The sequence below is a fragment of the Urocitellus parryii genome, chromosome 6 (assembly GCF_045843805.1).
Source record: "Urocitellus parryii isolate mUroPar1 chromosome 6, mUroPar1.hap1, whole genome shotgun sequence".
In the NCBI taxonomy this organism is placed as follows: domain Eukaryota; kingdom Metazoa; phylum Chordata; class Mammalia; order Rodentia; family Sciuridae; genus Urocitellus; species Urocitellus parryii.
Window position 1 is genome coordinate 82,570,990 of NC_135536.1, and position 144,179 is coordinate 82,715,168.

The 144,179-nt window shown below is 39.5% G+C and overlaps 2 protein-coding genes across 2 annotated transcripts; both read right to left on the reverse strand.

Moving 5' to 3' along the window:
• Positions 1 to 15,934: 15,934 nt before the first annotated feature.
• Positions 15,935 to 71,056, reverse strand: Scg5 (secretogranin V). The gene is made up of 6 exons (XM_026392732.1): positions 71,008 to 71,056; positions 69,361 to 69,593; positions 30,854 to 31,003; positions 27,711 to 27,823; positions 20,247 to 20,300; positions 15,935 to 16,445 (listed from the first exon to the last, which is right to left on the reverse strand). The coding sequence occupies exons 2-6, from the start codon at positions 69,584 to 69,586 to the stop codon at positions 16,350 to 16,352; spliced, it is 639 nt and encodes a 212-aa protein (XP_026248517.1). The 5' UTR covers positions 69,587 to 69,593; positions 71,008 to 71,056; the 3' UTR covers positions 15,935 to 16,349.
• A 4,036-nt stretch (positions 71,057 to 75,092) lies between these two features.
• Positions 75,093 to 92,527, reverse strand: Arhgap11a (Rho GTPase activating protein 11A). The gene is made up of 12 exons (XM_026392699.2): positions 92,399 to 92,527; positions 91,053 to 91,123; positions 89,219 to 89,315; positions 88,681 to 88,934; positions 87,529 to 87,692; positions 87,219 to 87,365; positions 84,835 to 84,909; positions 83,756 to 83,923; positions 80,576 to 80,705; positions 79,461 to 79,569; positions 77,172 to 77,310; positions 75,093 to 76,833 (listed from the first exon to the last, which is right to left on the reverse strand). The coding sequence occupies exons 1-12, from the start codon at positions 92,525 to 92,527 to the stop codon at positions 75,248 to 75,250; spliced, it is 3,069 nt and encodes a 1,022-aa protein (XP_026248484.2). The 3' UTR covers positions 75,093 to 75,247.
• Positions 92,528 to 144,179: the final 51,652 nt, after the last annotated feature.

A 144,179-nucleotide genomic window follows, 5' to 3' on the forward strand; every position in this document is an offset into this window, starting at 1 on the left:
ATAATCTCTGTGAAAGTGCTAGACATCTGATACACATCAGTTTCAGCATGGATACTAAAGTTCAGTTGGGAGCAGAAACACAAACTATTAAAGTTTAACAGAAACATAAGTTATGTCTTGTGTAGCTTTATGTTCACGGTATATAATACAGTGAAAGGCACATAGTAGGTCTTGAAAAACTACTAAATGTGTACTTGAATAGGGAGAAGGAAGGAAGGAAGGGAAAATGAGGAAAGAAGGGAGGGAGAGAGGAAGAAAAAAAGACAGAGAGGAGGCAGGGAGGAAGAAAGGAAAGAAAATAACTGATACTATTCCAGGAAAAGGCACTAGCAACTTCTATTTTCTGGGAAAACCAGGAGCTGGTATAACTACTCCACAGAGGGTCATAAGCAGAAGGGCAAATCCTTCTGTCTTTCTTTTGTCTGTACCATAACAATCACTTTAACCAAAAGTTACAGTTTTGAGGATGTTTCCGAGGCAGAGAGGCTGAGAAAAAGAGAGCAGAAGATGCCTGAGTGCTTTGTTAGAGCGCCTGAAGTCCCAAGCAGAGATTGCAAACAGAGACTGGGGAGTGAAACCAGACAGAGAAACAGAGACAGAAATGTATTTCTCAGCAAAAATCCACATACCCAGTGCCTAAATATAACAGAACTCACTTGAAGTGAGGCTCCCATCCTTGCCTGCAGACTGAGTGACTCTTGTTATGTTTGAAAATTCTCTATTTGTTTTGAGCTCTCTGACATGACCTCACTCTTGGATAAATTTTGACAGGGACTTTCTTCAGTTATTGATTTTCTGCTTTCCTTTATAGCTTGAATTGCTATGGTTCTTCATTTTCTAAACTTTTTTAAAGATACTATTTCCAAGGAAAGTTTATACTACTGCAATTTTAAAATGCCTAAGCCTTGTAAAGCTGGTGAAAGATCTCTGGGTTTTACCCTGCTATCCTTGATTTTTTTTTTTTTTTACTAGGGATTGAACCCAGAGGTGCTTAACCACTAAGCCACATCCCCAGTTCTTTTTATTTTTTATTTTGAGATAGGGGCTTGCTAAGTTGCTCGGGCTGGCTTTGAACTTGTGATCCTCCTGCCTCAGTCTCCCAAGCCACTGGGATTACAGGTGTGTGCCCCTATACTGGGCCCTAGGATGCTTCTTATACTTTTAGTTTTGGTTTCTTTAGTTCATTTCCAGTCTTCGTTTACATGAGGTCTCTGTTATCGACTAGAAACCCTTTTTTAAGATTTACCTTTTCACTTTTTTTAAATTAATTTTTTAAGTATAGAAGTACACATTCAATTTTGCTCCTGGTATAAGTATCTCATAAATCACTTGTGCTGGTTCATTCCATCTTTTAAATAATTTTATAACATTATAAAACTATTGTAAAAATATCACAAACTCATTATATAAAACTTGGAAATAGATAAAATTATAAAGACAATTTTAAAAATCTACTATAATCCATCAGTGCCCAAATAACCACGGCTTAGACACATACATGCATGATATATGTATATACATACATGGATTTTCTTCCAGTTGAATGAAGTGCATGAATGTGTGTGTATGTGTGCTTGTGTGTTGGGGGGAGACAGGGTGATAGGAAACCGCATGTGACAAAATAACTTTTTAAAAAAATTTTAGTTGTAGATAGACACAATACCTTTATTTATTTATTTTATATATGTGGTGCTGAGGATCGAACCCAGCGCCCCACACGTGTAAGGCAAGCACTCTACCACTGAGCCACAACCCTAGCCCCATAACTTTTTTACTTATATTAATATTATAGTTATTTTTCAGGCCACTATCAAAAATGCAATTTTAACAGTTGTGTAATACTCCCTTAAGTGACTAACTTATTTATTTCCTGTTTAGAATTGAGAGGGAGAAAGTGTGTGTGTGTGTGTGTGTGTGTGTGTGTGTGTGTGTGTTCATATACATACATACACATATATCATTATAGTTTGGATCTGGAAGTACCCAAAACCTCATGTGTTTGTTGAAGGCTTGGTCCCTAGCTGGTGATGCTACTGCAGGAGGGAATGTGTAGAAGAAACTTTAGGAGATTAGGCCCAGCTGGAAGAAATAATTCACTGGGGGCATGCCTTTGCAGGTGTATTTTATCCCTGGACCTTTCCTCCCTTTCTTTACCTGCTTCCTGGTGGCCATTAGGTGAGCAGTTCTGCTCCACCACAGCCTCCCCCCATGACATTCTGCCTTCCCACAGGCCCAGAACAATGGAACCAAGTACCCATAGACTGAAACTTCTGTTTATGAGCCAAAATAAATCTTCCCTCCCTTAACTTGATTTTCTCAGGTATTTTGTCATAGTGAGAAAAGCTGAATAACATACATGAATGCATATAGATTTCCTAAAGTTCCCTTTTGTCAACTTGATTTGTACCAAACACTAAGCTTTGTATACATTATCTAATTTAATTTTCACAACAATTCTGTGGAATTCCTACTCTTATTTGCTCTTTCTTTGAAGATGAGGAAACTGGTGTCCAGAGAAGTTGTGTCACTATCTCAAGAGCACACGACTATATGAGGCAGGAAAATAATTCACAGCTGGCTGAATTTACACTATGCCCCCTAAAGTAGCCTTATCAAGGTACGCTCTGATTTACATTCATACACTGTGTTAGGATTGGCTTCCACATATCACAACTTCTCCGCAAGAAAAGGCTTCCCTAAATTCCAAGTGCGTTAAATAATTCCGTAGCTGATACTGTCAAGACGTCTGATTGTGTAAAATATAAACGTGTGAGAAATACAAGTTTGGATACCACATTACTTTAGTTTTAAATAATTCTGAGCACATGACCATTGAAAACTCGGATGGGCCCTGTCTTCCTGGGATTTGTATAAAAACTCAAGTCTGCCCTATTGCCATTATGATGTTATTAGTGACTATATCAGTCTATTTTTAAAATCAGAAATTTATAAATAAATTCAGAGTTTGGAGAGTCTCTCAAGACAAAAAAGCATGAAGTGAAGATGGGAAAGCAAATTGAAGACCTGCTTTCCCCTTGAAACATAAACGTGGATTTAAGTGCCATTTGCAATTGGCTCACAGAAAGTCCAAATATCACTATCTTTTGGATCTTGGTTTCCTCTCCATTCCTCCCCTTCCTTGCTTAAAAGGTTAGATCATCTGGAATATGATTTCTCATTCCTTTTTGAAAGAAAGACAAAAAAATGTAAACTGTGGCTCCTCACTGCTTATGTCGGAGCAATACATGTGTGCTTTATATAAACTAACCGTTTGTCTATTAATGTTTGCAAAGAGCCTCGCAGACATAAAGCATTTGGGACACACTCTCCAGAGAAATGTGGTGCCTTTGGAGAGAGGATCAGAGAGGGAAGAAACCAACTGTAAGAAAAACTCTTTTATGCGCACATGCAGAATGTGAAAGTGATCTCCAAGATAAGCCTTAAGATGCACTTTCCCTTCGCTTGGAAGACAGCCAGGAGGAAGAAACATTTCCAAGAGACTAGGTAACTTTGACTGTAATGTCTGTTTCTACACTCTTGTTAGTTGTCTGTGTGACAAGAGAGATAGAATAAAGTGGACATGCTTTGAACTGAGCAACATAGCTGCATTGCCCCTGATACCAACTTCCAGGTGACCTCCCATGAGTCTCCTAGGTATGGCAGTGACGCCAGTTGCCCATCTGCCTTAGCCTTAGGAGATTCCAGACTTTCCCTAGCATGTGACCACATCTTGCCCGCATCTCCACCACGTTGTAGGGTAGTGGCTGAGCACAGAATAAATGCAGTGTGAGTGCAGTATGATTCTGGGTCATGAACACAGAGTCATAGAAGAAACAGTTCTAAAAATTAATCATCTGATTTATGCCACAGCTACTTTGCTAACCAGAGCAATCCATAGATGTCTAGAGACTGAATAGGGTGGACTTCCCCTTGAGAAATTTTCTTTCTTTCTTTCTTTCTTTTTTTTTTTTTGTTCTTTTCAGTTATACATGACAGCAGAATATATTTTGACATAATATTACACCTACATGGAGTATAACTTCCCATTCTTGTGGATGAATGTGATGTGGGGTTACACTGGTCATGTATTCATACATGAACATAGGAAAGTTACGTCTGATTCATTGTACTGTCTTTCCTATTCTTATCTCCCCTTCCTTCCCCTCTTATTGTGTATTAGCATCTGCATATCAGAGAGAGCATTTGCCCTTTGGTTTTGGGGGACTGACTTGTTTCACTTAGGACCATATTCTCCAGTTCCATCCATTTACTGGCAAATGCCATAATTTCATTCTTCTTTATATATATTTTCTATGTATATTTCAACTTAGATGCCCTCCAACACATGAATGGATAAAGAAAATGTGTTGAAGGGCATCTAAGTTGATTTTGATTTCATAGCTTAGCTATTGTGAATTGAGCTGCCCAAAACACTGATGTGACTGTGTCACTACAGTATGCTGATTTTAAGTCCTTTGGGCATAATTGGGAATGGGATAATTGGGGCAAATGGTGGTTCCATTCCAAGTTTTCTGAGGAATCTCCACATTGCTTTCCATAGTGATTGCACCAATTTGCAGTCCCACCAGCAATGTATGAATGTACCTTTTCCCCCACATCCTTTTTCTCTACACTCATTGTTAATTATATTCTTGAGAGTTGCCATTCCAACTGGAGTGAGATGAAATCTCAGTATAGTTTTTATTTGCATTCCCCTTGAGAAGTTTTTGTGGCTGCTTCTCAGCAGTATCAAAGAAGTCTGTCTGACCAAGACCCCAAGACACTAGCCCAAGCCCCTTGTGCTTCCAGTCTTCTTGGAAGGAAGAAAGGAAAGAAGGAAGGAAGGCAGGGGAGGGAGGGAAGCAGAGAAGCGAGGGGAAAGGAGCGGAGAACATCAATCAGTTCTTTAAAATAAGAAAGTCAAATTGTTTCAGACAACAGCAGCTTCCAATAATTGGTACATAAGCTTTAGCTCCATAGTCCTGAGTGTCTATTTTGATAGCAGTTAATACCATGGGAGCTCTGTGCCATCAATCTAGGGAAAATAATTTTTCCACTATGAAGACAAATTGTGAAGTGAAAATTTGCTTAGATAGAACTGTTTGATGCAGCCATTAAGTTGCACATATAGCAGGGGTGAAGCAGGTAGCCGAGTAGGGAGCACCTTCTCTCACCCTGTTTTCAGTGTTTCCCAGATGGTCTTGGTCTGCAGATCCATCACTTGACCCAAAGGGAACCTTGAAGATTGCCACTTCCATGCCTCTGTGCCTGCTGCTCCCTCCACTTAGAAGTGCCCACCCTCATCTCTGTTGAATTCCTACTCTCACTTCAAGCCTTTGAGACCCTTGAGCATTCTCTGTGGTTCTTGTCACATTTTCATTCCCCCCTTGGTTACATGTCCAGACACAGCTTCTTCAATGGAAGGTAGACTCTCTCAGAGCATAGAAGTCATTTATTCCTTGCCCTTGAGTCCCTGGGGGTCTCGCACAGGCCAGGTTGATCATAGATATGGTAGAATTTAGTGAGTCTAATTATAGCCAGGTATAGTTTAGCAGACTGCTAATAGATCGGTGACACTCCTGTCTTTTACCCGCTTCCCTCCTGGGCCTCTATCTTCAGCCATTCTCACACTAGCTCTGGTTGCAACTGTGTGCCGAGTTTCCCCAAGTTGTCCACTGGAAGAACTTTGAAAAATCTTAATTCCCAGAGCTCACTCTAGACTACTGAATCAGAATTTGCTGGGCTGGGCCCCAAGAATCTGTATTTTTACAAAGCTCTCCAAATGCTTCTATCAAAACTGGGTTTGGAAATCACTGGTGTCTTGGAAAGAATTCTGCTCATACCTAAGCTCAACCACCAGCTCCTTGAACAACTGCAGACAAGTCCACTGTTGGACTATCAAGAAAACAGGGGCAATGATACCCACAGTGCAGAGTTGTTGGAAAATTAAAGGAAATTACAGAAATTACAGATGTGCTCTATCTCAATGTGAATTTAATAGGCTGTATTTGTTAATAGTTTACTGATTACCTAGAAGCCTATCAGAGTTTTTATTTTTATTTTTTTATTGTTGCTGTTGTTGTTGTTTTTTCCTGAAAATATGTTTAGCTTCCTCTTCTGGGTTTAATTCCTTATGAAACTTAGTTTCTGCCTTCAGCAGTCACTAAGAAGAAGGCCATATGTAGATGAATCATGAGACCATTATGCCATGTGTTCCAAAAGCCTTCCAAGTTCATTGCTGCAAGAAATGCTCAATATTTAATGCATATTGTTTTTCGATATCTCTTTCCAAATTGCCAGTACAATTTCCATTTCTGGGAAATTACATAGACATGTCTGGATCCAGCTCTTTTATCTTTGCATTTCCAACTGCTCTGTTTTCCTTCTTTCTTCCCATCAAATTCTCATATTTTGACAGTTTTAAGACCCACTCTTCCTTGATCTTTTCTTTCCTATGATATATTGATTTGAAATGAGCCCATTTTCCTTGGTGAGCCTTCTCTCCAAACACAAAATACTCTGAAGTTCAGATTGTCTTTCTGTGAGTGGGTTAACATCACAAAAAGTTTGTGGTTACATCCATCATAAACAAGAGTGTTTTAAGTGAACTCTGTTTCTTTTCTCCTAAGAAGTACAAGAAAGGTTGGGACAAAGTAGAATGAACTTAAAAAAAGAGAAAAGTTCCTTATTAAAAATAGTGGCAATAAAAATATGTAAATTGATTCAGTGGGAAGAATTTTTAAATTGCTTTAACTTAAAAGGAAATATTCTTGTAGGCATCCACAATGAATCAGGAGGAAAGCACTTTAGCCTTTTGAAAAGCAGTTTACTCAGTTCAGTGTTCAAAAAATGTATCTTAAAAAAGTCCTTTCTCCTAAGATGTGAGGAAAGGAGGAAAACTGTATGTACAAGCATGTAATCAGGAGTCATGTGGGACTCTTACAGCTTTTGGTTGGGCACCCATCAATCTGAGCATAGTAACAAATATAGTATTAGCTGCTCACAGTGTTTTATATCGAACACATCCATTCACAAAAATAGAAGAAATATTATATTCTCATTTTCAATCTTCCCCTTCACTTAAAAAAAATGCCGCAATATGGTTTGAGTTGTAAATCTATTGAAGACATCTTTGGTGACTCAGCAGTCAAGACATATGTAAAAAGTGATTTGGAAAATGTTTCCTGGATTGTTCGTGGGAGAAATAAAGTACCGGCGATTCTCTCAGTTTCTTTCTGGCTCCTCCATCAGCCCCTGTCACTCCCTCAGATCATCTGAATGAAAATAACTCTCTCTCTCCTATGCCACTCTCTCTCAGAGTATTCTGGAGTCTGATTGACTAATTGCTAAGTAATTTGACCTTCTTAGATAAGTGGTGCCATCTCAATATGATGGATTAATCTTCTGTTGGATGCTCTAGTGAAATCGTCCTAAAGCTGTGAAGGTTAAATAAGCTAGCAGCCCAATCTAAAAATCAAAGAAAATAAACCAAAGCGTAGTGGAAAATTATAAAGACAAGCTTGCAATCTCACCTTGTTCATTCCTGCCACTGTACATCTGAGATGGGTGGGGAGGGGGGGTCGGGCGGTAATGATTCCTATGTCAAAACTAAGGATACAACTTGAGTTTGATTTGCATCTTTGCAGCAATTATTTAGGTTTTTTTGTTTTGTTTTGTTTTGTTTGAGCATGCTTTCTTGTTTTATCAAATAAGAAGACTAGAAAAAAATAGTCTTTAAAATTCTACAATCTCACTTTTCTCTTCTAGAGCTATTATAGTGAACGGATGGCTGAACTTGAGATCATACAACTGGTCTCCTTTAACTTTTGACAAAGCATGAAACTCACTTGTGCTTTGGCAACTCCAATATGGAAAATATAGGTGATACTTGGCAGTTAGTTTTCTGGAAGCAAACTAGAACACCAAACAAGATGAACTTCCACAAGATTCTGAAGGTGGAACAGAGAGGAAAACCTGTTTTGCAGCTGCTGTTTGGGCTGTGAGAGTGGTAGCTGCAGGCAACCTCAGCATTCCTATGCCCAGACTATGGTCCCTGGGTGTCATGTATCAGACATGGTGGTGTAGTGGTGTCAGTAGCACCAGTCGCCACTTCCTGACCTCTGGATTCCAGCTATGCTAATGACCTTGGGTTGCTTAAGCCCAGTCATGGATTCCTGTCTCACACTTCTCCACGTTTTCAAATGATTTTGTGAGAACATAATTTCTTGCATGAAATCCACTTCATCTTGAAAGAACCAGAGTAGAAAGAAATTGTTTCTTGCACTAAAATCTAACTGATTCTGAATTTGGCCTCCAAATTGAATCCTAAGCCAGGTACTGTATTGTAGATAATTTACCTACACATCAATTAGATATGTCAGATAAAAGAACTAAGGTTCTTTTCCCATATGTCAGATAATAGAACTAAGTTTCAACAAGACGAATTCATTTGCTTAAGGTTGAACAACTTGGAAGTCGCAAAACCCAAGGTTAAATGCAAATCAAATTACAAAGATTCCATGTCTACCTACTCCATCAAACTATGATGCTACAGGATCAAGTACAATATAGTAATATACAAATTGCCAGAGTCATTTTTTTTTCAACCATGCTGTAAACTACATAAGACAAGAGCCTATATCTTATATATTTATATAAATAAGATTCCCTAGCTCTAGAGCATGGCTCAGTTGTTGTCACCTAGACTAGATCTTTGATAATTGCTGCTGGATGAACAGATGAATGGTATTATTGTGGTGAGTTCTAGGAAAGTGGCAACCAAAGATAAAAGTCACTTATGTCCTGCCTGCAAGGAAAATCACTACGGCTGCCAAATGGACTTTATTAAGATATTTCTCACTCGTGGGGCATCCAATTGCCACACTAAGAACTATTGCAAACATTTTTATGTTTCCTGTGTATATACTTTTTTGTTTCTGTTGGGAAGAATGGTATATCAACAAGTTCTACCTTCATGCTAAATTCATCAGACCCAGAGGACCTTTTTTCTATTTGGATCAACTATTTCAGTCCATCTTATTGGAACTCTTTTCTCAGAGATTTTTCTTTACAATGTCCAAGTTAATGTTTCCAAACCTAAATTCAAGGATGCTTTTACTAGAATCTTTGCAAACACCCTTCTTTTTGTTATGAACTTCAGAAGCCAAAGTGTGACATCCACAAACCTCTTGCCAACTCTTTCTGTGGATTCCTCTGTGCCCATTAGCAGTTAAGTGTTCTTTCATTAAATGGTTCTGATAATTTTCAGTATACCTTGCCTTCTACCAGGGCTTTCTGCCCACCAAATCTGCTATATTCTACACGTTTCCTTTTAATTACTAAACACATGTACATTTCAGAAGGAAATTTGATCCACATGTTTCTGATCCATCTGTAATTAAGTCATCAACCTGTTTTGGGAAAACGGCTTGGCAGCCAAAATTCTTGTTAAAGACAATTTTTTTCCCCTTAGGAAATAGGAAGTAAAAGTAAGAGTAAGCTCCCCTGAGTCCTGCCATGTCTAAGCCATTGGTCAAATCCAGGCCTCAGAAGGTTTCAGGGAATGTTCCTTTTTAAAGATATACTCCTAGTTATATAGATCTGGCTTTTGATAGTGAATAATGTCCTGGGAGCTTCTTTTTGCAAGATAATGATCTGCTCCCTGTCCCCTTATTCTTTCCTCCAAATCTTCAACAAAGCTGCCCATTGATAGGCAAACTTTCCCCAAGTTCTCTGTCTTCTAATCCCAAGGCTGTTGTCATAGCACTGGATATTAGGTAAGGGCTGGCATATCCATATGTGCTGCCCACTTGGCTTTTGGGTGTTTCATGGTCAGAAGAGCACCAGCTGATGAAAACCCATAGCATAACCCAAGGCTATGGCTGCCCTCAGATTTTTCCCTCATGGAAAGTAGGGCCATTATGCTGGTCTGGTTCATCTTCTAATAAAATAGTGACCCATGGCCATCCTTGGAATGTAGCAAATTGAGGTCTTTGGCTGGACCTCTGCACCTTGACACTTCCGGAACTGGAACATTTGGGCAGAAACTCAGGAAAGAAAAGGGTTTTTATAGGCTGATTCTCAAAAAGACTGCAGAATCAAATACACAGCTTAAAGTCAATGTGTAAGCCCCAACCAAGTAAGTGATAACACCACTCTTCCATTTTTATATACAGTATAAGATGATAAACCTTTTAGGACTTCTTCAAAATGTTCTCCATGTTCATGCATTTAGTATACAGTTTTTGGCCACTTGTTAGCCCCAATGCAAGATTCAAGTTAAAAAGAAACATGAAATACCGTCCATGGCCTCAAGGAGCACATAACCCTTGCATGAGGCAGACACATAAGTAAATAAGTACTGGTAGCAGTGTGGTCCAGGGAATAGTATCAGGGATTCCAAGCCAAACTCAAGTTCCAACCATTTACTGATTGCAGAGTCTTGGCTAAACTGTCCAACCTTTCAGCCTCAATTGCTTCCTCTATAAAAGATAGGGAGGGAGGATTAAATGAACCATGCATCTAGATCTTACTGTGCACATATAGCAATGTTTATTATTATTTTCTGTTACAGGGACTAGGTGGAAAGCACATGTGATGTCTCACAGGAACACAAAGGAAGATGATAAAGAGTGGGGCTGCCTGATTTAGCAGAAAGACTGACATTAACTTTATTTCTAGATACAATCTTCTGTCGGGAGTATTTACCCAATTTTTGGAGTCCCAATTCTCTTAAAGTTATCCTTCAATATTCTCAAATAATGAATATTCTCTCATTCCCTCACCCCCTTATTTCTATCCTGTGTAGTCTAGATTACAAACATCAACAGCCTTGGGCCTGGTCTGCATATTCTTACTAGTGATCATTTTAAAATATAATCTTGATAATATCCTTTCTCCTATGAAATCTCCTTGGGAACACCACCTCCTTCAGAATGAAGTCCACACTCCTTGGCATTTCCCATGTGACTGTATCTAGTCTCTTCCCACCTCATCAGGCTTTTCTCTTATCTCTCCCAAATGTGTTACTGCTTAAACTATAACCAGGCTGAACTCTGGCATGTACTATTGTCTCTCTATATATTATTTTGCACGTATCTTTCTTTGCCTAAAATATTCTGCTTCCAATTCTACTCCTGGCTTTGAAAGCCTCTTTTGACAGTGTTGTAGCACTGCAACAAACACCCGAAACAATCCATTTATAGACAGAAAGGTTTATTTGGGTTCTCCAATGTGGAGGTTTTAGTCCGTGATCAGTTGGCCCTATTGCTTTGTGCTTAGCAAAAACATCATGGTGGGAGTGTGTGGCAGAGAACAATTACTAACTACATGGCCAGGAAGCAAAAGAGAAAAAGGAGAGAGGCCTTCAATTGCTAACCCTTCAATTGCTAATCCTCAGTGACCTAAAGACCTCCCAGGAGCCCCAACCCCTAAGGCCACACCCCTCCCACTAGTGCCATAGCTAGAAACCAAGCCTTTAACCCATGAACATTGGGAGGGCACTTATCCAAGCTACAGCAAGCTCGGAAAGCTCAGACCTTCTGGTTTTCTTTCCTGATGTGCTTCCTCTGGTCAGCTGTCCCTCTTCTGGGTCTTTATTATTCCTCACAGCTTCTGCCATGACTCTTGTCCCTGATCAACCTCTTATATATGACATCTTGACTCCTGAATCACTTCTGTCCCTTACCTGGCCCTGTCCTGACTCATAAAATGGTTGTGAGTGAACTAGAACATCTTAGAGAGAATCTTAGCTCTGTGCAAGAATGCCCTCTGCAGAGATAGTGCCCCATCGAAGACTGCTTTGAATGTCAGCATCCTCTGTCTGTAGGGAGAGTGTGTGTTTTAGTCAGCGTTTTCTCTGTTGTGACTAAAACACCTGCAAAGAACAATTTTAAAGGAAGAAAAGTTTATTTGGGAGCTCATGGTTTCATAGGTCTCAGTTCATAGGCAGCTAGCTCCATTCCTCAGAGCCTGAGTTGAGGCAAAACATCACGGCAGAAGAGAGTGGCAGAGGAAAGCAGCTCACATTATGGTCAGAGGAGAGAGAGAGAGAGAGAGAGAGAGAATCCACCTAACAGATACAAAATACATATCCCAAAGGCACACCTCCAATGCCTGCCTCCTTCATCTACACTCTACCTGCCTTCAGTTACCACAGTTAATCCCCATCGGGGGATTGATTCATTGATTGGGTTAAGGCTCTCATAACCCAATCACTTCTCCTCTGAACCTTCTTGCATTGTCTCACACATGAGTTTTTGGGGGACACCTCACATTTAAACCTTAACAATGTAGAAGCTTGTGGATTAGAGACAGAATAGCCTGCTTTTAAGTGTTTTTTTTTTTTTTTTTTTTTTTAAATATACTGGTGGTTGAAGGGCAGGAGGAAAGAGTGGTAAGGTGGCACATGTTGGGGCAGCTTCCTGGATTGTACTCTAGAAAGCAATGGTGACTGTGAATTAAGAGTGCTCTAGTTTTGCATCCTGAGCATGGACCCTTGTGTCAGCAGCTCTGGGGCCTCAACCTGGCATCCCACTAGACAAGCACTGAAGCACTGTGTGAGGCCAGGACTCGGCAGCAAGGCTAGTAGTAGCTAGAAATGGCAGCAGGGGCTGACAGCACTCCAAAAATCTCCACTTTCCCACTGGACTGATGAATGACCTTGGCATTCTTACACAAATGTTTGGAGGTACCCTGAGGAGGGACATTCCAGATCACCTCCTGGCATATCATATATTATGGTTTAGGCATAAGATGTACCCAATCCCCTAAAAGCTCATGTGTGAGACAATGCAAGAATGCTCAGAGGTGAAAAAACTGGATTATGAAAGAGTTCTTACCTAGTCAATAGATTAATCTATTGATAGGAATTCACTGGGTGATAACTATAGACAGGCAGGGAGTGGCTAGAGAAGGAGGTCATTGGGGATGTGCCTTTGGGAGTTATATTTTGTCCATAGTGAGTCAAGTGCTCTTTCCACTTTCTGTTGTCATGTCCTGAGCTGCCTTCCTCTGCCACACCCTTTTGCCACAATGTTCTGCCTCACTTTGGACCCAGAGCTATGGAGCTGGCTGTCTATGGACTGAAACCTCTGAAATTGTAAGCGTCAAATAAACATTTCCTCCTCGAAAATTGTGCTTGTCAGGTCTTTTGGAAAGAAAAAAACAACCCAACTAAAACATTAGGTATGTGCTTGAAAAATTATTAAAAACAAAAGTGCTGCAACTGTAGTTCACTCTGAGTGCATGGAGTGTCCACATTGATGGCAATGGCCCACTAGACCCCTTGCAATTCAGATGCTGTGGTGGGTATCCCCCCCCCTTAAGTAGTATTCATTGCCTCTTGGTACCAGACAGACTCCCATCTCCCTAGAAAGGGCTGTAGGTGAGGTTTGGCTAAACCAAGAGGTCATTCTTGGGTGTCAAAGGACAGACAGTATCTATTTTGTTTTGTTGCATTTTATTTTGTGATAATAATGAGATTATCAGTCTAGAAACGGGTGGTTTCTCAAGTATGGGGTTAACTATACTCTAAATGGGAGTTACTGTCACCCTATCCAGTCCCACCCAGCTGCCTGTCCCAGGTCCCTATCAGTTTTATTTTCCACTCTAATTGACCTGTAATGCCATGCCCAAAATGTGGGTATGGGCTCATCTGAGTACACTGCATTCATTATGGGTTACTTTTGCTACTGCTTTTCCCCTCTCTTATTATACCTAAATCAGTATTTTGTGTAAGTAATTTCATGAATAAACCCCAGAAGCAGTGCTTCCCAAGCATTTTCAACCCACACCCACTACTGTTCTCCCACTTTCTCATCTGTATTCACTCCAGCCGGGCAGTAGGTGCAATGATTAGCCATGTCCTCATCCACCCACCACTAGCCCCCACAGTCCTCCCAAGAGGACTGGGTTTCTACAACTGATGATCTAAATGCCATTTGCTATTTTAAATATACACGCTCACTTTCTGGTTCCTCATTTTCCTGGTCCAATGAAGTGATACTTTAGTGGAGATAGAGAGGACCCTGAGACTTATGCTCCCTGGGCCCTAAGCCTGGGCTGTGACTGATATCTGTGCCATTCTCAGTGCTACCTTGTACCTCTAAAAGTTTTCCAAGGAAAAAGAAGAGAATGGGTGTTTCTGCTGGCCTTTGTGCCTCGCTGGGCAAACAGGAAATGTCCTCCCTGCAGGCTTGCCAAAGGGACAGAATCTGTTCCAGGAGGTGGGAAGATGTGGGTGGGTGGCTGCTTCTTACTGTGTGGCAGTGGTTGAGGGACTGTAGATTGAATGGAGGACTCCAGTTTTCCAAGATCACATCACCTCCAGGTAGCTACCCAACCTAGACAGACTCCCATCTCCTTAGCAGAAACACTTGAGCTCAGAATTTCTCCTTTCAGGAATCTCAGGGGGATCCGGGGACATTCTGCATTGTTGGTACAAATACATTTTTGAAAAGCCATTCCTAGAAGACCCAGCCTGGTGACTTGCTTGGTAGGCAGAGGGTAGGGAGGGCATCTTCAGACAAATCCTGCAGAAAACACTAAATAACACTCCCCCCCCTTCTCTCCTTCCCTCCCTCTCTCTGTCTTCCTCCCAGCAAGCAGCAAGAACAGAAGCAATTCTCTTCTAGATTGCCCTGTTGTAAACTCCTCTGGGGCAGCCTGTCTCCTCATGCTGGGTAACTGCTCCTGGGGGCCTCCCGTGGGCTGTACCCACAGTGGGAGTTCAATCAGGACTGAAGGTCGATGGCGCTAGCCCCGTGTGCCTGCCATTCTGGCTACTGTACCACACATGTTCTTTTGTTCTCCACATGTCTCTGGGGAGGTTACAACCGACTTCCTAGTTTCAAAGATCCTTGGCTGGAGCCTTGTGGAAAGGCTGATAGACTGCGACCTCCAAGTTTCCTTTCTTTTTCCATGAAAATCACTTTTCCTTCCAGACACTTAGGCCCCTGCCATCCAATTTACCAGCCCCCCAAACAAATTTTCTCTCCCATGGACCTCTCTGCGACTTCCTTCCACAATACCCCAGGAAAACTAGTCTACATTGTTATTTCCAGGCCAATGATTTCCATAAACTACTCTTACCTTTTAACCTTTAATTTATCTTCTGAAAAATGGGGGACAGACTTCTTTGCAACAACATTGTCCAATCTCTGTCCTTGTAGATATGGATTGACACTCTGAAAAAAAAATATATGGTATGGAAAATTTCAAATATATATCCAAATATAGAGATAGAAGTACAATGATTCCCCATATGCCGAGTACCCAGCTTCAACTGCTATCAATTTATGGCCAATTCTGATTCATCTATACTCTAAATTCTCTCCCCTACAATCACTACCATTGGATTATTTTAAAGCAAATCTAAAACATCATGTCATTTCATCTGAAAATAATTCAATATTTATCCCTAAGAGATAAGGTTTCTATGGAAAAGAAAAACAGACTTAGTGCCATGTAACAACTAAATAGCAAAAAAATATTCAGTCATTATTCAAACTTCCCCAGTTTTCTGATCAATGTTCGTAAAATTTGATTTGAGTTTGAATACAAATAAGACCTACACACATTTTATTTAGTTTATATGCCTCTACAGCCCTTTAAAAATCTATTATTTCCCATGGTGTACCCTCCTGCCATGTATTTGTTGAAAAAGTTAAGTTACTTGGCCTGTAAAGTCTCCCTATTCTGGGATTTTCTGATTATTCCCAGTGGTGTGTTGAGTATTCTCAGTTCTACCATCTGTAAAGTGGGGATAGCACATGCCCCATTTACTTCACAGAATTACTGTTCAGATCAGATAAGATCATGTATCTCACAGTGTTCTACTAAACAAAGAAAGGGGTTTTTTTTCATAATGCTCTAAAAAACAACAACAACTTCACACACCAATGCTTGCATACACATTTATTAAGAAGCAGCCAAGTGAGATGTGTCAGCCCCTCCCCTTGAGTACAAACTTCTTTATTGGTGTGTAACAAGACCCAAGGGTTGGATGCACTACATAATCAAAATCAAATGCCAGCTTTTTACAGACTCAGCCAAAACAGCACAGCCCCAAACACCATTTTAAACTGCATGAAATCTGAGCATTTTGAAGTCTTGCTTTTTTTATTGTACTCAACTTATACATTTTAATTTTAATGTTCATTGCAGATCCACATAAAAAGGAGCTCTTATTTTAATTAGTAGAAAGCAGAGCTATCACTGTGAAGGACAATGCACATACAGCTGCTTCATCCATAATTATCTATATAAGAAACATGCTTCCATTCACAGGGGCTCTAATAATGCATGCAATAAGCAGCACGGGGGAGGGGATTCCAGCCAGCATCTTCTCTTTACTCTGGATTCTTATCTTCTTCTGAAAAATGGGGGACCGACTTCTTTGCAACAACATTGTCCAGTCTCTGTCCTTGTAGATATGGATTGACACTCTGAAAAAAAAATATGGTTTGGTATTATATGTGAGCAACAGATATAACTATCTCAAAAAGAAGTAAATGAGAACTGTTTCTTGCCTATTGGTTTAACAATAAGCTAACAATGATACCTACCACCTACTAAGTGATTACTCCAGTGTACTATTTTATACCTCAGTGGCCTATGAAACACCATTTGACAGATTATGACATCAAACAACCGTAGTTACTTATCAAATGCAATGTGGTCCTTCAAAATTTTTTTTTGGTATAAAAATTGTGGCGGACCAGCTAATAAGCTCTTGCTACTAACTTAGATGCCAAGCCCTAGATTTTTTTAAAAATTCATTATTTTATGGCCCCACTAAGGTGAAAAAGGGAATATGGAATGCATTCAATTATTGTACAAGAAGAACATTCTAGGGATTGGTGGGTATCTCAGTGGTAGAATATGGTATGCTTAGGCCATGGATTTGACCCCCACTCCTCAAAAAAGGATGATTTTTCTAAAGTGGAGGACAGAGTAGGACCAAATGAGAATTGGCATCTGAAGACTGGGCAGAGATCATCCTGTGACTGTGAATGATTTTTCCTTGCCACAGTATACAGTAAGGAAAGGTCATCAGGGCCTCTGGAATCCCTCCCTCAGCAAATTCAAAAGCCAAAAGAAAGAAGGAAACTATGGCTGTATTGACATCTCCTTTATTTTTGGATTCAAGATTCCATACTCTGAAATCTCGATATTCTGAATGAGTCAAGGTTTTCCCATTCTGTCTGTAATACATCTTTTTTTTGTGGGGGTGGGTGTTGGATTTGAACTAACAATTAGAGCTTCACAACAAAATCTTTAGCAAGCAAATTTCAAATAGTTTGGAAGATATTTGTTTATTGAAGTTGCCTTCCAGTAATGGAACCAAAATATAAGAAAGAAGCTGTGGTTACAAATGATCAGCAATCTCACTGTATGATAAGCCCCATGGACAAATGGAAGCAGTTCACAGGTGAGTCTCTCTTTCCCATGGGAAATGGCCTGCCATTGATGCTCTTGAAAGATAAGCAGACATTCTCCAAAAGAAAATAAAAGGAACCTCATCCATAAACATTCTTTCACATTTTGTCTGATAAAATGAATGATCCAACTCACTCTTGCAAAAATGCATCATTAACAAGGTGAGAATTGCAAAGTGAGCAAAGTCCTCATATATTTGAAAAGTGATGTCACAAACAGACAATCATCTCTAAAATACTCTTTAATACTTTTGGGGGATTGTCAACTAGAGCCGTCTGGCCTACCCTAGGGGATAGTATCAGTATCTTGGGGTAAGTGGAACACTGGACTGTAAAAGCACATTCAATATCATATTTTCTATTTAGTAATAGTATTTATTCTGAAAATTGTAACATTTTAAAAGAATATGCGATGGTCATGTTTATCAAACATGGGATTAAAAAACCAATAAATTGCTTAAATAAGATAAATAGTAAATATTGAATATTAACAAGATATAGCTTAAGAGTAAAAAAATTTTTCAAAGTCATCTAAAGGTGAATTGATCTTTTTTTTAATGAAACAAATAGAAAGTAAGTAAGTATAAAAGTCACATAAAGCCACCTGGCACTCAGCTGGAACTTCAGGGCACTCCTTCTTGATAAGGGACTTTTGTGGAAAAAAGTTCCACTGTCCAGACCAAGAAATGTTAAAGGCTGAAGGTAAGGGGAAGAAAATTGAGGGAGGAAAAGGAGTTATCCCTTGAACTTTTGGGATAAATGTTTCACTATTAGGATTAAATCCAACACTTCAGAGTAATAATAATAACAAGCTTTGGTTTGAATCAGGTCCTGAACTCAAGAGTGATTATGCATTTATCTTCTCACTTGGATGAGAGACTAGTTAGGCTACACAGAGAATCTTATTTCCATTTCACAACTGGAAGAGCCACCGGGAATGGATCCTTGCTTGGGCTGTCCTCTGGAAACTCACAGCAGATGCTTAGCTGCACTGGAGCAAGCCTTGATTTTTCAACAAAGCAAGCCCATAATTTCTTCCTATGGATTCATACTCCAGGGAGTGGCGGAGGTCTTCACTCAAAATGGGAACACCTCAAGTTGGGAACATCCTGATGAGGGGACAGTAGCTTCTGTTTCCCCATCAGTCTGAAGAGGCCCAGGGCTTATGGCATGAGAATGAGTCTTTATAAATGCCTGAGAATAGGAAGAACTTGATACTTTTGGGTCAAAGTGACCCTTATTTTCCTAAATTCTACCCCTTTCCTATGTGGAAGACATTGAGGCCAAAGTAAAATCCGTTATAACATGTGTCTTAGCCAGATTTCTGAGTTTTGGTAATCACTGCTGTCTTGGAAAAATGACCTAGATTGTGACCCACAGTCATTCACTGAGTCAGGGCTGAAGGAATGGTAGGCCAGGAAGCCCAGCCGATTAAAGCTGCATGCTAAGTTATTCATTTTGGGTCAGTCGCTGGTCTTATTTGGAAATGTCCTTGTGCCATGGGGAGATATTCCAGCCATCTTCCTGGTAAATTATGTGTATTCAGAGCTCCTAGAATAGAATTTCTTGATGTTCTCTCAAGAACACATTACACCCTTCCTATCACCATCTGCCATTGGAAGCTGTAATCACTAAGAAAAACCTCTAATAACCCCGTTAACTCTCCCAACCAAGATGTGTTTCCAGATGTAAGAACTTTCTGCTTCTCACATAGGGAACTGGCTCTGGGTAAGCATAGGGGCTTTAACTGTCTGTTGCAGGAGCCTAAGGATTAATATCGAGGCTGGAAAATCCACACCTCTTAAAGCACTCTCTGACTGATTTTGGCAAAACTATTCAGAATGGCTATAATTAGCACTGTCCAGATTCCCAAATTTTGCCAGGATCCAGGTAACTACGATTCTGAATAAATGGTCAGTGGCCTGTGGATGTATGGTTTCATTTGTATGTTTTAATTAAAGTGATTAGTATTTTGTAGTACTTTACTATGTAATAATGTGATTTTCCACTTCATCTGATCAGGAAAAAAGAGACAAGTGCCCAGGACCTTCTATCTAATAAGGTACCAGTGGATTAACAGAATACACAGATAGATCACTTATCATGTCTCCATGCCATAAAATGCAATGGAAACTCGAAGCAGATTCAGCATTCAGCTTTACACAAGGTGACCACATACAAGTGACTAGGTAGTAGCTAAATGTAGAGCACCCAGACCAAGGTCCCATCTTGGGCAGCCCTGGGATAATTAACAACTGAGCCTGCAGTAAACTCAGCAGTCAGCAAACCAATCCCATAGGTCCAGTGGGTTTTATATCCATCTGGTTAGGCCACAAGAAAAGATATGTGTAAGGAATGAAGTTTGACTCATCTCATCATTTGCTCCCACACTCATTTTGACTAATGGCTGGAGCATGCAGTTCAACACTTCCTTTTTCTTGCCTTGTGTTTTTACCTAATTGAAGCAGATATGTAAGCAGTCTCCTTCCCTGGTCCATAGACTCTTCGAGGTAAGACAGAGCCTTGGGTTCTCCGTGCATCTCCCACCCAGGTGGGAGGACTACAATTCACATTTCCTGTCTGGATGGGAGGTTATGGGCATTCCACTGAAAACTGTGTGCCTAAGCTGGGGGAAGCCATCCCAGAAGCCAAGGGTGGACTTTCTGGGCATGGCCCTTGTCACACCGGACCACTGTACTGTTCCTCAGGATTCTGCTACTTTCCAGCAACTGAAGCCTCCAGCTTATCAACTGCCCCATTCAGAATATGCAAGACATCCCGACACCACCCCAGCAGACCATGAGTTACCCTCCGCCTGCGTCTCTGTCCTCCCTTCATCTTCTCGTAGAGGAGTTTCTTGTTCTAGAATGGGGAGAAAAGAAAACATCAATGCCGGAAGTATGGATCAAATTTGGCGAATGTCTGTTTTAAAAGCAATACTTGATGTGTGCCCTGGATATTTGCATACACATATTTTGGAAACAAAGCTAGATGAAAGGAATGGCATGTAGAACGATAGACCACAAGAGAAAAGCGGGTGGCTGTGCAGCTTTTCAATAAAGTCCCCTGCAATGCCCTGAGGCACACAGTGTCATCAGCAATCCCATAAACAGGAAAGCATGCCAGTCCAACATACCAGGGCGCTGGAAACCCATCTCCTCACTGTGAACAGCCTTGGATTAAAATAAATAATTTTATCTCGACATCTAACTCCCCTTTTTATGAACTGTGCACATACATAAACTGTTCTCAAGAGCCGTGTCTGACTATTAACATCAAACCCTGTGTAAATAAACGGACGCTGACTTCTGCGGCCATCCTTTCTGTGGCTCCAGTCAGTGGCCCCAGTCAAGACAATCAGAAAGCCATTTGGTCTGTAACATTTTTATAATAGAGTGAACCTTTTAAAAACTGCCAAAAAAACTTCTTGGCAGAAAGCAAAGTTATGTTGGGGCAGGGGGGAGGCTCCGTTACCGCAGTTTGTATAAGTGTTTCCACATATTGCTGTATTTCAAACACACAGTGGACTTAAATGAGCTCTAGAATATCAGACACATGCTTCACAGATTTCCTTCTATTGAGATTATAAAAGACAGAGCACTTGACCTGAAGGCAGAACGGGAGAAGGGGATTTGGGAGTTTCACTTGTGTTGTTTTATTTATTTGTTTTTTTAATCAGAAGGGAAATAATGTACAAAAGAGGTGATTCATCTTGCTCTAAGTGAAATACCTTGATATTGACTTTACAAAAAAATAAAAGGAGACGACAGAGTTCTGGAGAGGAACAAGTTGATACAGCGCTTGTATCCTCTGGGCTGTCTGGTTAGAAAGGTTTTTTCAATGGTAGATTTGAAAGTGAAAATGACAAATGCCAAGAATGAGCTTCACCATTTTATGTTCATTAAAATCTACCCCGCCTGCAATTGACAATGCATATTCCTGGCCCAACCTCAACTATGCAGGGGCTGAGCCAGGAGTGCAGGAGCCTTCACTGCCAAAACCCAAACTGGCTGTGGCCTCTACCTCCTGCTCAGCTGGGGGATGGATCAAGTTAATATCAGAAGGGAGAAAAGACAGACCTGCTGATGGTTCCCTCAAGGCAGGAGGATATTGCAGTGGGGCTCCCTACCGTCTGTGAATGTAAACAACTTATACTGCACAGAGAATGTCCTAGGTGTTCCTTCCACAGCTAAGGAAGGGAGGCTGTGGGGAAAGCGGGTGAGAACAGGCAGCACTGTGTTCGGCTGCCTGAGCTAGAGGGAGCACAGAGGGACCCAGAGCTGGTGTCATAGGGTAGAGTGCCAATCAGCCCTGGTACAGTTCCTCAGGGCCACCATCAGGGTAACTAACACCAGCATTAGTTGAATCTCTTATAGAAGATCTCAGGGCAGATGACACCCACAGAAATGCAGAAGAGCTGGCAAGTCTTCTTCTCAAAGAAGGTGTCTGCATTTCCCTCAGAGCTGGGGTGAGGACTAGCAGGGTATTCTTCCCCACCCCTGCAGGGAAGAGACTGGAGCATTTGCCTCTATCCCTGCTATTGTCTGGATTTAACAACAGGGATTGGTAGGTATAGTGTGGGTCAAAAACATATTTTTAAAAAGCTAGATTGGGCACCTGTAATCCCAGTGGCTCAATTTAATGAGGTCCTAGGCAACTTGGTGAGACCCTGTCACAAAATAAAAAATAAAAAGGGTTGGGGATATGGATCAGTGGTTAAATGCCTCCAGGTTCAATCCCTGGAACTAAAACCAACCAAACATTAAAACAAAACAAAACAAAAAAAACAGAATGAATGAGAGAAAATCAGCTACCTCTTTTGATACCTATTGGAGAAGAAACCAGTCACACCTTCTGATACCCATTCACTGTGATTCCTTGAGTAGTGGGGAGCCTGCTTTTTATGTGAGTAATGGGTTTAAGTTCATTAAAAGGGCTTTCCATTGTGCCATCAATATTTTGGACATGTGCTCAGTTCTGGGTTTCAAATTCCATTCCTAAATGAAATGGGGGTTGGAGGGGCTTCTTGGAGAAATATTTGATTCCAGGGTTATGGCAGAGACAGTATGAGGACAAAGAAAATTGGAATACTTCATTAGGTTAGCAAACAAGGAAACACCCAAGAAAATGATAGAGTCATGTTGGAAAGAAAGAAAAGAAGTCAGCCTGAAGGGACTCCAACTGACCAAATCTAGGACAGTTCAAACATCAAAATTAGCAGTTACAGGAATGCATGCTGATACTAAATAAATAACATACCTATAGACCGATGATAGGTAGATAGGTAGATAGATAGATAGATAGATAGATAGATAGATAGATGAAAGATAGACAGAGAGAAGGGAAGCAGGGAAAACACTTGCTTAGAGTAGAATGCCAACTAGTAAATTCAGAAAGAATAGGAGAGTAAGAAAAATCACCATTTTGCAACCACCATAGTAATAGCTGATTCTGGGAAGCATCAGCAGTGGATACTAAATTGGTTGGTTAAAATTTGAATGGAGAACAGAATATTTTTACAGTCTAAAAGTATTTTCCCACAGAGTAACTATTCATTTCAAAGTGGAAAATGATGATTTTACACTGGAGAAATGTGGTAGACAACACTTTAGCAAAGTGAACAAAGTTAAAACCACCAATTGTGGGACCAACTGCCATCATGTGCTTCCCTGGTGTAAAGTACATGGATAGCATGCATGACTATGCAGAAGCTAAAAAAGTTTAATAGATGTAGAGAATAGAATGGCTACCAGAGGTTGGGAAGGGTGTGGGGAGGGGAGGTGGAAAGAAGATGACTAATGGGTTACAGGGGTGCAGTTGGATGGAAGGAATAACTGCTAACATTCTATAGCACAGTAGGATAACCATGGTTGACCAAAATCCATACATATTTTAAAATAGCTAGTAGAGAGGATTTTGAATGCCACCAAAGAAATGATTAATGTTTGAGGTGACAGTTAAGCCAATTACCCAGATCTGAATCATCACACATTAGATATGTGACTTGAAATGTCCCACTGTACCCTATAAATATGTATAATTATTATGTGTCAAATGGAAAATTTAAAGTTCAAATTTGTCTTGTACATATGGTCCTAAATTCTAATCTTTGGCTCTGATACCCTGTATAAGCCTGAGACAAACCCCAGCTGAGGACATTCAACTTTTCAAACAAGTTGAAATCATGAAGGCCAATGAAAGTCAGGGAGGGTTCTTGACCCTTGTTTGTCCTGTGGCTCAGACTCCAGTCAACTAGTGGAAAAGAGAAGCATTTGCTTTTTGAGACAGCTTTTTCCAAAGTGAAAAATGCTTAGCAGTTAATGTGTAAAAAGAACAGGACTGACATCAGCAGCAGCCAGCCACTGGTCACAGCCCCTCAATGTTGTAGTTGATACACACTGCCTGAAGGGCAACCAGTCCTAGATGGGATCCCTAAAGATTGCTGCGTGGGACACTTTATGAGCGACGAGCCATGAAAATACAGACGGCTTCTCATTGTATTGTATTTACTATTGTATTGTATAATATAATCACTATTATTAGTCACCAATGTATTCCCATTATCTAACATGGAGCCCAGAAGGCGTCTGATATGCATTTAATAAATGTGTCTTGTTGCATTAACAATGAGAGAGGCATGCAGGAAACAGGACAGACACTGATTATTTGTAATATGTGAATCACTGCTAAAGATGTAGCTTAGCTCCAGCTAATGTCAAAAACAGGGGCTACTAGCACATAAAGAAGCAGGGTTTTGTGTTGCAGTTCTACTGTCAAAGATATTTGCTTTATGAACTAAAGGACAGTTGAGCTGAAGACAAGCTTGAGACTACCCTGTAGAAGCGAGGAGGCAAGTCTGTGTGGTCCCAGTTTAGAAGGGCAAGACAGACTCATTCACACTTCCATGTGGAGGCCAAGCAAGTCCTGTTTTATTGCTGGGTGGTAATTGGAAAATAAACAAGGAAACTTAAGTTCACACAAACACATAATTATAGTTGATAAAAGGTGTTAAACACTGTTCCTGGTCATTGATCTATGATCTTACTTTTGTCTTGTACGTAGGGTCCTAAATTCTAATCTTTGGCTCTGATGCAGACAAAGAATGAAAATGAAGGAGAGAAAAACAAGTCAGGATTTAGAGAAGGCAGCAAAGAGAATAAGGGAGAGTGGTTGGCCTCTTACTGGGAGTCCATGGAATATGGTGAGAGAAATCTAAAAAGGATTTGAAGAGGAGGTAATGAAAGTTGGAAAGTGGGAAGTTTCCCTCTCTCTCACTCCATCACACCACCCACTAGGCTCTTTGCCCTCACTTGGACCTTCTCTTGGTCTCCTTTCTTCCTTTTGCTCATTTTCGTCTCCCAATTAGGCTGGATACCTTCCCACCTGGGACTTCAGTGCTACCTTCATTAGTGCCTTCACTTCCTTCATGGCTAGCATGTCAATTAGTCACCCTGGACCTCAGACCTGGGTCTTGCTTTCCCCTTATCCTCCATCTTTCCCAGAATTTCACCTGGTCATAGGAACACACCTGGGATACGAAGCTAAACAGTGCTAAGCTAAATTTATTTGCCTGCCATTCATCTCAACAACAAGATTAATCTTAAAAAAAAAAAAACAACAGTACCATGTCTTGATGAATATCGTATGCCAAGTACCTAATAGTACTGAAACAAAGCAGGCTCCATAGCTTCTGTTTCCTCCTTGGTGAACCTGGCCCTGGCTTCAGTTTGGCAATACTTTCCTCTCCCTTGTGGATCCCATCCTGGTGCTGCTTCATGACCTTCCACTCTTTCTCTCCCTCTCTCTGCTCCCTTCTTTTGTTCCCTCTCTTCCCCATCTCTTTAAAATGTTTCACTAAAACGCTACAGAAGGAAGGGAGGAAAGGTTCATACTACCCATTTCAAATCGACTTGGCATCTCTCATCTTTCCTCCTCATGCATTTACACCATATAATAATTCTAGTTAGTTTGCCCACTGTTGAGAGCCACAGCCGAAGGGGCCCCAGCAAACTTTCAGACTGCCAGCTGATGATTGGCTCACAGAGGCCCCAGCAACATCTAGCTGATTGGCTCCTCTGGGTGATGCTCATTGGGCTGTTTCCCTGCCCTTTCAGACCACGGAGCTGCTCATTGGGGGACTTTTTTGGCTCCGCCCATGCGACCCAGCCAATCGGCCTCAAGAGCAGGAGGATTGTGGGAGGTGGAGAGGCTGGTGGTGGTGGGAGAGGCTTGTGGGAAGCCAGTGGTGGCAGTTGGGCTCTGAAGGTTTTTCCTGAGGAGCTGTTTTGTTTGGCATGTGTGGTTCTAAAAATAAAGTTAGTTTCTTTTCACAAGTGGCTCCTGATTGTGCCCAGCCAGACTGTGGCAGCCCACTTTGAAATATCATGGATTCTCACCTTCTTCACTGTATTTATAGCCATCACAACTAGAATCACTTCTCCTATTTTTTCTTCCTGTCTGTAGTCTCTTCTCCCTCTATTTTGTCTTTTAATAATGCCACCAGAACAACTTTTATAGAAGGGTCTCATGATTGCAGTATTCTAATCAAGAATCTCCAGATATTTTTCTGTTCAATTCAACATTTACCAACTCCACTAGTAGGCTTGGAGAAGGCTCCAGAAAGCAATTCTCCCTAACAGAACGAGAGAGAGAGAGAGAGAGAGAGAGAGAGAGAGAGAGAGAGAGAGAGAGAGAGAGAAGAGAAGAGAAGAGAAGAGAAGAGAAGAGAAGAGAAGAGAAGAGAAGAGAAGAGAAGAGAAGAGAAGAGGGCAAACTGGAGAAGAAAATTAACATAGGAGTATTTTTGCTTTGTTGCTTCAATTTGTGAAATGTGTGTATGTTGAAAGCAGAGGGAACTATTTCTATGCAAGGTTGAAGCAAGATGCTGGAAGAAATGCAAGCAGTCATTAACCAGGAGGGATTTCTTTTAGTAAAACGCTACAGAAGGAAGGGAGGGAGTTAAGGTTTGAAATCTCTCAGAAGGCTAATGACTTTGCTTCCCAATGAAGTAGGAAGCAAAGTCATTAGCCAGTAATGAGCTGAGAGTGAATCGAGGACTTAGAAGGGCTTAGGCAATTTGGAAATCTGCCCACACCCTCATTCATTCCCTTGTTCTACAGAAGTACTGACCACTTGACTATTATATATGAGTTGGCCCTGTTAAGTGTTCCCCCTCTGTCCTCACAGGACTTGGGCATTTGATTGCATCAGCCCAGTCACAGGAACCTAGACAGGTCCCCGTGCAGTTTTACAAGTGAGTGCCACAATATTCCAGCCTATTGGGATCTCCTTGAATCCCAACTCTGTCATGCAGAGTTATTGTTTACAACTTAGTGTCATCCTCTGAGGATCTAATAAGTACATGTTCTATATTTTTACTTCAAATATTGGTAAAAATATGGAGTGGGGTAGTGGTAAGACATGCAGGATACCATGTAAAAATCCCCTTCCGTCCTGACATGGATTCTCTAACAAGCTCCCTCTGTTGCCTAGGCTGCATCGCTCCACCTCTTCCAATGTGAGATCATCCATGATCTTGTCAAATACTTCACTGATGTCCAAGTGCAGTGTGTCCACTTCACATCCCTCATCAAGCTGGAAAGTACGCGAAGGGTGCTGGCAAACAGAGGAGTGTGGCCACATTGACAGGACTTGTTTTTAGCACCCCGATACCAAGGGCTCATGATTTCTCTTTCAAAAGTGTTTATAAACAACTCCCTTAACCGACAGCAATACATACTTACTGGTGACTGGCACCAACCATGCTCACTGCTACAATACATTGGGAATTTCTCTTTCCGTAAGGCTACGTATGTCTGTTTCAAAGCTTGGACATCTTTTTCTCTTGATTCTGCAGAGATCATCTCTTAGTTTAAAGATCAAATTTGCAAGTTTTCTAAGCACCTTTTTTAAAAAAAAATCATTTGCTTTTGACAAAATTCTGTGAGTGGCCTGAAATACTGATGAAGCCCAAAAATGTGTGAGGATGTGGGCTGTGGAGAAGATCCAAGAAGCAGCCTCTGGAGACTATAGCTGATGTGATCTGTTTTGGTTGCTGACTCTTTGGATGGATTTGATATGTTGCTCTTAGACACATGAGTGTGATTTGGAATGATAATCAATTAAAGTCCCTCTCAACCAGAGATTTCTGAAAAAAAATTTCGCTTCTAAACAAGTTTTCTTATTTCCTTCTATCCATATTGCTCATCTCTGCCATCAGTACCTTTGGAGTACCAGAACACAAAATCTACTAGCAGCTGAGACTCGACTTACCCACTTGCCCAGGCCTGGGTAATCGTGTTCCGGATCAAAAAGGTGCTGGTGCAACTGGAATTCCCGACTGAACTCTGCAGTGTCAGGGGTGTTTTCTAGACATCCATCATCTACTGCAAACAGCCAAAGGTTTTGAGGAAGGGCCACAGCATTTATTGTTATCCTAAGAGTTAATTCATCAAAAACATCTAGACATGCAAAGGTCAGAATCTATTTATATCATCAGTTATTCTAAGTTACTTTCCCCCGGTATCTAGTCTCCCTATTGGATGGGAACTACGTATCCCACATTTCTACTCCTATGGCAGAGATCTGTTGGCTGTTCATCAAAAGGACTCCCCTTCCCTCCTCAGCACATAACTAGGCTAATTTTCTCGTCTTGCTTTGCAATCAGGTGAAGTCATATACCTGAGTTGGGAGCCAATAGATAGAATATGGGCAGAAGTGATATATTCCACTTCCAGACCTGGCCCATAAGAACCTCCTGCAATGCCCTATCCGGTCCTCCCACCATCTGTGGGTCTGCACACTGCATGTTGCTGAACAGGGCAATTGTGGGTGTCAAGTGTAAAGATGGCCGTCTGGGGTGCTGAACCATCCACCCCCACCACACCCTCACCCTCCTCTGGCAGAACTTCACATGAGTGAGAAATAAATTTCTATTATGTTGAGTCACTAACATTTTTTAATCTTTTATAGAACTAAATATTTCCTTAACTAATACACTTTCATTCACCATGACTCACTGTTTTGTCTTGAGTGAGCTCTTTAGAAACGCTTTAGCATCTTTGAGAAAGTATGGCCTACAATAGCAGCGACAATCCTCAGACAGTGCTGGGTTGTGAGTACAGTAGGAATGGCTGACAATTTAGAGTCCGTCAGATCAGAGCTCAAGGATCAAATCCCAGCTCATAAGACCCGGATGGGTTTAGTTCCTTGGGAAAGTCAACCTAGCCTCTCTAAGTCTATGTATTCATTTGTGAGGTACAAGTAATCAACTTCTTACCTTACAGAGTTGCTGTGAGGATGATCATTTATTGATCACTTATGGAACACCAAGCACATAATAGTTTTGTAATATGTTTTAGTTCCCTCTCCCACCATCTCCCTTTAAATGGCAGTTCATTCTGTGATTGCTCTTCCAAATAAAGCATCTCCTCCATTCAAATAAAATTTTTAAGAGTTTATCTCTCCTGGCTGCTGCTTTTTCCTACACTCTAACATTACTAGGCATGATGTTCTTAAAGTGAATTATTTTTTCAATCTCTACTGGACTTTAGACAACGGCTTTAAAAAGGGGGCTGGGGGGCTGGGGATGTGGCTCAAGCGGTAGTGCATTTGCCTGGCATGCACAGGACGCTGGGTTGGATCCTCAGCACCACATAAAAATAAAAAAATAAAGATGTGTGTCCACCGAAAACTAAAAAAATAGACATTAAAAAATTCTCTCTCTCTCTCTCTCTCTCTCTCTCTCTCTCTCTCTCTTTCGCTCTCTCTTTAAAATAAAAAAAGAAGGGGACAGGGGAGGGGCTGAATTTTGTTCGGGGTTAGAAGAGGAAAGAAGATTCCTTTTCAAAAGTCAATACTGAAAGGGGTCTACTTAAAATTTGCCAGGTTGTCTAGCTTCTAGGACAGATTGTAAGCCTTCTAGCAATTTTAAGCATGCAGTTTCTCAGCTCTAGCAGCACGAAGCTGGTATGAAAGTCACATTCTGAATAAATGCGTAGTGCACCTGTACTGGGACAGACCTCTCTGCACTGAGCTATTTCTAACGTCTTTATCTATGGCAATTAACATGTAGGGAAGGGGAGCAAACAGAGAGCTCAGGTGGTCTGCAGGTGGCAGCTTGACACCCTTTTCATAATTGTTTCTCAAGTACCTGTGAATAGGCAGAGACTGAGATACAGAGATAGAGACCTGCTCTGGGAAGATCTGGGGCCTGAAAATGTGCCTCAGAATCCACATTCTACCCTTGAGGCTGGAGCCCTGCTGCTCTTGGCCTATGGCTCAGAGGTGAGCAGGCAGGGGAGAGGGAGTAGAGGTTTCCCTCTTGGGCTGCTCACCCGTGCTGTGCTGTGCTGTGCATGATTCTCTGTGAGGCAGATCTCAAGCAATTTCTCACAAATAATGGTGACACTTAGCAAGTGATTTCCCTTTAAGCTGCAAACTGTGATTGAACAAATGGTGTGGAATATGTTATCTTAATGGAAGGATAGCAAAGTCAGTGGCAGATAATCCCTGACAAGAAGTCTGGAGTTGGGGTTTTATCCACCTCTATCTGCTCACTTTGAATGCTCTTCTCTCAGAGTCCTAGATATACATAACTAGTGCTTGATTACATGGGTGTTTATCTTCCTTTTGTCAAGATAACTTACAACTACATTGTATGCTTCTTTATTTATTTTGCTGCCCTAGGGATCAAATCCAGGGCCTCTGTGCTTGTTAGGCAAGTGCTCTGCCACTGAGCCACATCCCCTGTCTATACTATATGATTCTTTAAGGCTTTGGCTGTGTCATCCTTTCACAAATGGAGAGACTTAAGGAAGTGAATGACATGCTGTAATTGACATTAGAACTCGGACCTCTTGGCTCAAACTGTAGGTCCCTTCCCATTCTCTTATAAAGCAGGTCTCAAACTCCAGTGTACGCCACGATCATAAGGCTCCAGCCCCAGAGTCTCTGAGTTAATAAGTCTGGGGTAGGGCCTGAGAATTTGCATTTCTTATAAGATCCCAGGTGATGATCATGCTGCTGGTCCCAGAAGCACACAATATAGCTAATCAATTAACCCAGACCCTTGGAGACATGGCTGGCTCTTCTCCAAACTCAGACTGGTCTTTCTTCCTACCCACCCAAAGCCCTGGAGGCAAATAACAGAGAGATGAAGTGGTTGAAGCCAGGCTGTGATTCAGGTTTTCCTGCCATCCCAGGCATCAGCTCCATTTTGCTCAGACACATTCAACTACTTTGGTTGTTCCATCCCAAGATGGAAGCTCTGTGCCCCAGGGAAGACAAGGCCTCAACTTAAATGATAAAAGGAGCAATTCATCTCAGGGAGAGCCTGTATTGTAGATGGTGTTAGAATTTCCAGTTTCCTCCCCAAGCCTCTACTTTCCATGGGAACCCAAGGGTATGTCCATTACCTGTTTTTCCAACGGGACAGGGGTTTGGGGGGTCTGGATAGCCTTGATCTTCACTGAAGTCCTTAGGAATGTTGTCACCAGTCAACTCTGCCACAATGTTGGGGATGTTGCCAAAAGGACCCAAGTGCTGCAGGCCTTCATGAGCTCCACCTGCAAAGGAATCAGAGGTTCACTGCAGTGCAATTAAATTCATTTTTAGCTACTATTAATTCAGGCATATCATACAGGCAAGATGCTGTATTCTATGCTGTGGGGAAAGAAAAATAAAACAGTTCCTGCCCTAGAGGGAAGTTTAGATGTTTAGAAATTTAGGTGCAGAAACAGATTTTATATTTATATCATTCATATATATATATATATATATATATATATATATATATATGTATATATATAATTTCAGCATAAGACAGATTACACATGAGCTATGATAGAAATGTGAATACAGCAATACAGCACTATGGAGTGTGGAAAGGGAGAGTTTCACTTGGCTGGCGAGATGGGAGGGCTTCTTGGATGAGTTTGCATTTGCATGGCACTTATGGGAAGGACTCTGGAAGCTGGGCATGGATCGGGTTGAGGGTAGGGGCAGAAAGGAAGGAGGTTACTGAAAGAAGATTATGAGAAAATAGGTGAAGAAAAAGTCACCTCTCATCCTGCCATTCTGGCTCCATCCACTTAAATTTTGAGGTATTTATTCTGATCTTTCGTTTCCTCCTCAGCATGTCTTTTTACACATAAAGCTTTACTCATTTTTATTTCATGTTAAAGCACAAGCACCCTTCCGTTGTCTGCCTGGGTTCTATTCCTGTAATTATGAATGACTATGTAGTTTTTTTTATCCAATCGCTGTACCATGACGTATTAACTATTCCCTTATTGTGAGACATTTAGTGTTTCCCGGTTTGTTTTAGGCATTTAATTTTTTCCATATTTTGGATTAATTTTCCTCAGGATAAATTCCCAGAAGTCTAATTACCGGGTCAAAGGCTATAAACATTTTTATGGCTCATGATATTGTAATGCCAAATGTTTTCCAAAAAAAGAGGTACTAATTAATGAAATTCATCAACAAAAAATGAGAATACCATTTTAGAACATCCTTACTAACCATTGGGATTTATAAAAATAATTTTTTAAACTTCCTCTGCTAATTTTAATTTAGAAAAATTTAAATGTCTTTTGATTTTTTCAGCTCAGTCAAATATTTGCCATGTTTATCTGCTAGTTTTGATTTCTTATTTATGACTTGTCTGTTTATGGTCTTGGAATTAAAATGTTTATCTTATCAATTTGTTCAAGCATTCTACATGATAAAGATATCAGGCCTTTGGCCATCACAGCTTTGGCAAATATTTTCCCATGTTGTCTGACTTTGAATTCTAGTCATTATTACAATACTTTACCAACATAAGTTTTTAATATTTGTTTAGTCAGACTTGTTTTTATTCTCCTTTGTGATTTCTTCTTGTGCTTCTAAACTTGCAAAGTTGTTGTCCCTCCAGAGGTACTACCAACATTGGGATATTGCTTTTAGCTTTTCTATTTTTTAAATTGACTCTTTAATACATATGTTATTTATTTTGGTGTATGTAAAACAGTTAACCTATTATCCCACCAGCATTTGTTTAAAAAAAAATTCTGTCATTTCCCATTTATTTTATGCCTCCCACAAACTTCTAAGTGCTTCATACCAAAACCTTCTCAGAACCCAGGGCCCAGCAGAGAATAAGAACAACTTACACTGATTGCATAACTTGCTTTACTGTATATGTGCAAATGCATATCAATTTCTGGACACTTTCTTGTAGCCCTAACGTTTTATAAGTTTCAGGAAGTTTCCTTTTCCATCAGAGAGCAGACCATTTCTTGAAAGAACTTCATATTTCTCAGTTTTATTTAGGCCCAGGAACCCCTCACAGCTGCTTTAGTGTACAGTACCCTGGACACAGACTCATACAAGGGACCACGACTCAGAATCAAAAGATGACTTGGCAAGCCTGAAATTAGAGCTACACCTTCCACCTCCACAAGATAATCTTGCCAACTGGCCAGATTACCTGAGTTCAGCTGGATGGACTTCTCTTTCTCCTTGGATAAACGCAGTAGCTTGCTCTTGTTATTTTGGGCTCAACCAACTCTACTTTGGATTGACACATTTCTTTCTTTGGGAATGTAAACATATTCAGTAAGATCATGTCTGGCTCCATGTCTTGGGAGTCATACTATCTCTATAAAGTTACTTTCATCATTCAATCTCCATTTATTATGTTTGATTTGAGGTTTAACTTTAAAAAGGCAATCTTATCTCCAGTAATTCCTCCTAGCTCTCAAATTTATAAACCACCAATCATCTGGGTTGTTGATATCATTCATGTTTATATTTCATTGCTTTGCAATGAGAGTGGGCAGCCTGCAGAATTTTTACATTTGAAAAAATGTATTTGTTTTGCAGACTACTATATTATATTTTTGTATATTTTCCATGTGCTAGAATAAGGTATTTTATATAACTTATAAATGTCAAAAAATAGTGAATTATTCAACATTTTAAGTGTATTCTTTATGTTCTTTCCTTATATTTTATCATAATCTGATGGCAATATGTTAAAATCTACGAATACTACTATTTATCTGCCAATCTCTTATTACTGTTTTCATTTTATCACTTTGATGCTATGTTAGTTGGCATGTCCAAGGATATAAATTCTTCATTTTAACTACATTAGTAATTGGCTATTAAATAAAAATTAATTCATAAAGCATACTTTCATTCATATTTTCCCTATTAGCCTGCTACTTTTTATTCCATTGGTTTGTCATCTCTTTATTTTAACCTTTCTGTGTCTTTCTGATGGTTGATCCAATTCATGCTGTGGTAGCTGCTTGCAGAGGTACTCTGGACATATGTAATTATTATTCCACATTAACTCAAAAGTTGCAAGGATTAAGCAGACATATCAGTATACTTGGTATTGATATATTTGAAGCTTTGTATAATCTTGGCACTGCCACTGTGCTTGCTATAGGGCATGCTCTCTGCTGTGTCAATACTTGTTTCAACTTTTGAAAGCACCCTAGCATTAGGTGCCAGGAATTATCCAACTTGGCTCAAAGGTGAATGCATGTCTTAATGCCCCATTAGTAATTAATGAAGGAAGCAAACACAGTCTCCCTTATGAAAGGCCTGCCAAGGCTCTGTTTACCAGTGTGCACCAGAGCCATTAAAATGAATGCCACGCTTGTTATGGAGCAACAGATGTTTAGAACCAGGCAGATATATTAGAACACAAGCTCTTTTCAAACTGCACTTAATGACATCAAATGAAAACAAAGTTGCTGGGGTAGGAACTGTGGGAGATGTGTAGAAGTTAAAAAAAAAAAAAAGTTGCCCTTTGCACTCAGGACCTGGAGTTTTATAGACAAGTAAGCACTTATGGAAAATAACTTGAAAATCACCTGGTTGCAGACCCAATAAAATGCTAGTTGTCTGGTTCATTATAATGTTTAAATATTATTGATCTATTAGCTGAAGCCACGTCAATCAAAATGTTTTGGTGCTACGAATGATGTTTGGTCCACTCACTTCAATCTTCTTCACTATCTTACATCCAGATGCATTTTAAAATGATTAACTAATCAATTTTAAAAATATTTATTGAGTATATTCTATAAATCAAGACTTGGACTAAGTACGGGAGGGTCAGTGATGAATCATTCTCATGTGGACCCTGCTTTCATTAGTCTATAGTCTATAGTGATACAAAAAGAAACAAACATTTAATGCAGTCTGTTGTCATGTATAACTAACTAGACAAATTTAAAAAAAATAAAAATAAAAGATAATTGTTTTGAAAATAACGAAAGAGACACTTGTAATGCACTTATACTGGAAGCAGGATACAGCAGATGTCACAGCTGTATAGAGAGAATAATCTAGCCCTTCTCTAAGGCCTGGAAGACTTCTTGCTGGAAGAAACATATCAGTTATTTTGCTAAAGTTATAGAAGATAAAAATATGACAGATCTGGTTTCTATTCTCTAGATGATGCTGTAGTCTAGATGGTTAATTAAGACTAACACAATAAACCAGTGGTGTGTAATAAGATATACTCCCCAGTACAATTAACCATGGTGTAGACAATGCATAGTGGTACAGCAACTGACCACTGTACAAAATAGGTTGGAAGAAAATTAAGAAGGCCTACTCTAAAACTGTTGCTCAAATGCAGGAGTGTAGTGACAGGGATTGGGCATAGTGGCCACAGTAGCCATACACATAACACAGGTGAGTCAAAAGTCTGTGAAGATGCCAAAGTCTACAGGTCTGCTGATCTGAGAAAACAACACCATTGCTAAAGACAGGATCTTTCACCTACAGCTTTGAAATTATTTCAGGTAATTAATTCTACCCTGTGATGATGTGTTATTTATCTGTTGCCACTACAGCCATAGCAATCTACAAATATCTCTAAAGTGAATGGAAAATACCTAATTTTTGTCAAATGAATTTTAAAGCCCAGTTTGGTTTACCTATGCTTTATGTGATAAAATTGGTATCAGGAAGCTGATTATTTCTAAACTCTAGATATTGATTTATTGATAGATTTTGCTTATATCATCATGGCAACAAAGTTGTACTCAATTGTGATGCACAGGAGCAACTGTAGGAAGAAGGAAAAGGATACCTGAATTCGTCTGATCTGGGTTGGAGCCCTTAAATCTCTTTCTTGGACTGTGCTAGAACATTCCATAAAAGTCTGCTAAGCTTTCACCCACACCTGACTCCCTTCTGCATCCCCATCTGCTGCTTTGTGCCTTTCTACCTCTCCTGCATATGCTTTTTAGGTTGGTGATCCAGCCAGGCAGCTGACCTTGTTGGTGTCAGTCTCTCCCTAGCCTTGGTTCTCTGATGGACCTCAGCTCCTTCTCTGCCACTCATGAACTGGTCGGGTCCCAGCATGACTCCCAGCAGAAGTTTTAAGGACACTAGTTGGAATTCAGCACCTTCCACTCTCACTTATTCAGAGCAGGGCATGCATCTTTCTGGTTAATTAAAGCTCCTTTCAGTTTCAGATCCATTTTCCTGCTTTAGTGACTTTGAACAGTTGCAATGTCTAGTAAATAAAAACGTGAAAAGTTAATACCAGAAAACACCAACATTTTTACTTAACTCTGAACAGCCATGAGATTTCTGGTGTACCGGCTGAGTTTTCAGTTGCTTCTTAGAATAAATCTCTGGTATTATATTTTACTCTCATAAATGTTTAAGAAGCAAAATCTGAACTGAGTTTTCCAATTATATGTCACTCATCTTTTTATTGGGGAACATGGTTTTCCATATAGTACCCAGATGACTGAAATAACCCCTTTAAGATCAATATTCATGTACTAAATCATTTTAAAGGAAAAATTTCACCATCTAACAAATTCCCAGGTGATGCTAAAACCACTAGTCTGTGAATCATGCTTTTAGTAACAAAGAGCTGAAAATTGAGAAAATAGAGTTCATTAAAGTTGCATGTAAAATAAGATTAAATTAGTTCTGAGAGCACCCTAGGGTGTTGATCTTGCTTTATGGAATTTGCAACATCCAGTGGAGCTGCTGAGAGCCTTTTTAAAAGCCCCTTGAGGCTTCAGATTAGGGATTTGTAGCTGCAGTGAAAGTCCTTTGACTCAAGGCTTTATTCCAATTAAAGAGGCCCTCCACATTTCACGAGAAAAGCAGCCTGTGGCACCATTTCTCATTCACACGAATCCTGAAGGAATTGGAAATAAACACCTCCCTTGCAGATATGTTCTCAATGTGAGCAAATTACATCCTTCACAGAGCCTGATGACATCACACCATGATGCAAGAGCCTCTCCTGGCTGGTTTGGTGAGCAGAGTTTTGATAGAAGTCAAGATTGGTCAGAAATAAAGAAAAATGGGGCCAGACCACTCCTGACGTCACCCTTCTGCCACCCTTGGGTAATGTTATGGTTTCAATAGTTTCAAAGTACTTTTTAATATATTTTCACCAAAAATCTTCTAGTGAATTTAGTAGGACAAGAATTACTAATCATAAGTATAATTAAGAAAATAAATCCTGTGAGGATACCAAGATCAACATACATAAATCAATCACTTTCTTACACTCCTATAATGATTTGGCTGAGAAAGAAATCAAGAATACTACTCAATTCTCAAAAAAAAAAAGACAAACTTAGAAATAAATCTAACTAGTGAAGTGAAAGACCTTTACAATGAAAATTAAGAAACACTGAAGAAAGAAAGAAGGCCTTAGAGGATGAAAAGACATACTATGTTCACGGATAGGCAGACTTATTGTCATCAAAATGGCCATATTACCAAAAGCAATCTACAGATTCAATGCAATCCCCATTAAATACCAAAGACATTCTTCACTGAACCAGAGAAAAGAGCCCTAAAATTTATACAGAAGAATAAAATACCCAAGATAGCCAAAACAATCCTGACCAATAAGAGTGAGGCTAGAGACATCACAATACCTAACTTGAATTATATTACAGAGATATAGTAACAAAACCAGCATTGTACTGACATAAAAAATACACATAGTGCAATGGAACAAATAGAAGACACAAAGACAAATTCACACAGAATAATCATTGACCCTTGACAAAGGTGTCAAAAACATACATTGGAAGAAAGATAACCTTTTTAACAAATGGTGCTGGGAAAACTGGATATTCAATGTACAAGAACTAAACTAGATTCTTATCTGTCTTCCTGCACAAAAATCAACTCAAACTGTCTTAAAGACCTAAGAATTGAACCAGAAACACTGAAACTACTAGAAGAAAACACAGGGTCAACACTCCAACATATTGGTGCAGGCATCAACTTCCATAACAACCCTCCTAAAGTTCAAGAAATAAAACCGAGAATCAATAAGTGAGATGGCATCAAATTAGAAAGCTTCTGCTCAACAAAGAAAACAATGAAGAGTATAAAAAGGAATCCTACAGAATAGGAGAAAATTTTTGCTAAACTACTCTTCTGACAGGGGATTAATATCAAGAATAAATAAAATCTCAAAAAAACACCAAATAAATTAATCAATAAATGGGCCAAAAATCTAAATATACATTTCTCAAAAGAATAAACAGAATGGCCAACAAATATGTGAAAAAATATTCAACATCTTTAGCAATCAAAGAGATACAAATCAAAACTACACTAGGAACTCATTGCACCCTACTTAGAATGGCAAACATCAAGAATACAAATAGCAATGGTGGCTGCAAAGGATGTGGGGGAAAGGGTCCACGTACACATTGTTGGTAAATGGCAAATTAGTATAATCACTCTGAAAAGCTGTGTGAAGATTCCTCAAAAGACGAGGAATGGAAACACCACATGACCCATTCCTTGATATTTATCTGAAGGAACTAAAATACTATAGTGATACATGCACAGCAATGTTTAAAGCACACATACAATTCATAATAGCCCAGTTATAGAACCAGTCTATGTGCTCATTGGCAGACAGATGGATTTTTTTTTTAAATGTGGTATATATACACAATGGAGTTCTACTCAGCCACAAAGAAGAATGAAATTATGACTAAATCTCAAAGGAATTAGTGTTTGTACCTGTTTTAAAGTATTAAATGATTACTTTGTAACTATCTAAACAAACAACTGTTATTTAGGTTATAACAATATTGTTGACATCCAAAATATATGTAACTAAGTATATGTATGCATCTCTGAGAACTATCTATCTAAGCCTTGTCTAAGTGTTACGTAAAAGTTTATAAAATGAAAGTCCATGTAAGTTTACTGACAAGACAACCAATAAGTGCTCTCTTTCACATATTGTATCTGACACAGAAGGGCTACACTGTGATTTGAAGATCTGTCTTATATATGTTTACTTTTACTAAGTATATTTCTGATCATTAACACTGTTTCCTAAACATATAAGAGATTTAAGGCTATCCTTTGTTTTTTTGTTCACCCATGCAGACCTGTGATTACTGTTACTGTACATTCTAGATTCTAAATTATACTTGAAAAGTTAAAAAAATAAAGTAAGGAAAAATGAAATTATGTTATTTTCTGATAAATTAATAAAACTGGAGAACCTCATGCTAAGTGAGATAAGCCAGACTTAGAAAGTCAAGTGTTGAATGTTTTCTCTTACATATGAAAGTGAGAGAGGTAAAAGTAATAAAAATGGGGATCTCAAAAAAAAAAAAAAAATAGAAGGGAGACCAGTAAAGTAGAGGCAGAGGACCAGAGAGGAGGGAGGAGGTGAAGGGATGGGAAAGAATTGGGGAATGAGGTTGACCAAATTATGCTATGTGCATATATGAATATATCACAATGAATTTCACTTTTATATTTAACCATAAATAAATAGAAGGAAGATTAGTAGAATGGAGAAAAGGGGATCAGGGATAAGGGGGAGGGGAGGGCAAGGGGAAGTACTGGAGATTGAAATGGAGCACATTTTGTTATATGCTTTGATGAATTCGTCAAAATGAATCCCACTAGATGTATAACTATAGTGCATGAATAAAAACATTTTTAAAAGTCTTGCAAGATAATTACTTGCCTAAAGTCACCAGAAAATCAGTGCTATTTTTGGAGTCTGGAATTCCAATATTGTTTGCACTCCAGAAGGCATGAGGAGAACCCCCCGGGGCCTTATACAGCCCATCCATACCTTTCCAGGGGGTTCCCATCTTTCAAAGGTTAGCTCCAGCTCCAGAGCAACAGTTGGCAGAACCACCTGTCAGGATAATGGAGCCTCTCATGGTTTGTAGCTCAAAGGACCCAAAGCAGCAATGACCAGGGTTTTGGCTTCCCACTGCAGAGCCAGGCACCAGCAGAACCTCTCTGAATGGGAAACCAGCCATTGCCCTCACTACCATGGTTCCTTCGTGTCTGAGTGCTGGCTCATGCCAGAAGGCTGAGAGCATCCAGACAGAGCCCCTGCCCTGCAGACTTTGCCTCACAATTTGGTAACACCCTGACAAGCTTACAGCCAGCCTCGTCCCATCAGTACCTGCACCCCATGCTGAGCTGTCCGTGGACTCTTGCAGCTGGGCATCAGTGCCCAGCAAGAAAGGAGAATTGTGGTGGGGCAGCCTGGTGCCAAGGAGCCAGACACCCACCTCATAAAAAGGGAGTTCCGTGAGGAGAGGCTGGCAGGGAGTGGGCACACGCTCCTCAATACCAGCCATTCAGCGGGAGGGACAGGGTCCAGCAGTTTTCACTTATGTTACCACAAACAGCAGATGCTAAAAATACGCTGTGGTCTTGTCCTTCATTCCTCCAGCCAATCTCCATCAATCATTTCTAAAGTGATGACCAGCTTTTCTTTCATTACTGGTCTGGGAGACTGAAGCTGTCAGGTCACTCTGAGGAGCAGCTGCCCCTCTGGTTTTTTTCCTCATCCTCCTTCAGAGGCTGAAGGTGCAAGGGAGAAAGCACCCGAAGAAACAAGGAGAGGAAATGGAGATATGGGGAGGACTCCCCACCCCTCAGCCAGGAGGAGGGCAAAGCAAAGTGGGGCCGAGGAGACATCTGACGTGGAAAGCAGTGAGGCAGAATGTGGCTAGTGTGGATCACGGAGAGGACACAAGGGACTAAATGAGGACCCATCCCAGGAAACCCCGAGGGCCTTACTAAGGAAGATCTCACTTGCCCTGAAAATTTCTTTTTTTTTTTCCCCATGACTTGAAGTTAACCCACTTTTACAAAAAGTGCAATCACTGCTCCTCACTGGGAGGACTCATCAGTCAGCACCTGAACAATCCGAGCCTCGGTTTCTCCTACTTGGTATGGCATGCAGGCAGAGTCACCCACATACCGTCTCCACTGGAGCAAAGAAGACAGGGGCAAGAAGAGAGGGCTGGAGAAGGACTCGCAAGTTAGCCCTTATTAACAGGAAATAGAGCCTGAAAGAGGAGGCCCGCACAAGGGTGGGCTCTAATCTTCTTGATGTCTAATCTCCATGTTTCTGCTTCCTGCAATTCAGGTAATTCAAGTGGGCTCAAAGGAAGAAATAAAAGAAACTGAGCAGTTTCTGTACATGACCATCTCAAGACCCACTCTGTGTATTAAGACTTTCCTTTTTTGCCTTGATTGCTGCCAAGAAATCAGAGTCCTAAAATGCAAACATATTTTACGAAAAGCAACTTTTTTCATCTACTGTGAATCCATAGCAAAACCATCCTTTTTATATAAAAGAAACTTCTGACGCTTCCTGTTACGAGAGCCCTAGATTCAGGTCCACCTCTGCCACATTGGGATTCTATCACCTCTCTGTCTGGCTGCACCTCCGTTACCTCCCTTTTAATCTGGGGATAACATACTGTGGGAGAACCAAATCAGATACTGCATATCAAATGCTTATCTCAGTGCCTGGTATGTAGTAAGCACTCAATAAATGCCAGCTACTTTATTATCCAAACATCATTTCTTAACAGCACGATTAACAGAGCACGAATCCTACATGTTTGTTCATTCTGATCACAGTGTAGGAGTTGGGATCTTGTGCAACAGCAGCTCAGAGCTTTTTACTAGCACCTGTGACTCCTTATCAATTTAAAACTAAACAATTAAATTAACACTTGAGCTCAATCTTTTCATTTTTTTCAGAGCAGGCCTCCCCCACCCCAAAGCAGGTGGCATAATGTCTTCTCTCAAGGAGCTTGCGTTCCAGCTAAAGGGGACAAAATATGTATCTGATGTTAGTGCCAGTTTGTTGAGAGAGACCATGAGCACATAGTATAGATGAGAGAATGAGCTCACAACCCTAACTCTTAGACATGGATATAGTGGCCTGGACTCTCCTCCCTGTGAGTGGAAGCTGTTTAGAATGGTGAAGGCTTATGTTGCAATACCCACATACTCCAAACTCATGACATGTGACCCCAAAGCACACAGCACTTAGCTATTGAGAAAAAACAATGGAATGATTCTATCTGTGGTGAATTGGCTTATTCCTTGATTTGCTTCAGGGCAGGGGGCTGGCGTGGGCAGTGTACTAGACTTGTGCTCCCAGTTGGAGCCTGGTCCCCACATAGCCCACAGAGCAAATGCCCCATCACTGGCTCATCTTGTCCCTATGGAAGATCTGAATTGGGGTGAGTCTTGGCAGATGAGCAAAGCAAAACCCATTGTTCAGATAGCTCACTTGAAAGGCATTTATTTTCATTCCTCTTCTTTCTTCTTCAGCCTTCCCCTCACCCCCAACCCAAGGATCCAAAAAGCTCAGGCTCCTTTGGGACCAAGGGCAACATTATCATCATCTACTTGGAGGCACGCAAAGAGTAGAAGCAGAAACACAGTCTTAAGCATACAGCATTTGCAGCTTTCACATCTACATGTGGTCCCAATTTAGGATCACAAGCAGAGTTGTTTATTTTAGAAAAGCTTTTTAGTTCACTTTTAAGGTATTTTGCTTAGGCATTGCTTGTTTTTCAAAAGGAGAAAATGTGTATTTTTTTTCCAAAGAGTGTTTGTTTTGGCTGTTTACTCATTTGCAAAAGTTCAAATTTTATTCTATGAGTTGAACCAATTTCCCTGCAGTCACCACAAGCCCCTCCCCTCCCCCAACACATACACAAATCCAAAGAATAAAATACAATAATTTGGAACAAGGCATTTTGGAGATACTAGCAAATCTGGCAGGTTTTAGGATGGGGGGAAAGCCATTTCAATAGATAATTTGCAATAGCACTTCTGGCTTCTTAATTTAACTCTTATTTGCTGCCTGAAATGAAGTCTTAACCCATCAATTTATGTGGAGGAAAAGTGTATCTTCATATTGAGGTTAAGGCCCATTTTGGGTCCTTTAAGAACTTTATTCTATGATTCTTGCTGAAATTATATGATCTAGCTGGGGGTCAGAGTGGAGCTTAAGTTGAGGTATCAGTTATTGCTGAAAAGGTAACAAAACAAAATTGTGGTGGTGGTGTTTGGGATTAGGTGAGAATCTGGGCAAAACTGGTGAAAGGTCAAAGTATGAATTTGGGTCACTGGCATCTGATTCCACATGGCACTAGATTGCCTCCGACTATCTACCCCACCCCCTCAACCGTTCTTTCTGAACCTGCTCTTACTAACAACATCCTTTGTCAGCTGCTCTGCTCCCAATGACATGACAAGTCTTGAGGGTCATTCCTCTGTTTAAGGTTCTCTACCACCATGACAATGAGTGCTAATTAATATGTGGGCTCTGCTCCTGTGAAATAAATTTGCAACTTACAGGACTTCTGAGGTAATGATTTTAAAGTAGCAATTTCAATAACAGGATCCCAGGCCCTCCGTTTTATCAGCTAAAAAGACAAGCAGGATGTGGCTTAGTGATAGAGCATTTACCTAGCATGCTCAAGGGCTGGGATTCAGTTCCCCAGAACTGCAAAAAAGACAAGCAGGCTCTGTTGGGTGCAGGTTCTATGAGGTCCTCAGATAAGGAGAAAGGGTAACAGCAGTGACTGTCCTGGTAGGCAGGCACAATCAACAAAGGCAGAATCTCCGAGGCCAAACCAGGTGTAAGAAGCTCATAAATAATCAATGGTCATGCGTCCGAAGGATGGCTTCCAACACAAAGGCAGAGCTATGAAGAAGCTTGGTAAATAGGAAAGCATGAATGGGTGAGCCAGCAGATGACTTCCAACAAGACTCCATGGGAGAGGGGGTGACCCTCTGTCTCACAAAGTTCTTTAATGGTCTCTATCAAGCCAGGAGAAGCAGGCTAGTGGGAAAACAGTTACGGAGAAGGCAAGAAGATGTGCCCATCCTGGCTGGGAAGGAGGCAGGAGGTGGCAGGGCCTGGTGCTGAAAGTCCCCTTCTTGTAGGTTATCTCTGATCAGAGGAGCGTCTCTAGCACTGGCTGGGAGGTATGTGGCTTAAGCATGTAATTATTTCATCACATCAGTCCCCTACCTGTGTCTGTAGCCTAAGCAGGGGGACTCAATTTAGGCCAGGGAAGGCCTCTGGGCCATGGCAAAGAACATTTTCTCACTCAACCTTACAAATTGGTACCTGCATTAATTATCAGTCTCCTATTTCCCTTGCTCTGTCCAAAGCTGCCACAGATAGCTAGAATAAACATTTGTTTTGGACACACTGACCTTTCTTGTAGGACATGCTTTTCTGTGTCTGAGTTTCTAGCAGTCATGACCTTTTTAAAAAAATTCCAGCCTGAGGAGGGGAGGGCATGTGACTGGGAGAAGAATAGAGACTCTATGAACCTCTGGTAATGTTTTTCTGGTCTGTATTCCCATCTCACACAAATATTCCCCACTTGTTCCTTTTGGATCCAAGTAATTGCTGCCTGTTGATAGTAACTGAGAACATAACAACAAAGAAACAAACAAAAAATGCTGGCTACCCACTAAGAATCACTTTTCTGTCAGGCTCCGTACCTGGAGCTAGGATCCAATAACACATTGTAGGAGACAGATTCAAGGGGGTCACACAGCTGTGTGGAAAGCTTAAGTGATTCATACCATAGTGGATAGAAGAGGGACATCTTAGCAGGTGAAGCATCCCATGCAGACATTGAAAAGAATATATATATATAATATATATATATATATATATATATATATATATATATATATATATATTCTGAACCATAAAAGAGGCAATCTCCCTTGCCCACACATGATTGTAGGGTTAAAGAAAGCATAAGCAATTAAAATTTATAAACAACCCCAGCCTTACATTTAAGGTTGGCTTCAACCTCTCTATCCTCTGATGAGAAATGATGTTGGCCTAAGAAAAGTTTAGTCTCTATAAACTATTTTGGAATAGTATATAGAAGCACTATCTGAGAGAAATACAATGTGTACCTCATATATAATTTAAAATTGTCTACTAACCTCATTTCAAAAAATTAAAAATATGTGAAATTAAATTTAATAGTTTATTTTATTATTATCAAGTTATTGTCATTTCAACATGTAATTGATATGAAAAAATACCAATGAGGCATTTTGCATGTTTTCATACTGTTTTTAAAATATGGTGCTTGGGTTTTGCTTGTAGCCCAATGCAATTTAAACCAGACATATTTTGAGTGCTCAGGAGCTCATGGGGCTGGTGACAAAATACTGGATGGACAGACAGGAAGACAGGAGACTCAGTTTGATGACCCAAAGTGCAGTCTCTGCAAACCAGCTGCCTCAGTTTGAATGTTGGCCCCATCATACTGGCTGCATGATCATGTCTGTAAAACGATGATACACATAATTTCAACCACAGGAGGTTGATATGAGGTTAAAATATAAAATAGTCCTTTTAAAGCTTTTTTCATGAATTGTGGAAAAATATAAGGTGTTTAATGAAAGTTAGCTGTGGTCATCATTTTATATTTCATGAGCTCTATGAAACTGAAAAACATAGGTGATCCTGAACAACTTATCTTCTCTATGAAACAGGGTCACCCCTGTTCTTCATTGAGAAGACTGACTGGTACAAGCGTAGCACTTAATATTTTATTCTTTTTCCTTGGATTGAGGGGTTCATGATCAGAAAAATAGTCAAAGGACCAACTGAGTGGGATGGAGGTAAACAGACCTTAATAACTAGCAATCTGGGTAGACTCAAGGTAACTGTGGAGAAAGTAAGCATCCAGGTGACTCCAACCAGCTCCCTGTTTCTTTACCGGTCCCTTCACTAGAAGATATGTTCTGCACTGTTCTGCAGGCTGATAGTATGTGCCTGTGCATCTATAGGATGCATTCCTATGTATGTCATGGTTAGCACTTTAAAGCTATAGCCATGACTCAATTCCCTTGTGTTATTAAGAAGTACAACTTGGGAAAGAGAAGAGCAATTTTTTTTTTTTATTAGAAGATTCAAAATCTCACCGTGGCATCCATCTGTAATTGCAGCAGCTAGGGAGGTTGAGACAAGAGGATCGAGAGTTCCAAGTCAGTCTCAGCAACTTAGCAAGGCAGTAAGTAACTCAGCAAGACCCTAACTCTAAGTAAAATATTAAAAAGGGCTGGGGACGTGGCTCAGTGGTTAAATGCCCTGAGTTCAATCCCCTGTACAAAAAAAAAAAAAAATCAAAGTCTTCAGTGGTAATAATGGCTTTTATTGCTTTTATACTCAGAGGTTTTTTTCTTTTTTTCCCATTTTTAATGGTTCATACTCAATTTTGAGAAGGAAAACTCAAAATTTTTAATTAAAACCATATCCTAAATACACTTCTATTCCTCTGGATATTTGTTCATTTTTTTCCTTAGAATCGATGTGTTAAGAGTCTTGGAATTACCCGGGAAGAGTTTTTGAGGATGTTTGAATCCGTGATTCAGAACGAACAGGGAGAGACACCCCAGTGATGGGACTGGTGTGACATCAGAATTGACCAGCCGCTCCTCAAACTGTGGGCTCTGGAACCCTCCGCCCTGCGCTTCAAGGGGCTGTTGTAAACCTGCTGGGGTTTTAATGCCCCCCTGTGCTTTAAGGTTTCAGGACGCTCATTTCCGAGTGACAGTAAAACTGCCATGAGAAGCAATGAGCCTGAGATGGCACCAGAGCGCGGCCATCCCTCCCAGCAGTCAAGGGAAATGCTCATCAGAGGACTGTGCTTGGTTTTACTTAAAGGGACTTTGAGTTCACAGCTCTAAGTCCCCTCTCCTCCACAGGAATTCAATAAAACTAAAGGTAACAATAAAAACATGAAATAAAGCAAACATAATAAAAACCCCTCAAGTAACCTAGCTCCCCTCTTGAGCCTCGATATCTCTAACTCCATGTTGTATCTTTCAGAAGGTGGCAGAAACAAGGTTTTAAAAGGAAAAAAGACAATACTACTGCAATTATTTAAACAAACAGAATCAGATAAAGATGTTATTTTACCAAAAGGAATTAAAATACATTCTTTGAGAATAGGCATAGATTATCCAGGTTACTCTTGTTATTTTAATTATTTCAGTGGCATTAGACACAGTTTGGGGAAAAGTGGCCTTGATGTATAAAAGCACTTTAATGTGTCATTTGAAGTCAGTAATTTGAGATTTAAGAGAGTTTTTTTTTTTTTTTTTTTTTTTTGGGGGGGGGGGTTAATCAAAAAAATGTCATGTAAATCTTGACAAGTTTTTACTCCAAAAAACCCCAAAGGGTTTTCCTCATGACAACAGCCACCTCCCCTCTGATGGGCAGAGTAAGAATGATAACTATGTGAAGAAGACTCTCTGAGACCAAAACTGGAGACACAAATAGAGATGGGTCCCTCAGCCATCCCTGGCCTAGACCACAGTGGGGAAGGGAGTGGGGTGTCTATCTCTGCCTTCCTGCCTCATCTCCTGAGTTAGTCAGCAGCCTCCTGACCTCGAAGTTTCCTTACATGTAACAGGTGCACATCACTTTGTTGATGGAACAGCCTCTGTTCTGTGAGGTGGAGGGAACTAAGTCGTATTTGGAAAGACAGGTATTATTCATACAAATTAAAATCTAGCAGAACTCACATGATTTGGGACTTCCTTGTTGTTCCAAGAGGTGGATTTACAGTGAAGTAAATTAATCCCTCATTTGTACAGAGTATTTCCAAGGTTCTAGACCTAATTTGGTATTTTTGGTTTTGCATTACTTTTTATATTTTTGGTACCAGGGAATGAACCCAGGGGCACTTGACTACTGAGCAGCAGCCCCAGCACTGCCCCCTACCCCCGCCACCTTTTTGAGACAGGGTCTCACTAAGTTGATTAGGGTTGCCGAGGCTGGTTTCAAACTTGGAATCCTCCTGCCTCAGCTTCCCAAGTTGCTTGGATTACGGACATGTGCTACCATCCCTGGTCTTGTATTATTTTATTAAAGAGGGCTTTTCTAAATTGCATAAGCTTCAGGCCTCACCATATTTGAATCTTCTTTGGGATGTTCTAAAAATCATATGTGAGTACCGTCTTAGATTCTTCATCTGTCATTATTTTAACTCCTACCCAGCCAAAGGAAATATAAGTCAATTAGCTCTATAACCATGGACAAATTAGGCCTGGGTCTCCTCATTTCTAAAAATGAAAGGTGATTGGATATGATTCCCCAGATCCCAAAAGAAAAGGATGTAGGGAAGTAAAACATGGGGAAAAAAGAGGAAGCAAAGGCTGTGACTCCCGGTCCTCATGCTGGCCACTACCAACAGCTGGTGTGTGACATTCAGTGAAGAGTTTTACCTCTGGGGCCTCTACTATTTTCTCTACTATGAAATAAGGCAGGCAAACAAGACGCCTCTTTAAACACTCATCTTGTCCCTTGATAATTTGTGCAGCACATCACATCTCACATCCACTCTCTCTGGATGCGCACAGTATCTCAGGAACTCGGCAGTGGAATAACCTGGCAAGCTTCAAACAAATTAAGTATTCTTTCTTTTTTTTTTTTTTAAAAGAGAGAGTGAGAGAGTGAGAGTTTTAATATTTATTTTTTAGTTTTCGGCAGACACAACATCTTTGTTGGTATGTGGTGCTGAGGATCGAACCCGGGCCGCACCCATGCCAGGCGAGCGCGCTACCGCTTGAGCCACATCCCCAGCCCTTAAGTATTCTTTCTACTATACTGCATTGAGATATTTGCCAGCTGAATGGCAAATAACACTGAAGTCATCGGTTTTGATGGCCTTCAAATATGCACTGTTGTCATGCTCAGTCAAAGATGTTGATCTGACATGAACCAGCATGGCAGCCTGCACAAGAGGTGCTGGATTTGAAGCTGCTGCAGATACAACCAGTAGACAGAGAAAGGCCACTTTCTTCTTCTCATGCCTCCATTCAAAACCAGGTTTCCTTTTCTTCACTATTTGATTCCTACTGCTGACAGCCAAGCAATCTCAAAATCACCAGAGGAGCACGGGCACACACACAGTCCTAAGCAAACCTCACTGCCCAGAATTACCAAATTTGAATTCTTGGAGAGATCTGGGCAAGGAAACTTTCATTTTAAAAGTTTACCAGCTGATTCTGATGACCTGTTAGGTGGGAAAAATCATTATTGTAGGTAGATTTTTCTGTCCTAATGTCTGGAAATGCCTATCACTTGAAATAACCTGCTTAGCTACCCTCATGCCTCCTGCCACAAAATCAGGCTGGGGTAGTATGGGCTAAGGCAAGTAGTAACAGTCAGGCAACAGCCCTGTCACAAAAGACTACCTATTATATGATTCATTTATATGAAATGTTAAAAATAAATTCACAGACACAGAAAGATTCGAGATTGAGGAGAAGAGAAAAGAGGGTATAGAAGGGGGGATGGCTAAGGGGATGTGGTTTCTTTTTGAGGTGATAAAAATGTTCTAAAATTGGTTGTTGTTATGTGAATATACTAAAATCCAGGAGATTGTATACTTAAGATGGGTGAATTGTATAATATGTAAATTATACCCATAAAGCTATCATCATAATTTCTTTAAAAAAAAAAAAAGCCCATAGGGCTGGGGTTGTGGCTCAGAGGTAGAGCGCTTGCCTAGCATGCCTGAGGCAATGGGTTCGATCCTCAGCACCATGTAAAAATAAAATAAAGGTATTGTGTCCATCCACAACTAAAAAATAAATGTTAAAAAAAAAAAAACCTTAATCTTCCTTTCCCTCTCCACACATACCCACAGGTGAACCATATCAACTCATGATCATTGCCAGGTTAATTACAAATGCCCAACCAGTGAATGTCCTAGGTGTGTGAATGGCACTCACTCACCACCTCTCTCATGACCACTCTCCAGTAACTTCTTCTGGTCCTCCTGCGCGAGAAATCAAATCATCCCGGGTCGATGGTGCCACCTGGTGGCCACCACAGGAAATTCCAGGCAGAGCCCCCTGCACTACCTGCTCTGGGGCCATTTGTGGACCTCACACACAAGCCATTCCTCCCTTTTGATTTCAGACAGGTTATCTCTAGTTAGGTAGTCTCCAACTTATACAGAATTCCCTTGCATCTTGTCTCCTGTGTCTTGCCCCAAATCATCTACTGCTGCTAAAACACTTAAATAACTTCAGTTATAATTCTGCATGTGAAAATGCAAAAGTAGAAAGTCTTAAATGGGTTAGGTACAATCAAACCTAATAAAGAATTGTGCATCTTGTTCACAGTGGAATGTGATGGACATCATTATCCAAAGTACATGTGTGAAGACTCGAATTGGGTGTCATCATACTTTATATATAAACAGAGTTATGGAAAAATTGTGGTATATATAAACAGAGATATGAAAAATTGTGTAATAAGAGTTGTAATGCAAAAAAACCCCACAAAGTACATGTATAAAGGCATGAATTGGCGTGAACATACTCTATATACAAAGATATGAAAAACTGTACTCTATATGTGTAATAAGAGTTGTAATGCATTCCGCTGTTGTGTATTTAAAAAAATAAAATAAAATCAATAAAACTAAAAGAAAACCCAAATACTTGAGAATAAGTAAAGCAAATATCTATGTAATAGAACAAAAAACGTTGTTTTGTTGGTAATCAAATAAAAACAAATTTAAACAATTTGCCTATCAAACTAAAATTTTTTTTAACCATTCATACATAACAAATTAGACAAGCTGCCCATGAACAGAGAGAGCAGCTACACTGGTGCAACATTTACAGAGTCCAGTCTGATGGTAGGTAGGAAATGGAGGCTTTTCATGGAAATATATATCTTAGAGGATTTATTTAGCAAGAGTCTACATAAAGGTTTATGTGCAGATATGGTCAACAAAGCAATGTTTATGATGGAGGTAAACTGGAAAATATCTAAATATCCAAATATTTGGGGAATACTGAAGTATCATGATACACACCTGTAATAGGGTATAATGCAGTTGATAAAAATAATGTCATTGATTTGTTATGATACATGAAAGGGTCTTGCTATAATATTAAGTATAAAAATGCAGAAAAAAGTATTTACAGAATAAATTTTAAAGTTACATATAAACAAAGAGGAAAAAAAGAAAAACTGAACGTATGCATAGAAAAAGAGACCTGATGTTGGCGAGGATGTGGGAAAAAAGACACACTCATTCACTGCTGGTGAGACTGCAAATTGGTACAACCAATATGAAAAGAAGTATGGAGATTCCTTGGAAATGGAACTTGGAATGGAACCACCATTTGACCCAGCTATCCCACTCCTTGGTCTATACCCAAAGGACTTAAAAACAGCATACTACAGTGATGCAGTCACATCAATGTTTATAGCAGCACAATTCACAATAACTAAACTGTGGAACCAAACTAGATGCCCTTCAGTAGATAAATGGATAAAGAAACTATGGTATACATACACAATGGAATATTACTCAGCATTAAAAGAAAATAAAATCATGGCATTTGCAGGAAAATGGGTGGAGTTGGAGGACCTCATGCTAAGTGAAGTTAGCCAATCCCAAAAAACAAAATGCTGAATGTTTTCTCTGAAATGTGGATGCTGATCCATAATGGGGGCTGGGGAGCATGGGAGGAATGGAGGAATTTTAGATAGGGCAAAAGGAAGGGAGGGGAAGGGCATGGGAATAGAAAAGATGGTGGAATGAGAAGGACATCATTACCCTAAGTACATGTATGAAGACACAAATGGTGTGACTCTACTTAGTGTACAACCGGAGACAGGAAAAAATGTGCTCTATATATGCACTATGAATTGAAATACATTATACTGTCATGTATAACAAATAAATAAAGAAAGAAAAAGAAAAAGAGACTAGAAGAAAACAAAACCAAATGTTGAAAGAAGGTAGGTAGTAAGATTATAAATGCTCTTTATTTTTTTCCTAAATGGTTCATAATGGCTTTTATTACTTTCATAATTGGAAAAAAATTAAACAACTAAACCATAGTTACCCAAAATGTTAAGTTACCCAACTAAGTTACCCAAAATGTCCTTAGAAAGTACAATGGCAATAAATAAATAAATAAATAAATAAAGCCCTCAGATCCATGGTTTTTAACAGAAAGTGATTTGACCCACAGATGATATTAGACAATATCTGGAGACATTTTTGGTATCCAAATTTGTAGGGAGGATAGAGGCCAGGAATGCAGCCCCATTCAGCAGAGAAGTTTCCAACCCAAATATCAAAAGTGCTGAGAGTGTAAACCTTATATGATTTGGAATCCAGATTCCAAGTCTGTTAGGTCTCCAATCTGGGCATGTTGCTCACCTACTCTAAACTTCAAATTTCCCTTGTAAAATTGAATCATCCACACAGTATTTCTGAGGATAAAATAATAACCTATTAGGTGTCTGGCACATCAGTTCCTTTCTCGTAGAACACCATTACTCAATTTTGTGTGCCCTTTTCTAGGTACTATAGTATTTCTATCCTTTTCATTATATCTCAATTATCCATTTCAAACATAATGTTGAACACTGGTGAGCTTTGAGGTGCTTCCCCCCAGATTCTATAGTTTCCATAGCAGATTGATAGAATGAGGAAAGAAACTCTTGGTACTACAATATGAATTACTAAAACGTCATGGAGGCATATTCTAAGTACTAGTGTGATATAAGAGAAAAGCTGATCTGCTTAACGAGGTCTGCCCTGTGGGTGACAGGCTGCTGCGTGGAAAACTTCTGAGAGGGGTGCAAAGTACCAGGGTAGGTGTCACATGTACCTCTCTCATCATCCACCAAAGCTCCACACCAGTGATCTGGGCTTATCCATGCATCTGGATTATTAGCATTTTCCCTCCACTGAATGAGCTCTATTTATAGATCTGCTCCTAGACATAACAAATGGCCCAGAAAGAGCGGAACCTGAAACCCAAGAGACCCTCATTCTTACTGCTGCTTCTCCATCAGAGTGGGCGCTTCCTGAAAGAGCAGCAGGACTTCCTGTCAGTTGCCTCTCAGCCCCTGGGGCTGCACAGGAGAGAGACTGAGGGACATTCACACATGCCCCTGAGCCCTCACAAAGGGCCAGAGAGGTGATCTGCCCCTACCTGGAGCATGAACACACTGAGGCAGGGTCAGGAGAAGGCCTGGTTGGGAAGGCAGGCTGCAGGAGGGGGCACAGGCATTGAGAACTCACTCCTCTGAGCTGGCGAGCTAGGAGTGAGCTGACCACTCCCTGACTGCAGGCACGTCTTGCCTGTCTGAGGTCCAGACCCCCAGGCACCAAAACTCTGCCTGTAAAAAAGGCCAGAGGCACTTAACAGACTCCAGTGTGCTGTATACAGACCTAGTGAAATGAGAGCCGGCTGCCAAAAACGATTGACTGACCACATATGAAAAAAAAAATCCTAAAAATCCTTCCAAATTAGTATGATGGATCCTATACTGTCAGAATGACCGCCCCTTTCCCCTTCCTTTGGAAGCATTTCCAGACAATAGCACCTGCATTGTTGCCATGTTTTTACACACTTCAGTGACCAAGGACTATTCAGAGTCTGGACAAACTCAGAAAATGGTCCCTCCCGTCATCTGTTGAAGGATAAAGAAAGTCAAGAAAGCTGCAGAGGGAGAAGAGAACCTCTGGTTCCATTCAGGAGATGACAGGCGAGGGTGCTTGGAAGCTATCAGCAAAGGAGTCCCTCCCTGCAGGCCCACCCGTCCCCACTGTGTGGGTGGAAGGCGTTAGTCACTCACATTTCATCCAAACCATGCAGGGCTTGTTGACACAGGCCTGCTGTTCTGTGTACAGAAAAATGGCATCAGGAAGGTCCCCTGGGCCTGGGCCTCACTTTAGGCCAGCAGCCTGGACTGGCTGTTCCTGCAGCCACAATCTCTGCATCATGCAAAGAAAACTTGGAGAGGCTAAAGGGCGAAATGACAGGCAGTGCCAGGAGCTCCCTACTGGAAGGGCCATTGCAACAGTCATTTCAGCCACTGGGTGTCACTCTGTCATGGCCAAGTCAAGGCCAGTGGGAAAATTCTCTTCCCTCTGCAAGACAAACCACCCAATTCTGGGAACTGAAGATACTCCAAAGTGCAGTGAGAGGTCTGTATCTGACCCTCTAGGAGCTTATGATCCAATGGGTCCAGGTGAAGCCATCTGGAAAAGGTGCAGCCCCTGGAGGAAAGATCCATCTTACAGATTATTTGGCATGTGCTGAGGAAGAGACAGAACTGCTGAGTGTGAGGAAATACCCACCTTCTCCATCCCCTGAAATCCCAGTGGTGTTGATGCTGTCCATGCACATACTCAACCAACACCAAAACAAAGAGCCAATCTCCCTCCCACCCAATGCCATTACCACACCATTGTCAGTGTGCCCAGAATTGGGGCAGACCTTTTATCTGCAAGGAAAGGTGCGAAGGAGCAGATAGACTACAGGAGGCAGGAGCTTCCTTGGGTGAGCTTGAGACCTGCGTGATACCAAACATGTGACCCTGTCCCCACAGGTGCTTACATAGAGCAACTTGGTGACAGCCTGGTATGTGTCCAGCCTTCCCAACTACCCCCAACCCAAATCACTCTGTATGCAACACATACTGATTTAAAAGTATGTTTCTATTCACTTCTTCCTGCCTAAACCCATGACCCAGTGCCCATGACCTGCATCCTGCCTGCCCCTCAAAGGAAGGCCAGATCAAGTATGGCTGACAGGTGACATCTTCTCTGGGACATAACTATTTCAGTGGTGATTGTGTGATCCACACAGCAGGCTCCCAGCTTTCATCCTAATATGTTGCAGATAAACATTCTAACTTTTTGTCCCTTTTCCCTACTTAGTGTTCAAGTTCCTTAACCCAGGGCTGCAAGTCACAATAAGAGATGATGGCTGGCAATCTGGAAAACAGTATGGAGATTTCTTAGAGAACTTGGAATGGAACCACCATTTGACCCAGCTATCCCACTCCTCGGTGTATACCCAAAGGACTTAAAAACATCATACTACAGGGACACAGCCACATCAATGTTTATAGCAGCTCAATTCACAAAAGCTGAACTGTGGAAGCAACCTAGATGACCTTCAACAGATGAAGGGATAAAGAAACTGTGGTATATATACACAATGGAATATTACTCAGCATTAAAAGAGAATAAAGTCATGGCATTTGCAGGTAAATGGATGGAGTTGAAGAATATGATGATAAGTGAAGTAAGCCAATCCCAAAAAACCAAATGCCAAATGTTCTTTGTGGTTAGTGGATGCTGATCCATAATGGAGGGTGGGTGGGGTGGGCAGCATGGGAGAAATGGAGAAACTTTGGATAGGGTAAAGGGGAGGGAGGGGAAGGAAGGGGGCATGGGGGTAAGAAGGATGATGGAATGAGATGGACATCATTACCCTAAGTACATGTATGAAGACACCAATGGTGTGACTACTTCGTGTACAACCAGAGAAATGAAAAATTGTGCTCTATATGTGTACTATGAATCAAAATGCATTGTGCTGTTATATATAACTAATTAGAACAAATAAATAAATTAATTTAAAAAAGAGAGAGAGAGATGATGGTCGGGCCCACTACTCCCCTTTGCTGTCCACTGGACACCAGTTTGTGTTACACCCGCTCAGCCCCCCGGAGCCCACTAGAGCGAGGCGCATGTGAGAATGTATTTCATCATTACTGACCATTCTTGTGTGTTTCGTCATTCTTCTACTTCTGGCTGCCTCTGAACTGAAGTACCACGGAAAACGTGGCCAGGGAATGGAAAGTAAAGAGAAAACCAGTTTAATTCTGCTCCAGTCCTGATTTTCTATAAAAAGTTTGATTCTCTGGTCAGAGTAAAACCTTCACTAAAAGGTTAAAAGAAGTTTGTTTCAGTCAACAACTAGAGGAAGAAAAGTTTATTTCTCTGAGGGTTTCAGCGTCTCAGTCCATGGTCAGCCAACTCCAGAGCTCTGGACTTGAGTTGAGGCACAAGGTTGCGTGGTGAAGGAAAGCAGCTCAGGACAATGCGACAGGAAGCAGAAAAAGGCTCAATATATACCCCAAAGGCACAGCCCAAGTGACCCACCTCTTCCAGCCACACTCTCCTGCTTACAGTTACCACACAGTTAATCCTTATCACACCTCTCATAATCTAATCATTTCACCTCTGAACCTTCTAGCATTGTGTCACATGTGAGCTTTTGGGGGACGCTTTGTATCTAAACCTTAACAAAGACAATGCCTGATTCTTACTTTACAAAAGTCCTATGTAACTAAATCGGATCTGCGTTTATTGGTTTTGAGCCACATGAAGGAGACAGTTTCTGGCACATAATAGGTACCGGATAATTACTTGCCAAGTGAATAAAAGAGGAAATGTATTAGACTATATTTTGATAAGATGTTTGGTTAAGGGAAGTTTAAGCTGGCAGAGATGCCCACCCTTGGACAATCTGCTCTCACACCCAGGAGCAAGTGTGTAACACATCTGCTCACCTTTCTTAACTGCCACTCTTATGTCCACAAGAATATGCTTCATTATTGGCTTGGTGTCTGGTTAAACTATCTTCTTGACATTAAAGCAAGAAATGGAAGAGAGCAAGTGTAAGTAAGGAAAGGTTGCTGTTTCCACGAGTCCTGGGGAAGCTCCCACTTTCTCTCCAGTCCCACACCCCTAACTCCTAGGGTTAACCCCAAGAGGGAGCAAAGTGCTTCATAAGGCCAAGGGGATGCTGATTGGGGATGGTTTTCCCAGCCATGCTTAGAAGGACACGGAGAGCAGAAAACCTAAGATGGAAAGGCATGACTATCTTTCAACCCTGAAGCATTTACAAGTGGAAATAAACATGGTGGATGAGGGTGATGCTTTGTGTGTTTAACAGTTAATGTTTTCCAAAATGCCTTCATAATGTATGTTATTTAATTTGGCTGCTCCATCAGCCCTGTGCAACAACCTGAACAACTTGTCTCCATTATTGGATTGGGAAACTGAACATCGTAGGAGCGGAGGCTCTGTGCTGTACAGCTGGTCTGAGCCAGGACTAGAAGCCCTGTGCCTCCTGTTTCCGGGCTTCTCCTGCTGGCTCTGTGAAACAGCCTCCCCTCCTCTCCCACCCTCATGCCACATGCCCCTTCCTCTATGAAAATCACATGGCACACCATGGCCAAAAGTGCACACTCAGTTTTAACTGCTATGCCAAACTGTGGTCTGCTAAACCCTTCCAGACTGCTTCAATAAGGTTCTTCATGAACTGCGGTGCCCAAGGTATTTGCGCCAATTTGTTCCAAGAGGGTAGTTTGTCAGAACATTCGCTTCCTGAAGCTTCGTGTCCCTGAAATACCATCCACCCAAATTCACATGTGGTTTACCACGACTCCCAGCATCATTACAGCTTCTCAGCTAAATATCGAGGGTTACACCAGTCTGCGGGAATAGGAGACAGCTGGTTGGAGAGGTGCATTCCAACCCAACACAGCTGGCTTACCAACTAACTCGTAAAGCTCAAGCAATTGTGGGCAACTTTAAATCTTTATAAGGGTTATATCCAATAAGGCTAAACACAGGAAAGTATTTTTGCAAACCATAGAATATTTTGTAAAATTGAGTTACCACTATCCCATTTCCTCCATGTGCATGATCTACTTTGTCAATTACCTGTGGAAAATCGTTCACTGCAGCTTGCCTGGTGACTCAGCATGTTTCTTGTTGGCTCACTCTTTTTGGAGATGCCATGTCTCAGGTGACGTGATGCAGGGTCTGAGGTTCTGGGCTTTGGACAGATATGCCTGGGAGGACAAGTGCCAGAAGCTAATTTGCCATGAGGAACCGAGAAACCTCCTGGGGATGGCTCACACCAAAGGAAAGAGGATCTCAGGCCTGCCAACCCTGAAGGCATGGATACACAATGCCTTAGCAGTCAACAGGCAGGAAGGGACTTTTAGTCCTAGGATGCCCAATGCTTAGATGTATCTCCATGTCCAACCTCCCATGTGAACCCTATGGAAAGTGGGAAGGGAAAGAGGGGTTAGGAAAAAGTAAAACCGTGTTTCTCCAAAACCTAACTAGGATTTAGGAACATGAAGTACACTGCCTTGGTTCACGTGGACTACTATAATAAAACACCCCAAATTGGGTGATAAGTTTTGGATGTTGTTTGTGCTCTAGAGATTGGTATATTGGGAGTTTGGTTCTCAGAGTGACGGTGTTGGAAGGTGGGACCTTCAAGAGGTAGGGCCTAGTGGGAAGTTGTTAGGTCAACTGAGGTTGTATTCCTAGAAGGGATGGTGGGATCCCAGTCTCTGGTTTCCTGTCTGGTAATGTGATCTCCTCTTCAAACATATGCTGCCCACATAAAGCTAAAAAGGTCTTTACCAGAGCAGAGCCAACGCCATCATCAATCACCAAAACTGTGAGCTAATTAAACCTCTTTTCCTTATAAAGTTATCCTGCCTCAGGTATTCTGTTATAGTAATACAGAATGGACTAATACACTCAGTGATTTATAAACAACAGAAAATTATCACTCATAATTCTAGAGGATCTGGGAAGTCCAAGATCAAGTGCCAGCAGTTTGTATGGAGAGGGCTTATTCCTCTTAGATAATACTTTCTAAGTGTTTTCACATGATGGAAAGGGGTAAACAAGTCCCCTCGGACCTCTTTAATAAGAGTTCTAATCCACTCATGAGGGTGGAGCCCTTATGACTTTATCATGTCCCAAAGTCCCCATCCCTTAATATCACTGTATTGGGGAATGGTATCAACATATGGATTTAAGGAAACACAAGCATTTAGGCCACAGGACACACAGAAGAAATCTCCTTCTGTTCTCCCATTGCCACCACACTAAAGACCCTGAGGCTACAACAGCTCAGTGGCATCCACCAGCTGTCCTGGGAGACGGTGACAGCTAGAGAACATGGTGGTAGCCAAGATGGAGGGGAAAGGGGGAAGAAATGGGGAAATGGATTGGCCCCTTTCTAATTCATTTCATTATACTTGAATGGGTGGCAATGAAGCATGACCAATCCACTACCCCCAGGATCCAGCATGAGGGATCTTCTACACTCACCAGATACTTATGGTACTTTGCAAGGATCAAGGTACTAAGTGAATGAGTGTGAGAAAAGCCATTGAATGTGGGTTTATTGCTGTTAACATGTCCCACATGTACTTACAGCTTGTGAGGGCTGGATCATCTTGACAGGAAGAGTACTAGTCTTATTTGCTGACATCTCAGAGGTCAACATTGTTTCAAAGGAGCAGACATAACAAGGTTATTTCAAAATATACTCAGTGAGCATCTATTTTCTGCCTGGCCCTGTGTAGGCCCTGCAGATACAAGCAGGTGTGTCTCCATGGTGTCTGTTCTTACAGGTCTTACCATCTAGGGAGGAAGGCAAGCAATTCCTCCTAGACGCTGATTCACAGTCTCTAATCAACAAATAAAAAGAACTATGCATAATGAGCTCAGGAGTGAAGAACATCCTTAAAAATAAACCCACTTCACAGTTTGGTCTAAATTCAGCCCTGTCTGCCTCTGTATCTATGCTCTAGTAGGCAATGAAGCAGCACGGCCTTCTGGACAGAGGACAAGAATGCCCGGGTGTGGCTGAGACTCTGGACCCAAAGACAAATAGGAGCTGTGCTCTGCACTGAAGGCTCATGTCTTCTTCAAAATTTATATGTCAAAACCTAATTCCCCATGTGATGGTAATGACAAAGGCCCACAGAGCTCTCCGCCACGTTTGCTGTGTGAGGACATTGCGAGAAGACTGCCATCTACAAACCAGGAAGCAGACCTTGTCAGACACCAAATCTACCAGCACCTTGATCTTGGACTCTCCAGCCTCCAGCAATAAATCTTTGCTGTTTAAGCCACCCAGGCTATGGCATTTTTGTTATGATACCCCAAAAGACCAAGACAAGCAGTGTCCAAGGTAAGTCACTTCTCTGAGCATCTTTGTCCACATTGGTTACCTAGGGCAAGAAAGATTTACTTGTCTTTCTTGCATGTCTCAAGGAAGTGACCGGGGAAGAGAAGAGCAAGTATGACACTCTGCACAAAGACAACTGGAGATCCAAAATCTCTGAGGGGTCACCAAAAGGATAGCTCTGTCTCTGGGTGGATTATAATATTTTTTTTTCAAAAATAGCAGCTTGATGGCAACTGCATTACTTGATGTTATGTCTTCCTGTCCAAGTTCTAGTGCCCAGTTCTCAGCCAAGATGAGATGTTTGGGGTTGTGCTCCTGGAAGGGATTGTGGGATCCCAGTCTCTGAGATGTTTCAATGAAGCTAATTTCATAGATGATGAATGTTACATCAAGATTTTGAGAAAAGCAGATTATCCACGATCATGCCAATGGCCTCAAGCAATCAGTTAGAGGTCTTAAGAGAAGGCTGAGGTTTACTGAAGTGCAAGGAATTCTACCTCCAGACTCTTTGGACTCAAGATGATCAGCTCTTCCAGGGGTCTTCAGCCAGCCTACCCTGAAAACTTTCAGTTTGCAAGGAAAAGCGATTTAGGAGACTTATCATATTTCATTTTTATGCTCTTATTTTAACTGAGCAGGTAGCTGGAGATAGTATGGAGTATCTGCAAACTCCTGAGGCCAGTACCTCCAAATTCCTCTAGGTTCCACCGTACTCTGCCTCTTCCCTTTTTTCCTCCCTGGATGAAAAACCTGAGATCCAGGATGCCCCTTTGCTCCAGTCTCGTCCCCTCCCACCTCCTCAGAGGCCTGCTCTTCATCCCACATCTTCAACTCTGCCTGTCCGCTGGGTCTTGGCAATTAGCACTCAAACAAGTTCGAATCTCTCATATCCTCAAACAATGACCTTAATAAAGACCTTCTTCAGCTCTACATCACCTGTCCCCCAATCCTTCCACCATGACCTGACATTCTGGAAACACATCTTTACATTGTATCACCTTCTGTTTTTCCCATCATCACTTCAACCCACTGCACTGGGATTTCGGCCCATGAGTCCACAGAACTGGTTTTGTCCAAAGCCCCCAGCAGCTTCTGTGTTGCCACACGTGAAGAATACTTCACACCCAGTGGTCTTGTTGCACATGACCTTGCTGCTGATTTTGACAACGGTGACCACTGCCCTTTCTTGGGACACTCTTTCCTGGTCTTCTGCAAAATTTCATCTTTCTAGTTGTTTTTCTTCTTGGCCCATCTCCTTCAGCTTCCTTTGTTATTCCTCTTTGCTTACTTGGCTATTAGGTTTTGAGTTCTCTGTGCCTTCTTCTTAGGTTCTCTGTTCTTCTTGACACTCACCTAGGGCAACCTACAGTATCAGCCACCAACATGGGATGACTCTAAACATCTCTCCCTTCACTCCTGTGGTATACACATCTAAGTACCTGGATACCTTGAAGCACTTTACACACACATAAAAATAACTCATCATTTTCATCTCCCCTATTCTGCTCCCACCATTTAACAACAACAACTTTGGAATTTCTTATTTTTAGCCATGTAATTGCTCAACACAAAAAATGAAAATCACCTAGGTTTTAAGTTCAGCATGGGCTCCAGGTAACCCCAAAGGACATGGGTCAAACTGGAGGTCCCTGACTACCCAAAGACATCCTGCAAACCTGGTGTTCTCATTGGTTCCCCAGGATGGGGATAACCTAGGAACAGATTTTAGTCAAGATATCTGGGTCTAGAGTCAGCCCCAGTCCTTCCTCCAACTGCAGAGACAGACACACTAGGCAGAAAGGAAGTGAGGCTCCTGTGAATTTTAAAAAAATCATGGATAATACATATAATATTTTATATATACATTAGTTGTACATAGACACAATACCTTTTTTGGTTTACTTATTTTTATGTGGTGCTGAGGCTCAAACTCAGTGCCTCACAAGTTCAAGGCAAGCGCTCTGCCGCTGAGCCACAACCCCATCCCTCTGCGGTTTTGTTCACTTCTCCCTGCCCACCAACCTTTGAATAGGAAGCAAGCTGTTGCCACCCTGTGACAGAGTATAGGTACTGCAGCTCCTTTACCAAGGACAAAGAATGCCTCAGTACTTATCCACCTCTTCAAATAGACTCTCTCCACCTGATACTTATTAAGAAAATAATCTAAGTTCTCCTTATTTAGAAATATTAAGGGTCCCCAAGTTAGTGTTATAAGAAAAGAATTTGGGTATCTTTATGTTTGGTAATAGAGGTTTAACATTATTTGAAACCATCAGATGCTAATATTCATGAATTTGTATCTTAGTGGTTCAATATCTGATGTTATCAAAACGCTAGTTATCTGCCGGGCACGGTGGTGCACACCTATAATTCCAGCTGCTTGGGAGACTGAGGCAAGTTTAAAGTGAGCTTCAACAACTTCGTGAGGCACTAAGCAAATCAGTGAGACCCTGATTTCAAACAAAATACTTACAAAGGGCTGGGGATGTGGCTCACTGGTTAAGCAGTACCAAAATAAATCCCCAGTACCAAAATAAACAAACAAAAAACTAGATATCTGGTATCCTAGAATATAGAGAAAATGAAGATCATTTTTTTTTTATCTGAGGCTGTTGATATTTTGAAAACTAAAGCACCTTTTCCTGATTTGATTCATCCAAGTCCAATATCAGTGTCAGCTGTCAAAGTCAGTTTGGACTCCCAAGAGTCCCTACCTCTAGAAAACAACTCTCTGATCAGTCACTTGGAGAGTTGATAGCTTTACCTGTTTCTTGGGATAGAATAACAACTGTAGCTCTTTACTATGTTGTGGGGACCATGGAGCAACCTTGAGCTTAGGGAAGATGGGCACTGCTGAAGTACCAGGTGCACCGGAGCACATCTAAACTGTACTGCTAACGGATGAGCCATCAAAAATAAGATTGGGGTACTGGGGTTGTGGCTCAGTGGTGGAGCACTTGCCTCGCATATGTGAGGCCCTGGGTTCAATCCTCGGCACCACATATAAATAAACAAATGGAGTAGAGGTGTTATGTCTATCTACAACTAAAAATATTTTGAGAAAAAAAAATAAGAGTGGGGCAGGCCATTAAAGATTTAAAACATGCTGTTGCTAATCTACAGAGAGGAGGCAAGCCTGTAATTAGTTACTATCAGCTCCCACTGCCTGCTTGTGACAGAGAGATCTGGAAGCCTCCTTTTATACATGGGAAAACATAAGTCTCAGAGAAGCCGCAAGACCACACTCAGCTAGTAAACAGTAGGGCCACAACTCAAACTCACTTGTCCTTGCCATCAGAGAGCATGCTCTTTTCTTTATATAACACCAAATGGGTCACTGTTCAATGGTCTTAGTTTTGTACTTTTGTCTTGGGACAAGAATTTATACATTTAAACGATGTTCCTTACCCAGCTGTTGCTAAAGGTCCATGAAGAAATAAAAAATAGCCCCAATCCTCTCTGCCCTACTTTTGGCTGATGTTTCTGCTCCACTGAACACTGAGCCCCATTAACTACCTGCAGGCTAACAACCAGGTTTCAGGATTCCCCCGAGAATATACTTCTGGCCTAGTAGGCCCTCTGCTGGTTTAGTTCCAGAACTGCAAAAAAATCCTGTTTCTCCACAGGTGCCTGTACAAAGGGTATTGCGGTGGCCAAAGTCCACAGTCACAGTCAATTCCAGGCAGACACACACTGTTGCTGAGCTCCTGACAAGAACTTCTATTAGATTTTTAAAAAACAGAATAGAAATGAGAAAATGTCTTGACAGATCTAGGTATCAAATAGAAGTTACATATGTACTATGGCCAGATCAACTTCTTTTTCTTTACTATCATCTACTCATTCCTCCATAGTTACAAAGTGCCTAATCTGTGCCTGAGCATAAAACAGTGAATAAAAGAGTCACAGCCTGGCGGAGCTTACAAATTCAGTGGGGAGAGAGACAATAAGCAAGAAAACAAACATTAATTATAAATGATTTTTTTCAAAAGGCTATAGAGCTTTAAAAAACAAAAGGCCACCGTGGTAGAGTGGAGGCCTATGCAGATTCAGCAGTCAGGCAGGCCTCTCTTAGGAGGTGACATAGAGACATAGGAGGACACAATATACAGAGTGGGAAGAACAACTTGTGCCATGGGCAGACTGACCAGGCCAGGGTGAGAGGAGCAGAGTACAGGTAAGGGTATGCGGGAGATGCAGAAACTTGCAATTCATGGCATGAAGGGTTATTGGAGCACAGTGGGAATCCACTGACAGAACTGTAATCATGGGGATAACATGGATCTCATTTAAATTCTTCATTTCCTTCGAGAACCAGAGGAGAGAAATCAAGAGTAGAAGGAGGAAGACCAGTTAGAAGGCAATTTCTGAAATCCATGCCAGGCATAATGGTATCTTGGGACAAGGTGTCCAGAGTAGAGCTAGAGAGAAGAGCACAGGCATATTACAGATGTATCTTATAAGCAAAATGAAGTAAATTGCTTGTAATTTGGGTGTGACATGTGAAGGAGAACATCAAGGATTACTCTAGGTTTTTAGCTTACATATTTGGCTATATAGTGGCACCATTTGTTAAAAAAATATTGGTATGGGCTGGGGATGTGGCTCAAGCGGTATCGCGCTCGCCTGGCATGCGTGCAGCCCGGGTTCGATCCTCAGCACCACAGACAAACAAAGATGTTGTGTCCGCCGAGAACTAAAAAATAAAAAATAAATATTAAAAATTCTCTCTCTCTCTCTCTCTCTCTCTCTTTAAAAAAAATATTGACATAAACAATTTGGGGAAAGTGGTGGATAGAGAAATTAAGATCAAGACACAGAAATTTAGCATTTCATCTAATCCTGTAAGAAAGAAGCTTGGGCTAAAAATACAAAGGTTGGCTCATCAGAAAAGAAACAGATTTATAGTCAAGAGAATGAATGAGATCTAGAGAACTGAGAGTAAGCCAGTGGGCCCAGCCCTGAGCCCTGGAGGACTGAACATTTAAAGACTGAATTAGAAAAGTGGGAGAAACCTGCAAATGAAATAAAGACATGACTACTGTGGTCCCCTGGTATGAGTGGAGGGTTGGTTCTAGGATTCCCCCCCGACAACATGATAATGAAATCTGCAGATGTCAAGTGCCTTATATACAATGGCATATAACCTACACACATCCTCCTGTAGACTTCAAATCACCTCTTGATTACTTACAAAATCGAACACATTGTAAATTACCCATAAATGGTTGTTATATTACACTGTTTATGGAATAATGACAAGGAAAAGGTTATATATAGTTAGTACAGGCACAATTTCTTTTCTGAATACTTCCAATCTGTGTTTTAATCCACAGGTGCAGAACCCACAGGTAAAGAGGGCTGACTGTAAGGGGAAAGGGGAAAGCTCAAAGCCAAAGTGTGCCATCTGGGCATATGTTGACATCTTGGCACCAAAACTAAGAAGGAAAATTTTAAGAAGATTTTAAAGAAGGTGTGCTGAATACTTCTAGGAGGTTGAGGAGGATAGAGACAGAGTGTGGGTGAATTTAGGATGAAGGTTGCTGACCTTGACATAAATAGTCTAAAGTTATCTCAAAATTAATATGGGCAAAAATGATCTTCCCTTGAAAACTTATTCCTCTTTTAGATCCTCAGGTCCTCAGGTGGTGTCATCTTTGACTCTTCTTTTTCTTTTAGCCTCTACCTCCAACTCACCAGCAAATCCTCTTGGCACTAACTTTAAAATATATTCATAATCTGACCATATATCAGCATGTCTATAGCTATTATGTTAGTCAGCTTTCAGCTGCTGTAACAAAATACCTGAGAAAAAGGTACTCCTTTAAAGGAGTAAAAATTTATTTTGGCTCATGATTTCAGAGATCTTAGTCCATGGGCAGCTGGTTCCATGGTTTCTGGACCTGTGGTGAAGCAAAACTTTATGGCAGAAAGATATGACAGAGCAAAGCTGCTTACCTCATGACAGCCAGAAACAGAAAGAGCACACACCTGAGGCTGGGAACAAAATATCCCCTTCAGAGACATCCCCCCATTGACCTATTTCCTGTAACTAGTCCACACGTCCTAAAGGTACAGGCACAAGGTTCCACCACCTCCCAATAGCACCACCAGCCAGGGACCAAGTCTTCAACACAGGATCCTCTGGGGGACAATCCAGATGCAAACTATCACAACTATCATGCTAGTGTGTCTCTCCCCGGGATGACTACAATAGCCTCCTAACTAATCTCCCCAATTCTATTCATCACTCCTTACCAGCATATCTTCAACAGGGTGATCCTTTTAAAAGATAGGCATGCCACAGTGCTCTGGCCAAAGCCGGCAATGGCTTCTGATATATACTCAAAGGAAAAGCCAAAGTCTTCACAGGACTATAAGGCCTTATGTACTCTGTCTCCACACTTCCAACCTCCCGCTCCCCTTCCTGCCATCACCCCAATATCCTCTCTTTCTCCTCTCCTTGAGTCTTTGGGGTTTTGCTACACCAGCCTCCTTGTTCCCAACTTGGGGCTTCTGCTCTGGCTGTTCTCTGTACCTGAGATGCCATCCTCCCTCCGCATAGCACACAACCCACTCACAACTCGGTCAGGTTTCTGCTAACTTTCTCAGCAAGGAGTCCCCAACCCCTGTGCTGTTCCTGCCATCTCCTTCCTCTGCCTTATATTTTACAATACTTAAAGCCACTTCCCATATTCTACACCTTATTTGGATATTTAAAGACCAAGGTTATTTCCCTGTCCTGCTGCTTTGAGATTCATGTTTATTTCCTTAGTATCTCAAATAGTGCCTGGCACTCAATTATTTGTTGATTGGGTGAATGAGTGGTGAACTACAATGGACCAGGAGAGACAGACGAAAGGGTGTGGAAGACAGTCCACATTGCTGTTAGAAGGAATTAGCATAAGTGAGTCTGGGCAGAGGCAGTGCACATCAACAGATGAGTGGAAGCACAGCACCGCTACACTCACATGGATTAGACGATCAAACCAACAGATTAAACCACCCAACAAATGAAATGCCATGGTCCAGGACTGGGAAAAACTCAGGCTTCTATTTTATTTCTTTTCTCCTCATTGTCTCTGGACTATTTTCTTTCTGCTACTTTTCATCCAAGATGTAATGGACAGAATTCTAAGATGATCCTCAAGATTCCTACCCACTGATTCCTGCATAATTCTCTGCCTTTGAGTATGGAGGAAACTCTAGATATAATAGAACAGTACTCCCTTGTATTATGTCCAAAATGATAAGGCAGAGGCTATGGCACACACCTGTAATCCTAGTGACTCAGGAGGCTGAGGCAGGAAGATCACAAGTTCAAGGCCAGCCTCAACAACTTAATGAGACTCTGTCCCAAAATTAAAAATAAAATGGGGCTGCAGATGTGACTCAGTGGTTAAAGGCACCTGGTTCAATCCCCAGTACAAAAAAAAAAAAAAAGATAGGATAGACACCCCCATGATTATATTACATTGCCATTATCAGATTGGAAGGATGTGCTGGCTTTGAAGAGGTAGCCACCATATTGTGAGAGGGAGTGTAGCTTATGGCCTGAGAGGGACTTCTAAGATCTGGAAGGGGTCATCACCTAGAGCTGGCAAGGAAAAGGGAACCTCAGTCCTATAATAAAAGGAAGTGAATTCTGCCAATACCTTAATGAGCTTAGAGAAGATCAGCTCCAGCCGAGATTGTGTCTCTGGTCAACACCTAATTTAAACCTGGTGAGAGTCTGAGCAGAGGATGACACTGACCTATGCTGACTCCTGACCAGTGGGAACAGTGAGATAACAAGGGTATAGTGTTAAGCTGCCAACCTTGTGGGAACGTGTTACACAGCAATAGAGAACTGAAACGCAGGTCCATGTTCGCCCCTTAGATAGGCACCAGTCGGGAGACCTGAGATTGCTGTGACAGCACATTACCCCAAGGGAATAAGAGTGATAATGGAAACAGTCTTAATTTTGAATTGTCCCAAACACACATTTATATCTCCATTCCCTCTTGATGCAGTTTCCTAAGAAGTTCAAACCCCAGGACAAATGTTGCTTCTTCAAAGAAACGTCCCCTTGCGACTACCTCCACCCTCCCCTGAGCAGTACTCCTACTCTTTGCTTGCACAACAGTGGGTTTGTACATCTGCTAAAACTTTTTGCGAAGATACATCATAGTAACATTTTCTATGTCCTCCCCCTGCCTCATCCAAACTCTTCTCTGGGCAGAGCTGCTCCAGGCTCCCACATAGTGCCTGGCAGAGAGCGGGTGCTAAACAGGTGGATAAAAGGAGGCTCTGGATGAACACAGGCTCTGTGCCCAGGGTGGGTGGCTGTTTCTTCTCCAGCACAGCTGATCAGGCCTCCGGTGTTAATGGAAACTTGGAGGGCCTTCTCCATGACAACAGCTGGGTGACTAACCAGGTGCTTCCTGTGCTAGAGGGGCAGATATTTACTCTCAGAGGGCTGGTCTGAAATGAAAGGTGTGTTGGAAGCAACAGGTGACTGGTGCTGACAAAGATTCAGATTTTCCCCAAAGGGGAGGGCCGGCAGCCCTGTCCTGATTCAAGACCCATGCTAGGTTTGCGAGCATACGGTTTCAAATTATTTGTGTTAATGCACTTCTGAAACCAAATGTCAATCTAAATGCACAACAATCTCACAGAGTTCTTTTTACTCGGTGGCTTAAAATCAGGGGCATTCACAGTATTGACAGAGCCCTGGGGCAGACAGCATTGTTTGGACATCACAGACTCAGGAAAGATGAAGTATATTCAATTCATTGGGTATAATGTTTGCTGAGTATATGTTTTAAGAAAACTCAAAGAGACTTTTTCTTTAGGATCCACTCCTATGGGTAAGAATCTTTTTATAAATAAATCATTAAACCACACACAAATGAAACACAAACCTTTGTAGTAAGTTTTACAACCACACTGCCAGAAACTTACAAATATTTAGGAGGGAAATGGTCTTGCTACTCTGAAACAATTTAATTATTCTTAATTTATTATTCAATAAAATTGTTATACTTTTAATTTTTGTTTTGTTTTGGTAGCAGGGGTTGAACCCAAGGGCACTGAGCTATACCCCCCCATCCTTTTTTATATTTTTATTTAGAGATAAGGTCTCACTGAGTTGCTTAGGGACTCAGTAAGTTGCTGAGGCTAATCTTGAACTCAAAATCTTCCAGCCTAGGCCTCCGGAGCTGCTGGGATTACTGGTAAGGTGCCACTGTGCCCGGCTAAAAAACTTTTGACATAGGTAAATTCTTAATGTGAGTACTTCTTGGCTCCTCTTGTGTATACTGGAGTCACCTTAAGAACCAAATCAGATCATATAGGTGCTGTTTGAGAACCTTTTACAAATACTGTCTGGCATTGACTCAAAGAGGAAGGTTTCTGGGGACACAATTTTTCTAAGTTCATCAGGAAGGTAAAACATGAAGTCTGGAACCTAAGCTTTCTTTAGGGATGCCACTGAAGTGCACCCCTTTATTCATCCATTAAATATTAACTGAACAACTACTATGTAGCAGACTTTGTGTTAGGAGCTAGGGCTACAGCTGTGAATTAGATATAAAAGGTCCCTACTGGCATAGGGTTTATATTCTCACATGGAGATATAAGATATATATATATATATATATATATATATATAGGCATGAATGTGTAAAATGTGCAGAATAGGAAGAAAAGGAAAACAGAAAGTAAAGTCCCAAAACGATGCTACTTATTTAAATTGCAAACAGTCATATACCTTCAGAAAACAGTAAATACCTTCAATGCTCTGTGGGCCCACAAGGTTCATGGCCTGATGAGCTGGGTACTCCACCCGTGGTCGGGCAATGCCCAATTGCTCCATCACACCATGGAGCAGCCTCTGGATATCTGTTTCTGAGACCCTGTCAGGGGTCCGTGGGCTATAAGCAAATGCTGGAGTCCAATCGAACGCCAACCAAAACAGCAGGCCAGATAGAATGGTAGACACCATCCTGGAGACCATTTTTAACCTGCAGAAAGAACAAATTTACATCTGTTGCCTTGTCTGTCAATTGTTATAACACAGCTGTGGCAAGGACCACACAGAACCAGACTACAGTGAGAAATCCCCAGAGCTTTGCTTTTGTCTTCAGTGTCCATGCAAGGCAAGACATCACTATGGGGTGGAAATAAAGAAAGAAAACCGTCTAAAGTATGCAATTCCCTCTGATCTTGAATCTTGAGAAAGCTAGACTGGGATGACAGTTCTCACCCATATCATTATGCTCCTTGCAACTCCTTAAAAGTCTTACTTTACCTCTAACTCCTCTACTCTTTCCCTAACTTACTAAAACAAACAAAAACTTCCTTCAATTTTGAGAGAGGGTAACATCTTGAGTTTTTTCAATCTCAAGAAAGAAAAGTCTAACGACAAGGAGTTAGGAAGATACAAACAACAAAGGAGCACAGAAAGTTTACAAGTGGTGGCAGCATATTTTTACTTTGCAAATGATCAATACATTTGAGATTGTGAGGGGGATAAAAGTACACACAGTTCAGGCCCTATCTTGCAGTCTGATGGGGAACATGAAGCATGCTGGGTGACCTTGGGAAGTACCTCAGCTTTCTCTTCTGCAGAAGGGTGATAATAATGATGTTCCTTATGAGACTGTTGTGAAGATAATCATGTAAAAACATGTCAAAGGGTTTGAAATACTGCCAGGCACAGAGTGCACCCTATTGCTATTATGATGTTGGTAACGTTGGCGTGTAACTGTGCAGGTGATGACTTGGGGAGGCCATAGTGAGGAGAAAAGACCAAGGAGAGAGACAACCTGCCTACATGTTGGTGTCTATGGATATGCCTGCAAAACATCAGCATAATATTCATACAGCTTCCCCTGGAGCTGCTTAACCTGTTTAGGATGCAGGCTTCGGGCAGCGGTCAAGCACACCTCCTTTTGAACATTCTACTGGGGGTCGGGGGATCAGAACCTACAAGGAGGCAAAGCCACGTATTTTCTTTCCTGAAACTGAAGCGTTCATTCCGTCCTTTTTTTTTTTTTTTTTTCTGTAAAGAAAAGGCTTTTTCTAGTCATTGCTAGATATGAAATCTTGCTCTTCAAAGAGCTGAGAACAGTTTTTCGTTGCAACAGTATACTGTGCAATTATGATGAAAAGGCCGGAGGCCTCTCCATCCTTCTCCACCTTTCCCTTATTGGCTCCGAATGCAGCGTATTTGTTTCCTTCCCACTCCAACGCGGTTCTGGTTTGATGGACAATCTCCTTCCTCGCGGACCTCCTTTACCCCTTATTCATAGCCAACCCCGATCCCCACCACCACCCCGCATCCTTTGACCCCAACCCTCCCCACTCCCAGCCCCGAGGGAATTGCATATTTCAGTGGGCGTCAGGGGACCCCCGCCGGGTCAGTGTGGAACTCACCGAGGGCAGCTGGGGAACCTAGCGCGGCCTGGGCCTCGGTCTGGCCTGAGCAAGCAAGCTGGATAGCTCCTGCGTCACGCCCTCTGCATCTTAGCTCCGCCCCGGCCCCTCCTCCAGCAGGTGGCAGTGGCCTCCGGGTAGCTCCCTAAATGCATCCCAGGGGCTGGCGTCTCTCTGGCCTGGAGCTGCAGCAAGGCCAGGGGGTCTGCCTACTCTGAAAGCGCCTGCAGACCCTCTTCCTCCCTCGACCCGGGCGGAGGTCTTTCACCTCCTTTCTCTTCTCAAGCAGTTATCTAAACAACGTGCCTGACGGCCACTGTTCAGCATATCTTTAATTTTGTCCCGCAAACAGAATAGCTTTTTTAGTTTTTGTTTTTAATTAAGTCCTAGCTTAAAGAGGGAAGAGGCAATGGTAGACATGACAAAGGACGATCCTAAGGATTTTTTAGACTGGCAACGATAAAATATATACTGCTTTCAGAAGTCCTTTTACTTGAGCAGTAAAACCGTGAAGATATTTAACATAAGGCGCTAGAAACTTCTGTTAAAGTGGCACACTTGGAAAGTCTAAAAGTATTAGCTATGTTTTTTTTTTAAATCACCCTTTATGCTACATTTTTTAAAACAGTATACATTTACCCATAAAGCTGTACATTCTTCCTTATGAAAATACTACTATATTGTCTTTTGTGTCAGAATAGTTTACAAACCCACTATTCTTTATTTTTACTTAATGGGAGAGACAGACTTGCTCAAGAGTCCTGTCCTGGGAGTTTGTTGTTTTAAAAGCAAACATCAAAACCAAGAGGAGAAAGGAAGACTTAAGCATAAGAGCAGGGGTCTGCTTCTAAAATGGCAGGGGCCAGTTTGGAGACAAGATGAACAAAGTTGGGTGTGATGACCCACGTGTGTAATCCCAACCACTCAGGAAGCTGAGGCAGGACTGCAAGTTCGAGGCCAATCTTAGCAACTTGATGAGACCCCATCTCAAAATAAAAAAATGAAAAGAGTTGGTTCAGTGGTTAGGCACCCCTGGGTTCAATCTTTGGTACCAAAAAAAAAAAAAAAAGAAGTATGAATACAACATGCACTGATTCAATCTATGGCCCAGAAAATCATTCTTGAGTCTTTGCGCCCAGGGTTAACTTTAAAGCAATTAACATGGGAAATGGGATCTGGGAAGGTAGCTCCAAAGGTGGAGTTCAAAAAGAAGCAGAACTAGCAGGAATGGGTATAAAAAGTGTTTGGCAAAAAGCACCTTTTGGTCCAATTTGAGTCAAGAAATCCAAGAAAGGCCACTGGCTGGAGGGGAACTTGGAGGTAAAGGAATAAGGTGGAGTTGGGGATTCCTGAGGAGCAACAGGAGGATACCCAGGTTGATCAGATATTCTACCTGCTTAAAGGTGATTTGGTCTGGGAAACTTGAGGCCTTCTGAGGACCCCTCATCAAAGTCTGAGAAAAATGAAGGAAATGGATTTCTTCCGTTTCTCTCCAACCTAGAACAGTATTAAGATAAAGACAAATGTATGTCTAGGGCAACCTCCCATAGGAGCTCAGCACCAAGGAGAAAAAAGTGCTCAAGATTTGGCATTTAGTGCCAGCCCCAAAAAACCCAAGTAACATGTAGAACAGGATTACCTGCAAAACCCATCAACCAGCCAGCCATAATCCTGAGAGCTCATCAGGGCAGCAGGAGGTTCTGAGACCCTGTATTCTGAGTTCTATTTCTAAACTCCCTCACCAAGGAAAAACTACACTCTGCAGAAATAAACACAAATAGCTCCAGAATTTATGTTTTGTGGTTCTGGGAATCAAACCCAGGGGCTTGTGGAATTTCTAATCTTTAAGGAATTAATTTTTGAGTAGGGATGCCATGAGGTCCTGAGCTTCCTTCACAGTATCCAAAAGAGAGAGAGAGGGAGAAAGTACCTAGGGTTTTGAGAATAACTAAATTAACCTGATGAGATTAGAATCTACATCTCTTTACCTTAGCTTTATGCAGCAAACCCATTATCTATAGTATTTCTCTGCAGCAGGACTAGAAAAAGTCATTCATGAGACACATGGCCTTTGGTCTTAAGGCCTAGCCTCCTTCCTAATGTTTTCTCTTCCTTGACTACTTTTCTGTTGGTTTTAGGCTCAAAGACCATTATGTTTTTTTTTTATATTTATTTTTTTGGTACCAAGGATTTGACCCAGGGATACTTTATCATTGAGCCACATCCCCAGCCCTTCTCTAAAATTTTGAGATAGGGTCTCATTAAGTTGCTGAGACTGACTTTGAACTTGCGATCCTCCTGCCCCAGCCCCGCAAGTCACTGGGATTACAGGCATGCACCACCATGCCTGGCGTGGTTTTAAATGTTTATGATCGATGTAACTGAGTTCTTTAAGTCCTGAATTCTATTTTAGTATTGTTCACTGTTAATGCCATGAAGTTAACATTATCTCGTTCTATGTAAGAAAAAGACATTAATTCAACTCTAAACTCTTTTTAGATTTTCTCCAATTATTGTTTCCAAGCTATTGATTTCCATACTCTCACATATTGTATTGCAGCTTTTAGCTAACAAAAATAGGAGTGGGTATTTAAAATAATGAACATCTTTCATTACTGACATCTTTTAGAAAAGCCAGTAATTCAGGTGATTTGTACAGTTAACATCCCATGCCTTCTTACTGCATTAGTGTTACAATTCAACATTTTACCCCTCTTCCCCACAGTTACAAAATGACATCAAAAACTTTAGAAGTGAAAACTGCTTTAAGTCAGACAACATAAATCTCAATGTAAGAATGCTTTCTGCCTCTACTTACTATTAGAAATATATGCTGAGCATCCCTAATCCAATCCAAAATCTGTAATGCTCTGAAATCATTAGTGTTTTGAACACTGACATGAGGATCAAAGTTTCAGATTATAGATAAAAAGAAAAAAAAAATCTGGAGGTGTCGCTCAGTGGTAGAATGCATTCGGAACATACCCAAGACCCTGGTTTGATCCACAACATCCTAAAAAGTATCTCAAATTTTACATTAGGAATGTTCCACCAATGAAGTCTATGTAAATATTTCAAAATCTGAAACATTTCTGGTCCCAGTTTAATTAAGGTATCCTCAACCTGTACCATAAACATCTAAAATGTATATATAGTCTATATTACAAACTTGTTTTGATATCAGATAAACGTGCATAACTACAGATTAGTTTTGAGAAATGATTAATTTTGAGGTTATAAATATAGAAAAGGGGACAAAAGCTTTAAAATAAATTTAGACAGATATGCTTGACAATTTGATTCAAGATATGGCACTTTGGATTCCACTTTGGATTTGAGTCTCAGGCAAGTCATTTTGCAGAAAGTTATCTTTAATATCTATGCTAAATAAATAACATTTATACACAAGATAAAACCATCATAAGTTTTATCCAAATAAAATTTACAGAGGTGTATCTACTATTCAAATTCTAAAATCCAGCATCTGCAATATTTTAAAAATCATCTTGATTAAATTTTCAAGTTCAATTATTCCTCCTTAAATAATTTCCAATTCTATATTGGACAAAACAGATACAAATGCATTTGTGCAAATTACTTTTAGAAACAGAGTATGGCCTAAAAATAATGTGTGAGCACAGTTTAGTCATCATTCTGCTTTAGCCATCATTGAACACAACTATACATTTACAGGAGATACATAAACCAGATGAATCTGCCCCAAAATAGGAATAAAGTATCAAGATACCAGAGTGAAGTAAATGGATTTCCAGGAATTTAGGTAAAGACAATAACCATAAATATAATTCAAGACAAAAGATTTGTGGGGCTTACCCCTTCCCTTTCCATAGTACAGATTTTTTTTTAATAGAAACCTTATCTGACTTGAAGGAATAACAAAAAAATAGACACAACTTGTTTCACTCTTCCCATCACACATACAAAATAAAAATCATGCCATTTTCAAAAATTAATTTTTTCTAAATCCAAGCAACAATGTTTTTAAAACAGTAAGTTTCAAAGAGATCACAACAAAATTAAAGTTTAAATACTGCTACAATTAAGAAAAACATAGTAGTCACATGTACAAGTATAAAAATCCAAGTTGTTATGCTGTGAAATTAAAATGTTTGAGAAAACCTACTGCTTAACAATACAAACTAACATGTGGATTATCCTACAAGTCACATAATCAATTGCTAATTTTATTTACATTAATGTCAAGTATAACATTTGCCTATTACAAATCTACAGGTTTACTTGTTGGTAGTAGTTGAGTCTTTCCAATAGGATTTTTTGGAGAACCTTTGTACCAGACCCTTTCTCTTTCTGATTGTTTCCTAAGGACCTTATTTTTTATCTCAGGAGAAAAACCCACATTGTTATTTACAACAGATTTTAATATATTATGATTAGTCAGGTCATCAAAGGGAACCTTAATTTGGCCATCCGATATCACCTCCTGCTTGCAAACTCTAGTAGACCCAAGAGAAGCATTCACAGAACCTGGGTGCCTCTTCTTCTTTAAGGAAGATGTAGAGGTTAACTCCACGCTTGATTTTGAAATTTCACCAATGACAGACTGTTCATGCGATGTAGACCTCTGATCTTTAGGAACTGACTTCATATGTGAAATAGAGGAATCTTTTGACGTACTTTCTGTACAAGAGGGAAGAGCACTGTCACAGCTCACTGATTTAACCAGGGGAGAAGCAACATCACCAAGACTTGCCAACTTCTGCTGTTTAGGTTGTCTGTTATATTCCAACAAAGAATTAATTCTTCTGACAGACTGACGGACTGGAGTGCGCTGAAACTTAAGAGGTGACTTCACTTTTATTTTACTTGGTTCATTTAAAGAAAGTTTATTAAACCACTGTATGTGATCTGAAACTTTTCCATGCTCTGTCATTTGTAAACTTTCAGAAACCGTTTTATCACATTTTTCTACAAGTGATCGTTGTTTAGCAATTCTCATAGGCCTGGGTTTAGAAAGGGCTGTTATATGACAAGTACTCTGCGGTGAGAAAGAGGACTTATCCTCTTCTTCCCTAGAAGCTGTACATTTCACTAAGCTCTCTTTGATCATGTTCTCATTCTCCTTTGATTTAGTATTTAGTTTATTTTGTGGGAAACACTGCTTCTTAATTTGTTCATCATTGGGGAATTTTTGCTCATTTAAGTAATCTTTTGAATGAATGTCTTTTTCATGTTCTACCTTTATCTCTGTTGAGTAACATTTTACAGATGCTTCCCTACCAAATTTTTGAGTTTGATATGGTGAGAGGTCTATTTCTGAAAAACAATTTTCGTCTTTACCAGTGTGGTTTTCATACTTTTCTACTGATTCTCTCACAGTCAAATCATTAGTTTTAAATAGATTTTTCTTTGGACTATACTGTATATCAGATGTTTCACTTAATTTTTCTTTCCCCTCATTAGTAACTGATGACTGCCTATGATTTATCAATTCATGAAGATTACTTCCAGACTCAGAAAATGCTTTCTGAATCTTCACCAGAGTCTCTGAGGTCAAGTTATTTTCATCCCCACTAAGGGAGCTTCCGATTACACTGCTGTTAGGCTTGCTGTGTAAAGTGGAAGGGCTAAGTTCACATGATGTAGCAGGTGACTTCTCAACAGTTATATCAGGTTCCAAAGAAAAGTTTCCCACCTCAAGATTTCCCATTATTGGAGAAGCTTCATTTGCATCCATTTCTTGAAAACTTGAATTACTAGGTCCTGTCCAAGACATCCGGTAACTTGTTTCATTTAGTCGCTCAGGAGTTAATAAGTTTTCCTCAGACTTACTGATCTTTTTTGAACCTAAAATAAAGCAGTTAAGTGCTTTTAATCCATTATATCTGATCTAGTTTTGAAATATTACCCAAATGCCTGGCAAATAAATGTATTAAGCATTTACTTCTAAACACCTGTGTTAAAAGAAATAATTTTTACTATAAAAAGTAAAATATTTTGATATTTACACTTATAAGTATCCTTTAGTTACTGTTAGAAAAATCCAGTACAAGTCAAATATTTTCACTATTCAAACATAAACTTTTAATTTCTAGATTAGCATATTGCTTAATATAGCTTTACATTAAAAAGATAACTAAAACAGGATTTTGTGGTAAAATTCTAACAATATCATGTAAATGTACCTTTCTTTGGTAATCTTTCATCTATATCTGGGCTAAAAAGTAGGCCTGTTTTTACAGATTCAATCCTATTTTCTAAATTTTGTTGATTTGCAAGTCTCCGACCAACATTTTCATATCTATTGACACCAGAACATCCATTCTGTACAGAAAAGAAAAATTGAAATTTTTGGTTAAAAAGTAAACCCTAGTTAATTCAAACAATTATGACAGAGTACATTTTTTAGTAGGTATCAAAATCTACAGCTGAATAAAAAAGACATAATTGGGGAAATTTATAGCAAACACAAATATTCTTGTCTGCTAATGGAAACTGCACACACCAATTGGTATTAAATGATATAAAATAAAAACAGTGTCCCATACTTACTAATTAAAACCAAATTCTATGCTGTCTCTAGGCCTGCTCATAAATAGTGAAAATAAATAAACAAAAAGATCAAAATATTAATATCATGAAATTTATATTGTAGATTAGGAGATTCAATCAAAACAAGAGAAACAATAAATTATCTGTATAAATACAACACACAAGGTAAAAACTGCTATGGAGGATAGTAAAACAGTATAGAGGATATAGCATGGTAAAGGTAGGAGTGTGATTTTTAAATAAGGTGATTTGTGAGTAAAGAAAACTAAGGGCAAGAGCCATGAAGATTTAAGGGGGAAGCCAGGCGCAGCGGTGCACACCTGATATCCCAGCTACTCAGGAAGCTAAGGCAGGAGGATCAATAATTCCAGGCCAGGCTGGGCAATTTAGCAAAATCCTGTCTCAAAATAAAATAAATAAAAAGGACTGGAGATGTACTCCATGGTAGGGTGTAATTGGGTTCAATTCCAGTAATGCCAAAAAAATATATAAATAAATAAAAAATTCAAGGTGTGAGTAAGAATATTTCAGGGAGAAGAAAATGCCAGTGCAGTCTCTGAGGCTAAAGCAAAGTCTGGCACATTCAACAAAAGGCAAGGAGGTCAGTGAATGAAGCAGAGTGAGCAAGGAAGCACTGTCAGGAGCAGAGCTCAGAGACATGTCCAGGGAATAGATCATGTGGAATATTATATAGGTCAATAAAGGAGCTGTGGTTTTTCATCCTTTTTATTTTTATTATTATTCGAATTATTATTTTCATTCTTTTTATTCAGAATGAAATGAAGAGTCAATGGAATGTTCTGAAAAGAGTAACACGACTTAATCTGAGTACTAAAAGAATCATTTGGCAACAATATTGAAGCAAGTTAATCTATTTGTTAAAAGTTGCTTACTGCAGTAATCCAGCTGAGAAAAGTGCACTGAGGAGAATGAATCAGTCTGGAGATGCTCTCAAAGCAGAAGTTAGACAGGCTTTTCTAATGGGCTAGAGGTAGTACAAGAGAGAAAAACTAAGGAATCAAGAATGTGCCATGGTTTTCATCTAAGTGATTAGAATAAGTTGTATAACTGAAATGAGGAAGACTGCAAGTGGAAGTGTGGTATGGGGAGGGTAGAAAAGCAGCAAAGAAACACATCTCAGGAACTATGCTTGGGACAGGTTATACTTCAGGAAAAAATCCAAGTAAGGAATTCAGATAGGCAGATGTTAAGAAATACTTGAGGCCAGAAATCCCAGTGGCTTGGGAGGTTGAGGCAGGAGGATTGTGAATCCAAAGCTAGCCTCAGCAACTTAATGAGGCCCTAAGCAACCTAGCAAGACCCTGTCTCTAAATAAAAACAATAAATTTTAAAAAAGGAGGCTGCAGATGTGACTCAGTGGCTATGTGCCCCTGGGTTCAATCCCTGGTATCCCACGCCAAAAAAATAAATAAAATAAAATAAAAAAAGAAAAATACTTGGCTTAGTACATGCTTAGCCAAGAAAAAGGTCAATTTGCTCAGGAGAGTGTTCTGGGAGAACTTAAACTTGAAAGTCCTAAGTTTAAGGCTAACTGTTTCCTTGAGTGAGTAGATACAGAAAACAAGCCTAAAGACTAAATTTTGGGCATTCTGTTACAAAGTAATTTGAAAAGGCAGGGAAGAAGAAAAGAAGAGTATACCAAAGAGGAGCTGCGTCAAATGGTGCTGACAGGTTCAGGTTAAAGAAGAAATTATATTTAATTAATGGTTTAAGCAACACTGAATTTATGGGCAACTTTGGTAAGAGCAGTTTCATGAGATTATTGGGACAAAAGTGTTGCTATAAAGAAGAATAGAGAATGGTATAGTAGATGGAGGGAAAGTAGGGTTGAAAGTAGTCTTTTATTATCAAGCCTTCAGCTTTATGCTAATATAAACAGATTAATGAGATAAGACACTTACTCCATCTCTGCTATTTTTCCCCAGACTAAATTTCAAACGGAGAGATCTTCTAACCTTTTCTTTACGGCTGATTTTAGGAGAGAAGCAGCCTGCTTTTCCTGATTCCACTCTAAAAAAAGTGAAATTTAAAACATCTTTTTATAACATAAATACCAGATATTCTTGCAAAATGAAATTTAAGAAAGTACACAGCAAATTATTATATATATATATATATATATATATATATATATACTTTTTTTAATACCTTTTATTTATTTTTACATGGTGTTGAGGACCGAACCCAGGACCTTGCATGTGCTAGGTGAGCGCTCTACTATAAACTAGTTAAACTTTAAGATATGATATATGGGGCTGGGGTTGTGACACAGTGGTAGAATGCTTGCCTCGCATGCATGAGACTGGGTTCAATCCTTAGCACCACATAAAAATAAAATAAAGATACTGTGTCCACCTAAAACTAAAAAATAAATATTAAAAAAAAAAGAATACCATAAATGCCCGGTGATTCATGCCTGAAATCCCAGCAGCTCAGGAGACTGAGGCAGGAAGATTGTGAGTTCAAAGCCAGCCTCAACAGCTTGGCAAGGCCCTAGGCAACTTAGCAAGACCCTGTCTCAAAGTAAAAAATAAATAAAAAGGGCTGAGGATGTGGTTTGGTGGTTAAGTACCTCTGGGCTCAATCCCTGATGCCAAAAAAAAAAAAAGATACATATACACTATTTGCATATATAAATAATGTATTTATCACAAAATTAGTTAGTTGCTTATAAACCAGGATCATTAGACTAGACTAGTTTTTTAAACTAACAGGAAAGTTAAAATATTGACATAAAATAAGATTTTTAAGTAAGCAAATGAACTCAAATTAGGAACTGTATTCCTGGTTAATGTGTGAAGTGCACTTGATTACAAGAAAGAATTATAGAGGGGATTTTTTTTTTTTTTTTTTTACAAATTATGTTTCAAATATGATTATTGGTAGAATGAAAAAAATATTTGACCAAGAATCATATTTGAATCACATGATATATACTATTACTACTTATGTATAATATATATACACACACACCAAATATCTGTCCAATGAAAACAAAATGTCTTAGATAAATTACCTGCAGACTTTTTTGCCTGCAATCCTTTTACTTCGCCTTAGCACATCTGTGCTGGTCAAATGGTTTCCACTGATGGCTATGGGAGAGAGTGAACTCTGAGATGACACTTCTGGGCTTGCATCAAAGTGAACTATAAAAAATAACCACATGTAATATAACACATATACTATTTCTTTTTCAAAGTATAAAATAGTAAAAGCAGCAATTAGATTTAAAGCCTCGATTTCCTCCTCTAAGCAACAACAAAAATCAAAATTTCTGGTTAGAAACTTCAGATGTAAAATAACTGACCCAACTAAAAGAAAAGTAGGCCAGTTAAAGGTTACACTAACTACAACTTTTACATTAGTTTTGCTTCATACTCTTGATAATACAAGGAAGGGCTGGACAGTGTCATACATTGGAGAGCAAGCTGTGGAAGAGAATTGAGTATCCCCCACCCTGGCCACTTACAAAACAGGTCAACTCTGAAAATAGACTTCTTGGATGAATAGTTATATTACATACACACACATATGTGTATCACACAATGTCCAGTGTAGTCTCTGGTACAAAATATTAATGCTACTATGAAAAATAAATATTGATAAATGTGTTGGTTGTCTGAGTATTCAGAATGCATCTGTTAGCCAATCACTATTTACTGATTCTGGACTAAAATTTGTTCAAAATTTTGTCAAATGAAAACTAAGTTTCTGCCAGGCACAGTGGCACATGCCTGTAATCCCAGTGGCTCAGGAGGCTGAGGCAGGAGGATCACAAATTCAAAGCCAGCCTCAGCAAAAGCAAGGCACTAAGCAATTTAGTGAGACCCTGTCTGTGGCTCAGTGCTCAGGTACCCGAGTTCAATCCCTGCTACCAAACAACAACAACAACAAACATAAAATAAAAATAAACAACAATAACAACAAAAACCCTAATTTTCTATATCAATGCTGATAGTTAACTTTGCCACTGCCTTTTCCTGTGAATAACTGGGTCACAATAGAAACAATTTGAGTTGTTCAACATCATTTATATCATGAAATCAACTAAAGTAAAAAAGAAATTATGAAGAAAGTGAAATAGTTATAAACAAGGGCTCTATATACATATAACTTATGTCTAAATTATACCCAGTATATACCAGAATTATCTTGTTTGAGGCTGTGGATCCGTGGTGGAGCACTTGCCTAGCACATGTGAGGCACTAGGTTTGATTCTTGGCACCACAGAAAATAATAAATAAAATAAAGTTATTAGAAAAACAAATTCTCTCTATTCATTTTTATTGAATTTTAAAGAGATATTCATGACTTTGGGGTACATTTGGCTAAAGAAAGCTTTGGTTAACATAATACAACCAATTTGCCATAGGTAGCTTTATCCCAGGGCTATAGGCTAGTCATCTTGAAAATGTATCAGTGATTAAAAGGAGGCATGGTCAGAAAATGTAGGATGTAAAATTTATTACACTATAAAAAAAATGTTATAAATACATACTCTATGGACTATAGATTAATGCTTATATATAATAAAGCATGTTATCTGCTATATAAATATTTACTTAGAAATCAACCTATTTTCATTCTTTCAGATGGAATTTATTAAATAATGGATGAAAAAATCTGGGTCAAAGAAAAATGGTGAGTTAAAAATAATAGGAACTGTTGTGGAACTTTTTTATATATAAAGAAGTCACTAATTACCCAGGTTCAAATTAACATTAAAAAAACATAAGAATGTTTAAGCTTTTAGGGGGCAGCTTGGAAGAGAAGAAATCACAGGTTCATTCCTTAGGGAAGATATTGTTATGCTAATAAGTAAAGGTAGGTAAAGCTACAATTCCCATCTGCCATTTGTAAAGTCTTCCAAACTGGAAAGACCTAATGTTACTTCCAAGGAATTTAAATCTCTAATCTCTTACTCCTGAAATAACTACAGATGTTAATCATCAGAATTCTTACACTTTCATAAGCCACACAGAACCTCTGAAGAGGGTTTTTCTTCAAAAATCACAAGTTTATTCCCTTTAAGGAAAGCATAAGTCTTTGAATAACAGGAAAAAAACAAAATGACTAATGGCTTTGCCGGAGAAAAGTTCAAAACTCAGCTACTGAATTCCATTTTCTGAAATCAAAAAATATGTAAGATGGGCTTGGGATGTGGCTCAAGCGGTAGCACGCTCGCCTAGCATGCGTGCAGCCCGGGTTCGATCCTCAGCATCACATACAAACAAAGATGTTGTGTCCGCCGAAAAAACTAAAAAAAATATTAAAATTCTCTCTCTGTCTTAAAAAAAATATGTAAGAAAGGACTCAGATACCACTAATATTTTGATTAAATGAGAGACAAATACAAGATGGGAATGGTAGGGTTTATTTATTTTTTTAATCATAAAGTTAGTATAAGTCAACTTTTATTCTGTACATTCTAAAAGAGCCAATTAAATCTAAGATTACAGTAACAAAAATTTAGTATTCAATAGCTAGGAGAGGACTTTGTTCCAGACACAAAAAAATGGTAAATGTCTGAAATTATGTCAATTGTCCTGATCTAATAATTACACACTTGTGTACATGTACTGAAATATCCATATATTGTGTACATGTTTTGAAACATACCATACCCCCATAAATTACTAAATTAAAAATAAACACCTTGAAATGGATATGGAAACCATTCCACAAAGAACATTGTATACAAAGTTTTAAAGCTTTTATAAAAGGTACTTTGGTATAAAAATACCCATCTCCTAAACTATAACCCTAAATAGTAACACCTTGACTCTAGATTCATGATGACCAAACTTCTGACAGTTTCAATTCAACATAAGACAGCAATAAAGCCACAGCCATAGACTATAGACTCAGATGTAACTAAAGCAGGATTTAGAATGTCCAATCACATAAAACCTAAGCACCAATGCTATCCACAGAAGCCCAAACTCTCACTCTGAGTTATTCATTATAACTTGCAATAGAAATGACCATAAAACACATCCACATATTAATTATATTAAATCAGTGTCTATTTTTAAAGGCAGAAAAATTATTTAAAAAAAAATAAACAGAAATTTGATAAAACGTAAAAATAAAATTCAGTCTCCTAAAGGTGTTGTTAACCTGAAATAATTCTTTGCTTAGAATAGACACTTAACGTTAATGTTTACAACTCAATTATATAAATTATATTTGTTACCTGGTACTGGTGTGGAACTGCCATTGAAGAGATTATTTGGCAACAGATCAAAGTTAAAATTGTGTTTGATGGACTTCCTTTTCTTACTTGAGAAACCATGAGAAGAATCTACTGGCAGTTTACGCTTAGCATTTGGTGTAAGAATCACTGGTGATACAGACAGTTGAGCTGAATGAAAATGAACCAAAAAACCAGAGTTGACAAAATACAAAAAACTTTATATAATTTTTCCTTATAAAGCTCTTAGAGTTAACCAAAAAATGTGGGCAGTATAAAATCAATTAAAAAAAATGTGAGAGGTACATTTTCATCAAACATATGTTATATAACTACATTAACACTCTGTAATTACTTAAAATAAAAATAAGGAAGATGCAAAAGAGGTAAGACTCTTAAGAAGCAGTAACTTAAATAGACTTAAAGATGCATGTAACACAAATTAAAGAATATTAACATAAAATAAGAATATTAATAACTAAATTATAGTCAAGACGTTGAGACAAAAACTGATCTATTGTATTTGCTTTTCATTATAACTGAGATTAACCAGTTCATTTCTTCACTCTGGAAAACAGAAAATACCATATTGTCTGTTATCAGCTCAATACTTTTAGACACAAGCAAACTAGAATAAGATACTAGAACATATAATAAAAAATTTCCAGCTCTTAACCAAAAAAGACGTTGAAATATTTTCATATGTTAAGCAGCATCCAAATTACAAGCAACTGAATATCACGATTAAGAAAATTAAAGGATTTAGGTATCAGTATCAAGCTTCTAAAGATACTGAAGTTCAGTATCTACAGTGCTTGCCTAGTGATCATGAGGTCCTGGGTTTGAACCCCATCACCACAAGGAAAAGAAAGTAAGCTCAAAATAGACTATTTTGGGTTCATTATATCCAATGTAATTAGCAATATCACAACATAAAATATATAGTATTATACTGAAAATAAGTGTTTGGATTTGATTAAGCTCAATTGGATCATTAACTAAAACGTTAGATAATCATTATTACAACTGTTTTTTGTAGACTATAGACTTCATTTAAATAGATAAATGTAAAAACTACCTACCAGTTCTATCCTGCTGAGGTGTAATACAGGGTGTTCTGTTAGATTTCAATTTATTCAGTGCTCCATTAACAAAATCTAAAATGCAAGATGTAATCATATAATTAAAATTTAACAGCTATCAGCCTTTCACCAAGTCTTAGAGATACTTGTGATCTTTTAACATTGAACTTTTATATCAACTTATAAAAACATTGAAATTATTCTCATTTAAAAAGAATGATTTCAACATAGGAAAAACTGGACAGCAGGAATAGATGAAATAAAAAATATAAAAACATATCATAAACAGTATAAGCAAAAGAACAAGTATCTGAAAACAACAAATCACTAAGTTTGACTAAAGTTTAGGTAGTATAAAAGAGAGACATGCTAGAGCAATCCCATGAAAGACAGCTACTAAAATTTAAGCTGTAAATATTAGTATTATCAAGGAGAGTTTTTTAAAGATGTGTGAGATACTTGACTTTAGCAATAAGAGGGTGAATTCAAGGAGGAGGCTCAAAGTCTAAGGAAATTCTTAGTTAGATGCAGTAAAGAATGAACATTAGATGCAAAGAATGAACCTTAGAATTTGAAAAATGTGAATAGAGATGGTGAAGTAATAACAGTTATGAGCCCAGGGTTTAAAGCCTGAGAGTCTAAGGAATGGTGATGGTGCTAGTGTTTTATTTATTTGTTTGTTGTAGGTGGGCACACAATCTTTATTTCATTTTTATGTGGTGCTGAGGATCAAACCCAGTGCCTCATGTGTGCTAGGCGAGCGCTCTACCACTAAGCCAAACCCCAGCACCCCCCCCCCATTAATACCTTTATTTAATTTATTTATATGTGGTGTTGAAGATCAAACCCAGGGCCTTACACATGCTAAGGGAGCGCTCTACTGCTGAGCCAGAACCCCAGCCCCTGGTGTTAGTGTTAAAATAGAATTTTTGTTTTTGCTTTGTTTTATTTTTTTTAGAAAATGGAATTCAACAGAATTGGTTTTTTAAGAGCTAGAGATTGTCATTTCCAAAATGCCAAACTTAAAGCACCAAGGAAGAACAGAAGACTGCCTTAGTAGGCCATTAGTAAAGTGGAACTGATGTTTAGAGATCTGGTGGTCATCTATTTAATTGGAAATGAACTGAAACTATAGGAATGGATGAGATCACAAAAGGAAAGATGACAATAAAAATGATCTGTGTCAAAGAAATAGCTATATTTGTAGTAGGACGATTTGAGTTAAACTGTGTGCTCCAGAAATACCACCAGAAGCTAGGCAGAGGTAAGAAAGCATTATCTCCTACAGATATTAAAGGCCTAGCTGACACCTTGGTTGCAGTCTTGCCTCGAGAACTGTGAGATATATTTCTGTTGTTTTAAGTCACTTAAGTTTATGGTACTTTGCTACCATAAACTAGCCTTAGGGAAATAATATAGAAGTCATAAGGGGAATCTACAAGGATGCAAGAAGAAACAAAAGAAAACAATTAACACAAATCAATAGATATAAAAGGAATGATAGTTAACTATTTGTTCTTGTAGTCAAAAGAAAAACTTCCTACCTAAGGTGGTAGAAATTTATTAAGAAGGAGAAATGATCTGTGTCTTCTTAACCAAGAGGTAAGAATCTTACTATCAACCTCACCATAATATAACTTTTGATCTTTTTGATCCTTCCCAATAATATTCATTCATTATTTAGTTTGCACTTCTAACTAAATTCACACCACTTTCCAGTTCAAAGATCTCACACTTATGTTATCGCCACACATATTTTGACCATTCTCCCTGCCTCCAATTTTAAATTAAGTCATAATTTTCAAAAAATACTTTAATCATGTCATTCCTCAATTTATAAATCTTCAATGGTTCACCAACATGCAGGTTAATATTCTAGTTCTTTAGCCTGGCATCAAGCTCACCATAATACCATGCTAATCCATACAATGAATCCTTTATTCAAGTCACACTAGTTTACTTACAGACACAGATATAGATTACATTTCCCCATACAAGTAATTCTTGATAGCACACTTCCTATCTCTTAGAGGATACAAGTTTTCTGATCTTCCACAAAATTCCCCTTGATTCCATCCAGTCTTCAAGAAGGCTTAGTTTGTCTTCCTCTTTGAGGAGTCCCTTGATCCTTATGACCCAAAGAACTTTTCTCCTTTGAAGACATTTTACATTTTTGCTAAAGATCTAGTATTTAATATTAGAGTGTATTGTCACTTTAACTTTTCTCATGCATATGTCATGTTTTTCCAACTATGCTATAAGCATCAGAAAGACACATATCATAGCTTATGCTTCTTGATGTTCAAATACATTTTAGATAAAAGAAAATCATTTAGATAAAAGTAAATCACAGTACTCCTCCCTAAAATGAGACTGACACTTACTTCCAACACTTTGTCTTCGCCTTTTCTTATATTCACCAGGAGTTTCATATTCACCCTCTTCAAAGCCTTCCAGTGATGGAGTAGCACAGAGACCATCAATGCCCAACATAGCTGGTATCTTTTCCAGGATAAAACCTGGTACACGCCCTAAATGAAAATGTTCATAAGACAATTATTATTCTTTCTTCACTCCCTGCCCCAAATATATAGATAATAATAAACCAGTTTTCTAATAGCTGTCTTCATGATTCACTTGAAAAAAGTTGGGATCTCACTTAAATAAATCCTATTAATAACAACTGTATCTTACCAATATCTGATGCATAATCAATAAGGGTTTGTACTACTGCAGCCTGCAATCTCAGTCTTTTTTCTGTGTTAGCAGACATCTTTTCATGTCCTTCACTTGTCTGGAGAAGATTTGGTGCAAATATTACTGCCAGATTGCTACTATCCATCTTATTCTCCCTGGATCTTAAATGATAAAAGGTTTATTAGATGGGTAAAAAGATAAAAGTTCAGAAAGTTAAAATAACATATTGAGCACATTTTGAAGACTTCTTACTTTATCAGTCACACACAAGTCAAAATAGTTACCCCTAATCTATTCATCAACAAAATTGGCTTGAACATAATTTAAAAAAACAAAAGCAAAAAAGGACTGATGGTATAGTTCAGTGGTCAATGGTAGAGTGCTAGCTAGCTTACTACCATGTTCAAGGTCCTGAGCTCAATCTCTAGCATCACAGAAATAAAACAACAACAATAACAAAAAACTCATAAGTACCCAAAAATACACAGCCTCTGTATATTTAAATATATATCAAAAAATCATGCTAATCAGAGTTCACACTTTACTTCTCCACACAAATTAAACATGTTTATCTAATTTTCAAAGCTACACATAGAAAACTGGAAGTATTAGGAAGTGACAAGTATGTGTAAAATAATGGACTCAATGACAGCAAGGAAAGGGGGAAATTTACAAAGCAAATCATAAATATTTTAAAACATACTAATCAGAAGCCATTTGAGTAGAATAAGTGGATTATGGGGAGGTTGAAGAGAAGGGAAAGGGAAGGTACTGGGGAATGAATCTAATCAAATTATGTTATGTGCATGTATAAATATGCTATAATGAACCCCACCATTATGCATAATTATAATGTACCAATAAAAAATTTTTTTTAATTTTTTAAAGACTTTAAAAAAAAGCCATTCAGAGGACAATGATTCTTATAAAGACCAATAAGCCATCAAAGTACTCATAATGACTTAAGACAGTAAGAAAATAAATAACTTGGCACACTTTCTTACATTAAAAAGGGTCTACTTTTTATAGTAAGGACTTTTTTTTTAGAAAAATTTCCATTCTAAATGAAATTTATTATCTACAAGGGTAAATCTTTAGGTAGTTGAGAAATTAAGCAATCATTTCACAAAACTTTTAATTACCACTTACCTTAGAGAAACATTCCTGAGAAAGTTAAAGAAGTATCTTAATATATCAATTGTATGATCAGCCATAAGACAGGAGAGCAACAGTGTAGCTTTATTCTTCTCCTCTGTTCCTAACTGTTGAGCTTTGAAAAGCGCTTCATGCAAATCAACAGGGAGAATTGGCTCTGGCAATTCCCTAAAGAACTGCTTAAGAAGTCCTGCAATGTCACAAGGAAGTGCAGAAGACAGGCAACCTTCACCATGATCCAGTTTATTCTGAAATAAATTAATAATCTTGAGCATTTTGGATGCTTTTATTGCAGATTATCTAAATAAAGAGCTTTCTTTTGGAAATTTTCTTAATCTTTAAACTTTTAAAGCACTATATAAATGACACAATTTCTTTTGAGAAAAAAAGATTATTTTGCTGGGAAAAAAGCTATTTGAATTTAATTCTAATCAATTATTTATATTTCTAGATGTTTCAATAATAAAAACTAAATCAGAAAAATGATACAAAATGATACTTTTCATAAGTTATAGTTCAAGAACATGCTCACCTTTAGTGCCTTGAGACGAATAACAGATCCTGATTTCCTAAAAAGTCCTTCTGTCTGAATATGCTCTTGTAAAGATGTGCAGGCATCAACAAGAAAGCTGAAAGAGATTTTTTAAATGACCAGACCCTATTCTCCTGCCAAAACACATGAGTGGTCTGAGTATTCTGCCACTTTCAGAAACTGTAATGTCACAAACCTCTTTAATTCTTACAATAAAAACTTTTAGTTGTCCTCCTTCCTTCCTAATTTTTTTTCTCTAAGGCTCATCTTCTTATGCTAACTTCAATGTGCCTGCTCAATTCTACATTCTCTTCAATTTTATTCCATTTCTGTGCTTCCCTTCAGAGCATAGACTTGTCTTACTTATTGCCTCTACTTCTACTTGACCCTCTCCAGATTGTTATCCTCATTACTCTAATGAAACAGCTCTCATCAAGGTCACCAATGCCCTTTGCTTTGCTAAATACATGTCAATTCATTGTGCTCATTTTGCTTAACCCTTCGGCATTTGAAACATCTGACCATCCCTGCTCAAAAATACTTTTTTCAGGACTCTACTAGTTTTCCTGCTGTCTCCCTATAACTCCTCCTCAAATTCTTTTTCTGGCTCCTCTTCTTTTATTAGACCTCTTTATGGTGGAATGACATATGGATGACCAAGGTCATCTTTTTTTATCTATTATCTCCACGGTGATCTTTAAAGCATACATAGATTTAAATATCCATCATCTACTACATTAGCCCAAAAAATAAGATAAAGTTTTTCTCACCCCAACATTGTTCCTCAAAAAAGTAGGATATATCCCAGTCCTTGTAATTCTTCTCATATTAAGGGGTGGATGTTCAATTTTTAAATTTTGAACAATAAACTTAATGTTAATGTTAAATACTTAGATATTCAACAGCTGGTACCAACAAATAAAAATGTATTCCAGCTACATACAACTGAGATACTTGTATTGATGCATAGTGGTGAATGTCAATCCTGCTTATACAGGGTAATTGACAGATAGTTGGTGTTTGTTTTTTAAAGGACGTTAAGAAATTACAACAAAGATTTAGTCATTATTCTGTGGATGTGACTTTGCAATTCCAAATTTTGAAAATTAATATAGGTTTTCATTTCAGGAAAATGAAGTCTTCTATACATAATGTGAAAAGCAAAACAGATAAGTGGTTACCTTACACTATGAATCAATATCTAAGGACAAATGAAGAAAAAATTGTATTAGGGCAGTAAGGGGTTCAAAAAAAGCTCTTGCATGATGCATCAATTAACACCTAAATTATTGGACTAAAGTAGACAAAATGAACCCTACTTTGTATAAAGGGAAAATAATTAAAGAGAAAAGATATGCCTTTTAAAACTATTGTCTTAAAACAAACACTATTTTTTTTGATGTAGCTAGTCCAAAATGTTACTTACAAATAGTAAGTGGCATAGAAAAGCTGAAGTGTTATATAATATATATTCGCAAATACCTCTATTTTAAATATTTGTATCCAACATCTCTTAAATAAAAAATCTAAAAATTAATACTGAATTGGCAATTTAGTATAGTATTTAATCAGAGAGCTGTGACAAAAGAACTGGTGTAAATCTAAAAATTAAGCAGACAAAAATAAGTTTATTTCTAACATTTATTCATTAATGGACATTAAAATTCAATCCTGGAAATGAGCACAAATTACATTTAAATTATGTAAAAGCTCTCTCAATGTTGAGAGATGGAATCTTTTGCTGATTTAAAACATATGTGTGTCAATCAACTATTTTCAAGCCCTCTATCTAAAACCAGTTTGAAATATTTATTCTCCTTTTCAAACTGCTTACCTTGGAATGTGTCCATATTCTGGTACAACGGAATGGGGCAATGCATTAAAAGGTACTCCAAATATTTTCCCCTAAAAAGACAAATCCAGTTACACTAACACAAATGCTAGGCATAAAAAAAAAAAAAAAAAATGTTCTTCATCAGTGGGTAAATTAAAAACTTTAGGAACAAGAAAATGCATTCTTATATTACTATATATACCTGAGCTTTTGGTAAAAAAAAAAAAAGTTATTATTAGACATAATGCTAGACATTTGGGAGTACAAAGATAGTCAAGATAAAGACATAACAATCTAGCAAATTAAGTAATTAGAAAATTAAGAGACTTATGAAAAATCAATCCAGTTAGAGCTTAGTAAGGAAATTCTTAAAACAGAATTTGGCCCAAACATTAACATTTCCCAAAAAAATACTACAGATTCCTTCAGCAATCTTATAAATACTGACCTTATTTATACTTTCCTTTGGTCATTTTATAAAAAGGTGACTTATAAACATTAACTTACATAAAGGGCTAACTAAGTCAGTTGATATGTAAACAGCTCTTAAAACATATTAGTAGTTATATTTACTGGCCCATGCTCACTGGTACAGTGAAAATGCCAGGCTCTGAGTTTCACCCTTGTCAGAGGGGTGGTGGTGGTTACTTTTAGACCTCTTTTCCACACTCTATAGAAACTGCTTTTCAAACTATGTCCTGAGGTATACAAGGCTGCACTTTGGCAAATATTTAAGTTAAATTTCATCTAACTATCTTGAAACTCATTTTTTTAAAATGCACAAATTTTAATACACTGAGGAATCCGAAGAGTAAACTTGTGTATTGGTAAACTTAAATGTTTTTGCACATCCAAAAGCAAATAAAGCATCTGCCACTGTTTTTGTACCTGCATTCCAACTTCTTAAAAAAACGTGTCATTGATTAAGAAGTGTGTGGCTTTGCCCTGAGTTCTTAGTACCTCAAAACCAAATAAATAAATAAATAGCCAATATCTGGAGACATTTTTGGTTGTCATAAGTGAAGTAAGCTACTGGTAGTCTACTGGGTAGAAGCCAGAGATGCTATTAAATCCATTCCTTTTCCCTGACAATTATAGTCTAACATTTCAATAATGATGAAGTTGGAAAACGCTGCAACTTTCTCTCAATGACCAAAAGATCCTGAAAAGAATTAAGAAAGCTCTTTATTTAAATATCAATAGGTGACCACATGGACAGAGTTAGACACACCTAACAATATCACTTTTGATCCAAAGAGTGAAAGTCTTATATATGATCTGGTAACTGGTCACGGTACCAGGTGTGACCACCCATTTTTAACCTAAATCGTTTTTCCAGAACTTACCCCTACTTCCGTGGCTGCTGTTTCTTGTCTCCTGCGGTCACACTGCCCACGTCCACCCTTGACCTTAATGCCGTAAACAGCCCGAAGCTGCTGCAACAAGGCCAATCTGACCAGCCTCTTATCCCACATCCCGGATACGTCGCCCACTCTTTGAGGCAGGTTCCTGATTCTCGTTCGCCACCAAGTCTTCCAATTTCCAAACACTCTCAGGTTTGAGCTCCGCTCCGCAGCCTTCCGGCCACCTTTGGCACTCCTCCAGCCCTGGGCCCCGGCCACTTCCACGGCTTTTCCTCGATCCTCTATCCACTTACACAAACGCTCTTCAACTGGCCTCTTGATCCAGCCACACTTCACTCTTCTTTCACTTACACCTACCTTCTTTCTGATTACCAAATCCCTTCCGCTACTTACACGGACCTCCCTTCTTTCTCCCTTGATCCTTTCACTTCCTCGCACCAACGCCTGTTATCAGCTTCTCACCGCTTCCGGTCACTTGCAATGATCCCCTTTCCTCCAAACTTCACTCTTCCCACTCCAGCTCTCTTGGATAATGTAAAGAAGACCGTTCCCCTAGCCACTCCAGCCCAGGCTGACACTGCAGGGCGTTTGAGTCTCAGTTCCCGCGACCCCCTCCCCAGCCCAGCCGCCGGACCAGCCGGCTGCTCAGGCTCTTTTCCAGTCCCGGTCCCCGCCCGGGCTGGTCGCCGCCGTCACCCCGTTTCACAGGCTTCTCCTTCTCCCCATCAGCCTTCATGAAGCTCCCGGCCTGCACATCCCGGAGTGCAGACTATAACCAAGCAGCTCTCCCCATGCCTTCAAGCCGCCGCGGCCGTCACACCCGCAGTTCCAGACTCAGCTCAAATGGCAGCGCCAAACAGTGCTCCTCTCTGATTGGCCCACTCTGCTTTTCAAAATCAGGCCCTCCGAGGGTGGCCAGAAGCTGCCTGTCTAGGGAGGTTGGGAGAGGAGAGATCGAGATGGGTGTGGCAGGCAAAACTAAAAAACAAAACAAAACAAAAAAAAAACCGAGAATTTTACTTGCTCCTTTATTGTCATATGTTTTTGAAGAAAACTTCCATTTAAAGTGTGTTGAGTATACCAGGCCTGCTTCCGAGATAATATATTCGGGGATATGCACTAGACACCTCATTATCTTGCCTTAGACCTTGGTTGAAGCTGAAAGCCCTCTGGCGGCGAAAACCGATTCTACGGAGCCCGAGGTGAGACAATTTGAGTCAGGATATACAAACTCTGGTTTCAGTAACCCTGATCTACCGTTATTGGTGAGAAGTCAGGCTATGGAAATAGGTTTCTTTTTGGCGGTAATGTTTAGGTCTGCGGGCGGATGCTGCTGCAGAAGCTTCATTCTGGGGGGGTTGGATTTAGAAGACCCGGAGGACCTCCAACCCGCCTTTCCATTCTCTAACACCAGCAATCCCTTCGGGTTGATCTGTTTACTGGGATGTAATTCTCTTAGGGCGGGAAACTTGGTATACATTTACTACTGCCCCACCTCACTGTGCACACCTAAAAGAGCAGCGACATGCACTAATTGTATCCCCATTAGTTAATAGTGTCAGGAGCTAAATAAATGAATATTTGCCCAGCGAATTAATTTAAGTAGAGAAATTTTTCTTGGAATCATTTTGCTCCTTTTGGAGTCCAAGTCCTTAGCTATTCTACTCTTCCCCATCTAAAGAAAAGAGTTGAGTGAAGAGAAAAGAACAAAAGAGAAATTAAGCATTTTGTGTTATTTTTACAGTTGTTTATTGAGCGTACATTATGTTATAGGATGATGAGCAAAAGTAGATGCAGGTTCTGGGCTGTGGCAGAGTACTTGCCTTGCACATGTGAGGCACTGATATTGTGTCCATGTATAACTAAAAAATATATTTTTTAAAAAAAAGTAGATTCAGGTTCAGCCCTTGAAGAGAAAAGGGAAATTTGGGGTCTTTATCAATATACTAAGGAAAGAAACATTATTCTATGATAGCGCATATAAAAGATACCTGGTGTGGGAGAGCAACATATTAATGATTAACTGACCAGAAGAATCAACAGAAATTAACTTGGTGAAAAGTGAAGGTGAGATAGCTAAGTAGAACCAGCTTTAGGAGGCAAATTCCTGCAGAAATATCGTTTTGACAAGAAATGTGCAAGAGAGATGAAATTGAACCTATTTCTGGTCTTTTCTTGCTTCATATGTAACTTTAAAAAAATAACTTGTGATATGTTTAGCCTCATCCCTTCTCCAAACTTCATAGAGTTCTGGGTTTTAGATGGCTCAGATTTCCTGTTCTTGATTGTTAGGTGCCTTTTTCTTATCTATGTCTGAATGCTTTTTTCCTTTAAACACCTTTATTCAGATGTAATTCGTGTAATTTTTTATTCAGATGTAATTCGTGTAATTTTTTTTTCAATTTAAGTATGCAATTCGATGGTATTTAGTATATTCACAGAGTTGTGTAATCATTAGCAAGATCTAAGTTTAAAGCACTGTCACTACCCAAAGAGAACACCTGTACTTTTGACAGTCACTCAGCACAGTCACTCTGCTTTTCAACACCCACCCCCACCCCCACCCCCCCTCCTCCCAGATATGGTCAAATACTTATTGACTTCTTTCTGTAAACTTTCCACTCAATGGACTTTTTACATAGATTGAATCATGTAGTGTGTAATCTTTTGTGACTGACTTCTTTCATTTAATTATAATGTTTTCAAGGTTCATCTATCTTGTAGTTATGTGTACTTTTTAAAAGTTAACCCTTTTGATTTTGCTTGGTATTTTTTTGTGTTCTTTTCTCTTATGATGAAAATATTGGTTCACACTGATATTAACATAGTTGCTTATTTGCTTCATCTAGCTCTAATTATCTTATTATATATATATATATATATATATATATATAGAGAGAGAGAGAGAGAGAGAGAGAGAAAACAGAATAACAGTAGAGCAAAGAAAAACTAAAACATGAATAAGAGTAATGACATTGCTAAAATAGGACTGATAAATAATGTTTTAAGTTTCATGTGTGGCTTTTTTTCTTTACCTGTATCCCACTGGGATATATAGTCAAGATACTATGTTTTAAACAAACTGGACTTAGTTATTCTCTTGCCTTATATATGAATGTATTGGTAGGAGATGTGGGTTATTTCTAGTCTTCTGCTATAATAATAAAAGATTCTCTGTGCATGTAGAATATGCCTTTGCCAGTGTGTGTTTAACAGTTTACCACAAGTGGGATTGCTAAGTCAAAGGATAATAGAACATGTCATTTTATTTACTATTGCCAAATTCCCCTTTATAATGCTTGTGCAATTTTGTATTCACATCAGCGATGTATAAGAGTTACTGTTTCCTCATGTCTTTTCCAATAGAGTGGATGGTCAGACTCCTAAATTTTTGCTAATTTGACAGATGAGAGATGGTGTTTCAGTATAGTTTAGCATTTATCTTATTATGATGATGTAAAGCATTTTTGCAAATGGTACATACATACAATGATGTATTATGAAGTAGTTAAGGAATATGGAAGATATACCACTAAGAAGTCAGTTGGAAAAAGTAATGCACGAAACAATGTATAATATTCTAACTTTGGGGTAAAGGAAATTAGAAATATACATGGGGATACTTCTTTATAATTTCAAAAATAAGCAGTGGAAAAGTAAATAAAATCTAATAAAAGTGGTAGCAAGTAAGAAGAGTAGAATAAGTGAAGGAGAGGATAAGAATAGAAGCTAGACTTCTTTGAATAGTTCTTGTTTTGTAGCTTGACATTAAAAGCCTGTAACTTGGGGTTTTTTTGTTTGTTTTGTTCTTATACCAGGAATTGAATCTAGGAATGCTTAACTACTGAGCCATATCACCAGTACCGCCCCCCACCACCAACTTTTTTAAAATTTTGAGACAGTGTCTCCCTAAGTCCTTAGGGACTAGATAAATTGCTGAGGCTGGCTTTAAGCTTGCAATCCTCAACTTCAGCCTATGGAACTGCTGGGATTACAGGAGTGTGCCACCACACCCAGCCTGTAAATGCTTAACATGTTTAAAATACAAAATAAAATGAGAAAGTAACTCCTAAAATGCAAAACAAACAAATAAATGAACTAATCTTTTAATCTATTTAAGGGCTATTTGCATTTCTTTTTCTTTTCTATTGAGATGACCTTTTTTTAAAAAAAAAATAGAAAATTTGTATTAACTCTGTGATATAGGTTATACATTGTCGGGTGGGAGGGCATTTTGCTTTGCTTTTTTCTCTTTGTCAAATTTGTAGTTAACTAGTTTCTTTCCTTAATGCTTCTAGATTCTAGTCAGTTTTAAAGCAATTCACTCCTGTGAATGCTTGTACTAGTTTTTCTATTCTAGGTTTTCCTGGTACTGTTAGGTTTTGTGTTTTTGTTGTTGGTGTTGTTTGGTTTTTGTTTGTTTTTTGTTCTCTGATCTCTTTGGAATTTATCCATTTTAGAAAGTAAAGAATGGATCAAATTTGGGGCTGGGGATGTGGCTCAAATGGTAGTGTGTTCGCCTAGCATGCGTGAGGTACTGGGTTCAATTCTCAGCACCACATAAAAATAAAATAAAGATATTATGTCCACCTAAAGCTAAAAAATAAATATCTCAAAAAAAAGAACGGATCAAATTTTATCTTTTTCCATATGGCTCTCCATTCCTGGACATGTTACTTTAAAAGTGGCTAAACGTTATTATTGAAACTCTTATTGGAGTTCCTTGAATAGGAAAAGACAAAACATCTTTAAGTATTAGAGTGTGCTTTAGTTGGTACCATTAGATGGCACACATCATTTTCTTTTCTATGAGTCAACCAATGAATTAGCCTGCAAAGGACCTTCCTGAACCTTTTTCCTGCATTCCTGCTTGAAGTAAGATGATTTGTGTAGCTTTCAAATTAGGTCCAGAGTTTTCTTCTGTGAATAAAAATGATTGTTCCTGGAATCACTGTCTCCAGAACTTGGCACTTCCCACAGACATGTGATTCCATTTATTAATAAAATGGACATATGTGGAGAGTGCTATTGTTCGGATGTGAGACAATGCAAGGTTTAGAGAAGAAATGATTGGGTTGTGAGAATCTTAAATCCATTAAATTGGTGAATTAATCCCCTGACAGGATTAACTGGGTGGTAACTGAAGGGTGGGTAGGGTGTGGCTGGAGGAGGTGGGTCATTGGGGGTATATCTTTGGGGTATATATTTTGAATCTGGCAAGTGGAATCTCTCTGCTTCCTGATATCATGTGAGCTGCTTCCCTCTGTCACACCCTTCCACCTTTATGTTCTGCCTCACCTTGAGCCCTGAGGAATGGAGCCTGCTGTCTATGAATTGAGACCTCTGAAACTGGGAGCCCAAAATAAACTTTTCCTCCTCTACAATTGTTCTTGTCAGACCTTCTAGTCACAAAAGTGAAAAAGCTGACTTAAACAGATGGATTTCTGTCATATTCTGTTCTAAGTTTGGATTTGGAAATAATATAGTGATTTTCTCAGGTTACTGGGGCTGTCACCAGAGATGAAGATACTGGTGTTTTTATCTAGGTCCCCCTGTAGGGCTGAGGAGCTCACTTTCCCCACTCATAGGAATGTTGGCTACTGATGACTCACAGCCACGTTTCCCCCGCAGAACTGTTCTGTGGAAAGGAGCTGCCCCATTCCATGATGCCTCTGAGGGGACAGTCAGCATTTCTTAACTGGCTAATATGGGGGTACATAGGCCTGATCCCCTTGCCTCAACTCAAAGACAACTGAAAGACATCCCAACTCCTGAGCTCCCTATAGAATCTGCTGAGGCTCACTTGGCAACTCTCACGGTCAACCTCTCAATCTGACCAATCCTGTTTTTTTCATGCCTTTACTTTTGTTCTTCCAAGAGCTCTTGCTAATAAACCTCTTGAGGTCACAACTCCAACTCACCTCTGTTTTTCAGGTAGTCTAACTTAAAATACAGGGTCAATGGTTTTCCCTAAACAGCACACTAACCTAGAGCCTTGCTACTAAAATGCGGTCCATGGATGAGCAGCATTGGCATCTCCTGGAAATAGAAGTGACTTCAGCCCCACCTCAGACCTGCTGAATCAGAATCTGCATAAGATTTCTAGGTGATTTGTCAGTTCAAAGACAATGGCCTAAACTAAAAAATGTTTTATACCCTGGCTTTTCAAGTGGGAAATCAAATGTTTTGTTGTGCTTTATTACATGCAAGTTAAACAAAAAATGGAGAGCATCCAGAGGAGAACCTCGATGAGCTGACTAGACCATTTGTCTTTCAAGCCTTGAGTTTTCTTTCTCTTTAGATTGGCTTGTAGGGGGTTCTGAGATCCAAAAGAGTAAGCTAGGACTCATGCCAGCTCTCAAATAACTGACCAAAAAAAAAAAAAAAAGTCAAACATGCAGACAGTGATCACCTACAGAGACTTGCAGGTAAGAGATTGATGTATATTTTTAAGAAAATTTCTAGAACTGGGGATATGGCTCAGTGGTACAGTGTTTGCTTAGCAAGCATGGGGTCTTTGGTTGATCTCCAGCACCTGAGTCCTTTCCTCATAGGTCCAAGTCCCTAGAGAAAGCAGGAGCCAGATTCATGTTCACTTCCCACACAGCATGAAGCCTGGACTTTGAAGAGTTCTCAGTGAATTCTTTTTGAGTTAGAAGGAATACATATTAACAAGAAAAACTGTCAGTTGCCACCACTCTTAAAAATAGAATAGGGTACATTTGTGTACAATATGCCAAGATGCATTCCACTGTCATGTATAACTAATTAGAACAAATTGAAAAATAAAAAACAAAAAATTGCAAAATCTGACCAAAACATCTTGAGAATGCAAATCAAAAGATTCTACAGTTGGTATTAGAGAAAGCAGGAGAAGCCATAGATCAATGTATCTATACACTGACTTGGATCCCTATTCCTGCAGCATGTTAAAAAGCAGACTCCTCATCAAATAAATGTGGGAATTAAAACCAGTTTATTTGCTGTGGGAGCTCTATGGGCCTTCAGTACACCATTGTGTGCTGAGACATTGCAATATGAGAGGGAATGAGGCTGTAGACTGATGAATTATACCTCTGGTGGCTGGTGTTTGGGGAATGAGCTTTGGTGCACCCTGCACTGTGTTCACATAAACCCATGGAGAACACCCTTCAAAGTGGTACCTCTGATATTTATTGGGCTTTCTTATCAATGCATTCTCACAGTGTTGACAAGCTTTAGTCAAACAGGTTTTTTTAAGTCCCTCTGATATAAGAAATCTTTACTTATTTGTAGATCACATGTTTTTTCATTAAAATTGTAAGGGTCCGGCGAACGTTGGAGGAAGACACCACCAAGAGACCAACTCATGCAGCCGCAGAAGGGGGTTTATTGAGAATCCAGCATGCTGGGGCACTGTGCTCACTCAAGAAGGGAGAGCAGCCCAGAGCCCCCAGCAGGGGTTGAGCAGTGCTTAAGTACACTTTTTGGGGAGGGCGGGGGCTTTGCATACATCACAGTCTCCTTTAACAAATCACCATACACCGTGGGAAAATCAAACAACAACTCTCAAACATGATTAGTCCATTCATTGGTGGGAACAGGTCAGGCGGGGGTGATAGGTCACTCCTAAGAAGGGGGGTACATTCAAACTGATTGGTTTGGGCCCTGAATGCCTACGTGCCAAACTGCACAGGGTCCAGGTTATTTAACAACTAAATGGTCAGTATCGGGCATTGTCTTAACTGCCTCAGGAATTTCAGGTTCTGTGTGCAGTTCAGAAACTTTACAATACCTAGTCCTTTACATTTTAACTCAGGCTTTGCAGCTTAGAAACTTTACCCTTTCAAAATAAAGAGAAGGTAGAATAGGTATGAGAGAAATAATAATTTGAAACCATCAAATGCCTTCCAAAGGTAGACAATTCGACAACTCAGAAGTCACTGGCATTTCTTTCTTGGCCCTTGTATTAGCAGACAAGGATAGAGAATTTTATGCCATTTTCCAGGGGTAATATGTTTTGGGGGCCACCGAGAAGCAGATACCAAGACAGGATTACATGTGAAAGAGGGGTATTAGAGAGAATTGCTGAGAAGGATAAACCGAAGATGGTAGCAGCAGGCAGGACAGTCTTTAGATCAGAATGTGGTTCAGATACAAAAAGAGGAGGAAAGAGGAAGACGGAGGCACCTCAAACTACAGAACAGTTCTAAGAAGATCAGAACAGTCATGGGAAGTTCCTCACCAACATCACATGTTAGAAGAGTCCTAGCATCTTATAGGAATGGATAGGCCAGTATTGATAACCTTTAGTTCTTGGCTGGGAGCAGCTCAGACTGAAAACAGTGGTGATCCAGAGGCCTAGTAGCTGGGAGCTATACCCCCAGCCCTTTTTATTTTTTTATTTTGAGACAAGGTCTTAGCTTAGGCCCTCGCTAATTTGCTTCATGCTTCTTGCAGCAGGAAATGTAAGTGGTGTATTTTTATGACTATACTGGAGAGTGAGTTCAAACAACCTGGGTTTGAATTCCAGTTCTACCACTTAATTATGGGTAAGTATCTAACATGTCTGAGCCCCAAATATAAAATGGAAATTATTACAGTATCCACCTCAAAGAATTGTTATGAGAATAGCATGACATATGTAATATTCTTACTACTTTGCCTGGAGCATAAAAGACCCCAATAAACTATTAACTACTTTTATTATAGATACTTATAGCCAGTACAGAGTTAGAAGTCTTAGCCTTCAGGAAAATTTGACAGCTGGGTGAGAAGCTGAAAGGTAGAACTCTTTTACCATCTATGCAACACAATACTTAGAAATTATTCCCCTGGATCTTTCACATGTGATCTTTCTCCCTGCTTCTTAGAAAGACAAAGGCCTTCTGTGTTGAACTTTACCTCCAGATGCTTAGTACCAGGTAAAAGGACAACAACCCTCTTTCCCTAATAGATTCATATGGAAAGTGTGGGATACCCCATTTGCAAGTTTCCCCTACTGAGTTTAGTGTGTTTATTAATTCCGTGTGCCTCTTGTGGAAGTCAATAATGCTGTAAACAGAGGAGATCTCCAAGATCAGTCAAGCAAATTACAGAATATTGAAAAGGTCATCACAGTAAAGTACGTCACTATAATCCACAAAATATATGAAGCATTAAAGTCCTAATGCCTTGACTTTTGATCAGAATTTATAGGGGATGAGAAGAATGAACTACCTAAGAGCATTTTTTATGACCAAAATTAAAGCAGGGGTGAATTCACTTACCCTCTCCCAGCAATCTCAATTCATTGAACTGCTCTTTGTGTTCACAGAATTATTTTTCTATGGGACTCTGTGTGTTCTTGCTTTGCAGCCTTCCTGAAAGACTCAGGGGAAGATAAGAAATGAATGGTAATGGAGCCAGCAGATGAGACATCTTCATACATTTGAAACTGGCCTGGTGACTAAGGCAGTGAAAGTCTTGAGGATATTAGACACCTGGTCCGTTGCCCTGTGATGTTAATGTGTGACCTGTTGTTCCACTTTCCATGAGCAAAGACAACTCTGCATGGATTTTGTTCCTCTGCACTGCATATTAGCAGAAGTGGCTGTTAACTAAAGATGGTAGCTTCATAGCACAGGAATAAAGTGGGCAAAAAGAAACATACTGGATATCTCACATTCAGAATAAAGTATATACCTACAGCAGTATTTGTATAAAGCAATATGAGATCTGATCTAATTGGAAATATATCTAGGAAAGAGTCCCTAGGAAAAGTTACTTAGGAAAGCATTTATTCACCTGTATATAACCTCTTAGCAAAATTATTAGTGGTGTTACTGCCTTGTCATTTGCAAAACCTACATTACACTGCTATCTAAGAAGCTCCATCAAGGAAAGAGTGAAGGAACTAGATTTATTCGATGTAATATGCCAGGCCTTAATCCTTGCAGCATACCTATGAAATGTATATTATCCCCATTTTACAAATAAGAAAGCTGAGTTTAAAGAGGTTAAGAAAAATGTATATCTGAAGCCATTAAATGGCAGCATGAGATTCCAATTGGATCTGCCTGCCCCCCAAATCCATGCTCAGCCTAAGACTCATGTTGCTGCTTGCCTTACCTTTTCTGTGGAACATACTGGAGACTTTGAGAGCAACCTTGACTCCAAAGCCATCACTTTTTGATTTGAGTGACAATTAAAATCTTGCTATCTTAAAAAAAAAAAAAAAGAAAAAATCCTCTGTGATCTCTGTGATTTCCTGTTAGGGGCTGGTTGCTTTGGCTTTAGTTCAGACTTGCTTTTCAAATGCAAATTATCCAGACAGATGAGACAGTTCCTGTGAATAAGTGTTCTAGGCACTTCATTTTCTAATGAGAGGAATTGATAGAATCAGACCAAGGGTTTCCTGAGGGAAAAAAGAGAGGGGTCATGGGGGAAATGGCAAAAAGGAACAGCTGGGGGCAACAAATACATGAATCTATTTCAGAATTTTACTTGAGCCTGACCCGGGTAATCTTTTCTGAAAGCTTTTTTAGAGACAGTAAGTTCTAGATTTTAGAATGTGTATACCTATCTCATGGTACTGTTGCAAAAAATAAATGAGATTTGAGAATGCTTTCTAGTTTTATATGACAGTATAAACAAAGTATGGCCAGATACTATTTCAATTTGTAAATTAGTTCAGTTTCTATTGCCAGACACACTTCCTATTTCACCTGGCTGTATTCTCTTGACCATTCATCCAATATTAGAGGGGGTGGTGGGAGTAAACACATCTGGACACTAGAAACAAATTATAGGACAGTGACATATTAAAAAAAATGAAATTTCAAATTTCAAATCAAAAGAAGAGTATTTTTGGAAAAGATTAAATAATTTTTTCACAGTGTTCAATGTTGTTTTATAATTTTAAAAAAGCAATGGATACTTCTATCAATTTGACTTAAAAAAAAAAAGTTAAAAACTATATTAGAATTTACCAGCAGAGGGGAGTAAAGGAACACAAAACAGCTTTCAGTTTAAGGTAAATTTTGTGCATAAAGAGAGTGGCAAAGTCCTCAAATCTATCCCTTTTTATTAGCCATTGAATCCTTATGAGTACATTAAATTTTATTAACAGCTCAGTCTATAATGGAGGTCAAACAAACAGCTCTGTAGGTCACAAGAACATTGACTTTTGATCAGAAGTTACAGGAAATGAGAAGAATAAACTACCTCAGTACATTTTTATGGCCAAGTCCCCCAGTTTGAAGCTTTATTTTCCATCTTTCTTGAAGCTATATTGAAATTGGTTTTACTATACTAAAATAAATTTGTTTTCTTATTTTTGCATGCCTATTTTTGAATATTCAATAAGAATGAAATTCTAGCGACATGCACTTTAAAGCCTGCCTATGTTATCATGGATGAAAATTTGACTTTCACAAACTGTACCTTAGACATACACTGTCTTCATTTGATTTAAAAAGGATGTGTTCAAAATGTACAAGAAGTGTATGTGCACACATACATGCATAAAAACTTGAAAATCTAGTTACTGACTCTAGATGGATGCTATTTAATGTTTCAAAATTCCTGTAGATCTTAAGAGAAGGTCACTTTAGAATGTAGGAACCCTTACCTAAAGGGAATACTTGGCAGCAATCATTGTCAACAACCTGAAATAGAATATTACATATTATTTAAATCATTTTAGATTAGAGGCACAAGGATGTAAAGAGGTCATTGCCTTGAGGATGTGTCAAGAATATATTTTGCAATAAAATATTTCTCATGGTAAAGATAAAGTCCAATCACTAACAGACCAGAACTGTAATATAATATCTTTTGTGTATGTGTGTGTGTATGTGTGTTTATCTGTATTTCTGTTTTATTAATTGTTTTTTTTTTTAAATAGTAAGTGGAAACAGTGACTGAGCATCTATTTTCTGAAGACCATGGAGACTGCAGTTGAAAGACAGATTTAGGAATTGGGGGGGTTAGGGCTGGGCTACAGAAAAGTACAGTTAGGGACTGGAAAGAGTTAGGCCTCCTGGAAATTTCTGGACCATGTATTTGAAATGGGAACTAATGAAGCACACAATCAGAGGAAGGACAGAGGGCAGGGGATGCACGATCTCACAGCACAAAACTCCAAAATCCATTCAGGACTCCAAGGATCATGGAACAAAGTCATTCCCAGAACAGTGGCCTCTCCAATGTCCTTTACCTAAGCCACAGCACTACTTCAGGCTTCAGGAGAGAAGCTTTGATTAGGATCTGAGTATGGCTGCTGTAGAATAGCTCTTGAGACCTCGTCACCAGACTGAGTCTCCACGGATCCTTTCCTAGCCCTGAGGTGGATGACGATCCCCACCAGAAGGACGATTAGCCCAAGCAGGAAGGCTCCAACTCCATTTAGTATCTTTTTCCAAGAATATTCATACTGAGCTCTCCACTCCACAGAAACAGGGCTCAACAGACTGGGGTGCTCAACAGGACAGCTGTAAACATCTCCAGATGAAGGAGTCACTTCCAGCATCACTATGGTCTGAAAGGTCCAGTCTCCATTCCTAATAAGACCAGTGGACATAATGCCAGCTCTCTCCTCCTGTCCATTCCAGAACCACCTGGTCTTTATGTCCCCTGGATAGAAGCCTGTCATGGAGCAGAGCAGCAGGTTGTGCTGATGCAGGAATGGGGTCTTCTCTGGTTACACTGTCATCTCTGGTTCACTTTTCTCCCCACAGTGAACAGAACAGTAATATCTAACCAAGTTATTATTTTAGGTTCTCCCTCACATTCATTTAATTCATAGTTCTCAAGGAGTGATAGGCACAGTTTTGTGCTCTTGCTACTGAGTTCTACTCTGACATGTCAGAGAAGGAAAATGTCAGCTGGAGATTTCGTTCAGTGAAATTTCCACTGATCAGTATTACACTCATTGGCTTTTCATGCAGGATCTAGGAGCAATATCCTCTTTGCTTTAATGGGTATACTGTATACATTGTTACCTACTTAGCTAACAGCTTTCAAATTCTTTAATTCATATTGATATTTTCCAGAAACTCAAGTCATGACAGAAAGACTTGACACCTTTTTTTTTTTTTTTTTTTTTTTTTAGTACTGGGGATTTAACCCAGGGGCGCCTAACTACTGAACTACATCCCCTACATCCCCAAGCTTTATATTTTGTATCTTGAAATATAGTCTTACTAAGTTACTTAGGGCTTCACTAAATTGCTGAGGCTGGCCTCAAACTTGTAATCATCTTGCTCAACCTCCTGAGTAACTGAGATTACAGGTATGTGCCACCATACCCCACTAAAAAGACTTGATATCTTATCTATTGACACACCATGGTACCAGAATGTGTTGTCGATTGATAAAATAGACCTGATTTTGTCACTTATCTCAATGAGGGCGAGATCAGCAAGCCAGCAATTGAGGAGTCTGGGACTTTTGGAGAAGGTCTGATGGAGAAAATGGAATGCTAGTTGGTTTTTGAAGGTAAAGTAAGAATTCCATAATTAAAAGTAAGGTAAAAAATAGTCCTCCAAGTAGGAGAAAATGTGTGCCAAGTAAGAAAGCAGGTATAATGTTAGCATCTGGTGAATTATAAGGGATGATGAATCATATGAGGATTTATGTTGTGGAGATCACCTAGTCTTCCAGAGCTGAAGGATGCCTTGCTAGAAAACACAGAAAAAAAAATGAGGAAACTATCCTGTACCTGGGAGCAACTCTAGTAGGTTTCTCTCTCCCAATTAATAAATGTTTTATCAATAGCTAGAGGTAGGTCTATGGCACAAGTTTGAGGCTAATTATATGCCAGATCCTAGACTACAAAGGGTATCTAATCAATATTATCAACCTTTCCATTCCCCTTATCATTACAATCCATCTTAGAAATACTAGTCTCAAAAAAAGTCTATAAGCATTGAATATTATAAATCTGTTATACAAAGTACACTGTTGTCAAAAATTTATTAGTAAATGTCAGTGTAAATAATAAATATTGTATTTATCACCTTCTCATGCTGTATGCTCAAAATATAATCCCTTGAAGCACATAAAAATTGTTTATACTTAATCTTGACTATAATTCTCTATAACAAATCTATTTTTCTCTAACAATAAAACATGATGCAACCTTTTAGTGGATGGAAGAGAGTTTCGTGATGAAATCATTCTAACAACTAAAAAATTTTCAGAGTTCCTATTCTAGAATAGATATGGGTACTATTTTTTGCATTATGAGCTAAATAACAAATTTCAGTGTTAAGAAAACAAATATCTTTTTTTGTTTTATGGCAAATTTTCCCTTTTGTGAAAACCATCAAATTTATAGAAGGAGAGGAGGGAGCAAAGTAAAGTATGCAGTTACATTTGCACTTGAAGTTATTTCCTGTGTCAGGCCAGTTTGGTAAGGTAAGGGTAGATGGTGACATGGGTTATGAACTCCCACTTGAATCTAATGTGTGAAATATGATATGTCAAGAGCTTTGTAATGTTTTGAACATCCAATAAAAAAATAAATTAATTAAAAAAAAAAAAGAAAGCTGAGTGATTCCCATACCTGGCTATGGCCATTTACTTAGTAGCTAATGCGCCAGGGGTATAAAAAAATAAATAAAAATAAATAAATAAAATAAAATTTAAAAAAAGATAGTGACATGGTTACTTAGCATCTCTGCAATCAATGAACTCAAGACTCCTATTTAGGTAGGGAATGTTAAGGAGCAATGCTTAGGAAAGTTCTATTGTTTTTGTGTTGTTCAAACTAAAGGTAATTTTTGCAAAACCTTTGACTGGAATTCACATAATAGGAAAGAAGTAGAAATATAGGCCATAGCGTTTATATTCCTCTTGTTGTTTTAATAGTGAAGAAAGATGTTGATCCATATTTCAGCTTTGCTGAGAATTAAGAGACTTACAAGGAGGGATGTGCATACCTTAGAATATCTGTTTTTACCTATGCCTTTGAGAAAGAAGAGACCCTTTCTTGCCCAATGCCAATGTTTCCAATTGCATGTATGAAACCATCTGTTTTTCATTTCATGATCTTGTTTTATTTTCCCCATTTTCTTTCATCTCCAGTTTTTCCTTCTCAATTGTTTTTTTTCTCTCAACCTAAAAGTAAGTACTTGTTTTAGAAAAACAAAAGAAAGTAAAGATAAAAATTTTCTTTAGTTCTCAAGCTACTGTTCCTACCCTCGGCTTCTTTTTTAAAAATTATTTTTACATGTATTTTTAGTTGTTGATGGACCTTTATTTTATTCATTTATTTATATGTGGTGTTGAGAATCCAACCCCGTGCTTCACACATATTAGGAAAGTGCTCTACCACTGAGCCACAACCCCAGTACCCTCTCTATTCTTCTTTTACAAAAACCTTGAGAGAGTATTCTACACCTATGTATTACTGCAGCCTGGATCCCATGGTCAGCCATGCACTAAAAATGCTCTTGACAAGATGACAATACCCTGGTTGCCAAGTTCACCAGACAGTTTTCAATCATTATCTCACACCCCTGGCCAACCTAGGGTTGGCAGTCTTTCCTTTTGGCTGTCTCCTAATCTCTTCCTGTGTTGCTCACCTAGCAAATGCTGGGCTTCCCCAAGGTTTTGCCTGTATTCTGATCCCACTCAGTGTGGTCTGATGTCATTTCCTCCCATGGCTTTACTTATTTATCAGTGGTGCCTTCAATTTTATGTTACTGTGGTTCAGACCTCATTTGGGCTCCAGGCTCACTTGTCCAACTGTCCCCATGAACATCTCTCTTTGTGTATCTTATAGGTGCTTTACAACTTGTCTCCTTGTAATTCTCCTGGTGTCTGCATCTCAATGGCCTGTTTGTTTATCCTTCCTATTTTCTCACCTAGGTGAATGTCATCACCATTGACTCAGTTTCCCAAATCAAAGTCAGAGAGTCAACCTGGATTCCTCGCCTTCATTATGAGCTACATCAAGTGAATTTTCAGAGACCATACATGCAAACTGTGGATATCTTTTGAATCCAGTCCTACATTAACATTCCTACTTATTCAACTGTTACTAAGATGATTGTGATTTCTGCGTTCCCCTCCTGTCTTCAGGCTTGTCCTCCCATATTACATGTTCTATCCATGTCACTTCTCTGATAGTGGAAGTGACATCCTCTTCCAGAGCATGCCACACAAGGCCCTTCATATCTGCCTCTTGATTGCATTAGCACAAGTTCTGCCATAACCTTTGTCAAACTGTTTTGTGCCATCACATCTCCTACACCACATACATTTGTAAATCACAACTGATAAATAAGGCATGGATAGGAGGACACCAGTCAGGCACACCATGTAGAGTGGGAAGAGAAGATTGAGGACAAAAATTGTGGCGAGTCTATGTCCATAGGAAACAACTGGTGGCTTCCTAAACGGGAATGCTCTCTGACCTTTTGTACCACTGCACATGCAAGTTCCTTGGGCCTCTCTTTTCTCCTTCTCTGTCCTAGGAAACTTATACTGCAAGAATCAGCTCAACCATCACCTCCTTGGGGTTCTCTCCCAGACAGTTAAGCACTTCCTCCTAGTACCATTGTGTTGCATTTTACCTAAGTGGTTGTTTATACTTATTGTATTGCTTATGTGGTGTAAAGATAATATTTTATCACATGTAATTACATGATTTTGCATTTATGGATCTGTCCCTGATGAAACTGTCAGCTCTCTGACAACATGAAAAATTTCTTTTTTAAAAAATTTTTATTGTTGGTTGTTCAAAACTTTACATAGTTCTTGACATATCATATTTCACACTTTGATTCAAGTGGGTTATGAACTCCCATTTTTACCCCGTATACAGATTGCAGAATCACATCGGTTACATATCCACTGATTTACATATTGCCATACTAGTGTCTGTTGTATTCTGCTGCCTTTCCTATCCTCTACTATCCCTCCTCCCCTCCCCTCCCCTCCCCTCCCCTCTTCTCTCTCTACCCCATCTACTATAATTCATTTCTCCCCTTTGTTTTTTTCCCTTTCCCCTCACTTCCTCTTGTATGTAATTTTGTATAACCATGAGGGTCTCCTTCCATTTCCATACAATTTCCCTTCTCTCTCCCTTTCCCTCCCACCTCTCGTCCCTGTTTAATGTTAATCTTCTTCTCATGCTCTTCCTCCCTACTCTGTTCTTAGTTACTCTCCTTATATCAAAGAAGACATTGGCATTTGTTTTTTAGGGATTGGCTAGCTTCACTTAGCATAATCTGCTCTAGTGCCATCCATTTCCCTGCAAATTCCATGATTTTGTCATTTTTAATGCAGAGTAATACTCCATTGTGCATAAATGCCACATTTTTTTTATCCATTCATCTATTGAAGGGCATCTAGGTTGGTTCCACAGTCTTGCTATTGTGAATTGTGCTGCTATGAACATCGATGTAGCAGTGTCCCTGTAGTATGCTCTTTTTAGGTCTTTAGGGAATAGACCGAGAAGGGGAATAGCTGGGTCAAATGGTGGTTCCATTCCCAGCTTTCCAAGAAATCTCCATACTGCTTTCCAAATTGGCCGCACCAATTTGCAGTCCCACCAGCAATGTACAAGTGTACCCTTTTCCCCACATCCTCACCAGCCCTTGTTATTGTTTGACTTCATAATGGCTACCAATCTTACTGGAGTGAGATGGTATCTTAGGGTGGTTTTGATTTGCATTTCTCTGACTGCTAGAGATGGTGAGCATTTTTTCCATGTACTTGTTGATTGATTGTATATCCTCCTCTGAGAAGTGTCTGTTCAGGTCCTTGGCCCATTTGTTGATTGGGTTATTTGTTTTCTTATTGTTTAATTTTTTGAGTTCTTTGTATACTCTGGATATTAGGGCTCTATCTGAAGTGTGAGGAGTAAAGATTTGTTCCCAGGATGTAGGCTTCCTATTTACCTCTCTTATTGTTTCTCTTGCTGAGAAAAAACTTTTTAGTTTGAGTAAGTCCCTTTTCTTTTTAAAAATGTCTTTATCTAGCACAAAGTAGCTGAACAAAGGATGCATGAATGAATGAACACAAAGAGACTCAATAATGAAGACTACAGGACACTGAAACAGATTCTAATAGAAGTTGTGGAACCTACTACTCAAAAAGTCAACTACTCAGGCTAGAGGTGTAGCTCAGTGGTAGAGCACTTGTCTACCTCATACAAATACCTGGGTTAGATCCCAAGCATTGGAAAAACAAAATGGCAACAACAAAAAATTACCTATATTCATTAGGTTGTCTACTATCAGAAAAACAGAAAAAAAAAGTGTTACTAGGGATATGGAGAAATTGTGCATTGTAAATTGTGAGGTTGTGAAATGGTTCAACTATTATAGAAAACAACATGGCAGTTCCTCAAAAAAATTAAACAAAAATATACACATTTCTGGGTACATATTTGAGAGAATTGAAAGTTCTCAAAGATATCTCTACATGCCCATGGTTGTAACATAATTATTTACAATAGCTAAAATTTGGAAGCAACCCAAATGTCCATTGACCAAACAATGGATAAACTAATATGGTTTATATATGCAATGGAATGATATTCAGTTTTGAAAAAAGGAAAAAAGATCTTGTCACATTGCTAGAATATGGGTGAACCTTGAGGACATTATGCTAAATGAAATAAGCCAGTCACTAAAGACAACATTGCATGATTCCACTTATATAAAGTATCTAAAGTAGTAAAATTAATAGAAACAGAACATTGAATGGTGGCTGCCATGGTCTGGAAAGTAGAGGGAAATGGGAAGTTATTGTTTAATAGATGTAAAATTTCAGTTTTTCAAGATGAAAAGTTCTGGAGATTTGTTAGATGACAATATAAATATACTTAACACTACTGCACTACTTAACTTAAAAATAGTTAAGATGGTCCATTTTATGTGTTTTTTACTATAATAAAAAGTAAGTAAAAACAGAATAGGCAGGGCATTTGACATGGAAGAGATGCTGTCAGGAGGTGAAGGACTGGATGGGAAGACTACAGTCTGCTTTTGTAAGTCATACTGGGTTAAATGTTTTTTTGTAGAATCTATTTGAATGCTTGCATTTATTAAATAAACCAAAGACTATATGTTATATGATATTTAAATATAGTAATGCAACATGACAATATGAATTACACATGCTCCTTGGCTTCCACTGTAGTTGCATCTAGATAAACCCATCATAAGCTGAAAATACTGTAAGGCGAAAATGCACTTAGTGCACCTAACCTCCTGAACATTGTAGCTTAGCAACACAGTGCACTGTGGAGTTTGTTGTTTACCCTCATGACCACGTGGCTGACAGGGATCTGCAGCTCACTGCCACTGCCAAGCATCTTGAGGAAATATCATACTGCTTGTTGTTAGCCTGGAAAAGATTAAAATTAAAAATTTGAGTTACAGTTTCTACTGAAAAAAAAAAAAAAATATATATATATATATATATATATATATATATATATATATATATAACTTTTCACCATCATAGAGCCGAAAGAATTGGAAGTCCAATCATTGTAAGTCAGAGTACTTTCTGTATAATATGATGTGAGTAACAAAAAAAATTCCATTTTACTTTTCAGGGATGGTGCACCATTTCCATAACTGTTATGCTTTAAGTTCCACACAATAAAATTCAGAATTAATAGGCATAGAAGTCTTCCAGGAGCTTACAATCCAAGGAATATAACTTCCATGCAGACAGTTAACTAGGAAACTTACAGTTGCAAAGGGTACATGATAGCATAGTCGTGGATGTGCATAAACATACACACACGGGCCTGGGTAAGCATACATGCATGCACGTGCCAATTCAGGTTTTCTTAATAATTAAACAATGTTGAGAAAATTAAATAATTTCATGAAAGACAAATATTCAGAAACTGTTTGTAAAGAAGAAGGCAGAGCTGGAGTTCAAACCGTCTCTACTAATCTTCATTGACATAAAAATGTTGACATGAAATGTCCAAATAACAATGACTCATCATCCAAAAAATGGATGATTCCTTAGTTCTTTAACAGCAGAAAATATCTCAAACTGTCCCAGTTGGGTTTCAGAAATTTCCTTTTTGGAACCTACACATTTTTATATCTCCCATGTAAAACATAAACACTAGGGGTGAAATGGAATTCAGGATTCTTCAATGATTCCCTACCTTAATATGGCTCATTTTCCATCATTGAACCTCTGGGGTTACTTCAATATAAAAGCCTCTTAACTGCTGAAATGGAGCATTTGATTCAAAGTGGTGAAACCGACAAGAAGAGGATCTGTGCAAATTGCCACATGCCTGGGGAGGAATAGAAAATTCCTGATATGGCACTACTTTCCTCTGTTTCTGCACCCTGGGGACTCAGCACAAACCCCAGACCTGGCTGCTCATCTCTCCCAAATCTGCAGGAAGTGCATCTCTGCTAGTCTGGGTCCTGCCATTTCTGAGTTGCCTTGGAGCTATAGGAAAACATCATTAACTCAATCTGTGTTACCCTGAAATGCTGAAAATAGAAATAGCATCCAAGAGGCTACTTCCTTAGATTCCTGTTATTTCATATAAAGATTTTATTTTTCCTTGAGCTACTATTGCTTTCGGACTATCTTCCTCATTATTGCTACTCTTTCAAAATTTCATTTTGCATCCAGTTCTGACTATCAGCAAATTGACTGGAGAGAAGGGGAAACATCCTTTCCCCTCCATGAAGAAGGATAAGGAGGTAAGGAGGCCCAACACACTGTGAATTCCCCTCACTGGGCTCACATATGTTTTTGCAGATGGCAGCAAGTAAAAGTGTATTTTTTGAAAATTCATTTTTAGTGGGAGAAATTGCAAAAGCTCAAAATCTTTGAGAACCTTTTGTAAGAATCTGGAGGAAGAGGCCTGGAAGCAATTCTTAGACCTAGGGAGAGTGGAGGATTCTAGACTAATTGTGTGTGTGTTCGTATGTGGTACAAATGGCTATACTAAACCTTGACTTTATTTGTCTGTTTGCTTGTTTTTGTTTGTTTGTTGTTTGTTTTTTGTGAGCTTCTACAGAACCAACACTTGATCCATTTTCCCCTTCAGCACAGCATCCTGGGAACCAGTTGCTTGGTTTTCCATTCCCATCTGAAAGAGATTTCTTGTAGCTAACCACATTACCCCAACTTACCTATAGCAGATGATCATTTAGTCTAATATATAAACCAGGACACAATTAAGAGTCAGAGTGGGTGCTAAAAAGAATTTCGTAGACATTAGTTGACCTAGAGCAAGTGAAAACAGGAACAACATATGGTCAACTGTTAATCCAGGTAGTGGTCATTTGGATCCAGCTTCAGCCCAATTTAGTTACCCAAGCACTCATGGCAGGTACTCTTTCTCCCCAATACCCTGGAAACTGGGATGGACCTGTAGGAACACCAGGACATTCTATTTCTGCTTTATATTGTAGCCTCAAAAAGGAGCTTCTCGTTTTGTTCACCCAAATGCCTGGCTTATTAACAATTGCCTATCACCGTCACTTCTCGGTGTAGTCTCCATTGAACCACCTTACTGCGTTTTTGCTGTTGCCCACCTCACAGAATATCCCTTTGGCCTATCTGAACTCCCTTTTGGGCATCATGTTGGTGTAGTTAGGGTTACAAGTCTAAAGCACTATAAGATCTAGGTGGGAAGGTCAAGGCAATATAAGCAAGAATGAAAGAACATTAAGCTGTGGTTCTGGGTGGGATGCACTGTGAGTTCAGGTATAAGGCATGCACTGGCCTGGACTAGAGTGATCAGGGAGGCTCCCTGGAGGGGGAGACACATGTGCCAGCTCTTTAAGGAAGGCTGGAGAGGGGCTTCTCAGGCTTGAAAGAGTAAGAAAATAATCCTGAAGCAGGAATGAAAATTTTGGACGGGAGACAATGAGCAGCCCTCTGCCAGGAAATACAGTATCAGAGGAGAAGTATGGTTGGAAAAGCAGAGGTCCAACTATGGAGACCCTGGAATGAGAAATGTGGCTGAGGAGACTTCTTATAGGCAATCAGCCATTGTTTGCCTTTGAACACAAAAGTGACTAGGTAATGTGGTCCTTTGGGGGGAAAAAAGTGTTTATAGTTGGCAATGAGAAAGTTTGAAGTGGAGCCTCTGGTGTGGAGATTGAAGGATCTGTTGAAAAACAATTTCATTGCAGTTTAATCAATACCCTGCCTTCAACTTCACCCATATGCATGGGTATCAGATGCCACTTTGTGATATACTTCTTAAAATATCTCATTACAAATGATCACATATCTTCTCTTTATCCATCTGTTATGGTTTGGATGTGAGGTGTCCCCCAAAAGCTCACATGTGAGACAATGCAAGAAAGTTCCAAGGAGAAATGATTAGGTTGTAAGAGTCTTAACCCAATCAGTGATTTAATCCCCTGATGGGGGTTAACTGAGTGGTAACTGAAGTGGTAGGGTGTGGCTGGAGGAGGTGGGAATTGGGGCTTGGCTTTGGGTATATATTTGTATCTGGCGAGTGGAGTCTCTCTCTCTGCCTCTTGATCACCATGATGTAAGCTGCTTCCCTCCACCACCCTCTCCCACCATATAGTTCTGCCTCTCCTCAAGCCCTAAGGAATGGAGCCAGCCTTCTATGGACTAAGAACTCTGAAACTGTGAGCCCTCAATAAAACTTTTCTTCCTCTACAGTTGTTCTGGTCAGGTCATTAAGTTACAGCAGCAAAATCACTGACTAAAACGCCATCATTACATCACCATATTGTTCTATCTCTGCACTGACATAACTCACTAGACCCCCAGCAACCTGAAAATGTCATGAATTGTCTACCTTTTCCTCGTAAGTAGGGAATCAGCAGATGCCTATACCTTTCTTGAATCTTCTTCCAATTATTCTTCTCACAAATTTTTAAGGGTGATTTTATGCTGTATAAACTGTCTTTGCCTTATAAGTTAAACAAACAAACAAACAACTGGTCATATTTAATAAAGGGGAATTGAATAGCATTGATGCTAAAGTGTTGCTGAAGTCAGAGAGGGGAAGGGGTGGGAAAGGGCATGTGGGATAGCCTTTACCTTTACAGTCTTGAAATACTATAGAGAGCTTAGGATACTGGTGGAGAATGGTAGCATAGTTGGCATGATGTCATATACAGTGTGCTTGCTACAGGTCTGCAGGCCCAGTTTCAGCTTCAAACCCAGTTCTGGCTTGCTGTTTGATGCTGGCATAGTCAGTTAACTTCTCTGAGCAAATGGTGGTATGATGTCACTTGCTTATTTTTCCTAGTCTTATTTTTTTTGTTGTTTTACAATTTCAGGAAACAGCCATTTAGCAGGAGAACTCCATTTCTCTTAAATTTCTGTTTAGTTAAGAACTTGGCCAGCCTATTTATGTATATCCTCTTGCATGTTTGAAGTCCTGAACCAATAGGTCAAGAGATATACTTTTAAAATAAGTCTTTATGTGGGCATTATGGCACATGCCTGTAGTCTCAGCTACTTGGGAGGCTGAGGCAGGAGGATGGCTTGAGCACAGGAGTTCAAGGTCAGCCAGCAGCAGGGCAACATAGTGAGATCCCTGTATCTTAAGAAGGAGGAGGAGGAGGAGGAGGAGGAAGAAGAGGAAGAAGAAGAGGAAGAAGAAGAAGAAGAAGAAGAAGAAGAAGAAGAAGAAGAAGAAGAAGAAGAAGAAGAAGAAGTCATCTTTATGTAGAATGTCTTATAAAGAAGAGATATTTATGGTAAATTGCTTAACACAAGTATGTATTTATATCACACTATGATAAAGTAAAACTTGGCTTCTGTATTACTCATCAAATATTGAACCAACAGCATGATACAGCTGCCAAAAACATAACACACAACTTCACTGGATATTTTAACTTGAATGGATATTTCTGAATTATAGGAAATAATAATCTCACTCTGTTCTGCTCTGATCAGATAATGTCTGGAGTCATCTTACTTAGTTCTGGACTCCATGTTTTATGGGGGATATATTGACACACTAGCACTCAGAGAGACAGGAGCGTACCAGGAACAGTGCAGGGTCTGGAAACCTCTTTTGCTCTTGGAGGTAATGGCCCAAGACTAGAAGACACACCATTTCAACCTTTTGATATAAAGCATAAATAAATATAGCTTTATTCTGTGCTGTGTTATAAAATATATGTGGGAAAATGGATATGATTCTAAGAGAGGTAGATTTTAACCTCAAAATAATAAAGATATTTCTGATATCTAAAGCTATCTGAAAAAGGAAAAAATTAGTAAGTTGCAGACATCTAAAGGTTTGATTAGATTCATGTTATTCCTAAAATAATTCAAATAGAGTCATAGAATGTTCTCTAGAGGATATTACAGTCCATTTTGTGTTACTATAATGTAAAGTACCAGAGGCTGGGTAATTTATAAGAAAAGAAATTGATTTGGCTCACAGGTCTGGAAGCTGGGAAGTGCAAGGGTGTGGTACTGGCATCTGCTTAGCATCTAGTAAGGATCTTATGCTGTGTCATTCCATGGTGGAAGGAGGAAGGGAAAGTGAGCATACACCCAAGCAAGCAAGAGGGGATTGAATTCGCTTGTGATAGCCAAACTACCTTCATGTTAATTGCATTAATCCATTCATCACTTCTTATTAGGTTCCATCTCCTAACACTGTTGGATTGAATATTAAGTTCTAATTTATGAACTCTGAGCCACACATTCAAATCATAGCACATGGTTACAAAAACATCTCCGATCTTCTTTTCATTTTCATTTTCATTTGTTGGTGGTGCTGGTGATTTAACCCAGAGACTTGCACATGCTAAGCATGTGTTCTACCACTGAGCTAGGCCTCCAGCCTCTGTGTGACTTTTTGAGCTCTGATTTTGCCACTTCTGTCATGAAGCAGGGGACTTTTTTTCTTCTGTTCTTGATCTGGGGTGACCCTGTAACTTGCTTTGATTAATAGAACACAGCGCAGGCAATGCTGTATGACTTTGAAATTCAGTTTAAGGAGACTGTAGCCTCCATTTCTTCCTCATCAAGCCTAGAGAAGGGTAAGTGAAGAATCCCCAGCAGACAGCTGGCACCATTTGCCAGACATTCGATTGAAGCAACCTTGGACAGTCTAGATTCAGCTAACAACCCAACTGTGCAGTACTATGAGTGACCCCAGGCAAGACCAGCAGAGGCACTGTCCACCCCACACAGCTGAGAAATAATAATTCACTTTTGTTTTAAGCCACTAAGTTTTAGGGTGCCTGTCTTATAACTTTTGTAAATGTCCTTCAGTCTTATTTTGTTGATTTCATCTCCATAGTGTCATTTATTAAGTCTCTCTGGTTCACAGAATTTCTTGTAAGTTGGCATTTAGATTTAGAGGCTTAATCAGATTCCAGTTGATATTTTTGGCAGTAATACTTCATAGGTGGTATCCCATCAGGAAGCACACAATATTGCATTGCCTCTCTTTTTTATAATTAGCAGCCACTGGTAATCTTTGCCCTAATCCATTATGATATTAGTAATTGCAAAATAAGGATGTTCTATTATTAGTTCTTTATATATTAGCTGGAATACTCCCATAAAGAGAGACTTTTCCTCAGTTCATAAGGCTTAATAAGAGATTGAATTCTTCCCTCTATTTACCATCTTTCAAGCCAATTATTTCATTCCCTAGTATCTGCCAAAGGTGGCTAAGGATGATCTATTTTTGTTGTTGGTTCATTATGAACTAATAGATTTAGCACATATTTGATGTATTTTAGTCCTTTGGTCTTATTGATGCAAAAATTATCCCACCTGTGGCTAGAGGGAGACTCCTGAGTTCTTTAGATACAACTTCAATAGTTATCGTAGTCACTTCAGGCTACTATAACAAAATACAGTCATGTAGCACACAAAATACAGTCATGTAGCACATTTTGGTCAATGATGGCTAGCATATATAATTATGGTCCCACGACATTTGGAGTTGAAAATTTCCTATTTCCTAGTGATATCATAACCATTGAAAATCCTTACTCTTGCATTTGTGGTGAAGCTGGTATAAACAAATGTATAAACTGTCAGTAATATAAAAGCATAACACAATGACGTACTGTATATAATATTTAGTAATTATAATAAATGATCATGTTACTGGTTTACGTATTTACTGTGCTATGTTTTGTGGTTATTTTAGAGTGTACTCTTTCTTATAGAAACAAAATTTACTATAAAACAGTATGCTGTGTCACTCCAGCAGAAGCCTGATATATCTTATATTTATCACATCTCTTGGTTGTATCATTCTCTGTTCTTGATTTAATCTCAGTGGATGTTGCTCATCATGTCCTCCAGGCAAACAAAACACGCTGCTAAGGTTGCCAACGAAAGGACATACTGAGTGGTGGCCCTGAGAAAAAAATTAAGGTGATTAATGACTATGAAGGTGGCAAGTCAGTGATGTTTCTGCTCACAGGTCAGACCTGCCCTGCTCCACCTTAGCAAGGGTCTTGAAGAACAAGAACTAAGTGATGGCAGCTGAAGGATCGACTTCACTGAGGCCAGAACACTAACAAAAACTCAAGGGGCTCTACCTCAGATATGGAGAAGCTTCCAATACCCTAGCTGAAGACTAGACACAAAAGCATATCCTTCTCAGAACCATGATGATCACGGCCTAAGCTGAAAGGTTATTTATGATGCCGAAAGAAAAGGCTGAAGCTGAACTGTGGCTGTGGCTCAGTGGTAGCTCACTTGCCTGGCATGTGTGAGGCACTGGGTTCGATTCTCAGCACTACATATAAGTAAATAAGTAAATAAATAAATATATGTTTACATGTAAATAAGAAAGAAAGGTCTATCAACAACTTAAAAAAATATTTAAAAAAAAAGGAAAGAAAAGGCTGAGCCCAACTGTGATGGTAGATTCACTGCTGGCTCTGGGTGCTTTCAAGGACTCAGGAACTGCTATCCATTAGATAATGTGAAAGTGAGTGGTGAGTCTGCAAGTGCTGATGTGAAGGCAGCTGAAAGACTGTTGGAAATACTAGAAAAAGCAGATTGTGGAGGAAGATTACTTGCCAGAGCATATCTTTATTATGGATAAAAACTCCCTATTCTGGAAATGGATGCTTGAAAGGGCTTTCGTCCCTGTGAACAAGTCAATGCCAGGCTTCAAGACTTTCAAGGAAAAAACAGGAGTCTTGTTTGGGACCAGGGTTGAAACCCTTGGTGATCTGGAACAGTGATCCTAGGGCCTTCAAGCAAACCAATAAGCACACATTGCTAGTGTGCTACAGGAGCAATTAGAGGCCCTGTGACATCCAGCTTCTCCTCCAAGACTCCCTCCTAAACTGTTGTACCAGTTTAAATGGAGGCTGTATCATCTAGGTTTGTGATGTTCACACAAAGATGGCATTGCCTAAGGATGCATTTCTCAGAATATATCCCTGTCCATGAGTTATGAATGACTGTACCATAGATCGAGTGGCTTATGCAACAAAAATTTGTGTCTAACAGTTCTAAGAAGTCCAAGATCATTGTGCCTCCTGATTCCATTCTTAGAGAGAGAGTCTTTCATGATTTTTTACTGTAGACTCATAGGGGAGAGAGTTGTGATCTTTTTGTCTTCTTATAAAGGCACTAATCCCATTCCCGAGGGCTCCACCTCCATGATCTAAAGCCCCAAAGGCCCCACATCCAATTATTACTTTGAGATTAGAGTTTCATCTATGAATTTTGAGAAAGCACAAACATGCAGTCTGTGTTAGTCAGCTTTTCCTCACTATAACCAAACATCTTTGAAAATTAACTTTAGAGGAAGGAAAGATTTATTATGTCTCACAGTTTAAGAATTTTCAGTCCCTGGTCAGCTGGCTATTAGCCTGTGGTGAGACAGAGCAACATGGTGAACAGACATGGTGGAGTAGACCTGTTTACCTGATGGTGGCCAGGAAGCAGAGTGTGTGTGGGGGGTGGTGGTGGGGAAGGTTCAGGGACAAAATTGCCCTTCAAAGCCATGCTCCCAGTGACCCACCTCTTCTAACTAGACCCTACCTCCTAAAGTTTCTGCAACCTCCCAGTAGCACCACCACCTGGGGACCAAGCCTCCATCACATGAGCTTTTGGGGGATAGTCCAGATCCACACTATAACACAGTGTGTAAAGACAGTCTTAAAGCTTCCTTGCTTTCTGATATGACAAGATGTTCCAGGCTCATCTTGTTTATTTCTGAGTCCAGGCCTGGAATTTCTACAAAGGCAATTGTTTCTTTTTACTGGGAAATAATACTTAGTAACCAAAAGTGGGACTCATTTCTAGGACTTCTCAGTGGAAAGATATAGGAAATACATATTTTAAAAATTTAATGGAGGCTGATGATGCAGCTCAGTGTTAAAGTATGAGCCTAGCATATGCAAAGCCCTAGATTTAATTCCAAAACCAAAAACCAAAAATGGTATAAATTTTTACTGACTCCAGAAAAAGGGATATTTAATAATTCTAACCATAGATTTAAAAGAATACACACAAATTTATAAGAGATTTAAAGGGGCATATAAGTGGGGGTAATCTGGCACAATAGGAACCACATATATGATTAAGTAATTGCACTTTTAGTACAATTTATGGAGGTAGTTGTAAAAGTAGTAAATGTTCCCAATTCAAAATTTTTATTAGTATACATTTTCAAATGACTGAACATGTATTTAGGGCCAAGTAGATGTGAGATAATAAGTCAGTTGGGGGCATTAAGAATAATAAGAATGCCCACTTAGCTGGAGGAGCTCACAGCCCAGTGCAGGGGTCCAAACTCCAGCATCAAGAGAGACCAGGCAAGAAATAGAAATGAGTTAAGTGGGTCAGGGGATTCAATGCAAACTAGAAACTATATGGCTCATCCAAAGGGGACAGTTGCCACTCAGCTCCTTCCAACTGTTGTCATTGTGGAAGTCAGGCCCACTGTTATTTATTCTACTTTTGAAAGAATAGAAACCCTAAATCTATGTTTAATGAAATTCTTCAATTTTTAAATGTACACACACACACACACACACACACACACACACACAATGTGATGTGAGAACCATTTAGACTTGCAGACTGAAGATTCAATTTGAACCAAGAAAATTCTGTACCTTTTTTTCCTGCAGGATAATGCCTACAACTAATTATAGTGCATTTTGATATGACCTCTAAGAAGAGGTACTTAAGAATACGCAGATTGCTTAGTTTTTCCCTTTAAAAAATTTATGATAAATCTAGCTGAGCATGGTGGCACACACCTGTAATCCCAGTGGCTGTGGAAGCTGAAGCAGGAGAACTGTGAGTTCAAAGCCAACCTTAGCAACTTAGTGAGGCCCTAAACAATTAGGGAAACCTTGTCTTAAAATAAAATATAAAAAGTGCTGGGAATGTTGCTCAGTGGTTAAGTGCCCCTGGGTTTAATCCCCAGTATCAAATAAATAAATAACAAAACAATTATAATAAATCTAAATTACTGAGATAGCATTTTAATTTCAAGAACTCTGTATTAGTCATAGTTACTTCAAAACATAGTGGCTTAAAACAATCTTAATAGATTATGTGAGCCAGGAATTCAAGAGCACCTTAGCTGAATGATTCCGGATTGGGGTTTCTAAAGAAGTTGCAGTCAAGGGTTCAAGACGTCATCTAGGTTTCGGTCATCTGAACTTGGCTGGGCCTGGAGCATCCGCTCTCTGATGGTTCACTCATGCATTAATGGCTGTTGGTGGAAGGCCTCAGCTCCTCCCTCATAGGGCTCTTCATAGGGCTGTGTAGGTCTTCTCGCAGCGTGGCAGCTGGTTTCCCCCATAGTGAGAGATCCTAGAGAAAGCAAGGAAGATCCAGAATGTTCTTCATGACCTAGTCCAGGAAGTTTTCACTCTATCACTTCTGTTGCTCACATTGCTACAAGAAAACACCATGGACTGGTGGCTGAAGCAACAAATTTATTCCTTATGGTTTGGAAGACTGAGAAGTGCTAGCAGATTGGTTTCTTGGTGAGGGCCCTTTCCCTAGCTGTATCCTCACATGGTGGAGAGAAGCAGCTCTGGTGTCTCTTTCTCTTCTGATAAGGCACCAGTCCCATGATGCGGGCTCCACCCTCATGGCGTCTTCTAAATCTAACTACCTCCCAAAGGACCCCACTTTCTAATACCATCACACTGGGGGTTAGGACTTTAATGTATGAATTTGGGGGGACACAAATGTTTAGCCTATATCAATCCTAGTGGTTACAGGCCAACCCTATTAAATGTGGCAGTGGATGAGATTCTGCAAAGTAAGGATCACTGAGGGCCATCTTAGAGACTGGCCACACTACAAGCCCTAATTAAATTGCTTTAGAGTTGGGGATTTCTTATTGTCCTCGCAGACTTCTAATTGCCAGGATAACAAAACCATCAACATTTTAAAAGAATATAGAACATAAAAGGCCCTTCATAGAAGGTTTGTAGAAGCCCCAACTCTTTTGCACCCATGATAAAACAAGTGAAAGCTATTCTGTGGAACTCCCTGGGAGATGGAAGACAAGAAGGGTTTTCCTCTTAAAATTATACAGCAAAATTAGTCTGTGAAGCTTCTCTTTTTGTGAAAGTGTTGCTTGAAGCTATTATCCCCTCAACTGAGTATTTCTTGCATAATTCTACAATGAATATCCCCAAAATTTGAGTCTCCAATATCAACCCTCTCCCTTAGTCTTGTTCTCCCCATCTTCTCACCTGTCTTCCCTATTCTTTGGGTGTTCCTTTCTTGACAGGTTTGTTTTAGTCAATGTCATAGTTAATTTTTTCTTTGGGTCTCAATTTTACATAACTGTCACACGCTGGTAGTTCAGAGAGGAATCATGTAGGTATATGGGGTGGGGAGCTGAATGGGAACTAGAAATAGAGTTATTATAAGACATGATTGGAAAAGAGAGTTTCTCTTTAAGTATCCCACACCCAAAGAGTTCAAAATAAGTAAACTGCCTCATGCCAAATATTCAGATCAATCACTTCAAACTCACCGCAGTAGAGGCCCAATTGTTTTGCAAATTGCAAGTTCATGGATTGATCTGAGAAGAGGGTACCACATGCCTCCAGTGATTATGACAATGCCATTGAAACTGAGCCAAGTGTTGGGATACAACTGAATGTGAACTGGGAGACAGAAATCAGCTCACAACATGATAGTCAAGGTTCTTGGATGTCAGATGATGACTGAAGTCAGGAAATATGTCTGTTCTCATTATAGCTCAGAATGAGGGAGCCCCAAGCAAGCATTGCAGGCTGATGGTGCCCTGACGCCAAGGCAGTGAATCAACACTCATCATCCATTGGGCTGGCAGCAGGGGATCTCCTGGTGACATTGCATTCTTTCTATAAGAGAGGTATCAATGTGGTTTACCCTGACACAGAAAAGTAATCAGAAATTTGAAAAGGGATCAGAAATTTGAAAAGAAATAATGAAAAATGCCTATTTATCTTTCGTTGTGAGTAGCATTTATGAACTACTCAGATAACCAATCTAGGGATTAAAAAGTTGTCAGAATTGTTAAAAATTCACATAGGTTCCAAATTCATCTTTTTATGTTCAAGAAGGACTGTTCCAAACCATGAATGATGAAGAGTAGATTCTTTGGTCTAAATGGCCAATGTGCCATTGCTGAAACAGTTTTTCATTCAGTTGTGAGTGTGATGGTGGTGGTGGTAAATGAGCCTATGTGTGCAAGCACATGTTCCCTCTTGTTCACATAGGTAAGTAAGAGGCATTTAAGGTTGGTGTCACAGTCTAAAAAAATGTTCAAAATAAACTCTGGCTTGAAAGGGCAGATATGAAAGATACAATGGTGAGGTATGCATAGAGGGGAGGATCTTGAATTCAGCTGTTTTAAGGAGAGAATCACATGTACCTTTAGCAGAAAAGAAGATTCTGAGTCAGCTAACTGAAGTCAGAATCTAAAGTGTCTGCTAGACAAGGGGGAAATAAGCAGACCAAATAAATGGACAAAAATTTGAATGCTGAGAGTCTAAACAAACTGGCAAGTTAGCATCTGCAATCAGGGAAACCAAGGAGATGGGCAGGGAACAGATTTGCCCAGGAACAACTTTCCATATTTCAGCCTCCAAGGGTAAGTTCCACACTGCTAGTTGAATGGTGGTTGTTGATCAAAGACAAGGCTAGCTACTTTTCCCCTCAAGTCTGTGTATTTTGCCTGGGAATGGGCACAAAGGTCATTGGTGCCCTGGTGTGTGTCCTCTCCTGCAGTCCCATCTCCCAGCATGCTGTGCGTTAGCCGATCTGGCTTCTGTTTCTGCAGTGCCTTGTGGAAGTGCATTTTATTCTGCTTGCAAGACCTCATCTTCTTGCCCTCCTGGGACACTCATCCTTCAAAACTCAGCCCAGGAGATACTTTCTGAGCAAAACCCGCCCCACTACACAGACACATTTAAACACACCACATACTACACATACACTAACCAACACATACACATTCCACACACAAAGCAATCTCATACAGCATCACACTGCTCACCCCCCACACATAGTCACACTCACACACACACCATCACCACTACCAACATACATTAACACACCAAGACAGATACATACTCAGGCACACAACACACTGAAATGCCAATCACACACACATACACACCCCCACTCACATGTGTGCATATACACACATATTACAAATTTAAGGACACTTTCCTCAGTGCTAGCAATGAAAGTTGACATACCTCTGCTGTAATACATATAGAATTCTAAACGACAGTGTTTTAATTATATTAAGAAGTTACACTCAATTAGAATATCTCAAGTGGGTAAATTCTACAGGGGTTTGTAGTCACTACTTAATGCAACTCCATTTCTGGACCCCACCCCACTGTAGAACTTGGTAATGTTGTCATTCTGGAACTGCAAGCCAATGTCAGCTTAAAATTTGTTAAAAGTGGGCAGAAGGAAGCTACAAATTATTGAGGACTTCTGATTAAATCAGAAGGAATTTCTATTCCCTTGGTTCAAGTAAAGAGGAAGATACCCATCACACGTTCAATTATATCAATGGAAAATGTCATGATCCCTTTTCGATACTAAAGAAGAGGCCAAGGACCTCTGACTGACTTCTCTGTAGCTCTTCACCCAACAAAGCTCCGTTATTTCCAACATGATATCAATTATCTCCGTAGCAACTATCTCAAATAGGATCAGACTTACCTTTTCTCTAATGAAGATTACTTCTTTAAAAATGAAGAAAGAATACCTTTTATAATTACAAACCTACCCCTAATAGAACATGATTTTTGAAAGAAAACATAAGTATAATTTTATCATCGGGATCCTCTAAGCTGAGTGCTAAGTGTACCATAAGGGAATAAATAACTAGCCTGCAGATAAAGTCACCATTAAAATAGTCACCAAATGGCCCAAAAGCAGTCTCTGAGGAGAGGCAGACAATGAAAGAAAAGCTAGAGTTCTCAATAATTTGTCCTCGAATTATCTAGAAAGCTGAATCTCATAAGCAATGTGGAATTTCAGTGTTTCTGCTGGAAGGAAAATGGGGATGCTGCCTCCTCGTATTCCATGCAGCATTGCCCTGAGTGCAGGCTCTTTCCAAGGGCTGACACTGCGCACCTCAAAGAACAGAACGAGGTCTTACAGTTGCAGGACTGGAGAAGGGCTGGTGTTCCATCTTCCAATTCATTACCACACATTATCTATGGCTTTTGGGTAATTGAGCAAATAATGCCCTTGACAACCATTCCCCTCTTTAACTCCAAAGCAAGGTAATTAATTAAGGCCAGAAGGGGATTGTTAACATCCGTTAATGAACCACAGTTGAGGGAATTACTTAGCAGAGCGCTCTTAGAGCCCATAAAAGTACATGAACAAGAGTAGCTTGGGCCCTAATGTTCCCTGTCCACCCATCACTGTTCGTCACTGAAAGGCACATTAACTATGAAACAACTGGAGATTTTCCATGACGTGGTTCTATCTGATTATTCTTGTCTAACTTTGAGTGTCTATTTGTTTTCAAACCACATGATAATCTTTAGAGAAACCTTTACAACTTTGTTTAGGACACATACCAAATGGGTAGCACACACGAAAAAAACCCATGATCCAGACAATGAGCAGATACCAGAATTTATTCACCCTGTTTGTTCAGTATGAGTGTCATACACACACATCAAAGGAGGATGTGGGGCACTCTCAGCCCTAAAAATGTTATCTTGATGGGTCCACATGATGTTTGCAGAAAACACATGGTGACACCATGACCTGATAATGTATAATGACTTTCTAAACTGTGGTACAGGGCTGGGGGTGTAGCTCAATGGTAGAGCACTTACCTGGTATGTGTGAGGTATGGGTTTGATCCCCAGCACTGAAAACCCTGGTATGGGTTTGATCCCCAGCACTGAAAAAAAATTAAACTAAAAATTAAAGAAACAGTGTGGTACAGCCCATAGGTGCTAAAGAAGTTTAGGGACTCGAGAGACAGCTATGTGGGCCAGGTGAGCAGAGGAGGAGAAATCAAAGCTGGGCCCTTGAAGGAATTAGAACAGGTTAAGAGAAGTGGCCCCCAAAAGGCAGAACAAGTCCTGCTTCCCTAGAAAGGAATTTCTTGTCAGTATCTATAGACTTATCCTTCCTTCTTCTTATTCCTCTGATGTGTAAAGGGACAGAGATTCCTGAGTCTCACTATGTGCCCCAACACACACACACACACACACACACACACACACACCCAGGACCAAGTGGCTTCCTCAGGTTTTTGGTGACAGAATGCAGAACTAGATTCAAATAAATAAGATTACATAAATTTAAGTCTGATGTTCAATGCATTTCTTAATAGAGTCAAAAAAGGTTAGTTAGGTGGTCGAGGGATAGATTATAAAAGGCCTGAATATCAGAGAGACAAGTTTAGGTGACAAGTTTAGGCAAGATGATGCAATGGACCAGAAGCCTCGTAGGGAAGTAGATAAGAAAGTACATGGCGGAGGGAGGGCAGGGAGTACCTAATTTAGTAATGCCTAAGATTTAGGGTGGTAATAAGATTTATTCACATTTAAAGATGAAGGAACAGACTTAGAGAACCTAAGACAAGTAGGAGTAGGACCAGAAGTTCTCAAATCTCAAAAAAAAATTTCCTTAGGATTATGTTTTATTGCCTCCCTATTAACCTATCCTGCCACATTTAGACCTTTATGCTCAAATACAATGTATCTGTAGGTTGACATGTAAGTGTTTCATCCTAAGTTTAAATCATGGCAAAGGATGTCATTTCTAGCATAGTATTAATAGTGATGTTTTAAAGTAAATATATTTAAAAATAGGATAGTCACATTATTCTCTTAAATGTACCCAATGATAAGCACCATACCAAACTGATATCTAACATCATCCTTTAAAAAAATACACAAAGTATATTTCCAACTCACTTCTACCATGAAATATTATTCAAATGCAATGCGCTTTATGCTTGTACATTTTACTATTTATACAACCATTTTCTCCAAAGAAAGAAATAAGCTAAAATTTCTAGAAACATTTCTGGTGAACCCAAGGATCTAAGTCTTTGGTTCCCAAACTATTTACCTACACATGCTGAGGCTCCCCAGTGGATTCTGCAGGATATTCAAATCTCCCTGTAAGGAGAACTCCCATTTGGAAGTAGTTCACAGGTTCAATGTGAGATTGCATTACATTCTTTTCATGAGTTATTTTTGCCAAGCTGATTTTGGGAGTTTGCTATGATTAAAAACAAGTCCTGCACAAAATTCAGCATGGAACAGGAAATGATTGGTGGTACCCGATCTCATTCCCAGTTTTGAAAGTTATAGTCTATCATGTATACACATCTCATTAGCAGGTAACCGTGGTTACCTAAGAATGAAATTAAAATATTCCTTTTCTTTTACTTTGTTTCATTTTCCTCAAATGGCCACAATAATGTTAGGAAAAATATTTATCTAGGTGTTTGGATCCAAGCACTTAATAAATGAAACTAATAGCTATTTCTTTTGGTCTGAGGGCACTGTGGGATGCTGTAAAACAGAACAGTTTTAGAAACTTTGCTATAAGTGTTAAAAAATCAATATTCTGGATTGAGATATTTCAGTGTCTATTAGTACTGTTAAATAAACATTACACAAAGCCATTGTTTTGGACTAGGTTCCTGCACTAGGCCCTCACATGCAGCCACATCAATGTTTATAGCAGCACAATTCACAATAACCAAGCTATGGAAACAACCTAGGTGCCCTTCAACAGATGAGTGGATAAAGAAAATTTTGTGTATATTCACAATGGAATATTACTCAGCAATAAGAAGAATGACATTATGGCCTTTGCCAGTAAGTGGATGGAACTGGAGACTATCATGCTAAGTTAAATAGGCTGGCTTCAAAAGTCAAAGGTAGAATGTTTTCTCTGATATGAGGAAGTTCATCCAAAGTAAGGGAGCCGGGAGAAGAAAAAGAATAGTAGAAAGACCAGTGAAACAGTCAAAAGGCAAATGAAGGGAAGGCAAAAAGGAAGGGATAGGGAAAGACAGTGGGAGGAATCTGACCTAACGTTCCTATATACATATGTGAATGTATCACAGTGAAACTCACTATCATGTACACCCACAAGACAGAAATTAACAACAACAACAACAACAACAACAACAAAAAAAAAAAAACTATAAGTAAAAGCAGAAAGATAAGTAGAGTAGAGGCAGGGAGGAGAGGAGGGGAAGAGGAAGTACGGGGAAATGGATTAGAACAAATTATATATCATGCTTTTATAATTACGTCAAAATGAATCCTATTGTGTGGGTAACTAAAAAGGACCAATAAAAATGAAATTAAGGAATAAAAAATTAAATTAAAATGGAGTCACCTATGCTAAATTCCACATCATTAAACTAAATGACATGATCTACCCTGGAAGTGGTGACATGAACATTTATTGTGACAGAAAAAGAAAGAAGGTTGTAAATCAATACATTTCCTTACCAGTCTCATTGGTGGAAGCATCAGGTAGGTGAATGCTCTTCTCTCAAGTTCAGATGCTACCTCACGTATCTAATGCATCTGCCTGGTGAAGGATAGAGGGCTGCTAGGCTTTGTGACCCACTCTGAGAAGATTATATAGTTCTTACAAGTTAGGTAAGATATAAAAATGAAGGTAAATGACTATTACAGGGCCTAAAACAGCCCGAGGCAATTTGGCTCTGGACCTTCAACATTCTCTTTCTCCACGACTGCAGTGATCCGGTCAGCCAGGCCAAGCAGTCTGCAGGATTTTAGTACAGATGAGGCTTCTTCAGAGAACTTCAGTTCACAAGATGAACTTAAAATTACATTTCTATTTTCATCTTAATAGAGGTAAGCACTGAATAATCTCGTTCACATAAATATCTGGAGAGTTCTGAAAGAGTAATGTCCTCCATTCTTAAAAGGGAGCCTAACGGAGCTGTTAGGCCTTAAAAATAATTTTTATTGGAGCTGATGGATCATTGAAAGTAATTTTTGATGCTGTAGTGCTGTAGAATAGCAGGAAGGGAAGGATGGGGAAAGATGTAGTTACAGAAGAAGACTCTCCATTATATAAGGTATGGGTAGCAAAAAGCTCTGATGTACGATGGCACAGCAAGATGACTACAAATAACAATAGTGTACTGTATATTTCAAAAAGCAGAGCAAAGGAGTTTAAATATTTCTACCATAAGGAAATGATTGAATGTTTGAGGAAAGAGATATGTTTACCCTCATTTAAGCATTACACAATGTACACCTGTATCAAAGCATCTTGGGGTACCTCAGGAATATGTACAATTTTTATGTTTTAATATATCAGTTAAACATTAATTTAAATTTAAAAACATTACTTAATCAAGCAACAGCAAATTCATTTTCAATAGTCGATCAGCTCCATTAGGTCCCCTTTTTAATTTTGTTGAAAGCAGAGATTTGGGAACCATTTGATTTCCAAAAGAATATGTTAGCAGTTTATTAGAGTTACTTTCTCAACTCTAACATTTCCAATTGTCCCTTTGCTTGATGCTGTAGAGGATGACAACCTGGGGCAATATACCTTATCAGTGCCTGGGCAGGGTCACAAGGATGGTGTTCTTCCCCTTGTCCAGGAGAAGAAGGGCTATTGTGGAAGGGAATTGTAAGAGAACTCGCAGGTGCTCCTCATTCTAAAGGAAAAGGAAAATTTCTTAGGAAAGTGGACATGGACATCCATCTTCTTTTTTATTTAAAAAAAAATTTTGTAGTTGTAGATGGACAGAATGCCTTTATTTTATTTGTTTATTTTTATGTGGTGCCAAGGATTGAGCCCAGTGCCTCACACATGCAAGGCAAGTGCTCTGCCACTGAGCCACAGTCCCAGCCCTCCATCTTCTTAATACTAAGTGCACCCAAATCTTGGGAAAGCCACTGTATGAGCCTAGCGATTGGTGTACCCCCATGAGGACCACTGTCTGACCCAGGATTTGAGCTGTGGAGTTGAGGGGCAAAGCTTTTTGGGATAATGCACATTTCCTTTTTTTTTTTTTTCTTTCCTGCGTCACAGCTGAATATACCTCTGAAGTCAGACTGAGGACTTAGAGAGATTTTCCCACTAAATAGATTTCTATATTTGTACAAGTTACTTAATTGTGTGCTTCCGTTTACCAATGTGTAAAATGTGATAAAAATAGCACTTTCCTCATAGGGCGGAAGTTAGAGATAACTGAATCAGGCATATAACGCTCTCAGAATAGTACCTGGAATATGACAAATGTTCAATGAATGTCACCCCGACAGAGGTTCAAATGTGCCCTTTGGGAAGAGCCCCACCCTTCATCCTGGAAGGCCTGTCTGAACAAGGGTGGAGTCCAAGAGAGGAGACCCATTGTGTGTGGCCAAGTCTCAAGAAGGAGGGTTTTCTTTTCTTTTCTTTTTTTCAGTTTCTGCATCTGAAATCTATGAGAGTGGCCCATGATAGGATCAGAGAGAAACAACCAGCCACTTGAGTTTCCTCTATTGTAGGCAAAAGAGCCTTCAAGAGTTTCCAAGAATTTGGAGCCAGGTCACTAATCTATCACAAACAGTGGGTGTTTGCCTGGGTGGAATGTGCTTCCAAATACATTGGGAAGTCTACATTGGGTTCCTCGATTAAGTGCTCAAGCCACAGGTTACTGTTTCTTCCTTTTGTTAAGCTCCTTTATCTTCCTCTCTCACTCTGCGTTCCTGCATTGATTCAACATAGCAGTCTGTTCAGGTTTCGTTTCTTTTTTCTTAGATGAGTGTGCTTTTGGCTTCTGCCTACTTAATATTTATCATTTATGTAGAGTGTGCCTTTGTCCTATCTATTGAAGCTGGACTTTGGAGAGGACCCGAGAGATAACCTTGGCACCAGAGTTGAATGAAGCTGGGGAATCTGTTAAAGTATGTCACAAGGTGCTCAGAGGGTCCCACAGAGAGGGATTGCTGAAGGTATGAACATCTCCAAATTAGGAGCAAAGAATGTATTGACAGGCTCTTTCATTCTCATTTGCTATTTGCTCTGCTGCTTTGCTTGGTAAATAGATGGTGAAGGGTGGAAAAAAATCCGAAACTGGGAAGGGATTAGGAATTTTTACAATCAGATAAGGGCTTTTGTGACTTACAGAAACTTTAGTCAAAGCACCCTCTTGAGCAGGGAGGGAGACAGACTTATTTTGCTCCTATAACAGCAGGAAGTAGTAGAACTTCAGCTTTGAAAGCTTTGCCTGCTTTTCCCTTACTCTTACCACTCCACGGTGATCGGCAGTGGGAGACTGTCCCCACACCAGTCACAGTTTGGAGGGTTAATGGGGTGAAGTGACAACTGCAGTGAATAACAAAGTAGTGCAGGATTTGGAAACCATGCTGCTGGTCCTCTGTATCATAATTAAAGGATAATACTGGGAGAGTAACTGACTGCTGCATATCCGGATGGAAGAGGAGCTTCAGGAGAACCGGTCTGGTGGATATTTATGGCATGACTTGGAAGAATCATGACCAGAGAGACCAGCTTGTGGAAACGGGTACCTGATGACACTAGTTAAGTGTGAATATGATCAGTTTTTAAGTCACCCAAATGGCAACAGTGTTATGAAGCCATCTCTAAATTTATAGTAAGACATCATGGTGACCAGAAGGTTTGATGTTCATTTTCTAGACAAATGTCAATGTATTCCAGCATCAGGAACACACTTGGAGTTGAATAAATTGGATTTATTAGTCATTGAAACAATAGACAACACACCATGGAGAACCTTAGGGCGCCTCAGCAAGAGGTTGGGAAGAATCTACTACAGTAGCTTGGCTTTGGCAACATGACCTGGGGAGGTTTTAAGGAAGCAGGTTCACTCTAGATTGGATGCCATGAACAGAGACAATTCTATGATTGGGTTTCAGTAATTCTTCTCAATGGCGGGGGGCAGGGGAACGGGGAGACATGAATGAGTATAAAGTTGCAATTGGTAAAGAAGTAGCAATCATTCATTTTGTCTGAGAGTGGGATATTTAGTATTTTGTAGTTGGCATAGTGACCTTGTTTTTGTCTATGCTTAGAAATATGAAAGGGTCTCATTTATCATGATCTCAGAGTAACTTCATCTAAACTTGACATTGCATGAGACTGTTCATATCTAATAGGAGAATAAAATTTTGCTAGTGAGTACCAAAGCAGCTTCTGAAGTCAGAGGATGCACTCCTACATTCCATACTTAGGGTTGAAAGCCAGGTCTAGCCATTCCTCTGTCCTGGGTTGGAAGCTCAGGGTGCTGAAATATTACTTGTTGGAAGACTTAGGTTAGACATTCCACAGGTGCAGAACAATACAGGAACCAGACAAATTGCACCCATCTGAATCAAGCAGGTCACACAAGATAGGGGAGCAAATATGTTTAAGCCAAGGCACTTGGCTTTTCAGGTTTGACCTTTTCTCTTCATTACACATCCATTACTCTTCCAGGCCCTTGACCATTTACCCCGAAATGATTATACCATTCTCCAAGGGGTTAGGTCTTGGTTTTTTTTTTTTTTTTGTCCTGAACCATGCAGCAAATCAATTCCATAATTAATCTCCTTTGAATCTCATGTTATTTTAACATTTTATTCACCCACAAAGGAACTCTCAGCTGCATTGTGTCAGAAATCCCTTAGTCTAACATTCAAGTTCCTCATCAGTGAGGCCCATGCACTCTCCACCTTCATCTCTTCTGACCCTATTATGAAGCCTCCCAGTAAGAGTAAATGTCTCTGAAGTTATTGCCATCTAGGCCAGAGGTTAACTCTGGGGGCAAATCAGGTCTGGTCATTCACTCCAAAAACCAAGCAGAAAAGGTAATGGCATAAAGCAGGAAAGGAAATTTACATAGCCATAGAGGGAGGATAAAGTGAGATCCAGCATCTCAGCTTTGTCTTTGGGCTGCAGACAGGAGGTTCTGATTTAAATAGTGGAAGAAGTGGGGCAGGAGTGAGAGGTCTGCATAAGTAAGCAGTCTTGGTCAAACTGTAGTCTGGTTGATCATTCTCTCAGTTCTGGTTGTGCAAAGTAGCTCCAATGAAGTCTTCATCATTTGATGGGGCAATTTCCATTTGCTGTTTGTCTATCAGATCTGTGATCCTGGAAGGGGGCAATAACCAGAGACTTCTAGGCACCACTCCAGGGATTTTAAACAGGATGCTGTAAATCATACCTTGGTTTTCAAGAGGGATGAGACTGGTTAGGTAAATGAAAGGCTAATAAACTTTGCATTGCTTCTTTTGAGATGAACACTCCTTAAGGGATTAATGTGACTACATGTAGAGCTGAGCAGGGAACCGACACAATTTTTTTTTTTTTTTTTGAGAGAGAGAGAGAGAGAGAGAGAGAGAGAGAGAGAGAATTTTTTAATATTTTTTTTTTTTAGTTTTTGGCGGACACAACATCTTTGTTTGTACGTGGTGCTGAGAATCAAACCTGGGCCGCATTCACGCCAGGCAAGCACGCTACCGCTTGAGCCATATCCCCAGCCCTGACACAAATTTTAAGGTAATAAAGGAGAGTGAAACAAAATGAAGGCAGAGATGCCAAGTTTCATCCTGCTTTTAGTTACCATGGAGTATTTTTGGTCCTCAGTAAAATGTCATGGCTTTTAGCAAAGATAGACTTTCTATGTCTCTGTTATGTGAACTGTCCCTTGTCAGTTGCCAGTATGCCTCTGTCCCTAGTGTGCCTGCCCAGAAGTGAGAGCATGGGTACCCTGTCAGATCTGACCAAGTTCATGCTCTAGCCCAGCACTTTGAAAAGTGTGGGGGCCACTGAACATCCTTCTGTTGATGGCAGTGTTAGCAGCCCTCAGTTCCCAAGGGCAGGGATAGATCCCTTGGCTGGTGACCCTGAGGTCCTGACAGGCTGCTCCTAGGATGATGCATTGGCTCTGGTTTCAGTCCTTTGGCTTCTTTTGATTCCTGCCAGTTTTTCACTCTTTGTTCCCAGACTTTCTGCTGATCTGAGCTACTACTTATCCAGCTCCCTTTTGGGTTCATTAGAATCCGTGCATACTTTTGCAATCAAGGATCCTGATTCATAATTCCTTGCCTTTGAAAAACTTGCCTCCCTTATACCCTTACATTCTGGATCTCTCTTCTCCAGGAGGCAAATCCCACTGATCCTTCAAGTCTCATTTTAAACAGAATTTCTTCATGGTGGCCTTTTTCTATTCCTAGAGAATCAGTTACTCTCTCCAGCAGGATCCAAAGGCATCACTTACACCTATTTAAACACTGATATCATGAATACAACCTAATAGTCTCCATTTACATGCCTGTCTCCCTCATTAGAGTCTCAGTACCTACAACTGAGCACAATGTCTGACACATAGTAGATGAGTAGGGGCCATTTGCTAATTTTGGGTTCTTTGTCCTGGGGTAAGACAGAGGATGCCTCCCATTCGAGAAGTGAAAATACCTGAGTCTTATGTCCCCACCTATGCAGGTAGGGATTAGGTATGAAAGGTGGGTTTGACCAATCGGATGAGCAGGCTCCAGAGTTCAGTTAGATACAAAACTTTAGGGACTGCCAGGACTCCACAAGGGGAGGAGTTTCCGGGGCAGCAGTAGGTACCTCAGAGATGGATTCTGGGGGCTCAGCGGAGGCAGCCACAGCATCCTTCTGTGCTGGTTTGATGGCATGTTTTTGCCTGTGCCCCAGGCTGCATTCCAGTCTTCCTTGTGCTTCCTTGATTCTGAGCCCTATTCTCTAGGCTTCTGGGAGATTCTGTGAGTTATTCAATATCCATTCAATTGATTCCTCTCTGCTTAACTCTGTTTGATGTGTTGCTTACAACCAGAGGTCTTGATTTATATTTGATACTCAATAAGTATTTGTAAATGAAAAGGTATGTAGATAGGCAGGGATAGTACAAGATAAAATCAAGATGGGAGATGTTGTGTCTGTACGGTACTGTTCTCTTTTGATATTCCTACTCCCTATCTCTGTGTCCTGTATCATTCTACCGGTCTTAAAGTAGCCCTTGGCTTCCTACTTTAGAAAAGATATAATAAAGAAATTCATACACAGTAGTTAATATTTGGAGGTAGCAAAATACCACCTTTTTACGGCATTTTTTTCTTTTTCTTTTTGCAGTACTAGGGATTGTACCCAGGGCCTTGCATATGCTATACATGCACACTAACCACTGAGTCACATCCCCCAGTGCTCTTTATTTTATTTTGAGATAGAATCTCACTAAGTTTCCCAGATGGGCCCTGAACTTGTGATCCCCCTGCCTCAGCCTCCCAAGCAGCTGATATTGTAGGTGTGTCGCTATGCCAGGCCTGTTTTTGAAAATGCATAATTCTGTGGTTTAAATGAATGACTCCATATGATGGGCTTTGGGGTATATATCCCAAATTAGCAAGAGTTTTTTTTACAGCCGAAAAACCTTGGTGGTCATCCTATGCTACAGAGCCTGGGAACTACCTACTTATTTATTTGTAAGGCTGATACAGTGTGTTAAAAATTTTCTGTGTTTGAACAACAGGACAAATGATGTGCACATACCTGGTGTGGCAGGGATGGGGCAGAGAAAGATTAACAACACATTGAATTGCATCAAAAAAATATTTTCAGTCCTGGCCCATCAAGAAATTCATGTTTTTGTAAATTATATGTCTTCTACTCCAGTGCATACATCCCTTTAGTAAGTGTCTATTGACGAAGGCAAGAGGCAAGAAGATGACCAGAGAGCATCCTTCCCTGGATAACAAACTCAACTGTTTGCTTCCCAATTTTCAGTCAGGGGAATAAGACGAACTTCTGTTTGGGTCCATAGGCATGGAGGGTGGTTAAATTGAAAGCTATTATTTGCAGAGTTGATAAAGCAACCCTACATGTTATCTCCTGGGATCCTTATAGCAAGCCTGGGATGTGGACTCTAAGCCCCATTGTTGCAGATGAGGAAGCCGAGGCTTCCAGAGTTAAGTGACTTCACAAATGAAGGGGAGGCCATCTAAAAGGAGCCCTAATTCCTGTAGGAAATCAAATCCTCAGTGCCTAGGCTCAGATTCACTCCCATTAAGCACAGTGAATTCACTAAACTGGTAAAGAGAAAAAGAGAAGACTTCAAATCAGACTTGATGATGAATCCAGAGAGCCTTCAAACACGGCACATGGCCAGTACATGGGCTGTGCGGCTACCTCATCTTGAGTGCTTTATGCTGCTTTGAATCTTCTTGTTGTGAGCTGACTGAAGGAAATCCACTTGAAAGTTCACCCAGCATTTTTCGGCCATCTCACATGTTCAACTTTACCTTTTGCAGTGGGCAGCCAGGTGTAGGGCATTTCATCTCCTCTTGCCCACTGTTCTGACATGAAGTTCACCTTAATCTGCCAATTCATTCTGATGAGATTGCTTTAGAAGTCACTCCAAAGTCACCAAGGCTAAAAGGGATGTGGCTGTTAAGACAGAAATACATTTCAGTTAATACCTCTGCTGTACTGAAGCTAAGCCAGTGCCAGCCCTAATTCCTAAAGGAAAACAAATCCACAATAATCCATCTTCTAATTCTGTGCAGACTGGCACGACACCAGATCATATCGGCTGTGAGTCCTCTTTTCTTCACACCAAGCTCAGACCAAGCCCTCGCAGGGTTGAATTTGAGGTCAGGAAGTTGCCCATACAGCAATGTGTGGCCCAAGAAAGCATCAACATCTTCCCCATGTTATCCGAGATGATAAAATGTTTTATGGGAGAAACAAGTTCATTCTGTTTCAATGAAAAATCAACTTGAGCTGAGTAACAAGTAAAGTGCAAATCTATTTTGTAGTTTGTGGGCCAGGTTTTGCTGGGTTACATTTGGCCTTGTCTTCTTATTTACTTTTGTAATACTTTTGTACTTCTTATTTACTTTAAGATTATCCTTAGTCTTATTTCCTCCCCAGTCTCTGAGCAAAAGCCTGATTTTTATTCATTCACACTGAGCTGCAAAGGACTGTGGAGAGTCCATTGTTTCCTAGAAATATTCACATTTGAATATCATAGTTGGACTGGAGTGAAAAGAATAAAAAGGGAGAGAAACAGACAAAGCTGAGGGGAAGATATTGGTTTAGGGCAGGGGTAGGTAGACTATATAGCCCAAAGGCTAAATTTGACCTGCCATTTCTTTTTGTATGGCCCACAAGCTAAGGATGATTTAAAAGACTATTTGAAAACTCAAGAACAAGATGATATTTTGTGACTCATGAAATTTACTATTCAAGAAGCCGAAGCAGGAGGATTGCAAGTTGTAAGCCAGCCTGGGCAACTCAGTGAGACTCTGTGTCAAAATAAAATTTCAAAAAGAGCTTGAGATGTAGCTCAGTGGTAGAGCCCTTGCCTAGCATATTCTAGGACCTGAGTTCAATCGCCAGCACCACAAAAAACAACAACAACAACAAAAAAAAGAAAGAAATTGCATGAAATTTAATTGTCCAGAGTTTTATTGGAATACAGCCATGGCCTCGTACATGCTAGGCATGTACTCTACCACTGAACTACACTCCCAGCTTTCAATGGCAAAGTTAAATTGTAGCTGCCCAAAGCTTAAAATATGTACCATACTGTCTTGGTCTTTTATAGCCCATAAAGTCTAAAATACTTACTATACTGTCTCAGTATTTTAGTGCTGCTATAACAGAATACCCAAGACTGGGTAATTGATAATGAATAGGAATTTATTGGCTCATGGTTTTGGAGGCTGGGAAGTCCAAGACTGAGAGGCCATATCTGGCAAAGGCTGTCTTGCTGCATCATGCCATGGCAAAAGGGCAGAGAACGAGAGAGAGAGAGACAGAGAGAGAAAGAGAAAGAGAGGGAGGGAAGGAGGGAGGGAGAGAGTGAGAGAGAAAGATTCAACACTCAAGCCTCAAGCCCTTTAATAATAAAAAATCATAATCCGTTCATGAGGCTGGACCAAGCATCTCTCTTTGGGCCCCACCTCCCAGCATTGTTTTAAAGGGTATGAAGTTTCCAACTTGCACATTTTGGGGGACACAGTCAAATCATTGCCTGCCTTTACAAAAACCATTTGCCACCCTCTGTACAGTTTATATAGCAAGCAAGTAGCTCCTGAGGAGATAGCAGTTCATATTAAGAAAGATGTATTCTTTTGGTGACAAATGTGTCTGAGACAGAAAGGCTTTCATTTCAGTTAGCATCTCTCTTTCCAGCATTTACCAAGAGTCTAGTGTCTGGGAAAGAGGCCCTAGAACATTTCCTGGGGCAGCGGACACTAGGGCACTTTCACTCCAAAGCCTCACTAAGGCAGAGACTCTCGTACCCATGGCTGGGCCAATGTATGATGGCTTTTGAGTAGGTCAGCTCTGGTACCAAGCTGCCACTGCAAAGTTGTCTTCAAGAGCAAGTAAGTAATTCTAGCTAGTTAGCCTAAATCCCCAAGGGAAAACACCGTCTGCAAGTTATCTTTTTGCTTGCAGTAGCTTTCCCCTATTTGTGTATTCACTTATTAAATTCCTTGTTCCACAAACATTGGTTTATGTGTCTACTAGGTGACAGACCTAGTAACGTAATCCACTAAGTGCCAGACATACAAAGAAATGCCACCATAAGCCCTATTTTTGAGGGACTCATAGGTTAGGTTGGAGAAATGGATTCGCTGTGGAAAGACACAGGACTTATATTTTATAATAAAGGAACAAATAAGATGACTGTGGGAAGTCATAGAATTCACAGAACTTGGGGTGAAAACTAAAGTTTCACTATGTACCAAGTAATTTTCTTTTCAGAACTGGCAATTGAACCCAGGGCCTTGCACATGCTAGGCAAATTTTCAACCACTGAGCTGGGCTTTTCTAAAATTTTTTTTGAGTGAAGGTCTTGCTAAGTCATCCAGGATGTTCTTGAACATACCATCTCCTGTCTCAGATTTTCAAGTCATAAATTCATGTCATTCTTACGTGTCACAAAATATCATTCTTCTTTTGAATTTTTAGAACCATTTAAAAAAAAACCTAATTCTTATCTTATGGATCATACAAAAAAAATGCAGTTGGCCCTTGGGCTATGGTCTTCCTACTGCTGTCTTAAACCAATTTCTTCTATTTTATTTTATGACAAGGTCTCATAAGCTTCCAAGACCAGCGTTGAATTTGTGATCTTCCTTCCTTATCCTCACGAATGGTTGGAAATAGAGATGCAAGCCACTACATATAGCTGTACTAAGTAATTTTATTGATGAATCACTTAATGACACCTGGAATATTGGATAGAATTAAGATTGGCACCACATAACAGGATTCTCAATACTACTTTTGGTTTTCCAAAAGTCTCAAGCTTTTTCTCCCCATGTTAGTTTGCAAGGTAGTTTAAACCACAGACATCTATTTTCCTATAGTTCTGGAGGCTGGATGTCCAAGATCAAGGTGTCAGCAGGCTTGGTTTCTTCTAAGGCCTCTCTTCTTGGCCTATCGATGATGGTGTTCTCCTTATCATCACAGGACCTTCCCTCTTTGTGGGTCTGTATTCCCTCTTCTTATCAGGACACCATCCACTTTATGGTCCATTTCTGGAATATCCCCCAAAGTCTCATGTGGTGAGGGCTTGGTCCCCAACTTGTGGCACTGTTGGGAGGTAGTAGAAATTTTAGCAGGTGGGGCCTAGTTGGAGGAAATTAGTCACAGGAGTGTTCTCCTGATGGGTATTCTGTGACCACAGCCCTCTCTCTCCTTCCTAGTTCCCATGAGATGAGCAGCTCTTCTCTGCCATGTATTCACACCATGATACTCTGTTGCACCATAGGCTCCTAATGATGGGGTCAAGTGACCATGGACTGAAACCTCTGAAAACATGAACCAAAATAAACCTTTCTTCAAGTTATTTTTCTCAGGTAAATTGTCACAGTGATGGGAAGCTGACTAATACGAGGGTCTACCCTAAGGACCTCAACATAACTAAATCACACCTTTAAAGATCTAATCTCCCCAAACAGTCATATTATGAGGTACTGGAGGCTGGGACTTTAACATATGAATGAGGGTGAGGTGCACAGTACAGCCACCAACACTTCCCAAGCCCTTGTGAACAGTATTCTCCCTGTTACTGTCTCTACTCTGTACTCTCCACTTGCCTGATGCCCTCTTTCCCTTTGCACTCGGCTTGGTCTAGAAGGCTCCTTCAGCCTACAGCCTATCGGACTCCCCTCCCTGCATGATGCTTCCACAGCACTTGGTGAAGCACTTCTCACACTGCCCTGATGCTGGCTTTATCTGGAAAAATCAGAATGTTCCCAACCTGGTGTGATGGTGCATACCTGTTATTCCAGTGACTCGGGAGGCTGAAGCAGGAGGATCATAAGTTTGAGTCTCAGCAACTTAGGGAGACCCTCAGTCAATTAGTGCAGCCCTGTCTCAAAATAAAAAATAAAAGACTGGGGATGTCACTCAGAAGAAAAGCACCCCTAGGTTCAATCCCCAGTACCACCCCCCCCACACACACACACACACATACACACAAATCAGTCTTCCCCACCTCCTCCTTAGCCCATCCTCTACCCCCTCTAAGGAAAGAACAATAATTCAGTTCAGTCTTTAGTCAAATGAGCAAGGGAAACCAATGTTAAAGGATATTTTTGAATGTAAAACGACTCTAAAAAATGAAATATGTCAAAGATTTTTATTTAATTCATTAATTAACAAGGAAACAAGATGCTACAGTTGGCTCAAAGGAGCATCCAAATGAGTAGTTAAATATGTAAGTCATCAGGAATGCTGAAGAGAATTTGCTTAATAGATGCAAAACCAGTCATTATCCATAGGGCAATAATCCCTTGCATTCTGCCAGAAACAGATCACTTTTTTATGAAAAAAAAATAATTTGTATCACTATCAGTTTTTTATGACCTTGAATTTATTGGTAACTTTCTAGTAAATGTGAATAGATTAAACATGCTACAAAAACTAAAATGATCTTTTTAAAAAAGTTAAATATCAGCAAGGCTATAGGAAATTGCTTTGCTCAAGCTTTGATAGAGAGATACAAGTTGTTTCTACTTTTTGGGAGTGAAATTCTTGTATAGTATAGGAACTATAAAGATTTTTCTACTTTGAGTTTATAATTTTTACCTCCTGATCCTAGCCAAGAGAGCTGTAAGTAAAAGCTGAGAGATTTGGGGGTTTTTTTCTCTTTCTTTAAATAGAAATTCTGTAAAACAGTAAAGCACAAGGTCACTGTACTTTGGTATCCTGCTAACAGAATGTTACATAAAAAGAAGAGGGGAGCTCTCTATTCTGCTTCACTGCTCTGAACTCAACAGCCCAGAGCATGAGGGTGTGGGAGTACCCAGTCAGTGGAGGCATGACCGTGATAGGGACTGGTTGTTACTATGGGACCAGGAGGGAAGGGGAGGAATCTGTGAGCAGCACAAGACCCCTCATCACACATCTTTTGAGCATCTGTAAAACAAAGAATTTCCAGAAATATTTGGTTAGAAAGACTTTGCAGGGGGCTGAGGTTATGGAATGAAACAGGTTACAGTTGATTTTTAGATAAAAGAACTATAGGTATTAGTTTTGAAATCATACCAAAAGTAAATAAAATTTATAATCTACAGTTTTCTTGTTTGTAATGTTATTTAAAGATTTTTAAAATTTGGTTTTTGAAAATTTCTGTCTTTCTTCTCTTTATTTACTGAACATGTATTCAGTAGGCTGCCTGGGGAAATGGGACGGAAATACAGCTGCTGTTAGCCTTCTGTCCAGACAGGGGAGGTGTGTACATCTGCCCCCCTACCCTCTCAGCAGAGTGAAAACTGCAACGCTAAGTTCATTCTGCCAGACTCCAAGCACAGATCTACTCTAAGTCTTAGGTTTCAACCTGCCTGCCTTGATAAACAAGTGAGTCTTGTATTTTTCAACACTGACTACTGTGTAAATCTTTAGAGGGGAAAAAAAAGTGCTCATGGGGGCTGGAGTTGTGGCTCAGGGGTGGAGTGCTTGCCTAGCACATGTGAGGCACTGGGTTTGATCCTCAGCACCACAAATGAAATAAAGATATTGTGTCCACCGACAACTGGAAAATAAATATTTTTTTTAAAAAGTGCTCAAGGAATTTCTACATTAATATTTTTTATGGTATCTAAATAGAAACATAAATCTGCTTATGGCTCTTACATAAAGGCAAAATGAAAACAACTTGTACATTAAGTGCAAACAAAATACGAGGCTATTGAAAATTAAATTAAAAACAACATTTAGGGGCTAGGGTGGAACTCAGAAGTAGAGTGCTTGTTTACTATGTGTGAAACCCTGGGTTCAATCCCCTAGCACTGCAAAGATAAATAAATATAAAATAAAATACCAGCTAAATATGATAAATAATGATTTGCACAAGCAAAACGGCTGATCTTAAGTTTAGTGCTAGAAACAAGTCACCTCTGGTACAGTTCTAAGTTTAGTTTATTTTTAATATTTTAAATAAAAACATTAAAGCAGAGACCATTTTCACAAGTAGAAATTATAAAATGGTATTAATACTAACTACCAAATCTTTGACTCAAGTATAGAAGCTGAGCGTGGTGGCACATGCCTATAATCCCAGCAATTCAGGAGGCAAGGCAGAGGAATGCAAGTCCAAGGTCAATTTAGTGAGACCCTGTCTCAAGATGAAATTAAAAAGGGCTTTAGGTGTCAGTGGTGGAGCACCGCTGGGTTCAGTTTCTAGTAACAAAAAAAAGAAAAAAGAAAAGAAAAAGAATGCCATATTCTACTGTCAGTTCTAGTCCCTGGTAGTAATAGACTGTTGTCTCAAGGTGGGACATGTGCAGCTGGTGCCTGGGCAGTGCATCCATGCACAAAACAAGCACTGTGGGATTGCTGTGATATGTGCCCTAGGACGACTCCCTTCCCCCATCTTCTTCTCTAATCGACCACTGCCAAAGCTTTAGGGCAGCACTCAGTAACATCACTTGCCCTTTGCTGGGTTTTAGTATAAACACGCAGACAATCTTGGGTTCTGAGGGTAGATGGCAACTTAATTATAAAGTCCTTACTCAGATAGTCAGAACTAAACCTACTGTGTAGAATGAAATGATAGCAGAACCTTGATGGTATCCATTAAGTGGAAGCTGCCTAACCCTTGAGGGTGTATCTGTGAATCTCCGCCCCATGTTGATAAAACACATTTTTAGTTGATGATCCAAGAGAGAGAGAAAGAGATTTCTTTAAACATCTGTGGGCCTTCAAGAAGGGCATTAGGTATCAAGAGGGAATAAATGTTTCCTACTCTGGGAGAGTTGAAGGCTAAGCCTTTCTTTTTGTTTGTTTGCTTTGAAATGCCAGTCTTCAGTTAATATTTAATCCTTGAGCTAAGGAAGGTAGA

Coding starts and splice junctions, on each gene's coding strand:
- Arhgap11a (XM_026392699.2), bottom strand. CDS start 92,527: ATGTGGGATAAGAGGCTGGTCAGATTGGCCTTGTTGCAGCAGCTTCGG. Junction 89,316..91,052: donor GAATATGGACACATTCCAAG/GTAAGCAGTTTG, acceptor AATCTCTTTCAG/CTTTCTTGTTGATGCCTGCA. Junction 77,311..79,460: donor GGAAAAATAGCAGAGATGGA/GTAAGTGTCTTA, acceptor TTTTCTGTACAG/AATGGATGTTCTGGTGTCAA.
- Scg5 (XM_026392732.1), bottom strand. CDS start 69,586: ATGGTCTCCAGGATGGTGTCTACCATTCTATCTGGCCTGCTGTTTTGG. Junction 31,004..69,360: donor GGGCCCACAGAGCATTGAAG/GTATTTACTGTT, acceptor ATTCCTTTGCAG/GTGGAGCTCATGAAGGCCTG. Junction 27,824..30,853: donor CTGTCCCGTTGGAAAAACAG/GTAATGGACATA, acceptor GGCTGTTTGCAG/TAGATGATGGATGTCTAGAA.